This window comes from Lates calcarifer, linkage group LG18, assembly GCF_001640805.2.
Source record: "Lates calcarifer isolate ASB-BC8 linkage group LG18, TLL_Latcal_v3, whole genome shotgun sequence".
Classification (NCBI taxonomy): Eukaryota; Metazoa; Chordata; class Actinopteri; family Centropomidae; genus Lates; species Lates calcarifer.
Genome location: NC_066850.1, coordinates 742,336 through 881,242, shown reverse-complemented (window position 1 = coordinate 881,242; position 138,907 = coordinate 742,336). Strand labels below are relative to the sequence as shown.

At 43.2% G+C, this 138,907-nt stretch overlaps 15 protein-coding genes and 1 long non-coding RNA gene across 26 annotated transcripts in view; 11 read left to right on the top strand and 5 right to left on the bottom strand.

The window, feature by feature from the left end:
• Nucleotides 1-17,489: 17,489 nt before the first annotated feature.
• Nucleotides 17,490-20,935, top strand: tmem229a (transmembrane protein 229A). The gene is given in 2 exon segments (XM_018687431.2): nucleotides 17,490-18,198; nucleotides 18,200-20,935. Coding segments are annotated over 2 exon segments (1,089 nt in total). The 5' UTR covers nucleotides 17,490-17,629; the 3' UTR covers nucleotides 18,720-20,935.
• Nucleotides 20,936-23,887: 2,952 nt separating this feature from the next.
• Nucleotides 23,888-26,790, bottom strand: LOC108890534 (hyaluronidase PH-20-like). The gene is given in 7 exon segments (XM_051077681.1): nucleotides 23,888-24,539; nucleotides 24,735-24,824; nucleotides 25,286-25,444; nucleotides 25,535-25,753; nucleotides 25,844-26,006; nucleotides 26,101-26,267; nucleotides 26,398-26,790. Coding segments are annotated over 7 exon segments (1,506 nt in total). The 5' UTR covers nucleotides 26,665-26,790; the 3' UTR covers nucleotides 23,888-24,098.
• Nucleotides 26,791-33,172: 6,382 nt separating this feature from the next.
• waslb (WASP like actin nucleation promoting factor b) lies at nucleotides 33,173-52,690 on the top strand. Of its 4 annotated transcripts, XR_007815110.1 has the most exons (13): nucleotides 33,178-33,681; nucleotides 39,505-39,639; nucleotides 39,845-39,931; nucleotides 40,618-40,714; nucleotides 42,148-42,171; nucleotides 45,681-45,864; nucleotides 46,201-46,243; nucleotides 47,483-47,636; nucleotides 47,976-47,993; nucleotides 48,759-49,297; nucleotides 49,386-49,494; nucleotides 50,119-50,988; nucleotides 52,427-52,690. XR_007815110.1 is itself a non-coding variant. In XM_018687418.2 (12 exons), the coding sequence occupies exons 1-12, from the start codon at nucleotides 33,577-33,579 to the stop codon at nucleotides 50,178-50,180; spliced, it is 1,557 nt and encodes a 518-aa protein (XP_018542934.1). In that variant the 5' UTR covers nucleotides 33,178-33,576; the 3' UTR covers nucleotides 50,181-52,690. The 4 variants fall into 4 exon arrangements, 3 of the variants coding, with proteins under 3 accessions (XP_018542936.1, XP_018542934.1, XP_018542935.1); XM_018687418.2 differs by having other exon boundaries at nucleotides 50,119-52,690; XM_018687420.2 differs by lacking the exon at nucleotides 42,148-42,171 and having other exon boundaries at nucleotides 33,173-33,681; nucleotides 50,119-52,690.
• A 3,070-nt stretch (nucleotides 52,691-55,760) lies between these two features.
• On the bottom strand, nucleotides 55,761-60,901 carry lmod2b (leiomodin 2 (cardiac) b). 2 transcript variants are annotated; one of them, XM_018687416.2, is made up of 6 exons: nucleotides 59,378-60,901; nucleotides 58,666-59,139; nucleotides 57,686-57,946; nucleotides 57,371-57,583; nucleotides 56,824-57,288; nucleotides 55,761-56,173 (listed from the first exon to the last, which is right to left on the bottom strand). In XM_018687416.2, the coding sequence occupies exons 1-6, from the start codon at nucleotides 59,651-59,653 to the stop codon at nucleotides 56,147-56,149; spliced, it is 1,716 nt and encodes a 571-aa protein (XP_018542932.1). In that variant the 5' UTR covers nucleotides 59,654-60,901; the 3' UTR covers nucleotides 55,761-56,146. The 2 variants fall into 2 exon arrangements, with proteins under 2 accessions (XP_018542932.1, XP_018542933.1); XM_018687417.2 differs by having other exon boundaries at nucleotides 58,666-59,121; nucleotides 59,378-60,898.
• Nucleotides 60,902-61,374: 473 nt separating this feature from the next.
• Nucleotides 61,375-65,701, bottom strand: asb15b (ankyrin repeat and SOCS box containing 15b). Its single transcript, XM_018687414.2, is given in 14 exon segments — nucleotides 61,375-61,850; nucleotides 61,952-62,105; nucleotides 62,193-62,295; nucleotides 62,647-62,802; nucleotides 62,914-62,990; nucleotides 62,992-63,059; nucleotides 63,281-63,441; nucleotides 63,890-64,061; nucleotides 64,165-64,303; nucleotides 64,391-64,497; nucleotides 64,589-64,756; nucleotides 64,900-65,031; nucleotides 65,203-65,252; nucleotides 65,389-65,701. Coding segments are annotated over 14 exon segments (1,764 nt in total). The 5' UTR covers nucleotides 65,496-65,701; the 3' UTR covers nucleotides 61,375-61,680.
• Nucleotides 65,702-65,720: 19 nt separating this feature from the next.
• LOC108890542 (uncharacterized) lies at nucleotides 65,721-73,011 on the top strand. Its single transcript, XM_018687422.2, has 7 exons — nucleotides 65,721-66,778; nucleotides 68,239-68,346; nucleotides 68,492-68,548; nucleotides 68,656-68,814; nucleotides 68,984-69,143; nucleotides 69,463-69,563; nucleotides 70,514-73,011. The coding sequence occupies exons 1-7, from the start codon at nucleotides 66,767-66,769 to the stop codon at nucleotides 70,676-70,678; spliced, it is 762 nt and encodes a 253-aa protein (XP_018542938.2). The 5' UTR covers nucleotides 65,721-66,766; the 3' UTR covers nucleotides 70,679-73,011.
• A 66-nt stretch (nucleotides 73,012-73,077) lies between these two features.
• On the top strand, nucleotides 73,078-78,704 carry si:dkey-14d8.1 (zinc finger protein 502). The gene is made up of 7 exons (XM_051077870.1): nucleotides 73,078-73,316; nucleotides 74,083-74,291; nucleotides 74,707-74,799; nucleotides 74,908-75,001; nucleotides 75,167-75,277; nucleotides 75,784-75,907; nucleotides 76,103-78,704. Exons 4-7 carry the CDS (start codon nucleotides 74,945-74,947, stop codon nucleotides 77,779-77,781), a joined length of 1,971 nt encoding a protein of 656 aa, XP_050933827.1. The 5' UTR covers nucleotides 73,078-73,316; nucleotides 74,083-74,291; nucleotides 74,707-74,799; nucleotides 74,908-74,944; the 3' UTR covers nucleotides 77,782-78,704.
• Nucleotides 78,705-79,343: 639 nt separating this feature from the next.
• On the top strand, nucleotides 79,344-85,732 carry LOC108890532 (zinc finger protein with KRAB and SCAN domains 8). 3 transcript variants are annotated; one of them, XM_051077742.1, is made up of 12 exons: nucleotides 79,344-79,790; nucleotides 80,041-80,196; nucleotides 80,426-80,818; nucleotides 81,280-81,633; nucleotides 81,723-82,070; nucleotides 82,195-82,397; nucleotides 82,491-82,598; nucleotides 83,295-83,375; nucleotides 83,532-83,642; nucleotides 83,760-83,877; nucleotides 84,127-84,330; nucleotides 84,546-85,732. In XM_051077742.1, the coding sequence occupies exons 1-12, from the start codon at nucleotides 79,442-79,444 to the stop codon at nucleotides 85,391-85,393; spliced, it is 3,273 nt and encodes a 1,090-aa protein (XP_050933699.1). In that variant the 5' UTR covers nucleotides 79,344-79,441; the 3' UTR covers nucleotides 85,394-85,732. The 3 variants fall into 3 exon arrangements, with proteins under 3 accessions (XP_050933699.1, XP_018542924.2, XP_050933700.1); XM_018687408.2 differs by having other exon boundaries at nucleotides 81,720-82,070; XM_051077743.1 differs by lacking the exon at nucleotides 80,426-80,818 and having other exon boundaries at nucleotides 81,720-82,070.
• A 147-nt stretch (nucleotides 85,733-85,879) lies between these two features.
• On the bottom strand, nucleotides 85,880-88,543 carry LOC108890531 (high affinity choline transporter 1-like). Its single transcript, XM_051077744.1, has 8 exons — nucleotides 88,186-88,543; nucleotides 87,975-88,088; nucleotides 87,726-87,881; nucleotides 87,460-87,608; nucleotides 87,135-87,278; nucleotides 86,888-87,041; nucleotides 86,585-86,802; nucleotides 85,880-86,468 (listed from the first exon to the last, which is right to left on the bottom strand). The coding sequence occupies exons 1-8, from the start codon at nucleotides 88,367-88,369 to the stop codon at nucleotides 85,920-85,922; spliced, it is 1,668 nt and encodes a 555-aa protein (XP_050933701.1). The 5' UTR covers nucleotides 88,370-88,543; the 3' UTR covers nucleotides 85,880-85,919.
• Nucleotides 86,265-89,547, top strand: LOC127143547 (uncharacterized). The gene is made up of 3 exons (XR_007815070.1): nucleotides 86,265-86,372; nucleotides 86,595-86,820; nucleotides 89,107-89,547. It is a non-coding gene; the product is annotated as an uncharacterized LOC127143547 (long non-coding RNA).
• Nucleotides 89,548-89,861: 314 nt separating this feature from the next.
• LOC127138954 (uncharacterized) lies at nucleotides 89,862-95,538 on the top strand. The gene is made up of 5 exons (XM_051077871.1): nucleotides 89,862-90,579; nucleotides 90,783-90,979; nucleotides 92,353-93,533; nucleotides 94,120-95,258; nucleotides 95,509-95,538. The coding sequence occupies exons 1-5, from the start codon at nucleotides 90,361-90,363 to the stop codon at nucleotides 95,536-95,538; spliced, it is 2,766 nt and encodes a 921-aa protein (XP_050933828.1). The 5' UTR covers nucleotides 89,862-90,360.
• On the top strand, nucleotides 95,243-96,795 carry LOC108890536 (uncharacterized). The gene is made up of 2 exons (XM_018687410.2): nucleotides 95,243-95,349; nucleotides 95,681-96,795. The coding sequence occupies exon 2, from the start codon at nucleotides 95,728-95,730 to the stop codon at nucleotides 96,793-96,795; it is 1,068 nt and encodes a 355-aa protein (XP_018542926.2). The 5' UTR covers nucleotides 95,243-95,349; nucleotides 95,681-95,727.
• Nucleotides 96,796-96,878: 83 nt separating this feature from the next.
• Nucleotides 96,879-104,985, bottom strand: ints13 (integrator complex subunit 13). Of its 2 annotated transcripts, none has more exons than XM_018687413.2 (18): nucleotides 104,836-104,985; nucleotides 102,458-102,596; nucleotides 102,100-102,350; nucleotides 101,921-101,995; nucleotides 101,619-101,821; nucleotides 101,313-101,393; nucleotides 101,107-101,197; nucleotides 100,885-101,013; nucleotides 99,522-99,606; nucleotides 99,245-99,337; nucleotides 98,914-99,003; nucleotides 98,615-98,793; nucleotides 98,367-98,531; nucleotides 98,063-98,217; nucleotides 97,750-97,980; nucleotides 97,530-97,660; nucleotides 97,300-97,435; nucleotides 96,879-97,132 (listed from the first exon to the last, which is right to left on the bottom strand). In XM_018687413.2, the coding sequence occupies exons 2-18, from the start codon at nucleotides 102,489-102,491 to the stop codon at nucleotides 97,096-97,098; spliced, it is 2,166 nt and encodes a 721-aa protein (XP_018542929.1). In that variant the 5' UTR covers nucleotides 102,492-102,596; nucleotides 104,836-104,985; the 3' UTR covers nucleotides 96,879-97,095. The 2 variants fall into 2 exon arrangements, with proteins under 2 accessions (XP_018542929.1, XP_018542927.1); XM_018687411.2 differs by lacking the exon at nucleotides 104,836-104,985 and adding an exon at nucleotides 102,900-103,436.
• A 211-nt stretch (nucleotides 104,986-105,196) lies between these two features.
• socs2 (suppressor of cytokine signaling 2) lies at nucleotides 105,197-111,400 on the top strand. Its single transcript, XM_018687423.2, has 3 exons — nucleotides 105,197-105,345; nucleotides 107,284-107,511; nucleotides 108,566-111,400. The coding sequence occupies exons 2-3, from the start codon at nucleotides 107,385-107,387 to the stop codon at nucleotides 109,042-109,044; spliced, it is 606 nt and encodes a 201-aa protein (XP_018542939.1). The 5' UTR covers nucleotides 105,197-105,345; nucleotides 107,284-107,384; the 3' UTR covers nucleotides 109,045-111,400.
• Nucleotides 111,401-112,833: 1,433 nt separating this feature from the next.
• cradd (CASP2 and RIPK1 domain containing adaptor with death domain) lies at nucleotides 112,834-119,803 on the top strand. The gene is made up of 2 exons (XM_018687406.2): nucleotides 112,834-113,300; nucleotides 118,985-119,803. The coding sequence occupies exons 1-2, from the start codon at nucleotides 113,003-113,005 to the stop codon at nucleotides 119,278-119,280; spliced, it is 594 nt and encodes a 197-aa protein (XP_018542922.1). The 5' UTR covers nucleotides 112,834-113,002; the 3' UTR covers nucleotides 119,281-119,803.
• A 6,744-nt stretch (nucleotides 119,804-126,547) lies between these two features.
• ptpro (protein tyrosine phosphatase receptor type O) overlaps nucleotides 126,548-138,907 on the top strand; it is a 40,817-nt gene continuing 28,457 nt past the window's right edge. For 3 of the 4 annotated variants that reach the window (XM_018687429.2, XM_018687427.2, XM_018687426.2), the window contains exons 1-2: nucleotides 126,548-126,965; nucleotides 138,375-138,636. In XM_018687429.2, coding sequence (XP_018542945.1) covers nucleotides 126,918-126,965; nucleotides 138,375-138,636 — 310 coding nt within the window. In that variant the 5' untranslated portion in view covers nucleotides 126,548-126,917. The remainder of the gene's footprint in view (nucleotides 126,966-138,374; nucleotides 138,637-138,907) is intronic. The other variant, XM_018687430.2, reaches the window with a different exon arrangement.

Sequence of the window (138,907 nt, the reverse complement as noted above, 5' to 3'; positions counted from 1 at the left end):
GATAACGATACTGCAGCTATTGAACGTCTTCGCCCCTTCATTCCTAACCTGGACCTTCGTCATCCTTTAGCAGGTCTGTAATCAGATCTGTTGTGCACAGAAAGGCACAGGCTCTGTCACCGTCAGTGTAGGCCTGTAATCTCCCCTCAGTCACTCAGATTCTCAGCCTGAGCCTCTGCAGCTTCTCCATCTGTCCCTGTGACATCTTCCAAAGCAACTGCTTGACTTGTGAGTACGAACAAGTAAAGCTGAAGTGCAGCTTCAGATACAGTATGTCAGCTGTTAGTTTTGACAGCGGCGTTTCATTCTGCAGCCTGCAGTCACCTCTGCTGCTGGAAACAAGCAGGAGGCATTTCTGGATATGAATAGAAACTACAGCTGTATTTCCAGTCAAAAGCAACTCAGCCACACTTTACAGCAGCAAAGAAATGATCAAACAACAGCTAAATTTGTCTAAAACTGTCTATTGATTGTGAGATGGATTAGTGAGACGTTACTGAACCACCTGTTTATTCAACTGCATGTTGTTGCCGTTATCTGTGGCTTGTTAAAACACGAGTGAGTTGGTTGTGAAATGATTTGAGGAGAGACAGACGGGCATGTGGACCACAAACAGCCTGACTGAAAGAGGACAAGGACCTCTTCCTCCCACCATCTCTGAGTCATCACACCCCCCTCCCACATCTGTCTCAGTGCTTGATCGCAGAGGACGCGTGCACCCAATAAAACACAGGCTGATGCTCATGGGACGCACAAACACACACACACACACACGTGCACACTGTGTGGGGACGTACACACACACATTTGTTAAGAGCAAAACGTGAAGTTGCACACATGAACACACACACACACACCTATGCACTTACTGTAGGCCAAAGGGAGTTCACCATGGCAACAGGAGAGTGGGGCAGCAGGATGCAGTCTCTGGCTGACACAGGTGTGTGAACAGATAAAACCTGCATGTGCACACACACACACACACACACGCACACACACATGCATGCATATGCACACATGCTCAAGTGGAAAAGGTGCAAACAGCAGCTTACATATCTGAATAAACACCTCTGTTCTTTATGTTTCTTTGCGATGAGATCTGAGATTCTGTCTCAGATGAATTAAAAGACTTTCACACAGCACAAAATAACTCTAATATAACTGCTAACAGTCAGGGGTACATGGAATTATTGGATTAGTCATTTTTAGGCTCAGTGAAACCTTACTGTCAAACGCAGCTGAGGCATTCTTGAGAGAGCATGATAAAAACATATAGCATACAGATGAAATGCCTACACAAGAGTGTGTGCAACTATTGAGAGTGTAGGAGCCGAGAAGTTGAAAACGTTCTGTGATCGGACTCTAATGTCTCAAGGGTAAAAAGGTGACCTCAGAGTGGTATGATATAAATATCCTCAGCTGTGTGCCGTCATTGGAAATAGGGCATTAGATTTTAGCTGCTCTGACACCCAGCTGTCCTCAACATGATGCAGAGCGGAGGCTCTGCCTGTTAGCTGCGACTTCAGACCACTGGTGTCATCACATCAAGAAAATTAAATAAATGCAACCAATACACGCGTGTTACTTTTAAAATATTTCAAGATATAACCAGGTTATAGTGTAATGGAGGAGTGTGTGAGGATTGCTGGAGACGTGATGCTGACTTCAGCTCCCTTCTGGCTGACTCACTTACTTCCTGCAGGCTGATAAGAGGGCTGTGAAGAGCAGTAAATCATATGATATTTATGTATTCTCAAGGAAAGCATTTTTTATCTACCTTACTAAGAAAAATGTATGTGCAGCTATATATTTTACACCAGTATTTATGTTGTTATCACCAGTACTACTTATGCTATGTACACGCCAAAAGGACAATTCACCACAAAGAACCTCAAGAATGGAAGATTTTTAGTTGCTCTATAGGAAAAAATACACTTATTCACTTTCTGGGTAAATAGAAGGCTGAAGCCAGCAGCTGTTTAGCTTCATTTAGCACAAAGACCCATAATGAGCCTGTTCCCAGAAATGTCAACCATTTCCTTTAATGTACAAGAGAGAGAAATGTGTGTGTGACCCTTCATTCCTGAGGTCAAGCCAGCCAATGAGCAAAGCAGATAATGAATGAAGCAGCCTTTAATTCCTCGAAGCATATCAATGTCAGAGGGACGGCGTCAACTTGTGGATCCTGATAAAATCCCAGATGTGAGTCTTGTAAACTATGAGCACGAGGGTCACGCTCGCAGATATTGACTGAGCCGTCCTTGGTGAGAGGAACGTCGTGTGCGAGTTAAATCGAGTGGCGTCCCGGTGTAATGCAGACAGAGAGATTGGATATGACGATAGAGTGAATCCATTACAACCACAGAATGACTCTGAGACAGCCAGAGAGAACTGGGTCACGGGCTAATTGGACAGAAATACATCAGCCCGCCCGACGTGTACAGTACACACTGCTGGCACACATTCAGACCTGCGTGAACACACACTGTTCACTTGCAAGTTATTACATTTGTGCATGTAGATACAGAGCAAACACACTGATAACACAGCAAGGCATTACTCTATAGATAACCTGTATAATGGTAGATTAGCATATAATAACCATTTAATCAATTACACCCAATCAGAGACCCAGGGACTCTCATTACATATGGCCAGGTCTGACACACACACACACACACACACTATTACTCACATTGATTATAAACACATGCATGACATTTCAGTGCACCCAGATTTACAGTAGAGTAAGTGAAGAGTGGCTATAAATAAGGTTTAGCAGACACTGTCATAATTCTGAATAAATTCAGGAGAATTGTTCACCCCTGAGTTTCTCTGTTGCAGGGCAGAAAAGAGTGGTGGAGAGAGGGAGGGAGGTGAGAAGAGAGGAGGAAATGAATGGAGAAAGAGTGGAGATACAGAAAGTAGAGCAGAGAAAGGAGGAACAGCAGGAGGAGGAGAGGGGAGTTAAAGGCTTGAAATTGAGAGGGAGAGGAGAAAGGGAGTCGGTTATTCTTTGTTTGACGTCATATTGTGTCTGAGCTTCACAGGCAGACAGAAATTCACAAGACAAAAGACAAACAGCAGCAGCATTTTAATCGTTCTAAGTGTTTTGCATTTTGCTGCATCATGCTACAATCAGGACTGGAGGAGGAGGAGGAGGAGGAGAGAGAGAGGAGGGAGGGAAAAGACACCTAAACACACATGCACATAGACTCACACTTGAGCCTTGATGTATTTCATCTCTGAGTGCTGAACAGCGTCGAGGTTTGGAGGAGAAATACTTTGATCTATCAGATTTCTGAGGATTGGAAGATTATAAGGACTGTTAGCTGGAGATACAGTGCAAAGGGGAAAATGACTGTGTCAGGGTGTGTGTGTGTGTGTGTGTGTGTGTGTGTACCTCTCTTCCTCTTTTTCTCTTTATCTGCCATGTTTTATCAATTCTCTATCTCCCTTTGTTCATTTTTCTACAGTGTCTCTGTCTCCTCCCTCGCTCTTTTTCTTCTTCCCTCCTCCTCTCTCCGTCTAGATGTATTGATTCATCTTTTCAGTGCAGAATAATATTCTTTCAAGCTCTTGCATTATGGCCACAAACATCAATATTTAGTGTGCTTCAGTGTTAAATAAGGCATGATTTAATGATTAAATGAATCATTTATAAAACACATACATATAGGTTATTATTCTCTCTGTTCAGTGTACTAAAACAAGTGATATGAAAACAACTCCACCGCACAGGTACAGTCACGTTTTAGTGAATAATACTGCATTTATGACAAAAGCTGTGTGAATTTTGTGCCATAAATTTGAGCCACGGACTAAAAGCAAGTTGTCTTGGCTCCTTCCTGGCTTCTAAACGGACAGAGAGGAAGTACAGGAAGCTATCGTAGCTTATTAGCTGTGCTGCACCATCCAGCTTTATTTAACCTCCTCCGTTTAAGAGCAGTGGTTTGCACCTGAGACAGGTAATGGTAAAAAATGTCTTGTGAATAAACTGTGTGAATGTTCTGCCCTGTTAGCAACCAAGCCAAACTAAGGAGCTAACGAGTTTGCTAATTGTTCTTTTGCGTGCTCCTTGTTTGGAAATGTATTTTCTCTATTGAGTAACTTTTTGAGTTGATTCCAGTGGTAAATAAAAAAGATGTAAAAATAGAAGAAGCTATATTGACTAAGCAGTACTAGAATGGCTAGCTAAAATGCTAGCAATTAGCATGCCAGCTACAAGTAGCCACACCATCACCAAGCGTCTACAACCAAATATTTTTGCAAGGACTTCAGCTTCATTTCGCTGCACCACTTCCTTTATTCTTTGTTTCTCACTTTCCAGGCGCCTCGATTATGCACCCTTAAAAGCAAAGAGGGAGAACTTTGGGAATAGTGCGACGTGCTTCCCTGCTTCTCATTTACTTATGCATGAGACAGAAAGAGAGGGGGGAAGAGTCAGATGGTGGGCAGAGAGAGAGAAAGGAGGGATGATGAGACGAGGAGAAAGATGAAGCAGAAAAATGAGGAGAGAAGGAAGAATAGGGGTCAAAGAGACAGCAGGGAGAGAAGATGAGAGATCATAATGGAGGAGAGGAAAGGGCAGCACACACAGATCGTGTCTGGTACAAATTAACAGCAGGGGTTGACAGCACACCCTCAGTGCCACTGGGACAGGCGAAGTGTATATGTGTGTGTGTGTGTGTGTGCATGAACATGAGTGAATTATTCAAAGACAAGCTGTGGCTCGATGAGTAAACATTAAGGCGACATAGAGATGCAGCCTCTCACACACACACACACACACACACACACACTCCTGGTGTTCAGGGAAGACTCTCGCCTCCTCTGGGTCCCACAGACAGATGGGACAGGAAATGTGTCACTGGGTCAAAATCAGGCGGCGGCGGCGGCCATCTTGGTACCACTGAGCCAACTGTCACCTCTATTAACCCTGAAGGAAAATGGGAGGATTTTTTTTCCCGTTTATGGAGGCCATTAACCGCTGCCAAGGAAACCTGTTTTTCCGTAATTCCCGTTAGACTGGGTGTCGACAACTCGACTGATTTGATAAAAAGTGTGAAATGGAGGAGAGTTCCTATCAACCATGATTTGCATCGGTGGAAAGCTTTCACTAGACTGGATTAAATCTGATGGCCAGAATTACAGGGAGTGAAAGAAACTAGACATGAAACTTTAGAAATGAAAATTGAAATTGTTTTAAAGGGGTGCTCCACAATTTTTTACACATTCAAGTCAATGTATTAGAAAATAAAATATATAAGCATTGTTCCATTTTTCACGTCACTTTAGAGAAACTGTTACAGTCCTGTTATTGTTGTTCTATCACTCGTGGTGAACCTCAGGGATCAGAGCCATTATTATCTTATTATTATTTTATTTTATTATTATTTTTATTCCTATTTCCAATAAATTGTCTAAAAAACTATTTGCTGATGACTCAACCGTTTTTTTCTTTACTGTTGGTGTGCTGTTTCAAGTATTACATATTAAAACAGAATGATTCATTTTAGCAACTTAGCTAGCTCAGTTCACAATGTTAATATTTCTCTGTGTTGTTTCAGTTTCAGCTGCATAATCCTTATGTATTAAAATGTTAAAATGAGGAGGTTACAGTGATATGAATATGGCTCTTTCAAACTAAACTTTAATCCTTTATTTCTTTATGTGTGACAGTTCTACTTGCACATCGCTCATTTTGATAAGGAAATATCTTGAGGTTCAAACTAATTAAAAGTGAATGATGTTGTTATTCATTGTAATTCTCTAAGTAAATGAATGTAATTGAATTCTCTTTCTCTCATTGTTTTAACGTCACATCATTTAAATGTATTCATCGACTCCACAGCTCCGATCTTCGTTCGTGGTGTGCGACTCCAAGAATAAATCATTCGTTTCTTGCATTCTTCTGCTGCTGAGTGTTTGTTCGCTCCGCTCTGTTGGTGGAGCAGTGGATCATGGGATAGCTGTCTAACCCCCGTCACCTGTCGAGATACGCTGGATGGATGCACCCCGTGGAAATTAACGCCAGGATTATGCAAATCCAAATTGAACTGTGAAGTTAAGAGGCTCGGCCCAGTGACCTCGTCATCTCACGCAGGCAGGGGACAGACGGGCGTACAGACAGATCGACGTACAGCGTTCACACGTGCACGCGCACACTCACAGACACACACATGAACGCAGTGACACAGACACACATGGCTGTTTTTTCTTTGTGTCTGTGTGTGTGTGTACATACACACAGTGTGAGTCCATGAGCCTCTCCAGTCTCTGTGCATGAGCTGAATTATAATTTGGTCATTAGTGCTCTGTCCCAAATTACCACACACACACACACAAACACAAACACAGACACATGTATGCACAGGCCACTGGTTTCTCCAGCTGAGTCTATGTGCACTCTCCAACACAGGAGAAACTGGGTTCATTTATCAAGCTTGTTTAAACCCTCTAATGAGGCAACAGCAACATAAATGTAGTATTTCAATCCTTGATGAAGGCCTTGGCTTAGAGGAAATTTAAGCTTTTCTCTTGGAAGAGACCAGAAATTCTGTTCCAGCTCGAAATCAAACACGACATTATACAATGTCACCAGTGTTGTGTTGTACATTCAGACTGCAGCATGCACGTATGACTTTATGCCAAAGGTCTGGCACACGGTTCAGGACGCCCTGTGCATCCTAGAATGTACTCAAGTAGATTAAAACGTCATGTATAAAAACCGCAAACCATAAAAATGCAAATCCAAAGCAAATGAAACAAAATGCTGGCACGTTTTCTAACATACAGTCAGAAACAGCTCATATGGTGACAGCTGCCTCACAAGACCTCAGCAAGGATGTGAGTGGATCGAATAGTTGATGTAAGATGAAAAATCAGGCTGCAGCCAGAATCAGATCCAAACTATAAAAAGAAAAAAGGTGCCCACGTTCTGAATAAATGCAGCTTTCAGTTGACTGTAAGTCTGATAAAATACTGCATAATATGACACACAGTACTATAGTACTTTGTGAGGTTCCTCTCTTTTTAAGAGGTTTAAGAATTATACAGAGGGCTACATTATCATGCAGATTCAATAATGACCACACACCTGACAACACCACCTCAGAAAATTCTCAGTTCTCAGTTCAAGGAAGCCGGAAGACGACCTCTGAGCATATGAGAGGAGGAACGAGGAAGAAAAACAGAGAGAGAGAGAAATAGGTTGAAGAGCTGATATATGGAACACATCTTCTATTTTTCATCTCTTCATCCTGGATACTGTCCTTCTGCCTGACCTCTGTGACAGATGAAAGATGACAGATGACAGATATTAATATACACACACTGATACGCTCTCATGTGCCAACATAACTCACACATCCTTATCATATTTAAGCTTATGTGCACATGCACCCACAGTCTGCCAGATTTAAAATGCTGCTAGAATCTAATGGTTGGCATTAGCTCAGCGTTCCCCTGACATTTCTCTGGAAAAGGGCTTCAGCTGCTGAATGTGGGGGTTTGTGCATGTATGAATGTGTGTGATCACACTCACAGGGCCTGAACAGACAGCAGTGGGTGTGGGTGGTGAGTGGAGGAGAGAGAAAAACAGAGAGGAACGAAGAGATAAAGGTGGAAGAGATGGAGACAGGCAGAGAGAGGGAGAGAGGGAGAGAGTTACTGATTCATGGAGAGAGAGCTAAAAGAGCAAAGGTGAGTGACAGAAGTCAGGACAGAAGGAAAAACTGAGACTGTGTGAAAGAGAGAAAGATATCTCTCCATGTGCTCCCAGTAGCAGCTTGCAGCCATCAGTGGATAAACCACAGAATATTCACTGTTTTTCTTCTGCAGTGTCACATCAGAGCCTCAGCTCCAGTTTTGGTGATTAAAGTCAGATGTATTTTGAGCAAAATGCTCCTTCAAGAATAATTCAGTTACTGTATCATGGGTCTTATTTTCATAGTTGTGCCCTTGGTTTCTCTCAGTTAAGATGACACTGTACTCAACTAAAGTAACTGCTGAGATCTGGGGGACACTGCGATGTCATTAAAAAGAAGCACTCGTACAATCGGACAGGGTTTCAACGAGCCAGATCATCTAAACTGCTTTATATGGAGGTGAAACTGCAGGTAAGCAAACCTGAAATGTTGGTATTAATGATGGATGAATCTAACCTCTGTGTACTACATACAGCAGAGTACTACACTTTCCATGCACTGCTCAGATTATGATAAGGGAGGGAGTGATTTCAGACACAGGTGTTGGGTGATAATTTTACATTTGGCCTTTGTTTTCTCCAAACAAGTGGCTAAACATGAGTTTGTTTAAAACTCGTGTGATCGTTTGTTTGTGTTACTTGCACCATTAGACTTTTCAGTTTCTGAAAAAACGTCAGCGATATAATCCACGTTGGAATAAAGCAGAATTGTCCTTTAACCATTTTTTATCACTGACCTTCAGGATGCTTTGACATAGGTTAAACGTTTGATTCACTCGTGCGCTCTGACGCTCGCTCTCTCCGTCTCCCGACAGTTCAACCTCCCTGCCTCCCGCCTCTTTGCCGTCCCTCCACCTCCCCCACTATTTCCGCTCACCCGTCATTTTCCAGTGACACACAGGATCATATCCTCTCTCTGGGGAATATAATGTAACTTAATGCGGGTCAGTGATACACAGAGAAATGCCCTACCCCACCCCTAACCCAGTTAGTCACTGACGCTGTTGTGAGTGTGGAGCTTGGGGTGTGTTAGTGTATAGATAAACTGTATGCATGCATGAGTCTGTGCAGCTGTATGTATGCATGTGTATGATCTCTGCCACCCCCCACAGCATTAGTCATGGACACTAGATACTGCCTTCTACGGTGTGCTAAAAGGGTCATAATGACCTTAACACACTTCCTGACCTCCGCCATGCTTCGTTAGTATAATGATGGTGATAATGGACACCTCCCAGTTCTCCTGCTTTTGTGGATGATTGCAGCAAGAAAAAATAAATGTTCTAATCCATTATGTCAACAACAACAACATCATGACCTTGACTGGGACTGGCCGGTATCAATAGCTCACTGTATCTTCCTGCTTCCTGCTTTTCCTCCACTGACAGCTGTGCCTGCTTTCCACAAGCTAGGGGCCCTAACAGTTTATCTCTGTGTCTAAACATTTCTCCAGTCCACTGAGCTTCAGGAGTTAAGGTTAGAAGGGAAAGTTTGCTAATTACTTCCTCAGTTGGAGCCACAACAGTTCAGACAAGGCCTGGGCCTGACTCATCATCAGGGATAATAGGAGTTTTCTAAAGAGGCTGGTCAGTGAGTCCAACAACAAACAAAGCTGCTATATTCTAGTTTCACAAGCTGCAAACAATCATTTTCTTGTACATAAACATCTGTAGCTGACTCATCCACTTTGAACGTTGTGGTATGCGATCAGAAATATGAGAGTAATGAGTGGAGTGTGCATGAACGCACGGGTCAAGTATTTGTGGGTCTGATGGATTAGGAAGTTTTAAATATGCAATAGTGATGCTAAGGTTTGATATATTAAGCTTTTATATTGGCCACATTCACAGATAAACAGGTGGGAGGTAAGTGCTGTACAGGCACTCTGCTAGTCTCATTTGTTTAATGAAGTAATTGACTTGATGGGTCTATTATCATTTACAAATATCAACAGAAGATGTTTGGATTTGGGGACTTTGTGCTGCTTTTTAAAGTGGTTTCTTACTTTTGGATGAATGTGTAGTAGAGGACACTGACTTATATAAAAACAGATACAGCCTCTGTTCCTCAAGCGTAGCCTGCAGCAAGTTTCTGCTGCTGTTTCCACTCTACAGTGGCTAGATGAAATTTTAATGACGCTCGTGAGGAATTTGTGTGTTTTTATTTTCTTCCTGCAACATCTTTTGCCCTCTGGAAACTTATTAATGTGTCAGGAGAAACGGTTTGGGACAGGAGTCTGTCATGGTTCAGCACAACAGTTATTCAGCCTCTGCTTGTTTTCAACTAGTGCGAGGCAGAAAACATTTGGATGGCTAGATTTTTAACAGATAAAGTTCTGAACTAGAGAAATAGATTCAACAGAATAGTGTGATTAAAGTAAGAAAACTACATCGTTGGTTGTTTTCTCAATAGACTGCTGTGCTTTTGTTGATTTACAGCTGACTTCTAATGTGAACATCAAATTAACCTTTCATTAAAACACCCGTGCAGACATCCCTAGATAGAGATTCGCCGAAAGAAGATACATTAAAGTGACCACCTCCTTTCAAACTGTATGCAAATACAAGGCAGAGCATGCAGCGTCTGCATCCTCTTCAGCAGCACTGCAGGGAGCAGTAACTGAGGAGGAGCTGAATTTCAGAGCTGACCCTGAAGTACAAAGCTGAGGCAAGTGAGAGGCAGAAGATAAAAAACGGAGAGTGAAACAGAAAAGAGGCATCACTGAAGAAATGAGAGAGTTGTCAGAAATATAGCTTAACTGAAAGAAGAGAGAAAGATGAGTGGGAGCAGATGGAAAGAAAGAGGAAGAGAGTGCTGCTCTCACCAGCAGCTACAACACATTTACATTAGTTCCTTAGGGACAGTAACGTTAGTAACTGATTATTTATAGAGTGACAGACTCCTCGAGGAAATCACCTGTAAGAAAAGGCATTAAAATGCATCTCGTATGATTTCCATTCATTTTGAAGCAATCATGTTAATGACAGCCATTCAGTTTCACTGGAAGTAATGATTAGCCCCAGTGATTCATGTGAAAGAAATTGAAAAAGTCATTTGGTCATTTGTGAATTATGTTAATGCAATGAGCCTCTGCTGGAGGCTCGCTCGTTTAGATGAACAGGAAGCCTGCACAAAATATATGACTGTGATTCTCATTTTTAGATCACAGAGAGGCCGTCATGGTGACCACTAAAATATCAGTCTGGTGCTTTATTTATGATAAAGTTGACTGAAAGACCAGCACATAACCACTTCTATCTACAAATCTACAATTTATTATTCATAATAATCAAATAGCATGTGAATATGTACATGTTTAGAACAATGTGACCTCTTCCTAACCCACCAGCTTTTCCTGCAGAATAAATACAGGGTAAAGCATCCAAGTTTCAGGGTGAAACATTCAAGAAAATCCACTGGAGAGTTTCTTTTGTTAACCTGTGTAGGCAGGCCGCCATGGGACCTCATTAGGGGAAAGGTTTTGTTTTGTTTTGTTTTTCCCTCATTGCATTTTTCCATCAAGAGCACAGCCACGTCTTGACATCCATCTTCATTCAGCAACTTTATTTTAGGGGTTAGGAGGCATTTCAGTATCATCGGAGTTGAACACAGTGTCTTATTTCCATATCCAAGCAGCTGTTATGTTCATCAAAAACACTAGTGCTATGAATGAGCTTCACAGAGCAAGAACAGAGGTACACTTCTCCTGGGAAGTGATACTTAATGACAGTGGGTTTGTTTTGAATGGAGTGATTATCCTGTGATATCCAGTGAGGGGGAGTTATTTCTCATGAGAAGAAAACATGAAACATTCTTGAAATGTTTAACTAGGTATGCCTTAATTAAGTAGTTAATAATAAACTAACTTAAAAAATCTTCATTCTCTCTCCAGCTCCTAAAGAGAGATAATAGTGGAGGTGCTCTCTGTGTTATTAAGTGTTGAGTGGTTTCTGTTGTGGAGCTGTAGCACTGCACTTTCCACAGGTCACATCTCAGATATTATTCTGTGAGCAGCATTTTTTTCTTCTGAGATCAGTGCTGCTCTTGTTAACAAGGAAACTCAGAGGGGAAGATGTTTGAAGTAGAAAATGTGAAAGGTTACGTGGACTGAGTTTAAGTTGTTTTCCATATTCTGCACTGTAACTGACACTACATAAGTAAAATGATGCAGAATGCAACCTAAACTACAGAACATCACTTCAACCATCTATTTTTCTCACATCTTTTCTCTTCTTATCCATTTATTGATTTATTTGTCACAAAGCTCTCACACACTGATTCACCTCATCTTCTCCTGGAAACCTGAGCCCAGACTCCACAGAGAAAGGCTGACACACACAGAGGTCAGAGGTCAGAGGTCAGGTGACACCAAGGTCTGAAAGACAAGCCACCTGCTGCTGTTACCTGTTTACCTCCTGGCACCACACTTAATAAACAACATCCTACACTCACCATGTTTCTCTCTGACTGTCTGTGCGTGGACAAAGAGACAGACAGGCACTGTAGTGTAGTGAACACAGCAGACAGACAGGAAGAGTGAGAGACAGGAAGCGTCATCAATGATCCATATCCATATCACTACAGGTCTAATAGATGGCCCAGCCGGTGGGCGGCTGAACCAATCAGAGCAGAACACACGTTCATGGAGTCTCTGTAACCCATGGCTACAATCTCCCAGAACCCCCCTGGGGCGTGCAGAGGATGGTAAACAAAATGGACGGGATGCACAAAGGCTCACAACACACTGTCTGTCTGCCTGTCTGTCTGTCATCGCTGCAAATTACCACAGAGGTAGTTTCACTATGAAACAGACACTTTCTCTCTCAAGAGCTCCAACCCCAGGCGAGCGAAATGAATTCATGCTGCTGCTGCCCTGACTGTCTAGACTGAGAGAGAGAGAAAGACACAGAGACAGGCACAGAGGTCCACATACAAAGCCAGAGGCAGAGAGAGGACAGAGACTGGTAGCAGGTACACAGAGGAGAGATGGACTGAGCTAACTAACCAGGTTTGCCCTGAGCTGATAAAACAGGAGAGGAGAGGAGAGTCAGGTACAAAGTAGCAGGAGGAGGTCTGAGGTAAAGTAATTGGGATGAGCAAAGGTCAAAGGGGGAACAAAAGACTTGTAATTGTCAGAGTGAGATGACAGGAGAGTAAAGAGGAGGTTAAACAGGTGGAGGATTAAGATGGGAGGAATGAACAGTTATCTGACAGAAGATGAAGGTATAAGTCAAAAGGTAAAAGGAGCTTTGGACAAAAAGAAAGAGGCGACACATTTTAAGTGAGGAAGGATGAATGTACAGAGTCCTGTTTCCACTGCAGCACTACATTCTCTCTATTGGTCATATAATAATATAGATTTTAATGCAGAGTACATCCACCTGCCATGTTGTTTCTGAGGGAACATGTGAAATGTCACCAACACTTCACAACACTGCAGTTGTGTGACGAATATAAAAGGAGTAAAAGACAATACAAGCTACGAGGTGGGTGGTGAGTGGGATGAAGGTCAGGGGGAGTTTGAGGAGATGTATAAGGGAGGAGGAGAGAAGGTTATTTAAGATGACAAGGTTAAAAGGAGGGTCACTGAGGTTACTGTGGAGAGGGTGAGATGAAACGTGAGGAGGAGAATGAGATGGGTGAGCAGGGGTGAGGAAGGCACAGACTAATTATACTAGTAGATCAGAGAGTGGAAGAGAAGAGCTAAAAGATTAAATGAATATAATGCATCATATTTAAAATATATTGCCATCAGATGTGGAGAAGATGTGGTTCATAAAATGTCAGTGGAGGAGAGGCAGTGAGTGAATACAAGAGTGAGTCAGACATAAATGAATTACAATCTGAGGAGGAGAGCAGAGGAGAGGAGAGAGCATTTAGAGGGGAGACGAGGAGAGGAGAGAGAGGTAAGGCTAGGTAAGGCTAGGTGAGAAGGGGTGAGACAGGGTGAGTCGGGGCGTCGTGTCGCCCTGTGACCAGGTGACTTCCCACAGGGTCTCAGGGTTGCACAGAATTCCTAAGTGAAAAAGCAAGAGCCTGAACTATTCTCTTCATCCTCCTCCTCCACTACACACTGGAAACACAATCATATCTCTGGGTCAAAATGTAGAAAATGAGAACAAACCAGCTACAAACTGGAGAAAACACAGAGACACAAACACAACAGGAGCCTTGGCACACACACATAACAGACACACAAACATAACCCTACCCCGATCTGACCATATGAGACAATGCAAGAGCACGGGGCCAGCGGTCCATTCAATAATGGCTCAAATTGGAGGAAATGGGTTCTGAAATTACATTTTCAGAGGTTGTCATTTTAAGTGCATGACTGCAGCTTCGCGTTCATTTCCTGCGAGACTCGGTCAAGCGTCACATCAATCAAACATCACATAGCTTCATCTTACAGCCATTCACAACCTGTAATGAGCCTAACGGGACGAATCAGATGAGAAAATGTTTTTGTATGCGACTGAGGAGGAGCTGTCGAGCCCCTGATATGATAGATCTGTTTAGTCCCTCTTCAGGAGTGTGCATGTATTCAGATGGCACCACTGAATCCTCCATTGTTAGCATGTCAATCAGCACAAAGTGGTGAGTATAAAGGAGTCTCAGGTCACAGTACATAGTCTGTCATGGCTGTATCTTATATTTGCTATCACTGATGCACACATACTGTATAACCACAGACTCATCCTGTTTCTATGAAGGAAAACAACAGTCAGAGGGGCCCACCCAAACCATGAGAGACTGTGACACACTGCTGCCATCTAGTGTTTAAAATGTTTTTGGCTTTTTGGAGAAAAAAGAACAGATTTCTGATAAAGAGGAACTTTATTCAGTTTATTTTAAATGAGCTGATATACCTTCATGTTCTGATACAACAAACACAAACAGGACTTATGGTGTCGTACAGTCTCTGCACCATGTTCCCTTTCCTAACATCCAACAGTTGGCTGACTAGGCTCAATCACAGCACATTAAAATGCACAAAACATACCAGGGAGACAGCAGACCAGCTGTCTGTGTGGAACATAAACTCAGGCTATATGATGTTTTATCTGATGAATGTGGAGACTCTTTCACTGAGGGACATGCTTCAGATGGATAAAGGTGTAATAATGATTGTATAATCTCCTCTTCAGTCAAGTCTTTTACATCTACAGGAGTTTGCTTGGTGGCACTGAGTTTATCAGTACAAAGGATCCAGGTATAACCACAGCTTCTATCCAGTGAAGCACATTGAATATTTCACATTGTAATCCTCCACTGTAACTAAGAAGTTATGAAACATCAAGTCTGGAAGTCATCTGAATAGAAGAGAGTAATAGGACATGAGAGGATTAGTTTGTGCCAGCACCACCCAGGAATGACAAAATAATCTAGTGACATCATGAGATAATTAATTTACAGCTCTGCACAAACATGTTTTTATCTGGATTGCAGATGTACCATCACATCAGTTCCTCTCACTTCACTCTGACTTTCTCCTCCTGAAATCATGAATACTTCTCTGTGTCTTCTGATAAATGAAACTGTAAAATGTAATTCAAAGGATTCAATATATGAGGCAGCACTGACCTCCTCTATCTGTGTCTGATGAGGTTCAGAGTGAAGCTTCACTGCACAGAATAATACACCTTAAATTACCCACGAGAACATTAATGTTTCTGATTAATCTGTGCTAGTGTCAGAAAATATCTTCCCTCTAACTTACACATATCTGAATAAATCAAAAACAGTCATGTGTGGAAAACTGGCATTCCTACAGCTTGTAGTAAAACGGTTTAATGTGGCTCTTTAATATTATAATCACAACACAGTATAATACATAAGTGCCCTTTAAACCTTTTCTTTTCTGTTCCTGAACAGAAAACACCAGCAGACTTACAATGATCCAAACACAGAGGCCTCGCTCTCCCCTCTCATTCAGCACTGCTCTGTCTAACTTATGACTGATGCTGCATCTAAAGCACAGAAAACCGTGCTTTAAATGGTCTGCTCTGGGAGAATGAGATGTTCTACATGCTCTGTCTATGGACGTGATAATGTTGTTTATTTACAGTAACTGTACTGTGTCTTACAATAAATGGAGGAATGAATAATTGATGTTCAAATGGTGCTGCTGTCAACATGCTACACAGGAAAAATAATGGCTGCAGCAGTGCACTTAATGTAGGCTGAGTAGGTGGAGATGTGTGTGTGTGTGTGTGTGTGTGGGTCATATCTCAGCAGTTGGCATACACAGTGCTGTATTTGACCCGGACTATTTGAAAATGTGTCCTGGTTTCTCGTGTCGGCGGTGCTGGTTCTGGGTCACTACAGAGTGGGTTCAGGCAGGAGTTCACTCTGTGCCGAGCTGATTCTGATGGTTTTAAACCACGCAGAGACACAGTGTTATCTCTGTGGTGCAGAAAGGCTGCTGATATTTCCTCTGAGTGCACACACACACACACACACACACACACAGGACTGAAACCTACAGAGACGCTCATATGTTACTCACAGAGAGCTGTGAAACTGAAAATATAAATTCATACTCTCTTCGTTTGCACACAAACACACACTAATGCATGGACACACACACACTGAGACACACAGTCAGACACACAGTCAGTGCTGAACCAACACAACATGATACAGAGCAGACCAAACTGCACAAACTTCACAGCCTGTCACTCAGTTTGGAAACGAGCCTTATCTACAGTATCACTCACTCACATGATCAGCAGAGCCCCTCTGTGGCCATGCAGGTGTACTACACGGCTCGTCACCTGTCTACCTGTTTGTAGTGTATGCTGTGTATGACTGCAGGATGTGCATTAATGTCTGTTTGCATCAAAACAAGCGCTGCCCTGCATCTCTCAGTCAGAAACTGCACCGTGCAAAGTCTAGACACCAGTGTCAGAGAATCAACCACAAGAGGAAGCAGTGTGATAACCTGAATTAACACCAGACTGACTCCATTCTCATGTCTGCACTTAGCGTAAATCTCTCTCTTTAATTAAAACCAGTCTGTCTTCCCTCCCTCCACCTTCACTCACACAGAGCTGAGGTTTGTCGTTAGATAATGAGGGATGATTAGTTACTGAATGAATGTGATGCTTTAGTCTACTGTTCTTTAACAAATGAGTTTGGTGAGGGCCGATATGTTGCTATCACAACAGCACGATAATCTGCTGTAATTACCATGAATGACTCGTAATTAACCGACGTCAGGACGTCTCATGGGAACGTGAGCTCCGTTAATAACCGCGTCAGAGCCAAAACGTCCCGTCTCCGCCGCAGCGATTCAGCCACACCGCCTCCACCCGTTCCTCAATTATGGCCCCTTCAGGTGCTACTGGAAATTTGGCAACCCTTGCAAGTGACGACCCGCAGCAGCAGCTGTATCTAAGATGGTTTTTAAATCCACTTTTTAATCATATCCGAGGCTGATGTGTGACAAGCACACTGTGTCAGTTATCTGTTAAAACAAAGGCTTCATCTTAAGGTCAGATTTGATTAATTCGTGTTTCTATGGAGGTTTATTTTGTTCGTATTGTGCGTGCACGAGCACAGGAGCGGTGAGATTCACATGCCGCCATAGGTTACACACTACACACAGCAACAGTGTGGAAATGTTGAAAGAAATGCATTAAACAGGTTTGTCAGAGCTCGAGGACACACACCAGGTGTTTCAATACCAACTGTAAACAGAGCTTCTGTTTGTTTACAGGAAAACTCCACGGGGCATCTTTAAGCTCTTCAGTCCTGCACACGAAACCAGATTTCTTCCCGGATGCCCGTGAACGCAGCAGTCACTCTGTACAGTTGCAGGAGATGCTTGCAGCCGCAGCTCCCCTCACTGCGCGGCCGCAGCGGAACATGACAGAAAACAATGTGTGGGGAGAGCAGATCTCTCCAGACTGACTGATCATGGCCAGCCGGTGGCGAGACGGTACTCGCAGCCGTTCGGGAGAACCCGTCGGTGGTCTGAAAACGGCACGAACGCCCCGCCAAGAGGAACCGTCTGGAGAGACCGAGGACGCGGCGGAGTCACCGCGGGAGCTGCCGCGATGGATGCTGCTTTACTTCTACGGGATGCACGGCGTGACTCTGGATGTCCTGCTGTCTTCGCTACAGGGGGTTTTAAATTATCGGGACCCGAAGCTGGTGGGGTTTTCCTCTCCGTATCTTTGTATCATGCATTCACTGACCCACTTTGCGCTCGAGAAGATCTACTCTCAGAAGAGGTGTTTCCGAGGTCGGCCTGTGGTGTTTCATCTCGTTTTCTATCCGTCTGTCTACATCGGGCTGCAGATCCTGATCGGGAACATCAACACTTTGACCGAGCAGGTGAGGGTGGTATCAGGGACGCAGCTGGCGGTGCACTACATCCTGGCTCTCTACTTCGGCCAGGTGTTTCACAGAGGGCTTTCGAGGCTGCAGTATTACCCGTCCTGCCCCACCGACCTCCTGAGGAAGTCCAGCCCAGGAGGACAGCGCTCACAACCGGGCGCGTCTTCAGGGTCTTCCCGGCTTCGTGCGGTTCTTGTTTTTCGGGATGCACGGCTTCCTGGACGAGGTGCTTTTCACCTCCATGTTCAACCTGGTTGAGAAGTCGGACCGGAGCCTCAGCGGCCACACGTCCCTGTGGTCCTTCCTGATGTACGGCAGCTGCAGCTTCGTGGTGGAGAAGCTCTACCTTCACCTGCACTTCAGGAGAGGCTGGGGCACGTGGCACCGGCTCCCCATCTACATCTGCTTCATCTACACCTGGGAGTTCTCCTGGGGTCTGGTCCTGAGGCAGTTTGACGCCTGCTCCTGGGACTACTCCCACTACCCTCACAACTTCATGGGGCTCATCACCCTCCTGTACCTGCCTGGCTGGGTCTGCCTCAGCCTGTATCAGGACGTGCTGTCCAACGTCCTGCTGAGGATCAAGTGCACCAAAGATGTGACTGATCTGAGCGGGGAGAACGGAGAGGCCAATGGACAGCTGGAGTCGAACAAAAAACGACTTTAAGTTTTCCTTTTGAGGTTACAGGGGCAAAGTCTGACACAGAACTGACTGATGAGGAAAGAAGAAGGGCATTCTTTATTCTAGAAGAGAGGGAATATATTTATTATCCAAACTGGTTTAATAAGAAAAGAGAAAGTTGGTGTTTGTAGGTTTGAATAAGTTTAAGAGGTAAAATGATCACATGTGGGACCAGGCTGTGCAGTCAACTCAAACCATGGTGTTTGCATTTGGAATCTGGACACGCCTGATATTTCTGGGTCCATTAACGAAGATAAAACACAACTTAGGACCGTGTTTGTTTACTGAACCTGTTTAAAGTCAGTTAACCTACTGCCATTTTTATCTATCTGATGTAAGGTGTAGTTGTAATATTAACCAGTTTTACAAGTCTTCAGGACTTTGGACGCGTGAATATTCAGATTTTTTAATAACTGCAGTGACAGACTTCTCGTACATGCTCTGCTGCAGGTCCAGTTTGGGTCAGATCGATTATGTTGTTTACATATGCACTAGCATGTTTTAACTGTAGCTCATATCTGCATGCTAAACAAACAAAAAAGAGGAACTAGGGAAAGAAACTGGCAGGTTTTAATTCAGGTTTATGACTGCCACCTAAAATTCAAAAGTCAGTATTTTCAAGACAAAGAAAATATCAAAGTAAGTAAGTGAGAAAGTGAAGAGGACAGTATCCATTTGCTCCATCTTCTTTCATGCAAAAAATCTGTTATTTCTCATTTTATATTTTGAAACTTTCACTCAGCTTGTTAATATGACCCCACAGTAATGCATGGCAACTATTAGAGTAGAGATAAACCCAGTAATATATGTAGCAAGAGAAAAAGTGTAGCTGAATGGAAAAGAGTAGCCACGCAAGATTTTACTGTGAATCATTCACAAACCAAACATTTCTTTGCTGGAGTGCCTTCCTCTGCAAACTGAGTCAGCCGGACTCAGAGGAACAAAACAAAGTGTCCACAGGTTTCTTTTCATCTTCAAGTGCTGCAGCTGTGGTTCATAGTTCTGCAGAGACAGAATGTTTCACGTAAAGCTGATGAAATTTAAAGATTGCTGTGTCCTTTAATTTTAATCAAGACTTGTCCCTAAGCTCAGCCAACCCAAATTTACTGAATAAGTTGCTCTCAAACTGGTGTACATCTCATGTAAAGAGCAGTCAAGCAGGCTCAGAGCTGACACTGGAATCTGACAGACTTATTATAAGTTCAGAGGGAACAGTTTAATGTTTTTTTAAACTGCAGCAGTTTCTCTTTTTGCCTTCTGAGAAAATGATCTGTGTACCGAGCACTGTGACTGAGCAGAGGGTGGTATATCTCAAACTTGTCAAGTCTATACAAGTCACACTGCCAGGTTACTTACTGTCATCTGGAGTTGGTTTCTGAAGTGAAGCGCCTGGTGACCGGATGAATTTAGTTGTATTTTAAGTCTGTGCTGGAATCAATCCTGTCATTAATGAAGCTGCCCTTTAATAATTAGGAAACATTTAGAAACACAACTCTAAATTCTGATTATTTTTACTGACTTACTGTAGGGATGAGTAGCATTTTCTTAAATCTTTAGCTAAGGTTGTGATATAATAAATGCAAAGCTTGAATCTGAATATGGCTCTGCTAGATTTGAGGCTGTTTTGAGCGTTCAGTCATTCTAGTAATATACTTTAACACAGTGCAGAAGTTTCAATGCCCTCTACACTGGGGAGTGGCACTGAAACTGTCATACATCACTGAAATTTATTAGAATCAATCACTTTGGATTCAGATTTTTATCTGCTCATGATTTCTACAAAGGAATCTAACTTTAAGAACTTTATCTATGCATAATTAGAAAGATAATTGGCACAATTTTTTTATCTTTAAGGTCTCGAAACATAATTCAGATCATGTCACAAACAAAGGTGAGTGAGTTTTGATTTCTGTTCTACTAGGCAGCTATACTGAGGTTCTTTAACTTCTGCATTCTCTGAACCACAGCCACATGAGCAAGTGGCTTTGGACTTTTTACATCTTTTTTTCCCATGGCCGAATAACTGTAATTAAATCACACTTTACTTTGTGTTGAGTTATTCACCAGTTTTTAACAAAAGACCAAACTGCTTTTAGAAAAAGGGTATGAAAGGTTGGAATAAAATGCAAGTTAAAGTAGAAAATGATGATGGCATGTACTGTATGATTTCCAGTTTTAATTAAATCCAAACTTTTTCCTGAGTCATGACTGGCACTCCTTCATTTCTTTACTTTAATGTTGACGAGCACCATTTAGTAGAGTTCTGTGCAAATATGTTGCACAGTGAATTTACTAAATATTACTTACTTACTTAGGAGAGTCTACACAAAAGCTATGATCTCATATGTAATTTGACCACTCCAGTTTTAAAGTAGTGTAAAAGCTTTTAGAGAGAGATTGTGCAAGAAGGAAAAGCAAGTCAGCTTTTCTTTTTTTCTTTTTATTTGGTGCCCTGGGTGTTTCAGTTCTGTTAAAACATTCACAGACTACAAACTCAAAACGGCCTGCAACCATTTTTCTGGCTGACTCATAACACCGACACTGTTGTCAGCAGTAGGCAGCAGTTTGTTGTACACTTGTGTTTGTTATATACTCATATCTTATCTCAGGTATGAAACAAGTCTCAGCAAACCAGCCCACCTCAAAAACAAAGTTCAAAGAGAGGAGCAACAGATTATATGACAGATAACGCAGGTTTTACACCTGAAAGTTACAATATACAGTAGAACAAACACTCCAGTTCCTTGTACACACATAAGGCGTTAGTGTCACTACTGCTTCGTTGTTGAGCTGTTGTTCTGATAAACACAGGAAGGAAGCAAGAAAGTTCAACACAAAAACAACACGTTAAACTTATACTTGATGTCTGTTTGTGTCCTGAAATTTCAGTTCTCTGATGCCCACTGTGCTTTCTGGTGCCGTGGAAAATTGTCAAGGCAACGTGTGTGTGTGTGTGTGTGTGTGTGTGTGTGTGTGTGTGTGTGTGTGTGTGTGTGTGGTTTAAACAAACATGCTTCATCACCCAGCTGGTCTATACGATTATTGAAATGTACAGTGTGTTGTTATATGATAATAACTGAAGCAACACTGGACATTTATCTAATTTATCATCTAAGTGATTAAGCTACAGAACCTCCACTCGTTCTCTTAATACCTCCGAGGAGTTCATTAAGCAAACACACACATTCAGACACATCTCACACCCACCACCCAGAGGACCCTGACTGAATACACCTGTGACCCACAGTATCTGCTGACAACACCACAATGAGAATACAATACCACACACTAACTCCTTCATAATGACTGCTGAGCACAAACATGAAAACATGGTTTCACACAGACGGAAACAAGAAGTGAAATGTAACTGTTTGCTTGCTGATTAGCATCACTGTTACTTCACTATTTCAACATCTGAGGAATCGACTTTGTGGTGTACTGTGTAGGTCGACCAGTCCAACCGGCTTATATTATGTGAAACAGGCCTCTAACAATACAAGACAATAAATACACTGTGCACTACTTTCTCAATACCAAACAGCAGACAGGCAAAGTTGGCTATTTGCTTCAACATGTAGCTAGCAACATAAATGCTAATGTTGTTCCACATACTTGTTAATGGTAGCTTGTAAAATTAGCAGTTGCCAGTGTCAACCCTGTTTACAGTGACAACATACAGCAGTTTCCAGCTAAAAAAAAAAAAAGCTCCAATAAACACACAACCTGATAAATATCAAAGACAAGTTAGCTATAACATGCCTAGCATACATAGCATACATAGCAAGCTAAAGACCCAGTTATTTCTCTTGGAAGTTGGTTGAAACAACAGAGAGTGAAATTAACAAATCAAAACTGGACTGAAATTTGCTTAGTGGCGAGAGGAAAGTCTCCAAATGAAAGCTAATGTTGCTCCATACCTGCATGCTAATGGCTACCTGCTAGGTTAGCTACAGCCAAATAAAGCTTGGTAAGGTGGTGAACCCTAAAGCTCTTCACTGTGTGCCCACTGTTTGTGTTTCCCGGCACATTTACCGCACATTCATGTTCAAAACCTCTTAACGACCCCGTTTCCGGTATCAGTAAACACACTGAGTTAGCATATAGCAAGCTAAGACCCAGTTATTTCTCTTCTAACAAAACATGAATTATCATTGGTGTTACCTGTATCAGGTGGGCAGGGACACGTCTCCAGGCTGGTGTTGGTCCGTGTCTGCTGGCTCACCGCTTGCTAACATGTTAGCTAGCCGAAACGGCCTGAAGCGGTTATTTAAAAACGTTGGATTTTCTTGGATGAAAGGCTTTAGCGCTAAATTACATTTTACAAATGAGTGGTGGAGACGTTAACGTCACACGACTGTGGTGTAGTTCCTCCATAGTTTAACATGATCTTTTCACTTATTTTATTTAGGCTTCAAAAGTCATACAGGAGGAGTTCGTTGGTGAAGATTGTCTTTCTAAGCAACACGTGTACGTATCATAAACTTTTGTTGGTCACAGATTATTATCTGTGAGAGATTTCTGCTCGAGGGAATCGGGGGACGCTGACTGACTTCCGGGTTGGCCTTCAATAACGTCATCTCTGCCCCTGTGCCCTCTTCTTCTACGACAAATAAAAAATGCCCGCGGCGGAACAGGCTCCGCCCTGAGTGCAGCTCTGGTCAGGTAAGATGAGTGAAGACACCTGTACCAACGGTGAGCTAACAACAGGTCATGAATGTAATCTAATCATTAAAAGTAACTAAATTATTTAACACGTTTCATTTATTTCAATGAATCACGTTTTGAGACTGAATATTGAAAGCACTCGTTCAGCTTATTTACTCTGTGCAAAGGTGAACGCATAATCAACAGCACTGTCACAGCCTCTCTCCTTTCATTTATTTACATAAACAGTCAAATCGTATACAAATGCCTTCTGTGAATAATATGTTTTTGATAAAGCACAGTCTCTGAGTGTTTCCTCCAGGTTCGCTCTGAGATGAGAGGGTTAACAGTTAACTGTAGACGAGCCCCTGTTCTTCAGAGAGACTGTGCAACATGATACCGTGTGTCAGTATCACAGAGTGAAGGTGATGCTTCCTGAGTCCTTTAAATCTCCATAACAACTTTGTTTGCAACAGAAAGCAAAACTATGAACACTGAGAGGAACAGGGCCGCGTTCTCTAAGGTTGCATTGTGATCTGCTTTTGTTCTCCAGCTGAGCAGAGCCTGTTCGTTTTAATTACTCGCCATGCAAATCAAACACAATCAACACAAAGACGCCCTTTGATCGCTCTGGACTCCAGTGTCCAGCTGTCTGAATGTCTGATGTCTGAATGGACAGTGTGGTTTGGTTTAAGTGGTGTGTTTCCTGTCAGTGACAAGCTAAATGTTCAAGTTCTTTTTAACATTGTCCTTAGTGATACTGGCTTGTTGCGTGTCATCCAACACAGCTTTATTCAGAATATGGGCTTTTTGGTGCAGCCCTTGTTTCCCACTAAACATCAGGGCCTTGGCGAGCTCGCTGTGCGTCCTGGGAGGAGTGCAGCTCAGTCCTTTGTAGCATTGGCAGGTGAACCTCCTGCTCAGCGTCCTCAGGTCTGCAAAGGTGGGTTTCCCTAGAACAAGGTAGCGGTTCTGGACGTGCAGGACCCTGAAACTGTCAGGGTTCAGGTGGAGGTAGTGATTGGAGTTGTAGTTTTTGCGCACGCAGCGGCCGTTCCCCTGGCACAGGAAGTTGCTGCAGAGCTGGGCGGCGGCGGTGACGTTGGTGATGTAAGGGTTGAGGGTGGAGGAGAGGTAAGATGAGAGGGATTTACAGGAGGCCTGAGGAGCAAAGGGAGGAGAGTGGAGGCAGGAACAAGAAGAGCAAGAAAGGAAACGTAACACTACAGGTTCACAGCAATCCAACAGTCCTCATGTACAGACTTTAAAGATCCAGTGAGAGCGGCTATCATCGAGCTAATCTTGGCGCTGTCGTGTCTTTCAGCAGTGCAGTGGAGGTCTGCGGTGTGATGTTACCTGGTCATCATAGTCTGCACTGGCCCCCCACAGCACAGCACCAGACGCTCCCACTGCTGCACTCTCCCCAATGGTGCTGACCAGGTCCCCCTGGACACAAATGGTTAAACATGTTCACTCATGCTTCTGTACACACACTAAAAAAGGGAAAACAGCCACAGGCATTCACAGATGAGACAAACACTGGGTATGTCTGTGCACATGCTGCACAGAGCTTCCTTCTGTTCAGTTTTAGACACGTTTAAGTCTAAAAACACACAGGAGGTGAGAGGAGAGGATAAGGATTACATGTTCAGGTGAGGGTTACCACCTGGGCAGGGTGTCGTTACACCAAAGAAACCAAACCTCAGGCTGGAAACACCTCGCTGCTGAGATGAAGAAGTAACCTAAGATGTATCTAATCTGTGTGAGTGTGTGGTCGCTCCCTGATGAGTCGTTTTCTTATTTAGTGAGATTAGTGAGTGCTATTACATCAGCAAGGACTCATCCAAAACTCACCTACGTGATCCATTTGTATCAAACAAATGGATATTTAAATGACTCTTATTCACCTGGCTGAGGAAGCGTCTGTTCTGATCAACAAAGACAGGTCGCGTGTAAACAAACACAGGCGCCGTGGCACTCCGCCTTGGCAGGGTGGACACTCTCAAAGCTTCCTGGACACGGTTTCTCACCATCAGAGCGGCTCTGGGATTGTCTGCCAAAGCAGCCTGGAACAGGGGAAGGACACAGGATGAAATCAGCCTGAGAGGAGGACTGAGTCAAATCTGGGGATGGCTTCGTTTTTTTTTTTTACCAACCTGCAGATACACAGAGGGGTAGAGGGCGGTGCTGGCCTCCCACAGCCACAGCAGCTGGTCGTTCTGCCTCCTCACCTCCCTGGAGCAGCGGCCTGTGTAGCCCGGCTCCAACCAGCCATAGTTGTAGCAGTTGGGAAACAGGTAGAAGCCCCAGAGATAGTTGGGCCTCATAGCTCTGCCCATCGCCAACATCCCTGACATCAAACTTCTGGCTGCCAGCTACTGAAAGGAAAAGCTGTGTCATCAATATTCATCAGCTGTCCAGGACTAAAATAACCAGCATCATCAATCCTCACAGTTCATTCTGACCTGGAACTGTTGTTTGGCCTTTTCTGTGGCCTACTGCAGTGTGAGGGACGGGTTTGTCTGCAGGGCATGGGCCACAGATAAAGTCTGGTAGATTCTCTTATTGCCCCAGTTTCTGTCCCACAGGGGGCGCCATTCCTCCCAGTCTATCACAGCCAAACCTCGGCTCGTCCTGGGAGGAAGACAGGAGGACAGAGAAGAGGTTATCACATATCAAATGTGTCAGACAATAAAGGGATATCTGACTTCCTGAGGCTCACCTGGATGGGATGTAGTAGTTAACGTCTGCTCTGGCCTTGGTCATACTGGCTCTCAGGTTGCCTCTCTGAGGGATGCCACCATACAGCTGTTTTCTACTGGTTTGGTCTACATGTGGGTACAGACCCAGTCGGTCTGTGTAGAACAGAGACAAGAACTGACCTGGAACCTGCAACAGAAACAGCATGTGAACTTTACTTCGTTTAACACAGTGGTTTCAGGACGAAGGTTGGAGCTGGGTTAGGGGTTTTTTTTTGTTTTTTTTTTGCAGTTATGTCAAATGTTCAAATATTTCTTACCTTGGCAGGTGTGGCCACCCCTTTAAAGGGTGAAGTGTCTAGCGAGATCTTGTATCTGTTACACACCAGATCGGGGATATTCCAACTCACAATGAAAGGCTGGTGCTCGAACAGCGGACCCGTGGTGTGAGGGAGAGACTGAGGCGGGGGCGGCCGAGGCCTGGTTTCCTCTGGAGGAGATGGCGAGGCTTTGAGGAGAGGAACAGGCGAGATTTTGACAGGAGGAGGAGGCGGTGACGTTTTGGAGATTAAAGACAAGAATGTCATGGGAGAGGATGACGTGGAAGCAGGAGGGAGTGGCCTGTTTGGAAGTACGGTCGGGTTGGAGGGAGAAAATAGTGACTTAGCAGGTTGATGTTTTTCCAGAGAGGCAGGATACAGAGAGGTTTTGGACAGAGGAAGCTGCAGGTTCTTTTTGTGGGACAGGGTCAAATGTTTGCAGGAGTGTGGCAGCAACCGTGAAATCTGTTTTAGAGAGTGAGATATAGAGCGACACTGAGGCGAATCAGGACCCAGAGAGGCTTTTTTGCCAAACTGAGGGGAGCCAGCTTTTGTAGAAGCTGTGGTTGAGGTGATGAGGACGTCTCTGGGGGATGAAGACGGGGTGACGGCAGTGAGAGAAAAGTAGTTGGAGGACTGCGTGGTGGCGGACGATCTTTCTCCCTGGGCGCCGACGGGAGGGGTCACGACCTTTGGCGTCCTCAGGGCAGCTAAGGCGAGAGCAGGCCAGACGGAGACGGTTATTAGAGTGAAGAAAAAGAGGGGCAGAGGAGGAAGGATGGACTGTGTGAGGGAGAGAAGCAGCAGCACACAGCTTCTGTTCTTCTGTGTGATGGAAACCATCCTCTCACCTGCCTGAGGACAAACAGCAAAAAACCATTAGACTCCATATCAGCTTTTATATTCCATCAGTAACTAATGATCCAAAATACTGCTCTGCCTCAAGGAGAAAGAACATCATTTCACAGGCTCTGCTTGTTTCTGCACAGTCTGACCTGAGGTCTCCACTGATACAGTTCCACAAGTCACTTCTTGTTCTGACAGAAATCTGATTTCACTTTCTCCAACAGCTCCAACTTTAGCCCATCCTGCCCAACCTGTCACATTTTCACTCTCCCTGCTTTGCCAAACATAAACCACAAACCACAGAGTCCAGATGCAGTCACAACACAACACAAAGCGGACTCACAGGCTGTGTTAATAAATAAGAAGACACATTACCTGGACATGCCTTCAGAGGAACCGTCGCACCATAAGATGTGTTGTCCAGAGCGCAGAGAGCGAGAGTAGCCTCACACAAAGCACACAGTCTGATATAGGAAGGGGAGGAGAGGCTCGGTGGGCTGAGCTGTGTGAAAGGATGCGCTCTGCTCTCATTTGTTTGTGTCAGAAAAAGGTCTTGTTTTGTTCGCCATGTGCCAAGTTTGACTTGGAGCAGGGGAGGAGGGCACACCTGGGTGTGAGGTTACGGAGCATGCACTGTCTTCATGGTGCAGCGGACTGAGCCTGTGGTCGATGCTGGAGCTCGTCACCTGGGCGTGAGGTGAACAAATAATGAAAACAACAGAGCCAAGTACATGTATATGTATATGTATATTCATAACATTTAACTGGCCTTTGACTGTGAACACTGTGGATCCAGATCCAGAACCAGCACAGATATGCAGTGTTCAATGAGCTTTTTCATCTTTAAATGATCAGAAATCCTCAAACATGGTGTTTAAATATTGACTCCTGTTGGATGGCAGGGTTGCTAATGCTAAATGCTATCAAACTGCAGCCCAGAATTCCTCACACTCTCCTCCTACAGTCAGGAGACAGGAAAGTTTGACACCCAGGTGGTAAGGGAGGAGTTGTATACAGATGGCATTAATAACAGCACTTCTCTTGTCTATGAGAATATAATTACATCACACACACACACACACACACACACAGGTGTTTACAATCAGAAATAACTACAAATAGAACAAATGACAGCATCCTCTCGTCCATCGTTAAAAAGAAGCCTGTGCTGTGTGGGATATACGGTGAACAATGGACTGTGTTTACCCTGTATGTACTGTATGTGTTTATGTGTCTGGTGCAGCCTAATACCAAATGGTGGTGTTTATTTCACAAGTTAGTGACACAGTGGGACCGTGACCTTTGACCCTACTAGTTGTTTTTGGAGGGTGGTGTGTGTGTACATGTGTGTATTTCTGTTCAAATAATGCTAGAAGTAAACTTCAGCTAAACTGTGTCTCTGTTAAACATGAATGTGACTCAGAGTGTAACTGACCCTCCATAACTAACTAACTCAGTTACAATCTGTCATTTTCCAGATCTGATCAATAGAGTCATGATATTAATGAGCCAATGTAATTTGCAGGACCAGTCACAAGATGGCAGTTCTGATAAACAGTACAAAGATGAGGAACATGAGGAACAGCAGCACTGAAACAAAAGACCTGCAAATGCTACAGCCAAGATTAGATTAGATTAGATTAGATTAGATTAGATTAGATTAGATTAGATTAGATTAGATTAACCAGCTCATTACTTTGAAATGCCCTCTAAGCCTGGGAGGTTTGATACTAAAGACTGAGATAGTTTCTAGGTTAAACGTGGATTCAACATGTTGGGACAGAACAAAAATGCACTGATGCAACATGTTTTCCTGTGGCCTGAGAGTAGCAGGCACTCTGCAGTCAGCCGAGAGAGTTCTTTAATGGTTTAGTTAACACGCTGACTAAACAAACACACGAGGTTAACTTATTCCTAAGAAGCTAAAGGAAGCCTCAGCCACCAAGCACTGTGTCTGTGACTGCAGAATGCTTTACATCGCTGCACCAGCTGCAGGGTTTTCTGCCCAAACAATGACACACTGCAACATGGCAACCTCCATTGTTAGGACTGTTAACACTCTGATAATTGCTCCAGCAGATGGGAGGCAACTCTCCACTCACTGCCTTTCTCCTTGTTGTATGATGACATGCATCATGCAGAACAGCATGGAGTGGGTGTTGTAATGTGATACAGTGACCAATGTGCTGAGTGCACTGCCCAGTGGTATTGGTACAGTGTCTGGTGAAATGCTGCCATCTTGTGGTCCAGCAGTGCAGATGGTGACAGAGTCTGGTTAACAGTTGTAGTCAGACCAAATGACAAATACACCAGTTATGAGAAATGTCCCAATAGGAGTCAGCATGAGTGAAATACTGTATAGTATATCAGATGGTGCAGCTGAGCAGTGATACCATGAGCCTTGTGCAGCATCATCTTTACAAAGTCAATAGTTCTGTTAGTTTTCATTTTAGTTTTCTCTGCTTGATGCTGTTGTAACCTGAATATGAAAATGAAGCTGTCACGTTGGACTCTGCAGCCACTGCTCCATGAACATCATGATTTGACACATATCTATACATCACCATTCAGATTTGATTTATCTGAAATCCTAATGGTAAAAGCATTCATTCAGTATTCCACAATAAAAAGCTGATGTTCAGAAGAATCTGACAGTTTTGTTTGGGGTTTTTTTTGTTTTGGATTTTGCTCATCAGCCTTTTGGGCCACCTGAGCCCCAGGTGAGGAATCACATGGTCTACTTACACCATCATCCCTGTATTTATAACATACATACTTAAACACTGTATGTATGGAAATAACAACCAGAAAGCACCGTGTCACTGCCTCTAACTCTGATAATACCTCCCTAACCTTTCCTGTGAGTCAGTGTGTTTGTGTGTATTAGTGTATGTATGCAGACCTGTGTAATAACCTAATCCCTAATCAGAAGGAAAATGCCATCCTTGCCACACCACAATACTTGCCTGTATGAATATATTTCTGTTTAGGTGACCCCGCCGTGATATTTCCAAAATCCACAGTGTAGAACATGCTGAAGAGATGTGGAAAGGCCAGCTTTATTAATTATTCATACAGAGGCCTGTAGGGGATGTCTTCCTCCAGAATCCAAAATATAATATTCATGTTGTCCTCTTCCCTTCTTCTCTCATAACCTCGATTCTCTTTTGTTGTGGAAAGTGGGTCAAACGAACGGTTCACAAGGGGTAGCCCCAGAAGGTTCGTCAGCACTGGTACAAATAACCCCCAGACAAATACACCATTAACACCTCCACCATACACAGCTTTCCATTCCTTAAATACACACATAAACACACATCAAACAATACTTCAACATACATTCACATGCATTGAAATGGCTTCTCTGTTTGTGCTCACACCTCATGCATTCCTGCTCAGTAAAGTCAGTGAGGTGTCTAACACAAGCAGCAGTATCTGTTCCCAGTTCAGTTCTCCTGTCATTGTGTGAGTAAATGCATACCACGCAGTATTAGCTGTCAGCATCATTGAATTTCTGTGAACAGAGCATCTGTCTCCCTCTCAGTGTGTGGACAGATGCAGAATTTACTTCCTCACTTCTGTAATTACCTACTTACATTCTGACAGCCTTTTGGGAAATTTGTTGAAATCTGGACTCAAAGTGTGCAGAGCACAAGCTGAGAAAAAGAAGTTTGGAAACCATGCTCATAAACCAGAAGGAACTGAAGCCATCTAAGTTCTCTTTTATCACAGTGAAGTGAGGAAGACTGTCTCTGTCGTTGGCATTAGGGGTTTTATACCAAGGTAAAAGTCATCATGAGAGTTCACCAGCTCACGCCACCAACATCATCATGAAACAAAAGGCCAGTTCCTGTAATGTTAAACACACACTGCTTCTCCTTCTGTTTGCTCTCTGTTTAATCTAAACCCTCACCCTCTGTCCCCCATTCACTCTCCAAAACACCAGCTTTCTTTTCATTTCCAGAAACAGAAAAGCTCCTATAGCCACTGATTCAGGATGAGTCACCTCTAACACCTCTAACACCTCGCGAAACCAAGGCTAGGTGGAGCAGCACAGAGTTTCCTGAGGTGTTTCTCCACCTGTCGGTCGGGTTTTTCAAGCTGGACGAGACTCTGTTGCAGAGCAGGGAATTAAGTTGAACCAGATGGAAGTGAGTGTAGAGGAGCATGTACAGGACGTGTTGAGCTTATATTCAAATGGGTAGCTTAGATAAGAATTAGATTTAACCAAGATTACATTGTTAACAAAGGGAGGAAACAAAATGGGTGATTCTTGCTGTGTTTGGTGAATGTGCAGTGCCATTCACAGCAGGTGTTACTGGTGACATTTGAAGCTGTCATCTCTGTAAGCTCCACAGGTACTTTCTTCACCCCCCCAACGATAACTGAGGTTGTGGTAGACGCCTGCACACGTGCTCTCATGCTTCCAGACGAGCTGACCACATGCACATATGTTCATGTGACACGCACATTCAAATAATCACACTCAGGACTGTGGTGAGACAACAAAGGGCTGTTGTCGTGGTCGAAACAAAGTGTTGTGTAATAGTGGAGCAAAAGACGAGCGGAAAAATATTTTCCTCAATGAAAGTCCAAGAGGAACTTCTCTATTCCACAGTGACGGACAGCTGGGCTACAATCTTAATGACATTTGTGCTTGAATAATTTAGCATAAGGTGACATTTCACACCAGTCTGATGGACTGTGTTTACATTACTTTGCAGATGACAATATTCACTGTGATTGAAATGATCAGAGGTGATCATGAGGAGTTTATTTAAACATGGCACCTACTGTGAATATCTCACAGGCAAACAGAGCTCGTAATGTGGGTCATGAAGATTATGGAGGAGCTTCTTTCAAGACAAGTTCTTCATGAATCATTATGCAAATCAGAATCTGAATCTCTTTATACATCAGCTACATAAAATATATGATGAGGCTTGACTAAAAATAATAAAACAGATTCAAAATTCTTCCTGACATAAGACTACTTTAGGTGTAAAACTGGAATGCAATAATCACAAGGGAAAGTCTTTGTATTACCTCTCATACACTGTCATCCTGCAAACAACACCCATCTCAGGAGCCTGACTGAGCATGTTGCAGGGCATTACAAACACCCTTAGGCACATTATTAAAATATGTACTAGCCATGCCCTTATTCCAGGCAACTGATAGTAGCCTCATGTGTCTGTTTAATGACTGTTTTACTTATTGTGAAGAATAAAATGTGTATTTTGTGATGTTTACGTTCACACACTGTGTCATACATCAAGAGCAATAGTGGTGCTTTATTTTGTAATATCAGTTGACATGGACTTTGGACACACACACAGAAATGTACACTTTGAAGGGTATGTTCGACTCTCACCCTGAGGCGATGTACAGTAACTGGAGCAGTCTTAATTTCACCTCCCTTTATTTATAGGTTATTTATAGTTTATTGCAGTGAAAGGAAAGGACTGTTGTCGTTCAGGTGGCAGTTAGTTTCATATGCCAGGGAATATTTATCATCTAAGACCTCACAGGGCCTGAGCCATGCCCTGACCTCTGACTCCAGGAATAAAAGAGCTCATTATGGACGAAAGGGGGGATATAAAAATTTCTGTGGCTCTTTTATGATCACCTATTCAGCCTTAAAGTGGTCCTTTAAGTGTCGGCTTAGCGTTGCGTTCATTTTCAGCTCAATAATTCCTCTCAGAAGGAGCATTATTACATGATCTTGGCAACTTGCACCTTATTCCTTATCTCCTCCCATTCTGCTCTCGCACACATTCCTGTCATAAAAGCCACGGGCGGACAGGACCAAACCATCTCCACGGAGAGCGCGCTGGGAACTGTAATTTTATAAAGCAGAGTTTGCCCATCGGATGTTTTGCTAAATATAAGTATATATTAAACGTGGTCATATTAAAACTTTCTCACCGTCTGTCGTGCCAGAATTTTCCCTTGGTGATTATGTGGGACACGTTTTGGGAAACGCTCGTCCCCCGTTCCCAGATAGTGGACTCGTCCTGACACTGCCATGTTGGATGGAACTGGCTCCGGGCTCTCTAGCGGCCGGACTTCCCAGGAAAGTTTTTACCGATTTACGTCTTCGCTCAGTCGCTGCAAAGTTGACCTTAATATAAAGAGGAGCGGGACATCGCACGGCTCTCCTACCCGGCGTACATTTTTGGCAGCCCGGTGTTGTAGAGCTCCGGGAGAAAGCGGACCGGTGTGAGGGGGTCGGAGGAAGGCCACGGATGACCGAGGGATTGTTTATGTATGTTTTTGGATCTCATATAACGAGTTAGAGTCGGTGCATACTTCACAAACTGATCTCCAATAATGAGTGGACATCCGCCGCAACGGCGGCAAACTAATGTCGGTTCGATGCTACTGACACCGCAGGAAAATGAAAGCCTTTTCAACCACCTTGGCAGGAAATGCATCGTAAGTTTTTCCCATCAAATTGTTGTATGATAGGTGGCTAAGAAAAAAAGCTAATACAGCTAACTTGCACCGTGTTTCCTGTCCTGAGACGGGAGGTGAAGCTAGCTGTGAGGTGTAACGGTGTGTTTGTGGCCTACGGTTTTGTGTTGTGATTTCGGAGGTAACGTGTGTGTGTGTGTGTGTGTGTGTGTGTTTTCCCGGGGAATCATTGAGACTTCTAAACTGAAGAGGTCGGTTTTGTTTTGACAGCCGAGGCGGTGAGGGAGGGCTGGGAGCTAGCGTCCCGTTTGGGACGGTGACATTTGGGCAACAACAAGTTTGAGTCCAGCCTCCGGGGCCCTGAGCTGGTACGCCTTAAAACTTAACAGCTTGACACACCTGAAATCACCCAGGAAATCCTGGAATTCCTCTGTCACCTGGCCTGAGCACTCTGAGCCCGGCTGTGGCAGAGAGGAGTTAATAGTCTGGGTGTTGGAGCTGTTAAATCCATCAGCGGAAAGCAGGGCAAAACAATGATGTTTTTTTCTCTTATGCACTGCCACTTACATAACGGAGCTGAACCTTGGTTTGTTTTCGGGAAGTGTGTCCACCGAAGAAGAATGTGCCGACCAGACTTGGCTGAGGACACGGCGCTGACGAGCTAAAAGTCCTCCTAACGCAGGAGACAGGCTGCTGTACCAGTGTGGCTGCAGCCAGGATCAGTAGTGCAGTGTCACGACTCAATATTGTCAGATAGTCTGATATTACGTAACGCGTTTAGCATTCAGCTGACTCATTTTATGTCCTCCTTGTGCACTGTCTGTAGCTAGGTCCATACCCAGCACATTAAAACTGAGGCGTCATCACCAGTGGCCTTAAAAGCTACTGCTCATGTTTGATTTCTCCTCTTTAAGATCTTACAGGACAGGTTTTTATTATTTGAAAACAGACTGTGGGCAGCAGACCCATTTCCAGTGTTACCAGTATTTAGCTAATGGTAAGTAGTTGCACACCCTGAATTGAACATGCTGTTCATCTGAAAAGTAAACAGTGCATAGGCTTGAAATAATAGTGTTCTGCATGAGCATACTCTGTAGGGCACTGTGGTATAAGAGTGTCTTGCAGAGCAGACGTAAAGATTGTGACCCTTCATCTTACTTTATGATTGCTCCAAGGCAGTAATGTTGCCCTGTAAAGCTGGGTAAGGAGCAGTAAGGGTTGTTGCTAAATCAGCTAGTTTCTTGTGTAACGCAGTGTTTCGGGCTGGAGCAAGAGATCCATTCATATTTCTCTTCAGGAACTAGATTTTCCTGTCTGATTTCGAAATCAGACCGTGTTTGCCCGGTGGCTTTGCCCCTGTCACACAGTGATATCAGCTGGGAAGAATGTCACACCTTCACCTGTCACTGATCACCTGTACAGATAAGGTGTGTTCTGTTTGTGACACAACACAGTTCTAATGCTCTGTAGAAGTGGGTCAGTGCAGGTGAGACAAACATGTACATATCTGCATTGCTCTGGTATAGTGTGAACTTTCACGTAGCCTGTTCTCAGGTTACTTCCCCATAGTGATCATAGTTTCCTTTAATTGTGTATAGTAAAGGTGGAGTGCTTGAGAGACAGAGAAATGGCTCTTCCTCTTTACCTCCCTGCAGTGAACCTGACATGCTCTCTGCTCATGAAACACCTGTGTGTGCACGCGTGTTCGCTTTAGAAAAGGCCGCGCTTCCTGTCCCGTGACACGGTACATGTCAGGCCTCGCATGGCGGGATGTCCTGCCCTCCACACTTCTTTCTGAGGGCGTGTCCTCCCATGCACCTCTGTAAACCTGTTGAAAAACCCAGTGACGACCTTCCTCTGGCATCCGGGGCCGCTTGTGTCACTCGACATGTGACAGGAGACGAGGAATCAGGAACATTCCTCGCAGTCCTACACTCTCGTGTGTCTGTACATGTCTTTGCATGCAGAGTGAGTCTGGGAGAGAGCGACTGGGAGGAGTGGGAGATTGGAAAAGACAGACATTGTGTGTGTCCCTGACCAATCTAATTAGGATGCCCATCAGTGATGTAGTGTCTGACAGAGAGATTGCGTGTTGCGTAATGCACTTATTATGCAGAAAATGTAAGAAACATGGAGTCACATTTATGTTGTTTCTTTGTGCTGTCGTCTCTGTGAGATGTACAGCCTGTAGCTCTGTGCAACTGCATTCAACTTGATTTATTGTAGCTGTGAAAGGCCTGGTGTATACTAACTAATTGTTGGAAAGTAGCAGAGCTCTCTGTGCCTGTTTGTTCTTTTTTAGTGGCTGTATTTGCTTTTCCTGACCTGGACTGTGCCCCAAAAATACTTCATCACCTCTAAAAATGGCATCTGCTCATTAAATCATTAACAAGTCAACTGATTATTCTGTTGCTGCCACTTTATATAGTTTGTAGTTGTGGATTTTAGCAGCTTCCTTAGCTTCCACAGTCTTTCCTGAGTGCAACAGAAGGCTGCGCCTAAAACAGATTTAGGAAGTTACCACATACACATAACTTTGGAAGTATTTCACTCTGCCTTCTGTATGGTGTAATCATTCTCACACACACACACACACACACACACAGGTACAGACACAGTGGTCTTTACTCCTCGCTGGTTTCACTCATTGGTATTCCTTGTGCTGTTTTCACCATCAGCAACGCTGTCTGACTGGGCAAAAGGTGGAAGGGGTCCAATTCACGCTGTGTGTGTGTGTGTGTGTGTGTGTGTGTGTGTGTGTGTGTGTGTGTGTGTGTGTGTGTGCAGACTGCCTGATCAGCAGTCCCGTCCTACAGGAAGTCCCGTGGTCGGCCTCCTCTGGTGATTTGTGCTGGAGAAGTGGAACATGACTCCTCTTTTCCTCCACTTCTCCCCCTCTCTCAGTTTCTCTCCTTCCTCAGTCCTTTTTTTAGTCTCACCTTACCTCTTTTATCTCACCTATTCCTACACCCACCCCCACCCCCTTTTCTGTCATTCACATTTCTCTTGTTCCCTCAGCCCATCTTCAGGCCTGTTCTGCTTCTCGTCCTTCGCTTCTTTTTTCTCACTGCACATTACTGTACTCCTTTGTTACACCTCCTCTACGCTCTCTCCATCCTCTGTTTCTTCCCACTCCTTCCCCATCATTTCACCACCTTCCTCTCGCTTCCTCTCCAGGAGAGCTCGTGAAGAGGTGCCTTATTTGTGCCAGGACGGAACAGCTTGACCAAATGGCTGATGGACGATATTCAGATGAAAATAAAGACACAGGCCTAATTATCTGTCTTGCTTTCACAAAGTCTTGAGTGTGAACATTTTTCCTCACTGTATGTCTCACATCTAACTATTAATGCTTTTTTAGTAAATGATTACAACTTAATGACGTTTAACACACTTAACCACCTCTTACAGTTAATGATTCACTAGTTTTTATATGAGGCAAATTAATTATTATTAATCATTTTCTTTTGGATTATCACTATGTGTTTTTTCCCCATGTCTGCTTTTTATTTTACTTTTTTGTTTTTGTTAAAACACATCAGGTGGAAGTACCTACACATGCAACTGAAAATATGGCACCTACTGTAAATATAGTATAAATATCACTGAGGTGGAAACATTTCCTTCTAGAGAATAACCGTAGTGTCCACAGTTCAGCTCCTTGCTCTTGTTCTTGTGACGTCGTCGTCGTAGCTCAGGACGTAGAAACAGAGACAGAGGATCTATCCATGAGAGAGCGTTGTGTGTGAGAGAGTGTTTGCCGGGTCTTGATGACGCCATACACACAGCTCCACTTCCTGTGGCCTTTGGCCCTGTCAGGAACAATCAGCGCTCCATGGGCTGATGAAACCTCAGGGCCCTCAGAGCCTGGACACTGTTACACAGAAATTCCTCCATAAAGCAGAAGTCGTGTTTTGATCTTAGGTATTTCTGATCCAGATCCAAACAATCAAGAGCTGTCACTCCGCTAAGAGACTCCATGTTTATTTAAATAATATCCTACATACTTTTAATGGTTGATAAATGCAGCTAAGGCTGTGGGAAAGCAGCATCATTCATTCAGCCGACGTACAAACCATCACTGTGATGTAATGGTTCCACTGCGAGTGCTCGGTTGGTTCAGTTATCTCATGTAGGCTCTGTGATGTGCAGGTTGTCATTCAGCGTCACTAAATCAGCCGTGAATACTCCTCGTCTTTCAGCCGCTCGCCCTGAGGCCGTGTGACCAGATTAGCTAAATGTAATATTCCTGTATGGAGAGCTGTGGAGCGTTGGATCAGAGAGGAAGCATGGCTTTTTCATTGTAGTGAAGACTGTGTTACTGTGTATGACGTAGGGTTAATGGTCGCCAGACCAGAACTAACCACTGCTTCTGTTTAAGGTAGTTTTTCAGGTAAATTTTACATTTAAATCAGACAACAGCTTCTTTATTTGTTGGGTTTTTCTGGATTTCCCTGTGTCTCTTAAAAACACGACCGCTAACGCCACACAAGGGAAGTTAGAACTTTTCCAGGAACTTTTGCAGGGACTCAGGAGCTTTACCTGCATTTTGTCCACAGGAGCTGAGTTGCAGTTTTGGTTCCTTGGTTGTTTTTCCGTCACCAAGAAAGTACCTGCTCAGCCAAGTGGTACTTTCAGAACAGTGGCGTTTACTGAACTTTGGTTAAACACAAGCCTCAAGACTGCTACAAATTCAGTCGTACTGTAAACACTGGGTGTTTCCAGTATCAGGTGTTATGACCGAGGGAAGGAAGTTCAGTTAGAGTTACTGCTGATTAAACAACAACTGTACAAAAGAGAAAAGACGCACAACCACACAGGAGCTCTGTACATTGTCCTGAAGTTTGCAAAAAATTCCTGTAACTGAGTTTAAAAGGCATTAAAACCACCAGGCATTTCCCCTGTTGATGCTCTTGTGCTTTCATCTGTGTGGTAATGACGGTGACCCCTCAGGGTGAGAAAACCCTTGGAGCAGCCTGTAAAACCTGTGGGAGTCTGATCTGGTCTTATGATCATTAATGCGTCCCTGTGTGTGCTACAGGTGTGTTCTCAGTGCGTATTTTTAGTCTCTGGCCTTTCGTTGCCTGTGACTCCGACGCTTCACGTCACTGATAATCATTATGAGTGATACGGTGGGTGGATCATTTTCTTACAGTGACAGAGTGTGAGGACAGGATCAGCTTTGGTTTGTGTTGGTGTAGAGGACGTGTCTCCTCTCATTCTCAGATTTCAGTGCTGTGTGTCAGGCCTTTGGCATTGATGGACTCACTTCCTGACAACAGCAGGACAGAGCGTCTCGACCCCCACAGAGTCTCTGTCATCCCGTCACTCAGTCCGTGGTTCCTGCTGTCTTTCTACTGCTGTCAACAGTGGAAAATCTTTTCGTTAATGTAATAGCAATCATTCCACACATTTTCTCTTGCAGCACCTGGAGCTGGAAAGCTCGCAGCATGTTGCTACAGCTACCGTGCATCATCCATTTCTGCAAGACATGGCAGAATAATTGATAGTGTACTTTTAAAAACAAAGAGGAAGTCCAGTCTTTTATTGCTTTTCGCCTTTCACAGAGTGATGTACTGCTGCTGTATCTCAAACCTCATGGGACACAGATCTGGAGTTGTGCAAACACAGGCTTTATGGATTTAAATCTGTTTGTTTGTAGAAACCCTGACCTCTCTGCTGCCTCTAACCTAAAGTCGTCCGTTTATTGCGTTTTAGAGCAAACAAGCTGTTTGTGTGCTGTGTTCTCTTCCCTTGTGTCTGGCTGCAGACGCACCGCTCGTGTCCTGTCCATCGAGCAGCACAGGATAAACATCCCTCTCTCTCTTTCTGCCCCCCCTCCAGACACTGTCTTCAGCAGTGGTCCAGGTGTTCACAGCAGATAGGAACTCCAGCTGGAACAAGAGATGCTGCGGAGTGGCCTGTCTGGTCAAAGACAACCCCCAACGATCCTACTTCATCAGGGTCTTTGACATCAGGGTAAGTGAACGCTGATGATTACATCTCTGTGGCAGTGGCTCGAGACCACAGTTAGTATCAGCAGTGATGTTCCACCGTTTGATAGTCGTGATGAATGTTTTTATAGCCACACTGTGGAGTCTGTGGGCTGTTTACTGTCTGTTGAGCTATGTGATGCAGAACCAGTTTATTCTTTATTCATCATCGTCTGTGTGTTCACCCACAGGAGGGAAAGATGATGTTTGAACAGGAGCTGTACAACAACTTCATGATGAACTTCCCCAAACACTACTACATCACATTTCCTGGAGATGTAAGTTTCCCTGTCTGTCACTTTTACATTTCTCTTTTCTTTTTTTTTCATTTTGATTTATTGATCATTTGTATCTGTTCATGGAAGAGCCTCCGCCTCAGGTTCTGCTTCTCACTCTCTCATGTTGTTTTAGTTGATTATCATATTTGACAGTAGAAAGCTGCTGATTTCCTCAGGACACTTTTCCCAGAGACTTCCGTCTGTTCTCACAGTGCAAATATATTCTGTCACTTGTGCTGTGAAATAAATTTTTAACCTGTTTCACAAGGTGTGACTGTATTCCTTCGATCAAACAAAGAGCTCCTGTCTACCATATTGAAAACATGACACACCTGCAGAGTCGGCACAAATTCTGCTCTGAGGAAACAACATGGTTCTCATTGATGAACCAAAGTAAAAGTAGTTGTTTTATTTTATTAATCAAAAATTGAATCCTGTCATATAAAGCGACATTTATTCTCCATCTAAAGCACTTCCTGTGATAAGACTTTATCTCTTTATCTGTGGAGCAGACATCGTAGCTGGTGGGGACAGTGGCTCAGACTGCTGACTGGTAATAACGCTGAACTGTTCACTGGAAATAGATTTTGGAAATTTACTTGTGAAAACGAATGAGAGAGTGAGGTGGTTGTTGGCTCTTGATGAGAAACAACAAATGTGTTTGCACTGAATTTGTGTGTTTACAGACATGCCAAGTGGGTCTGAACTTTGCCAGCGAGGAGGAGGCCAAACGTTTCCACAGCCATGTGTCCGAGCTACTGGGGAAAAGACAGAGGAAAACTGGTACCAACTTCCTGCTGCTGCCTTCTTACCCACATATCTACCTGCTGTCCTAACACGATGTTTGGTGCATTTTTATCTTGTGCTCAAAATTATCCAAAGCACAGTCACCACAGTTTGTTGACTTCATCAGACTGGTCTGAGCACAAGATCAAATGAATGTCTCAACTTGTCATTTTCACACAGAACTGGGCAAAAGACAAAGAAAGAAATTTCAATACATGAAGAAGATGAAGCGATTTACTGCTTCTGTTTGAACCAGTCTTTTACCAAAGTGTCATGTATTGAAAATGGTCGAGGTATTTTTTGCCTGGTACTGTTTACTACTCGCTCCTCTTCTCCTGATCTGCTGCGATCTCCACACTTCTTAGAGCTGTTGGTAATACCACTCTCAAACACTCCAGCCGTTCAGCTGCTCATGAATGTCACATAAAAAACCACATGTTCACCGTTCAAAGCAAAGTGTTGCTGCAAGAAAACCTTTGCTGTTAACTGTGTGTCTGGCACAGAAACTACATGGTTAGTGTCCTAAACATGGATCAATGTCCTGTTCTATGCTTAGAATAACAGACAGCACCAGATCTGATTTAAGCAAAACCTGGAAGTGATGCATCACAGCACTAACATTTGAATAAGTATGACAGAACTGAAAAGCTAATCAGTGTTTTTTATAAATTAAAATACATGAATACCACTCAAGACATGTATTTTTGTTAAATAATAAACAGTTAGACATTTTAACAAATGCAAAACTTAATGGAAAATTGACACCATTTCTGTTCTGAATTATACCTCCTCCTGTCTTATGGCTCCATCTAAGGAAAAGAGCTGTGAGCTTTGTGTTCATCTGATCAAACCTGAAACACACTGTTAATGCACAGTCACAGATGCATTCTCAAACGTATTATTGGCACTCAGGCTTTAACTTTTATCATCACTTGCTTGGTTGAGACCGTCCGTCTTCCTCCTTCCTCCTCTGCGGGTCATTTCCTGACCTCTCCAATGGATCGTTCTCTTTCATCTCTTCCCCTCCAGCCTTCTGCACTGGGTGTCTCATCTTATCTACAAGGCTTCTTCTGTTTGACCCTCAGCCACTGAGAAACTCAAGCCATCAGCATTTTGAAGTTGCTGTGTGTATGAGTGTGTTAGTGTTTATATCATTTCTAGTCCTGTATCAGAGAGAATATAATATCAGCTGTGGTGTGTGAATGAATGAGAAGAATGTTGGATTTACGTCCCATAAACACACTAACCAAACACTTTGCTTGGCAATTTTTCTGAATAACTTTCCGATCCCGTCGAGCCCTTCACTTAAAAACCCAATAAACTCTCTTCTCTTTGTACATCTGCGCTGTTGCACACATTCGCTTCTCACTAACCCGACCCACTACTTCACTCAGGATTGTAATGGTTTCATTTTGTCTGTGTGTTCACAGAGAAGAGACGCGACCCTCCAAATGGTACGTTCTCCACTATTTCCTGACCATAACTACAGACAGTAACAAAGGAGAAGTGTTAAAAAACCCAGCGTCAGACGTGTGTTTGATGATGTTGGGAAACATTTGTGTCAGTCTCTTTGGTATGTCAGATGGGTGGGTGGGGTTCAGGATCATTCAGATTTTTGTGTTACTTGGCAACAAGTCAAGACTGTATTTTCTTTCCTGATTATTATGGAAACTATGCAGCATACGTAGCATTTCATATTCTGTGTAGGAAACACCATCAGTCTGAATCCATGAAGAGTAGACTGAACACCAGAAAGATTTTAAAACTGTATTCTCAAAACACTTGATTTATGAGTGCGTGGTTGATGCACACTGCTGTCCCATGATGCAATGCACCAAGGAAATGGAAGAGCTGGAAAAACAAACTGTGGACGGTGGTGAACCAGCTCCAGGAAGAGCTTGTGTTTTAAATTCTCAGATTAATTGATACGTATCAGTGCACATCTTCTATAGCATGTCGTACGAACAGGAAATATCACAAGTATGCAGATGACACGTTGTATGCAAAGTACTGTGTGGTTTGGAAAGGGGCCACAGCTATTGTCTGTTCTGCCTCCTGTCCTACATCTCTGCAGAGTGTTTCCCTAAGACTGAGCTTTAAAGTAATCTGTTGTTTAAATGAGTGGATCACTGTAGGAATCCAGAGAAAAAGAAAGCACGTGATCGTAATCCGATGTGATTACATACAGTGTAACATAATATCACCTGTAGTGGAGCCTTCACCCTTGGAAAACAGCCTGATTTGATTCCATAGGAGCAGGAGATGAACCAGTTTTGGATGATGTGACCTGAGCTGGCTTATTAATATCTGTGTGTGTGCAGCCATGCAGAGGGCGACACAGTCGGGCATTCTGCTGATGCTCGTACTCGGAGCAGTTGAACAGGACTGTGGATGTTTTGCTTTGCACCACATGTGGTCAAACATGTCTCTAAACCGACTTCCTTTAACAGCCAGGGATTCCGATTTTTGACTTTGCGTTGGTGCTTGTAGCTTTTTATGAGATCAGGGATCAGGAAGGAGAATTAAAAGGACAAGTGTAGAGCAACATGTTCCACGACTGTGTGCCCAGTCATGCTGTCATGTATAAATGTTTATACCAGTTTCTGCCTTGGATTTGTCATGCATGGTTTCAGTTTCTGAATGTGTGTGTTGGGGGCTGTGAATTGGTACAGTTCCAAGGGAAGTCATCCATGTCCTCACACAGGAATATCTTCACCCCATCTCCATCTGTCTTACTCTCACTTTCATAGCTGACTGTCTGATCAATCCAATCTTCCTTTCCGTCTGTTCTGCCCTTTCCAGCTCTCCCCTTCTCATCATTTGTCCCCACTTGCCCTCAGCTCTTCATTTAATCTGCCTTAATTTCTCTCTTTTCTCTCCCGTTCTCTTGTCTGCATCTATTACTCTGCCTTTCTCACCCTTTCTCTCACCCCAGCAGATTCATCATGTTTTAGAAACTCCTGAGATTAACGTGGGATTATGCCGTGGATGGGTTTTAATGGTTACGTAAAATCTCAGCGCTAAATCCAGAATAATTTGCCGGGATTAGACCCGTTTGTGTGTGTTCTGCGGGGAATGGGAGGGGACGGCAGCGGAGGTGGGTGGAGAAACAATGACAGCGAGCCAATCAGAACACGACAATAAAAGCCAGGGGAATAGAGAATGAACGCACAGATACAGCAAAGAAACAGACGCTGGGAAAACAAGATACATAGACGAGCAGTGTTGTAGTAATGGAAGGAATGTAAGAGGAAGAGTAAACTCTGGCTGCTGGCTGGATAAGTGTTGTCTGGCTTTTTTCTCTTCCGATGGCATTAAGCATGTCAGCTCCACCAGATGTCTGCGGAAGATATTAATTCAATAAATGCAGACTGTTGCACCAAGTCCATCACAAGTCGGCTTGTTTTCTTTGGCAGTGGCGGAAACCTTGGGGATCATCTTTGGTTTCGGGTATCAGCGGAGAAGAAACCTTTTACCCACTGGAATCGTTTCTGAAAAGTCCTGAGACAGAAGACCTTTACACCTTTAGACCTATTGTCAGAAAAATCCATTTGTTTTGAACCATTGCTCATGCCCAGCCATCATCTACAATGATGTTCTGCACCACCTTCCTGTCTGCTCCCTCTGAGGAACTTAACTGTGAGGGCGGCGGCGGAGGAACAGCAGTAGGAGGCGGAGGTCTGGGCCCAGGTAGCTGCCTGTCGTCCCTGCACTGCCTGGTCCTCCCTCAGGACGAACTGTACCCGTCTCTCTCCGACCCGACCGCTCGACTCTCCATTTGCCCCGAGGAGCGAGCTCACAGCTTGGTCGGCAAAATGCTCCTCGACGTCGGCGTGAGCGCCTGCGCGGCTAGAGAGGAGGGTGGGTGCATTTGGGACAGGGTGAGGAGGCGACGCAGCCGGTCGGCCTCGCCTTCACCCAGCAAAACTCCCAAAAGTCCATGTAGTGAGAGTGTCAAAGGTATGTGCTGGTGTGGTGAGAGCAACACGGTGCTGTAACAGAATCTGAAATACTGATGGTGGCACAGTATTCCTCAGTGTGCTGACCTCTCCTTCATTTGAATCCCATGTTGTTTGGCTGCATGTGTATAGTGGAGTTCTGTTAGCGTTGGCTCGTCAGTGATTGGTTGTTTGCAGTTCATATTACTGTGTGTGGTCATGGGATATAAGCCTGGGCCGCCAGTGTCTGGTCCAATTTCTTTTCCATATTTCAAAAAGAAAAGAAAAAGTCATCCTTCCTCTTTACACTGACATACAAACGTCTAAAGTGCTCTCTATTATTACAGTTCAAATGGAATGAGAAGTATGTTCATCCCTCTGAAATCTCGTGGCGTTTTATTCTATTCGTTTGGTATTTCTGTCAGTCATGGCCAGGCCTGGTTGAATAACGGTTAAGTAAATAAAAGAATATCCATTTACATAGCTGACATTTTGGATGATTGTTTCAGACAGGCTCCAGCTGCAAAAGTGAACTCACTTTAAAAAGGAATGACGGTACAGAATGATAGAAGGATAGTAGGTCACCAAACTGACAGAACCAGTTTTCCAACAGATTTAAAAACCTCTATATCTCAGAGACATCGTCAGTCTTTAGTAGTAACGTTCTGTTTGTGACAGTAATGAGATGACACTATAATCCCAAACAGCCTGAGCCACGTTCACGCCCTTAAACCCACGTAAAATTCCTGATTCTCCTTGCGCCAAACAAAGTCTGTAATACCCATTAAATAATGGATTACATAATTGAAAGGACATGACTGGCTCTGAAAAGCCCCATGCTTGCATTCTGGTTTGGATCCAGGATCCTTTTTTATGTTTTATGACTTGTTACTCACTTAACACTCCAGTGTTTACACAGTTACAGACTTTATCATTTGTTTCCCTTTTTGATATAAAAAGCTTCATGTTTTCAGTCTGTGTTTATAGAAACTGTAACTTCAGCATCGTCTCCGTCCCTTCTCCAGGTCCTACGTTGCCCATGGCGACCGTCGACATCAAAAACCCGGAGATCAACAGTGTTCAGCGTTACCATAACAACTCTCAGGTGAACAACATCGTGCACTCCTCCTTCCCCAAGAGGGAGAAGAAGGGAAAGGGGAAGAGGAAGAGGCTGACCAAGGCGGACATCGGCACGCCGAGCAACTTCCAGTGAGTCACAGGGTCGTCTTAAAGAATCAGCGTTGACCCGACAGACAAACGTCTTTGTGGATGTGGGCGTGGGTTTATTATAGACATGCCTCCTGTGTGACACACTGGCCCAGAGTCTCTCCATATAATCTGGGGGAGGTATTAATCCAGGCTGTCTTTCCATCCTATGGAATATGTGAAGGATTAATAATGTGGGGGAAATCTGTGCAGTGCTTTCAGGAATGATGTCAGTGGCAGCTCTCATAGTGTTTGTTAGACACTAGAGAAAAACACAGTGCACTGTGTGGTGTGTGTGTCTTTCTTTTCACAATCTCTCTTGCTTTGCTTTTCTCTCAGGCACATTGGACACGTAGGATGGGATCCAAACACAGGCTTTGACGTAAGTAGAATTCATACAACCCTGAATGTCCGTGTGTGCACTTGTTTGTCAGAGTATGTAAAGACACTCTGAAAAACTTGGCCCATAAGCTTATCTGTCAGTCAGACATCCCTCTTCCAGACAGATTTTTCATATTTAATACCAACTCCAAAACATTAAGCTGAGCTGCGTGGGCCAAGTCGTCAGGAGCGTTACACAAGGAGATTTTGGGGAGAGGAGAATCAACCTGCATCTGCATAATCCACGGACTCATTCCCAAAAAGCATCATCAGTAATTATGTTGCATGCCGAGCGTGAGATCATGCAGGTCAGAGGACTTACTCTGTCTGTAAATGAAAAATAAATGATATCCAATGATTTGCTTTCATAAGTTAATGCTTTCAAGGACTTGGATTGATTTGAACGGGTGACGTCAGTCGAACAAAGCTTCACTCACCTCGCAAATCCTCAGGCTTAAAGCTGAAGTCCTAGCAGTCCTGAATGTCTCTCTCCTCTTTTCTATCCGTATATCACAGAAAGCTGATTAAAGTGCTTTAGTTTAGTGAAAAGTAAAGTGCACTATCTCACAGTGAACCTAAGAACTAACCTACAAACAAGAAACACGCTTCAGTTAAGAGTCTTTGTCTTTACTTTGTCTCTTTATCACAACATGAAACCCTGTTTTAATGTGAACTTGTTGTAGTGTTACCCCCACACCACCAGGTGGCAGCATCAGTGTTAATATTCTGGTCTCATTTGAAGCAGAGGGTCAGCTGATAGTCTCAGGTGTCACAGCTCAGGTGATAGGAAGCTCCAACATGTCAGTCTCTGATCTGAACACGTGGGACCTGTGATAATGTAACATCTGTGTGGGAATGTACTCACACACGAGCAGCTGGAGAATCACTGTTTATACCCAGTGTGATTTAATCACTGTGGTCAGGAGGCTGATATTGTTTCAATTCAATGAGCCCTTTATGATTCAGTGTAAGTTAATGAAGACGCTGCCAGTTCCAGATACATTTTATTAAATCTGCTGGTTTCAGTTCACTTGTGGTTGAATACAGTGAAGCCTTCTGTCTGGAGCTGAATGCATCAGTATCCACAGTAATGGTAATTAACATAATGTATCTCTCAGTTTGCCCCTGAGGATGAATTAATGGATTCTTATTTCACACATTATCAGCATCTGTTTTTATTTCTGTCACCAAACACAACCCAGTCAAACATGTCGTGTCCTCCTCTGTGTTTTCTCCTCAGTTGAATAACTTGGACCCAGAGCTAAAGAACCTGTTTGACATGTGCGGCATCTCCGAGGCTCAGCTGAAGGACAAGGAGACCTCTAAGGTCATCTATGACTTCATTGAGAAAAAAGGAGGCGTAGAGGCTGTCAAAAATGAGCTGCGGAGACAAGGTAAGGCAGACATGCAGCCGGGAATACAGATTCTCCTCTGCCCTAAAAATAACTGGTTTACTGATACAGCAGTGAAAGTGAATTGGGAGATTTACTTAGATTTTACTGTCTGATTCATGAGGGAGAGACTTCAGAGGGAAGTTCCCCTGGTGCAGCTTCACAGTAAACGTTAGTGTTTATGCTTCAGTCCCGGTGTCATGATGTAGATAGAGAACGTTCAGTGAGACTGTTTGTTAAATGTGACCTCTGCACGTGTTTTTGCAGGACACTCACCCTGTGTGTTAATGAGTCGATTGTCAATTTAAGACAATCTAACTAGTGTGGTGATTTTATCCCCAGGTCCGCCCAGGTGGAGCGGTAGGTTTCCATGCATGACCTGCTGTGACAGCTCATGACTGTGCATGTAGAGTTGGACTGTAATATGACATAAAGATTCGATTGTAGTGTGTGAGGCTTTTGCAGTTCCTCCAGTCAGTTCAGCGTTTGCTGTTTTTACACTTGTTTGTACTTGAGTTGGATGTGCTTTTTCTTACAGACGTGAAAATGCAGCGTTCCTATAAAACGCTGCTTCACATCAGATAAATTCCTGAAGTTATTATTCCTCTGCTGTGCAACGTCTGACTTTACACGAGGCTTAGCCGCACTTGTAAACACTTTGCATGTGAACTGACACCTTTTTAACCAGCGGTCAGAGTCCAGCACCAGGTCCAAACTGGTTTTCATGAATCAATAAGGGAAATCAAAAAGCATGTTTCCAAACAAACCCCTGGTTTTACAAATCTGAATGTGTTTAGAGGTTCAGTTTCAACCTATTAACGTCTTTATTATGAAAATAAGTCTTGATGAATATATCTTGTTCCACTTTTCCTCTACAAATTAACACCAGTTACATGGGAGAAGGCTGCCCCCTGTGGCTTCATTTTATAACTGCATGGCTTGATACAAGCAAGAACTGGGGAACTGACAAGCGTTTTGGACAGAGATGCTGTGAATCCTTGCAGCTGTCTGTTCCTGAACGTGAGATGTGAATAAATAGAGACTGATCCTCCGGCTGCAGAGCTCTGAATGACCATCACTACTTTCTGTTCTAACTTTGAATTTTTCTCCTTTTTTTCTCCTCAGCTCCTCCACCGCCTCCATCCAGAGGTGGCCCTCCTCCCCCGCCCCCGCACCACAGCTCGGCCCCTCCACCTCCTCCCCCGGCCCGGGGGCGAGGTGCCCCACCGCCTCCACCCCCCTCCAGAGCTCCGGTCTCTGCGCCCCCGCCTCCCCCTCCATCCCGGCCGGGCATGTCCGCTCCGCCGCCTCCCCCTCCGAGCCGAGGCTTCCTCCCACCTCCCCCTCCGCCAGCTCACGCCTCGATTCCCGTGGCGGCGCCTCCCCCGCCGCCGCCTCCCCCCTCGTCCTCGACCCCATCCAGCGCCGGGGCGCCGCCTCCACCTCCTCCTCCTCCCCCGCCTCCAGGCCCTCCACCCCCTGCTCCTCCGCTGCCCACGGAGGCTAACGAAGGGGACGGCGGCCCCCCCGGGAAGTCGGCGCTGCTGAGTCAGATCAGAGAAGGCACCCAGCTGAAGAAGGTGGAGCGTGGGGAGAGGCCGGTGTCCAGCACCGGCAGAGACGCACTTCTGGACCAAATCCGACAAGGAGTCCAACTTAAACCGGTCAGTGCTCATTCACCTCTCAGTAGACGAGTGCATTAATCTGAATCCTGTGCTCGGACTGTGGCTGACGGTGCCTCCGTCTTTACAGAGGGATGAGAATACCGATTCAACTCCTTCCACCCCGGCCCCCTCGGCAGGCATCGTAGGGGCCCTGATGGAGGTGATGCAGAAAAGGAGCAAGGCTATTCACTCCTCAGGTACAAATACAAACAGACGACTCAGTGTAAATACAAATACAGTCAACATTAATCCTGTTTTCATACTGTCTAGGGCTGCAGTTATTTCTTTAGTAACAACAAGGTGACATTATTAAAGGCCTCAACCCCCAGAATAGTCAGCTTTACCATAATGTAACCTGGAATATAATATGACAAAATGTTTGTGCGACGTACAATAAAAACAAGAACTAGATGTCTTTAATTAACCTCTAAACTAAGAGCATTTTTAAAGGTTTGTAATTTCACACTAACTGTGTCTTCTTGAATTATAAATCTTACCTTCAGTAAACAGAGCAGTCTCAGACATGAAAACTCGACTCTGCGTCAGTTTCTCTGTCAGGTGACACTTTGCTGCCAAAATATAAATTAGATTTTCACCACTTCCTCATCAGTCTCCAACAACCTTGTGATTAGTTTTTTTCCATTTCAAGACTCTCATTAGAGGAAATGTTTCTTCCCTTGAAAGTGGCTCTTAAACAGATGTGTTCCGAGGAGTTAAGGTCGACTGTTTCCAGAAACATGAAAGAGGACATTTCTGAAGTCTGCCACACAGTAACACATGTATTTGTCTGAATTATCATGTGAACGTCTTCTCTTCCACAGATGAGGATGATGACGATGAAGATGATGAGGACTTTGAGGATGATGATGAATGGGACGACTAGCGATTTTGTTTTTTTTTTTTCTTTCTCCCCATGGATGATTATGACACTAAAAATCGTTGTTGTCTTTCTAAAAAGAAATCTTTAATTTCAAAATTCTAAATGTAAATGTTCTATCAATTTGCTGTATATTTTTGTTGCCTTTATGCTTTTTTATTAATCTGTGCAATACCTCATTTAATCTGTAAATGTTTGTCACTCTCATATCTTAGGTTGTTGTTTCTTTTTCTTCGTCGCGTCCGTCTGTTCCTGTCTCTCGATAGCGATCTGTCTCATCTGTCATTTTAACTACGTTCTGCTTTTTTTTCTCATCCCTCTGCATCTTTCTCTCCTCCCACGTCCCCAACTCTTTGATGTTTATCACCTCCATCTGTCGCTCGGCCCCCCGTCACACATGTTCCTTCCCTGTCACTCTCATGTTCTCAGATTAACGTGCAATTTTACATCAAGTTGTCTCTTGAACGTTAGAGTTGAATGTTTTTTTTTCTTTTGGTTAGTGATTGAAGGGAGGGCTTACAAAATACGTTGGCACACATCCCTCAGAAATCATGTCATCGTTGTTCGTCAGGAGGAAAAAAATTGAACTATTTTCATACCCTATTGCTCTGTAGTTTATTTTTACTTATCCAAATGATCCTAGTTTAGCACTCATATTTTCTTAAAACAAAGAAGAAAAAAAGAAAATGCTCTTTTTTGGAATATTTAGCTTCATTTGCTGTCGACTGTAAATTTGCTCCAGAGTTTGAGTCTTGTTATATTTTTGCACAGATTGAAAGAGGAGACTCGCTGCATCAATACAGGACATTTTCAGGTCTGTATCATTATGGAACATGCATCTGCTTTAAGTAATGAGGCAAAACACACCGTTAACACACACCATACTACATACAGTAAACGCATGGAGGCAGTCCACAGTGTTATCTGTTGTGGATTTTAGTTCTCTTATTTTTTTGGTCACTGTCACACTACAGATTCTGTTCATTTTGTTCTTTTCACAGTAGCAAGCAGAGTATTAATAAATGCCTGTTTGTTGGAATCAGGTCTTTCATCATGTAAAGCTCGAGGAATAAAGACATTTTAGTTTTACACACCTGATGCTTATAATGGGTCCATTGCTAAGTTACTGTGCAGAAACAGCAGAGCTAAAGTAGAGAGAACCCTGTGATAGACACTAAGTGCTGGGGGGACGAACATTAGATTCATGGCTTTATTCAAACAAGTATCAATATTGTCTTGACTAACTAGAACATAATGAGGTGCCACATAGGAAGTGCTTTTACTAAAACTCAGACAGTGGTCAGTGATTCCCTTCAAAGACCAAATAATCAGCTGCTGACATGTATTTTATCCATTTAGATCAAATTTCCCCGTTAACCTTAGGAATATGTTTTGTTTAAAGGAAAATACTGATGCCAGATTTGAACGACAGCTGCCCTGTTACCCTGCTGTATCAGGAACTAACATATCTGTGGCCTGATGTGGAGACTATATTTTTGCATTGCTTTCTAACCAACCAGAGTAGATTTTTCTCTCTTCAAAGCAAAACTGTGTAACTTTTGCAAAACAGCAGCTTCTGTGGCAACAAGTGACGGAGTGCTAAACGCTCAAAACCTGCTGTAGCAATAGCACAGATGCAGAGGAATAGCTTCTGTTTGTTTGCTAACTTTATCCAGCATATGCTAACTGGTCATACCAGACCAAGAAAGGCTGTAGCAGCAAACGTTTTATTGCTAATTAATACAACTCTTCATTTGTAAGAAGAAGAATGTGTTATTTTGTCTTTCAGAAGTTGCGTAGACTTGCTTTTATTCTCTGCATTGAGTGGCAGCCATGTTAGCTCTACAGTAGGCGCTAGGTTTAGCTAATATTAGTCACTTATGGAGCTGCTTGGTTGGCCTAAAGGTGTGCAGGTGTCAGTCTTAACCAGACTAATGGTTTGTGTCTGATAATGTTAGGATGTTGTTTCCACAAAGCTTTAGCATTAAATTAGCACGTATGTCAAGATTGTTAAGAGTCCTGAAAGTAAGTACAGTTTGTCACAACACTACCAGAAGAATTAGCAGCGTAGCACTCAGCAGCTAGACCTCAAAACTGTACATGCTAACAAGCTATATGCTCATACTGCTAACATGTTTTTGGGTTATTAAAGAGCCGATACTGAAACTTCTTTCCCGCAGTGCGACAAACTGAAATACATGCTGAAATGTTTCCAAACTCCTTTGTTTGTTTTTGTTTTCTCTATATTCCAGTCAGCTAAAAGAGGAATGTCGGTGTCCTCCGTTAATTCTGTCTTTGAGAGACAAATTGCCACGTGTCTGATGTTAAAAGCTGACCTCTTCTGTCGGATATCAAGATACTTTTTTTGGGAGGAAAAAACCTAGCCATGTTTTTGCTGATGTTAGCTTCTGTAGGTAACTCGGTTAATAAGATGTTATGGACGCCATGCCTTATCAAAGAGGCTGGACAAATACTGAACTCTGACATTATACACTCCAATAAAAGGTTGATATTTACGTACTTTGGTATTTGGGCTTCTTTTACCTTGAAACAGCTGACGTGTTTTTGTGTTTAGGAGTTCATCCTCTTTTAACGTGATGATTAATGACAGACTTTGTTGCATTTGTTTGTAAGAGCACAATCATCTCTGTCAATGTGTAATTTGAGTCTTTGCATCTGTCTGTCTGTCTGTCTGTGTGTCTGTGTCAATAGACAGCGAGACAGGGAGTTGGACAGATCTGGTAACAGCTGAGCAGAGGATTATCACACCCTTTACTGCTACCATTTCCCCCACTGAGCCAGGTACAAATGAAAACTGGGTGAGTGAGGGAGAAAGCAGAAGCACAGCCAGCATCTCTCTGTATCAACTTGAGTGTGTGTGTGTGACGGTAAAATGCCAGTTTCCAAAAAAAGAGGAAGAAAGATTGTTCGTGTAGAACCCCCTCGTGACTCTATTAATAGCGATATACAGCTATAAGAGTGGATCCTCGTGTGTGAGAGACGGAAATAGATGAACTTTGAAGACATCCCAGTTGTTTTATGAGTCCATCTGTTTCTCTTGTGCATGTGGGACAAAGTTAATCAGACGTATTTTCCAGATACACTCGAGCAGAGTAGAATCAGATACAAAGTCCTGCATCAGGATTTCTGAGCATGTAAGCTAAAAAAAAAACTGCAAGAAAAGCAGACGTGCAGCAAAATAATCAGAAGCCTACAGTGACTGTGTTCCAAGAAAATAAGAAAGTGAGGAAATAAAAAACCAAGCCACTGGAAGAATCGACCTCTATAATCAGCTGTAACCAATCACAACAACAACCACAACAACTCAGTGCCATTACCATTTATTTTTAGTTGATGTCCACATCAGCTGACAACACACTGACCCTGTATCAGTTCTCTGCTGCAGAGCTTATGAGAGGGATTAGAGCAGCTATGGCACTTTCCACTCCACCTCCATAGAAACCAACACAGACAGTCCACACTCATGCAGGAAAACCAAAAGCATTTCTAGAAGTAGCAGCGTCTAAGTTGTCCAGTTAGCTGCTTGTTGAGTAGATGTCCGTTATTCTTACAGTTGCGTTACAGCTAGATTTGCATTTTTAGGAATTCATCAGCCCGGCAGCAGTGCAGAACAACAGCTGTCATTTGTGAAACAGCAGCATAGCATGCATACATTAGCAGGACATGGAAAGGTCAAAGGGCCTGAGTGTTGTGACTGAGAAGCTCAAGGGATATTCTGTAACTCAGTGTTAAAGGAACACATGCAAACCCACATGCATGGCCATTTTGTTGTGGTTCGCAGACTGGTATTATACGCCCCTCTGTCCGTCCTGAGAATAAGGTCGTGAACTCTGTAAGAGGATGATGCAGTGACCACCCTGAGTGCACAAACCCCGTCTATAAGCAGGAAGTGTTGATGAATTTTTATGGAACGGTCCCTCTGTTGACAGTTTGACAGATGTGACAGTGATGTATTTGAGGGGAGGAAGTTTTATTCTTAGGACACTTAGCTGAAGGAATGCATTGTGCACACTGAGCTGCTGAGTTTGGGGAGGCTGTGGATCAGACTGGTGTTCGGAGTGAGGAGTGTTCCCTGCATAGATGAACTTTCTAACCAAACCTTTCATTACGTCTAGTTTAAGGCCGGGTTTTCTATTAATTAATCTGTGCTTTCAGCTGCGTCATAAATTGATAATGAATTTTCAGGACTCCACAAAGATGATTTGACTTAAAAATCAGTCTAAAAGTCTAAACGATTTGCTGTAATGTAAAATGAAATTGTAATTTTAATTTTAACAGCTGCACTGTGGATTTAGGAGCTGGGAAACTCTTCCAAGACACACGCTCCTATCTCTCAGTCTCTATAGCTGTTTTGCTTTCACTCTCTCATCTGTCCCCTCTCTTTGTATCTGACTCATCGTCTCCTTCACTCTTTATCTCGCTTTCCCTTTTCTTTCATCTCAATATGTCTGAAGACTCCATTTATTAATCTGCAAATCCTTTTTTTGGGGCCTTGTTGACTTAATGTAATCCCTCTAACCCAGAAGCTGCTACTACTCAGTAGCTCTGACCTACTTCTTTTATAGCTTTTAACTTAATGTAATGGAAATAATATGTTCCTTCTACCAATACAAAGTCAGATCCATCAATAAAACGACTAACTTATGGTGGCTAAGTTTAGCTTTAGCTCTGTTATGCTGACTTTTCTCTACTTGTGCTATTTAGCATTAGCATCCTCAAATGTTGCTTTGCCTCATTTATTACTGTAGAGCTAAGGTTTGCTAACGTTAGCAAACATAAGCTACTGGTCTCTCTAGTCGGTTTCAGTCGTTTTCCATTATTAGTGAGAACCACCTCAACTCAACGTGGGTGGGGTCGTCCCGAAACTCCCGTGACGTCATTTGAATGCGTTGTTTCTGTCGCCAGGTTTTAAAAATGGCGGTAACGTCAGTCCCTGGTCAATCAGCGACCTGCAGTCTGTTGACGTCACATTTTCAGCTCGACTCAGCTCGCTTGGAACCCCGGCCGAGTAGGTACTAAAAAAGAACCTGGTACCAGGTACTACCACCTAATGGAAAACCCTAAAAAAGAGGAGAGTCAAGTAGGTGCCAGTGGAAAAGCAACTGAAATGTATTGCACTGAGCAAATGTGTGTTTTACTCATCGAATCCAATTTTCCGTTGTAAGAGGAAGAATGACTTATTTCTTCTTTCAACAATGACAGACTCAGTTTAAAGCCATTGTGTGCTGCACAGCCCACAGCTTTTTATGTGACCCTGTGATATTTGTTTAAATCCTGTAAATGTTGATGTGTCCTCGGTGATGTCAGTGGCACTGACAGTGAGTATCTATTGTTTCCCCTTCACTCGTCGTGCATTGTGAATTGTTCAGGCAAAGTGCGCAAAAGCCGTTTGAATACTTGCTAACTAGAGTGGGTGTATTGTGAATGTGTCTGAGTGGGACAATGCGTCCGTGGTGTTTGGCCGGTAAGCTGACTCACTGATGAAGACGGTGGCTGTTTCCTGTCTTTCTATCTAACAGCTTGACCCTCATACTCATCCAGTAACCAGAGAATAAGAAAACAGTCTACATACTTCAGTGAGTTGTATTGTAAACACCAAATGGCTATATTTAGACCTTAACACATAATTCAACCAACAACAGATCATATGTACAATTTTACAAGAACACAGTGAAGTAGACGTCTTATCAGTAAACAAGTCAACTCATTTCCAAATTAAAATACAAAGACCGTTATCTATAATGCATAAATACTTTAAAAAAAACGTAAAGATTATTAAAATGTAGAGCTGTTACTGCAGTGCAAATTTCCAGTATATTTTCTTTTTTATGAGTAAGAATTCAGTTTGTTCCTCGTCAGTCATCCCAACATGTTTTCACCTTCATCACTGTTGGTCACTCCATCATCATCGACATCCACAGCAACGAATGGACCTCTTTTTATCTCTGCTATTATCGTAGATGATGTGGGATCTCCACCTGGAAAACGATAATGGTGGGATAATGTTTAAATGGCTGTTTTGTTGAATGTGTGTTGTGTAACGTATCAGCGGCGTCTTTATCGCAGCTCCAGTGAACAGTCTCTATAAATACCTTCACTAAGTGGCAGGAATTTCACAGCTAGCAGACCCTGCCATCTGAGGGCAGAGCTGATTTTCCACTCTAACAAACTAACAAGCTGTGCTAAAGCTTCAGCCGAGGTAGTGCTTGACGAAAAATAGAAAGCACTCACAGTAACAACACAGACGTGCCCAATTTTCTTTGTCTTATTGTTTTACTGTTTGTTTTCCATCCCTCTTCTCTGTTTCAACTTATTTTTCTCTTCATGGTGAGAGTACTAGCCCCGGCTGTGCTGACATTATTGGCCTCTCTGGACTGTCTCTTGCTGTAAAAGCATTGTGATCATGCCACAGTGCAGTGCTGGCTGGTGGTAAGTAGCCTTTTGCCTGCCTACCCCTGAGATGAGTCAGACACCACTGACTCTGTGTCATCCTCATCTAAATTAAACTTCCTACTTGTCCAGTTTGCCTATAGAGGGACTCTAGTGTCTAATTGAGAATGTTGCTCAACAGCTTGTGGATGAGGAATGTTCTTTTCATCCCTCTTGTTGCACAAATCCTTCCACTCACCCGTCTCAGGTTTCGGATGCTGCTGCTGCGGATGGACTCCATCAGCTGGTCGTGGGCCGACCTCATTGGCGTAGACGGCCTGCTGCCCTCCTCCCCTCTCCTCTCCGCCGACACGGGCCTCAGGGCGTTCTTGAGCTCCTTCAGGATGCTGCTCGTCTCGTCCCTCCCGGACTCCTTCTCCTTCCCCTTCTTGCCCTTCTTCCCTTTCGTCTTTGTCGCCTTCTTGCTGCTGGCCTCGTGCGCCTTGATGACCTCTGCGATCATCCTGGTGGGCTTCTTCTTCTCTCGCTGAGGAGGAGGCATGGGTGGAGGAGGTGGGGGAGGAGGAGGCGGTGGAGGTGGAGGAGGAGGAGGTGGCGGGGCCGGAGGGGTCTGTTTTTTAGCCAGGTCGCTCCGGGGGAGTTTGGGTGAGGACCAAGGAGAGGCTCTGGGTGAGTTGTAAGGTGATGAACTAGGTGTTCCTCTCTAGAAATGGAAACAGGGGAACAGATAAATACAAATACATAAAATGCGATCTGATATCTCTTTCTGGGGCAAAGTTACGAACCAGCGCAGTGGTCCGGGGGTTAACAGCTCCCTCTGTCGCCCCCTGTTGGCCCTGCTGCTGCCTCTGCTCCTGCAGCCTTTTCTGTCTCTGGCGGTCCTGGTTCCTGGTGAGGATCCCCGTCATGCTCATCCTGGGACCAGGGAGGTTGAACTGGTAACCCAGCTTGATCAAGGTGTAGTTTTCCCTCAGAATCTTCACCATCTCCATCTCTACCTGTGGGAGGCAGTTTAAGAAAGGAAGACATTTTTGTTTTCTCTGCGAGGATGGCCTTTATTGGTGAGGGAATCAGAATGGGTGGTGGTGGTGGGGACTAACCTGTCCTCCACACATGTGTCTCTGGTTGTGGAACCGAAGCTCGGTCAGGGTGTTGTTTCCTGGAAGCGCTTGAACCAGAGCCATTACGCCCTTCCCGGTCACATAGTTGGACTCTATATTCAGACTGGTGATGGACGAGTTCTCCTTCAACATCTTAGCAATGGCCAGAGCCACGGGGTCGTCGGCTCGGGTGTTCGCGAGACTAAAGACCCGCACATGTGTGTTGGACCTCAGTGCTTCAGCAAATCGGATCAGGGTTTCCTAAGATGTAAATTAGAAAGTAAATCCACACCATTTCCATGAGACTTCAAAACAATATGATTGTTTAAGGGCCATTGATTCTCCGCAGCACTACCACCACATAGAGGTTAGGGCAACACTTCATTAAGGCCAGTGTTAAGATGTCAACACTAGAGCTTCAACTTTACCCTCTTAGCTATTACCCACCGCCGAGTAAACCACAGGAATGGTTTCAACTTTAAGGTGCTGCCAGAAAACAGAAACCTTGTCAAAGGAAACCATTCATTCATGTTCATTTTCCAGTCATAGGAACTGTTTGTACCAAATCTGTAAGTATGCCCTCCATTACATAACCATGGTGAGATGCCCTGTTCTAAATATAAGCTGGGACACAATCAAAAGTGACTCAACAGTAAAGAGCAGGACACTAGCAAGCTGGAAGCTAACACATGTCTACCTCTGACAAAACTCTACCACTGTTAGCTAATCCACTGTTTTGGTGGACAATGTAGAACTTTACTAGATATCTTTTTTTACCTTTTTTTTTTTATACCTGCTTGTGTATATGATCCTTCATAGGTTTATTTTCCCCTAGTCCTCCACTAAAGGTTAATAAGGTAATGAAAGGTAATGAAACAATAAAAAAGCATGAGTCTTGTTCCAGTTAGGAAGGAGAAATTACAAATATTTCCAAAAACTGAAGAATTCTTTTAGTGTGTTTTGCTGGTCTGTATTCGTACCTGTGAGATGTCGTCAATATTGTTGAGATTAACCTCTGTGAGTTCAGGGTCATTGCTAAGGACTTGTTGAAGAGCTTCGTCGACAACAGTCGGGTTTCCGGTCGTGCTGGTGTCGGCAGGTGGAGGAGGAGGAGTCAGTCTAACGGGCTCCACCCTCTGAGGTTTTAGTAGCTTTGGGGTGTCGGCCTGAGATGTCCCAGAATTATTTGAGGGTTCAGGTTTTGATTTATTATCTTGTTCCTCCTCCTCCTCCTCATCTTCCTCCTCCTCTGTTACAGCTTCCTCCTCTTCCTCACTTTCCTCTTCTTCTTCTTCTTCCTCTTCCTCTTCCTCTTCATCCTCTTCATCCCGTTCTTCCACTTCATACTTCTTCTGTTCTTTTTCGTTTTCATCATCTTTTTCATCCTCTGCTTCACTGTTTCCTTCTGTCACACACTCCTCTTCTTGTTCTTCATCCTGTGTTTTGATAAAGTCCTTCAGTGGTTGAAATACAAAACTGTAATTATGAGGATTTGTTTTCTTTAAAATTTAAATAACATGTATGTTGTAAAGCTAAAACAACACAGATGGTTTTAAAGCAGCTGTAGGTATTTGCTCTGATTTTCTTTCCTTTTTAGCACTTCAAACATCTGATACAACTTCAAACAACCTCACTTCGCCTCTGGCACATTTTACAAATGCCAAGCAAATCTAATTAAATGCTATCACTGACCGGTTTGGGGCTTCCTCCACCTATCTCGTCCTCCAGCAGTCTACGTGTCTCGTTTTCCCAGTACTTCATCAGGGCCTCTCTGCTGAAAGTGCCTGTCGGGGTCTTGTCCGTCTGGTCTCTCTGTCTGAGTCCTATGGGCACGTTGGCGTCTGGATCGATATCCGCCAGCTCCTTTTCCAACTCAGCCAGCTCCTCGGGGCTGAGGGAAGCCAAGAGCTCGTCCTCATCGACATCTTCGTACTTGCTCAGCTCTCGGCGGTACCCGAAACAACTCATGGCCGAAGTGTGACTAGCACAGACCAGTCCGATTCAGTTTAAACTAACACAGACAGACCAGTTCTTGAGTCGCATGTGACTCAAGCGCAGAGAAGTGTGGGGTTAGAGATTCCAACAAAAGATTAAGGTCCGCTGTGAGGTTGCTGGAGATCGAAGGACATAAGAGGTCATTGGAGTCCAGTCAAGGAGATACTTGCCTAGGGAAGTTGTTTGGACGCACTTGGTCTAGTTAAAAGGTGCTTCTGATGAGAGTCCACTCCAGTCTGAACCAGTCTGCCCTGGCTGATTGTGTCGCTGTGAGGAGGAGGCTGCATGTGTCGGTGTCCTCTCCTCTCTAATCTCCACAGCTGCTGTTTGGGCCTTAAGAGAGGGATCAGAGGGGGAACGTAGCAAAAGTGTGGGCCCCATGATGCAGCGTCTTTTTTGGGAGGCAGTGTTCTGAGAGACAGAGCCACAAAAAGCATGTGAGCTCAGACACTGCGTGGCCTGTCAACGTAGCAGTCTGTCACCGCGGCCTGAGTGGCTTCGTTCATGGCCAAAAAAGACCAACGCAGCCCAACAGATACACAGAAGAAGAAAGATACACAGAGATAATGTATCGCCCCAAAACACGGCACAGGCTCAATCTCTGCACGTCCATCAGCAAAGAGGTGTCGGCACGTCTGCCATTGTTATCGTCACTGTTCTGATCTGGATGATTATTAACAGCAGAGATACAGCACATGTGGAATGAGCGGGACGAACCAACACATAGCAAGAAGACATACAAACACAGCAACAGGTTTTTGGAGTTTTTATGCACAAACGGCTCAAGGGATGGCCATGATGTGTCAGCTGGTCACTCCACCACCTGAAATATCTCAACAACTACTGGATGGATTGCCATGAAGTTTTATACAGACATTTGTGTCCGAGTTGTGTCCTTTAGCCTTTCATTTACTTTGGTTTATGATTAGACTTGTACGGTTAATTAACAATTATTATCATGCTAACACTCTAAACTAAGATGGGAAACATGGTAAACATTATATCCTGCTGCATATCAGCATGTTAGCATGCTGTCATTAGCGTTTACCTAGAAGAACAGCCTCACAGAACTGCTGGCTTGGCTACATACTCTTGTGTATAAATACTTTCACCTCTTTTGACCTTTTAAATGGATTACAAAAGTGTGGGGTTAGAGTTATGTCAGTAGAATAATGTGCAGTAATATTAAATCTAGTTTGGGCATTTAATCATTTTGGGGAAGTAAAAATATCTGTTGCATCAAAGGATTTGTGTTGGAAAGTAGCTTGACCTCACAAAAAGGTTGATTATTATTTTTGGCTGTTTTTATTTTTCTCATTTTTTAAATTTAGGTCTGGTTTAGAGGAGATTTACTCGGCTGGAAGTTTTAGAAACGCAAAACCTGCAGCGTGGTTAACACTTAGCTCATCATCAGCGTCATCACTCCAAATCTCCTCCAGTCTGGCACAGAGAACATAATGAAAGAACAGGAATTATGCTGGTATATTAAGGGCTTTTAAACAGCTTATAGCTCTGTTTGTCCTGATCTGCTGTTGAGTGATGAGTCACAGTTTCCGACCCAGTACAGAAAAGTTGTATTAACAAGTACAGAAAGGAAACATATATATTGCCGCTTTGGTGAATTTAGCTTTAGTCAGTAATGTTCAGGATACACATCACTGCATTCGGATCCAAAACATCCCAAGACTTAGACCTTTTTTTTTAATGTCATTTTTTATTACAAAATACAAAACATTCTAATGCTATTTTTTAAGTTTCAACCCTGTAATGATCTAGGATGGATGTCATAGCTGAATATTCTAATGAGGACAAGGGAGATGACATGTTCTTATTAAATAAGTAGATCCATAACTGTTTAACCTTTTGTGACACATGAAAGGAACAGTCACACACTGCAAGCGAGACAAAATATATACATGAAAGAAAAAATATATTCAAATATTTAAAAGTGCTTTTTCACTGTGATTGTTTTAGTCACACAGGAAGGAATCAAATGTGTTTCATGTGGAGGAGAGGTCGCCGTACAGGTCGTACTCTCTGTAGGTCAGGTAGCTCTTCAGTCTTGGAGGAAAAGGAGCAGCAGCCATGGCTTCAGGGTTGTTCAGCGTCCTGAGGCTCAAGCGTCCTCTGATTACCAGCCGACACAGGTGCTGCAGAGACCGTGGTTTGCCTGAGGACACGTAAACAGACAGATAACCTCAGGTTGCATGTTAAAGCAGATCCATCCCTTACTTAACATCGAGTATGTTAGCGATGAGTTGGAAGTTTTACTCAGCATGTCAGAGATCTCATCCCACTCTGGCTCCCTCTCCAGGATGCGTTTGAGGTCGGGACAGATGCTGACGTGGCTGACGTAGTCCAGGAGCATCCTCACCACCTTGCCCACCAGATTTGCCAGCCATGACACCGACACGAACTCACAGAACTGAGAGAGGAAAAAACCAGGGATGTGGTTCAGGGCATGTGCTGGGTTACTGGGTATGAGGATGCGTCTTTCTGTATCAGCTCTTACTGAGATGACGTTAGCTTGACTGTATATTTGATAGGCTTGGTTATGGAGCTCAGTCCAGGTACTGTCCATTTCTTCACTGTCACCATGGCAACATTGGAAACACCTATCAGAGACAGCGTAGCAGAGATGAGACTAGTTACTAAAAATTCCAAAAACATGGAATCCAACTATAGAAAAACTGAAGTTGTAGCTGTGTTACTTCTAATTAAATCTATTAAATCGGTTTACCATGAGGCTAAATTTAAATCTGCTGTGGTGGGAACATCATCCTGCTGGGGGAGGCCCCTGACATTGGGGAGTGTTGTTGCCGTTGGAGGGTGTGTGCTTGGTTTGTGACATGTAATATTTAGGTGGGTGGTACGTGATAAAGTAACGTCAGGACCAAAGGAGATGATGGATGTTATTCACATCATCCACCAGTGGTCATCATGTTATGGCTGATCAGTGCACGTACTTGTTAGCTTGATATCCACTGTTGAGCAGGAGTCGCAGCATCACATGGTCCCTGAGGCAGTACTGCAGGGCGGTGGGGAACACTGTGTTACTGATCACTCTGAAGTAACAATTCACCTCCGCTCCATAGGACAGCAACAGCTGCACCAGCTCATACCTGCACAGAAAAGGTCTAAGGTGACTGTGACGTAACCTTGCTACGACCTACAGAGTCGTTTTTCTTTTATGAATGAAGATTCACACACTTAAACACATGTACACCATCCACCTCTCAGCTCGTATAGCGACCAGGATGCATCGCAGTGGGTCCAGGTCTGTTTTCGCTCCAGCTGCCAGCAACATCTCCAGCACAGGTTACGTCACCGTTGCAAACAGCAAAGTAGAGCGGACTCTTCCTGAGGTCCCCGTAGTTCTCTGTAATAGACAAGCTGTTTAAAGCTAATGCAGACTATGAGTATAAATTATTGCTGCATGTATTGAACAGAAGAGAAGCTTTTGTGTGATTAAGAAAGTCTCTGAAGGACTACGCCACTGGTTTGAATGTAGCTTCAGCTTGAACTAGCTCAGGGTTTGATCCTGGTGTTATGCATATAGTCCCCTATACACATGTCTATATGCATCCAGCTGAGCCCTACCAGAGATGTGTGTTCCCAGCAGAGCATTGACATCATATCCTTTCTGTATAAGCAGCTCCAGACACTCGACCTGTCCCCCGTCAGCTGCCGAGTGGACGGGGTTCTGTCCCGAGAGACGGATAGCTTTTTTTGTGGTGATGGGGATGAGAGTCCTCAGGACTCTACAGTGAGAGAGAGAGAGAGAGATGAGGGGGTTGCAAACGGGAAGAGAGAGAGGGACAGTGATAAACAAATGCTAGAGGATGAAAACAGGGCACAGAGAAAAATGTTCATTAGATTGTGGTTTGAGCTGCAGTGTTATTCAGTGATGGAGCTGAAAAACAGCCATAAACAGAAGGCTCTTTGTGGAAATGACTACAGTGAAAACACTGCAGAGCTGTGAGGTGGAGAGAGAGAGACGTGTTTTAGTCGACAGTTTGATCAATTTGGCTGCAAAATAGCAGGAAAGGAATGTTAATTTGGCCTGAGCGATTTCTTTCTTTCAGGATTTCTTGACATTTTTAAGTTGTTTGCACTGAGAGTATTGTCATATCTGGTGTGTGAGGGCGGCTGGGCGTTCCTGTGGTCAGTGCACGTTCACACAGCCTCAGAAAGTAAAGGTTAACTTGCAGTATGTGTCCTTCATATGCAGCTCTGTGGATGGGCAGCTGGCAGGCGTAGCTGGCCACGTTTGAGTTAGCACCGTGCTCCAGGAGCAGCTTGACACAGTCCAGGTTTCCAGATCCAGCTGCATCATACAGGACTGTGTCTCCGTTGCTGGCCTGGGCACTCACATCGCCACCTAGTGGAGGACAGGAACGACACAACACGGTTTAATGAGTGGGAGAAACTGCTGTGTGGTGTTACTGCACTGTACACTACACACCCAGCATCTGAGCGTTTACCATGCTGTATGAGTATGTCCAAAGCTTCAGTGTTGCCGTAATTAGCTGCGATCCCCAGAGGCGTCACCCCATGTCCGTCTCGAGCTGTCACTTTGGCTCCATGGCGAAGCAGCAGCATCAGAATCTCTGGACAGCCCGCCTGACGTGAGGAGGAGGAGACAGGAGGAAGTGTTAAATTTAGCCTTGTCGTTGAGCTCTGATTCCCTCATGTTTCAGCCTCCATCACCTTTGCAGCTTCATGGATGGCCGTCCACTTAGTGAGACACACCTGCTCCACAAAGGCCCCACCCATGATGAGCATTAAGGCCATGTCGTATGACTTCTGTCTCACTGCTACAAAACACAGCGAGTAGAGGTTAACTGACAAGGCTGTGAGTGTGTAAATGAGATGAGGCGCTGTGTCGAGTTTGTGTGTGTGTGCTACCGATGAGCAGAGGAGACTCGTTCCTGCTGTTGGTGTTGTGAGGTGAAGCCCCGTGCTGCAGGAGCATCCTGACGTTTTCCACCGAGCCGGCCTCGGCCGCCAGAGTCAGAGCCGTGTCCCCATCCTCCGTCTGCTCCTCCAGGGTCAGGTCTGTGGATGTCACCGCCACTGCAAACACACCGTTAACAGTCCGTTACAGCCGAACACACTCACTCACTCTGCTTCTATCTTACATCTGCCTGAATGGTTTTATCAAGCTGCAGATGCTGGATGCTCTGATCGTTGGACACTTCTGACACCCAGCCTCTCACCCTGCAGCACCACACGCAGGATCTCCTGCTGTGGCTGCACAGCTGCTGTGTGCAGCAGCAGCCGGCCCCTGCTGTCGCTCTCTTTGAAGGCAGACACACAAGCTGACAGCTCCTGCAGCGCGAACACGTCACCTGTGGAGACCGAACAAGAGCCGCACAGGACACACACAGGAACACATTTATAATATTCATGAGCAACAGCGTGTTTGTGCATCTACACATTTCATCTGTTTGTAGGTGCTTCTGCCTAATGTTACCAGCTACTGTTTACTCCAACACCACAGGGATAGATAGGAGCCATACCTTTGTAAATGGCTGACATTATCCTCATAAAGGCTTCACTGGGCTCTTTCCTAATGAACAGGAGAGTTCAAACGCTTTACAGTGCTGGGATTGATTCAGTTATTTCTGAGATTTCCTGTGCAATCTACACAAGGATTACTAAAACAGACTGAAGAGGTATTTCAGACATTCAGGACTCTTTCCTACCTGTTTATCTGTGATGAACACGGCGGCCTGAAGGCATCCTGAATGCTCTCTCGAATGGCAAACTCAATCAGTTCCTCGTCGATGCCTTCCTGCTCAAAGTCCTCCATCTCTACATGAAGGATAAAATGTTGGTTTGCATGTGTGTCCTTGTAAACACTGAGCTTCTGTTACATCTGTCATCTGTCACTTTGTCCAGCGCTGCAGGCAGGCAGCTTGTTAATCAGTGCAGGGCTTTCTGGCACCGTTCATGCTTTAAAAGGTGGATGTGAGTAGATCAGTGTGAATCTGTCTTATCTGATCGTGTTAGTCAGGTCATTCTCTCTCACCTGTTGTTGTGAATGAGCGCTGCAGCTCTCAGCCCGGGTGTGTTTTTGTTTTGCGGGGTCCCGAGCTGTCTGGGATATATTTAGCTGTGACCTGCTTTAGACCTGACTCAGCTCACAGTGTAGCTGTCACGTTCTCACCTCCAGCTCCAGTGAGCAAAGTACTCCTTCCCTGATTGCTCCACAGTGACTTCATTCAAATGGGGTCAACTCATCACATGTGCAACAAAGCACAGGTTACATGTTTGACACGTCTTTACAAAGTATTCTTACTGCTGCTGAGCTTATGTTCTAACCTATCTGCTCCTATTTCCTAAATGTATCCTGTGTGACTGCTATTGATTTGATAATGGAAATCAATTATGGATAATAGCTTTTACATGGATTCACTTCATCAGGATAAGTCATGAGAGGATTATGCAACCAAACCCCTGCACGTCTGCACACACACACTCAAGAAATCCAATAATAGCAAAAGCAGAAGTGTATCTGTGGACCAGAGCATGGACTCAATAATGGGAAATAATAAATAGAAACCGATTACAATGACTAAAAATGATCAAATAACAGAAGAAGGAGGATGGTTGGATGTCGGAGCCGCCCTCAGTTTGGGGGTCCACATCACTCAGACCTCTCAATCTTTAATTTTCACTTTCTCAACAACAGCTTGGGGAATAACCTTGACATATTCTAAGCGAAATATTTCCCTCGAGAGAACAAGCGCCCACTTTCTCCTGACGAACAAATTGATTCGTGGGAGTTTATGGAAAAACTCTCAGACAGCGTCAGTGTGTGACACTGTGACTCAGCCTGTAGGCGGCCTCTCCACCACGTCAAAAGACTCCAGCAGTCTGTCTGGAGGGAAAGCAGACTGCCTGCCCAGCCTCCAGTTTCACTACACGCTCGGACGTTACACACACACACACTCACACACACTCATACACACACACACACACACACACACACACACATTCACGCACAGATGAGCTCTGTCTTTGAACTGAAAACACTGAATTCGTGCTCTGGATGTGAGCAGTCACAGATTCCTGCTCCATATGAGGAAGAAAGTGAGTAACAGAGTTTAATCTTTTATGTTTAAGTTGGTCTGTTTGTGTGTTTGTGTAAAAGTGTGTAGACTAATTTACTGATGCAGCTGTTTCCATAGCAGAAACTTTGTAATTAGATTCCAGATTTTTACATTTTCTTGGTTTATTCTATGTGTTTTATCAGCTTAACAGTACATGTAATAAATATATACGTCTATTTATGATACTGCAGGAATTTCTCATTTGTGAAAAAATACAGGAATTCCTGCCTTAAAAGTAGAAATCCTACAGTTCAGATCATATTCATATTGTAGTATTTAAAATGGAGTTCATAATGGAGAATACTTCTTTACATTAAGTAAAAGGTATTTTAGTGTGTTCAGATTCTTCACACACTGCTGGTGGAGTAAAGTGAAAGGACACATGGACACGGTTTAATTTCACTCAATATATTGAGTAAGGCAGATTAGCACGTGCTCCCCTCAGAGGTCTCACTGCATTTTCACTTTGTTCTGCTGCTCAGGATATTTTACAAGAATGAAAATTCCTTTTTGAGTGAACACACTCCCTGTCACAATGACATCTTTGAAGTCTGAGAATCAGATTCGAGCTCATTTAGTTTTTAGCATTTGAAATCTTTGAAGCAGCTGAGAGTCGTAACGACTGTCACATAAATGTAACTTATCACCGCTGTGCATTTGGTCCTGTAGTTTAATGATGTTGGCATGGATGTTTTTATTACAACAAAAAATCCATCCACTGTCACAATCGCTCATATTTTTGATTGTGGCTGCAGAAACAGTTATTTCACTGTCGACTGATCTTTTTCTTCTCTGGTTGTTTTTGCTTTTTTCTTATAATATTCAGTTAACTGTCATAAATCAGAACCAGTAAATATTCACACAGAAGCTGATTATTTGGTGTTTGAGATGATTTATTGATCAAAATAGTTTCAGATTCATTTTCAATAATCACAGCTCTGTGTTGGTGAGATTAGTGAGTAGCTAATGGAGGAAATCTGATGTTCCATCAAACCGACGTGAAGAACTGGAAACTAATGTGAAGAGATTCTGGTAGAGTCAGAGTTGAGCTGTATGTGAGAAATATATCAGTCATTGCTGCTCCGTGCATGTGCTTTAGAATCAGTTATTTTTAATGAATACTGGGTGAATGAAATACTGCAACTGATGAACATGGTTTCATTTTGTAGTTTTCCTCCAGCTGCATCTTTGTTTCTTCCTTCAGTAACTCAGTAACTACCCACAGAACATATCTCAGATATTTGTCCCATTCATGGAGACACTATCTGTTTTCACACTATGTTATGAAGGATGTTTGGATGTTTAGAAGTTTATTTCTGTTTATTTCTGTTGAATGAATGTTCAGTATTTACCATCCTCAGAAAAACACTGGTTAACACTGCAGTGATGTATAAATACACTGTGTGATGTTTCCATGCTTTATCGCTTTCTGTCCTCCAGATCTTGAAAGCACCTTGTCTCCTCTTGAGTCTGTTCACCAGTTTGAATCTCTGCTCTGGAAAATTTGGGACGCCAATAACTGATGATGTGAGCAAGCTGTCGTTACTGGTGAGATTACTGAGCTGCTACACACACAGATACACACCTCATACAGTATTTATATGCTGTCTCTATGGGTATAAGTGCTGCATGTTAAGAAACTGAGACTCTGAGATCTTCTATGAAAATCTGTCTGTCTTTATTCCCTCTGCAGAAGCAGAATATCCCCTCTGATTATGAAATTCCTGTTAGTTACATTCCCAAAGAAGTGGTAGGTGTGATCCTGTGAAAGCAGAAATAATGATCATAATCAGTCAAATAAAATAAAGAAGACACTTTAATATTGATGTTAATGTTTTTTTCCACCTGCATCTCCAGGCTGGCACGTGCTGGGTGGTGTTAAATATCTATCCTTTAGAGCAAAGTCTTCGGAAGCTGGCCAATATGTTCGGTGCCATTTCCTCCAACAAAGAAAACATAATTGTCTTCATTGCAATGCTGAAGAGTTTACGCTTCACCTTCGACCATGAGGAACTGGTAAGTAATCTGCAGCTTCTCCTGCCTGAGTAGAAATAGTGACATGGATTGTGCAGTGCAGCTCCATTTGAAGCATGAAGACGTAATATTTTGGACGTTCAGTGACTGTTTTGCACATGTAATCGTATAATTGAGTTATTTCAGGATTGCTTGTTGTCTGATCCCCCAGGAAACAGCGATGCAAGTCTTCCAGTGTCACTACCAGGAAGGGAGCTTAATGTCTGGTCTTTACTTCGACTACATCAAAGACGTCTTACACTCTGCCGCTCAAGGAACATCCGGCTTCTCGTGCAAGCCGCCACCATGTCTTAACCCGCAACAGACACCAGGTACGTCATTCGTTTGCATTCAGATTTTTTTGATTTTGAACAGATGCATCAGAAAGTAAAGCAGCCTATTAGTGGGAAGATATTGACTCACAGCTGTGGACAGGAAATCATATGTAACCTTGAACACAGTCACATACATGTTGTTAAAGGAGCTGCATGAACAAAAGCTGCATTTAAAGCAGGTTTCAGACAGATTTTGGGAAAACCTGTGGCTGAGCCTGAGAGGATCTCTATGATAAATACACATCAAGGGAACTGGACACATTTCTAAGGTGTAACTGTACTCAGTGAAATGTCCAATGATCTTCCCTCTCTCCAGGGGGTCAGGAGGACAGTCGTAAATACAGCTGGTCGAAGAGAACACCTTTGCTTTTGGTCCTCATCCCCTTCGTCGCTTGTCTTATTCTCATAGTGTGGCTGGTGAGTACCTGAACTGTCACTTTTTCACCTTGAACTGTGTGTTAACCAGGTGAAACATTAAAATGAGCTTTTGGTTTATGAACAAACACCTGCAAAAAATAATGTCACTCCCCTCGGCCTCATCTTTACCTTGTGTTTATTGCTAATTAGAAAAAGCTGGCATCCTAACGTGCTAAGCTACAGCAGTGAAGAAGCATAGCTAAAATTAGCATGTTAGCATTGGTAGTGTAAGACTGTTAGCATTTAGCTCAGTGCTGCCTCGCAGAGTTGCTAGCATAGCTGCAGACAACTTTCTTTGCCATATAAGAGAAGAAAGAAAAAAGAAAGAACTGCTCCGTTTAACTACGACTTTTATAACACAATTATCGCACTATTCAGGCCGATAATTGTGTGTATGTGTGAAAGGTCAGTGGTGTCAGGCTCAGAAGGCACGGATACTTCCTATACCACAATGAGCACTTAGTTCTGTTTCTGTTTCCGGCAGTTTTCAGCGTGGTTTTCATGTTTCCTCTTCAAAGATGAAAAAGTCTTTTGGGAGCCATTTCATAATTAATTATTCAGAGAGGAAGCTTTCCTGTGTATATATCATAAATTGTATATACCCCAGCTGACTGTGGTTCACTTGCTTTTTGTAATATTATGCATTATGAGAAGCCTCGACTAAAATAAAGCGTCTCTGGTGCTAAATCTTCCATAAACTACACTGGCTCTCGTTCCTTTTGGCGTCTGTGGTCAGTGGAATAAAGGCCTCGTTTTAGTGAGCGCTTCCAGGAAGGCAGCTCTTGTAACGTTAACAACTGCTCATCAAATATTCAGAAGTACTTTGAGGCTTCATTATTATCTAATGTAATGATGTTTGGAGATTTATTATGTGTCATTTGTGCATCATGACAGACAGGATAGAAGAACACTGCTCAGGCTGTGAGTGTGATTTTCTCTCTTTTTTTTAGGTCAAGTCTGGAAGGCGCTTACCAGTGTGCAACACTGAAAATAGCCAGATAGCACCTTCTGACATGATCCCAACTGTGTCTGTCTCCATCCCGCTGCAAACGCTCACCCACGCCGCTGACACTCAGCCAGCGGGGGCGGCGATCCCTGAACATGAAAGTGGATGAAACACAACTAGTAAAGAGGAGAAGGACGATTCAGGCAGCAGTTTAACAACTCGCTCTCCGGGGTTGTTGTGTTATTTGCAGGGAGCCTGCTGGATTAAGGAGCTGTGGTCTGACACTCGACTGAGTTGAGCTACGAGAGTAAAAAACTCACCTGCTGTGAAGAAACAAATTCCCCAGGCATTTCTAACACTTAACCACCCGAAGAGATTTTTTTTCTCCCCGGACCAGGGGGAAGAACTCTCTGCACAATGGCTGGTTATCTGCCAAAATGGCTGGTGAAGTATGTTAATTGTGTCGCCTTGGCCGGTGTTTAACAGCACTTGGCTGGCCTGTTTTTGAGCAGAGCACGATGATTTATTTTTCAGCGCTGGTGCCATTCAGAGCGTTCCCAGGCTCCAGTTTTCAGCAGATCAAAAATGAAACCACACTGTTTGGAGGATGTCAGTCTCCTGTCGTTTACCTGTTGGCTGTGTCCTGGTCCTTACAGAGACTGAAATGCAAAGAAACACACTCCTACCAATACCGTCTTTAGATAAACAACAGAAACAGCAGCTCGTCTTGTGCTTGTTGTTGACATTGTTATGATCTGTGATCTGTCACAAATCACAGACCTGCTAGTCACAAACAACACGCTGAGCAGTTCAACAAGTGTCCCACTTTGTGTATCAAAGATCTGACCAGATGGCAGATAGCCATCGCCAGAGGCACTTTGAATCCCGTCATTGTATCTCAGAGCTGTTGCCCAGTGATCTATAGCTGCTGCTCGGCCACAGCGAGTGTGTTAGCGTTTTTAATGCCTTATTCACCGAGTCAATCGTGTTCAGTCATGAGAACATGACTCCCCGAGTGTGAGTGCTCTCGTACTGTATGTGTCAGACAGACAGGACAGGCAGGATGAGAGAAAGTGAGGAGCGATAGGGATAGATAGGATGAGCTCAGCGAGAAGCATAAGGAGGGCTTGTTCTCGTCACAAAAGAAAGGCCCGTAGGCTGGAGGAAATGCCAGTTACAAACACGACTGATGTCGGCAGATCCCTATGAATCAACAGGCTAAGAATCTTTCCAGACCGCAGGCTATGTGGCCTCATCTACAGAGGATGGTTAGTATTTCAATAACAATTTTCTGTATTCGAATGATTTACTTCCAAAACACATCAATGAAAAGAGGAAAGATGTACCTTTATTAGAGAGTTTTTCTGGTGTGGATAAAGTTGTTGGTTGTTGTCGTTTCAGTGACCGATTTCTCTGATTTTCATTTTTGGATTTTGTAAAAATATGTGAAATATTTAAGTTATTTTGTTACGAGATAAATCACTTACCAAACTGAATTAACATTTTCCATAAGATTGTATTTTTAAACTGCTCTTCACTGCAGTAAGGACGTAGACAAAATACTGTGAACACTCAGGGAAAACACTTTATTACTGTGAAGTAACTCTGAAGTACTTAATCATCAGGGCACATACTTTCAGTGGTGGGTTTTATGAACTCGGGATGCTGAATAGAAGCATTCATCACCCTCTGTACACATGCCTGTTATTTATCTTTTTCATCTCCTGGTCTGTTTCTCCTTCATTGTTCATATATCACAGACGTGTTTTGCCTGAACCTCCTGCAGTACGGGCAGAGTTTTTTTATTTCATATTATTTTGAAAACTCACATGAAAGTGTTGATTGTCGGGTGTTTATGGCTAATTGGTGTTAAACAGTTCATAACAGTAATTTGGTCAATTTCCTTTTTTATGAAATGTTGACATTATTTTGTCTACTCCCTGCATTGGCCTGTGAGAAACAGTATATCAGGATTATCTGTATATTCTGTTAGTATCTGTCAACAATATAAAAATATATAAAGGTTCATGTTATTATTGTTGGAAAAACAGTAGAACAGAAAAGGTCTGTTTCTTTGAGGCCCTGTTCGCAGCAGCTTGCTCCTCCATTCTAGTTTTATGAGGTGAAATATCTTTGTGTCTCCAGAACAGAGCAAACATCATAACGTTCATGCAGATCATTGTCAGGTCATCTGCTCAGACACACACATTCACTGACAAGGGATTTTTTAATTGAGTGCAAAAAAAAAAAATATCAATAAAATTGATGGTGATTACATTTGTGATGATAAAACTGTATTTGTGGTTGTCGTGCGTCACAGCTGGATTTGATTTACTTTACTGTTCTGAACAGACTTTTGACTGTTGTTCTCTATTACATCAAACTGTCTTTTATTTTATTAAAACATTTAGATATGTAAACAACGATGAGTATAAACACAAAGCACCCAACATGGTGAAAATATAAGAATTAAAAACCTAACTAAATGATCACCATAACTCATATGGCTGATGGCCTCTCTGGAGTTTTTATTCCTTCACCGCATCTTTTGAAAAGATGAGTGCTTTTATTTTATACAGTAACATCCGCCGGAAGCGCTCAGACTTTTGTTTTGGAAAGCCGCTACCCAGCGGTCGCCATTATTCTTCCTGGCTTGACGTTACCGATAAAGACGGTTAAATAGTTTTCGACATTATATTTCGGGGTAAACTGCGCTGTTGTTAGCCTGTTTGGCGCAGTCGGTTGATTAGCGCATGAATTAGCGACACATCCGGGGCATAGAATGGAGAGACGGTCTGATACTACAGGTAAGTTGCTAAGCTAACGCTAGCAAGCTAACAGCAGCTGCCGCCGAGGACGGCAGCCAGAAAATAAGATGCAACATGTGCCATCTGGAGCAGTAAAGTGACTGCTTGCCCTTAATCGCTCGTCTACATGAACGCAGCCAAGTCTGTTCGGCTATTTTTGGGCTAAGTGTGGCGGTTAGCGCGCTAACTAGCTTTAGCGATGACTGTCCAGGCTGTTTGATTTCAAATGAAATCATTCATCCACCGGATGCTCTGATCGGCCGTTGCATCGTCGAATATCAGCTACGATAACTCTCACCGGGTCTACTTCTACCGCCTGCTCCGTTTGCATAAAGTTTAACTCTGACTCGGCTGCAGTTTGGCGCTCATTCTCTTGATGACTGCACGCGCACACGCGGACGTGCACACTTTTCAAACCATCTGCAGCAGATATCAAAGTATGTCGTTAGCAGTACAGCGCCCCCTACAGCTGCTGGTGTCTGGTCCCCACCTGCAAAACCGCACAGACTGTTGGTAGTTTGCATTAAACACACAACTCAGAGAGGAGGATTTACACTGGACCAGTTACTTTTATACACACAAACACACAGCATGTAGAGTACACACCCCAGTACACACCATGTAAATGAGTAACAGACAGTTTTCAAGTTATTTAACAAATGTATTAATTCAGTAAAACGTCTATGAATCTATCAGAGTTCTGTTGATATTACAGTTAGCCAGATCATGCTGGTTAAACTCACTTTGACTTCATGTTCTTGAACAGGTGCTGGAGGCGCTCTTCCCCTGGCGTCCCTTCGTTTGATGGCTTCCCCTCTGCAGCTCACGTACTCCTACATATGGCAGGTCATACGGCAGCGAAACGTGAAGCAGTACGGGAAGGTGGAGGAGTTTGTGACCATGGTGACGCAAACAGTTCCTGAGCTCATGAGCTTCAAGCAGACTGCCCAGCTCGTCTTGGGGTTGAGAGCGAGGGTGAGTTTCACCTGTTGTGTGTGTGTGTGTGTGAATTTAATGCACATAGAGCAGATTCATAGACGGTTTCTTTAAGCACCACAGGCCTGTGAGACTGCGAGCTCTCCAGGTTTCTAAAATGGCCGCCATTCCTCCAGATTTTCTTCTCAAAGTTACTGAACATCAAAGTGGATACTCACTGTTGATGAACTCCACATGTTTCATATTCAAATCACACACATCAAGAACAAAGAGAGCACATGACATTACAGCTTTACCCCCTCTATCTAAAGGCTTCATTTACTGAATTAAATATTGTATTTGAAAGACCTTAAAACGTTGCAGTATGTGATCTTGTGCTATATTGTTTTTTTTTTTTTGGCTTGGTTTTGATGTTCTTTAATGACTGTAGTATGTGGCCTTTCTTGTGCTGTAGATCATTTTGGATTTACTTAACAAAGAGGGCCCACCAGATTCCCGAGCTATTCAAACCCTCATAAATAAGCTGAAGGTCTCTGCATCCTCAGGGGTAAGAACACTTTATTCCTGAGAAACATAAACACATGCACAAGCTTTAAGTCTTTACGAGATTAAAATTGAAAATTAAATCTGACTTTTAGTATTTAATGTGTTACAGAAGGACTCAGAAGTGGAGAAATCTCAAACTAAACTTCATGGTGCTGGTCCAGAATCTGCTCAAAAACCCTGCTGAGAGGAAGCGCTTCTTCCAGGTATTCACATCCATCCAGACTTCACACTCGTTCCACTTTCTACCAACAGGAATCAGAAAATATTTAATATTTAATATTTTAATATTTGACGACTATACTGAGAATTCAGCTGCATCAAAACCCAGTCACAATGCTGTTAACTCATACATGTCTCTCTCTTTGCAGGAAGTGTTCCCGGTACAGTACGGCACAAAGTTTGACACAGCTCTGCAGGCTCTGACTGCAGGCCTGGTGTGCAAGCTGGAGCAGCTTCTTCCTGTTCCCAATCTGTCCCAGGTATGCACGAATACTGTCACTGGAATCGAACATTTGCCCTGCAGCAGGAGACAGGAACTGTTGTTCCTACCGGCTCCATGAGTGTTTTACAGTTGATTGACATTTTCACTGTAATTACTGTCAGTATTTAACACTCATTTAACATTACGGACACATTTTCAAAGATCATGTAAATGTAGGCTAAATAAATTAAAGCAGTTCAGTAATTCAGTGTAAAATCTCTGACTGGACTTCTTCCAGACATTTTAAGGCCTTGAAAACTGTAATTAAGACATTTTAATCTGTAGTATATTTGAAGGAATTCGGGACAAATCTGTTTTGAATGTATTAGTTGAAGTTATAAAAGAGCAGTGTGGTATCAACATGGCATCTGAAGTGAATGTATGTACGTTCATTGTACACAAAGATATTTGATGTTGGATGATGGAAACAGAAATGTGTGATCCATACTAAGATTTACAGTGAAAACTCATCATTACTTCCATTTCTTGCCTCTTAACATTCAGCTTGGTACCATGATCTCAAGCGAGCCCAGTGTCCTGGAGGCGTGTGGAGGCTTTATCCCGGACCCCGGGGACCTGAAGACTCTCCTCCTGCACCAGCAAGCCAAAGGACTCCTTGGTGTTAAAGGTAAACTTTATGTTTAAGTTTTATACAAAGGTGTGATGAAATAGAGAGAAATGCTCTCCAAGTAACAAAATTTGACAGATTATATCAAAAGTCTTTTGTGTTAACAAAGTAGACAGAGACAGTTAAACTTGTCTGTGCTGTAAATCATGAAGTACAGTCAAAAATCGATTTACAGAGCCTTTGCTTTCTGTGCAGCCACCATCTCGTCATCAGTGGGCGACTGTGTCCTGTCTTCGCTCGCCTTCCGGCCCAAACCAGCAGAGCCGCCACCGCCACCACCAGAATCACCGAAACGATTAGCGGTCACCCTCATCGAAAAAAGCCCGGCCCCCCTCAGTGACACTGAAGACTTGGGAGTGATGTCGGAGGACTCGGACAGCCCAGCAACCCCTGCTGCTAGACCACAGCGTAGAGGGCGATACAGTGATAAAACGGGCGATGGCACCGCCCCAAAGGAAACGAGTGTCACAACAACAGCTCAGAGGGAGAATCCAGTGCAGGAGAAGAGTTCTACACAGGAACAGTCTGCCACAGCTCTACAGAGTGGAGGAGAGGATGAAGCAGCAGCACTAGAGAAACCAGAACCACAGCAGCTGCCCCTGAAATCAATCCCTTTCAGGGTAGTTCAGGTGCCGATCAAAACTACCTCCACCTCACAGAACGCAGGAACTAAAGACGGCCAAAAGCCCCAGACTCAGCGGGTCACGCTGCATCAGTGGGTGTCACAGATCGCCACTAACTCGCTCTCTCTCCCAGCCTTACCGCCACTTCCTCCACCCAGGCTGAGTGCGTTGGACGACACGAAGCCAAGCATAAGAAGAAAAAAGCAAATTCGGCCGCCGGCTGACAGATTCACGTGCAGCGTGTGCGACAAGAGCTTCCCTTACCAGTCCAAGCTGATGGACCATGAGCGTATTCACACAGGAGAGAAGCCTTTCGTTTGCACGGCGTGCAACAAAAGTTTCCGCACACAGGCGTTCCTCAACAACCACCTGAAGACCCACAGCACGGCGCGTCCTTACGCCTGCGGCCAGTGCGGCAAGTGTTTCACCAAACTCCAGAGTCTGACGAAACACATGCTCGCCCACAGCGGCCAGAAGCCCTTCTACTGCAACATCTGCAACAAGGGCTTCACGCAGTCCACCTACTTCAAAAGACACATGGAGTGCCACACGAGCCAGATGACGTTCCCCTGCAAGCACTGCAGCAAGAGCTTCCCAACGGCTTTCAAGCTGTCAAACCACGAGCGCTGGCACACCAGAGATCGCCCTCACATGTGCGAGCGTTGCGGGAAGAGATTCCTCGTCCCCAGTTTGCTGAAGAGACACATGGGCTATCACATCGGCGACCGCCAGTATCTCTGCTCCCAGTGCGGAAAGACCTTCGTCTATTTGTCCGACCTGAAGAGACACCAGCAAGACCACGTGCCCAAAGCTAAGATCCCGTGCCCGGTCTGCCAAAAGAAGTTCTCCAGTAAATACTGCCTGAGGGTTCACCTGAGGATCCACACGAGGGAGAGACCCTACCGATGCTCCATATGCGACAAGAGCTTCACTCAGGTGGGGAATCTGAAGGTTCACATCAGGTTACACACCAACGAGCGGCCTTTCAGCTGCGACGTATGCGGGAAGACCTACAAGCTGGCGTCCCATCTGAACGTCCACAAAAGGACTCATACGTGCAAGAAGCCCTGGACGTGCGACACGTGCGGGAAAGGATTCTCCGTCCCCGGGCTCCTGAAGAAGCACGAGCAGTTACATACGAGGGAGGCTAACCCCGACTTCTCCGGTAAACGGAGGCACAGGGGTAAGCACAAGAAGCACTCCCTCAAGAGGAAGTACGACGAGGACGACGAGGGCAGCGATGATTATTAATCAAAGAAATACATTTTGTAATAAATAGCCCTGATCGGAGGTGATGCTGATCACTGAAGAAACTGTGTAATTTTCAGAGTTTGACTCGTTTCCTTGTGGTGTGATCAGGTCACCGTGATGGTTTGAGTCATGAAAACACATTTTGAATAATGTGATAATAATTTTTTCTGATCATTGAATTTAAACCAGTCTGAGTTATAATTTGCATTATAATGGAAATTAGCTGGAGGATCTCTGCTAACAAAGCCCATTGTTTTAATCGCTGTTGTTGTTCTTCATGTGATTAGGTGATGTGATGAAATGAGGTTAGGTGATGTTACCCAAAGCTGTCACATTCTGAGAACAATACGGTAGCAGTAGGACATTTTGTTGCTGATTGTCAGTAATCATTTTGAAAGTTGTAAAAAATGTCTCTTGCTTTTCAAGAGGCCACCTTCATGTAGGACATCATGTCAACAATAAAAGCATTTCAGAGCATGTGTCTGTAGATATTCTGTCTGCTGTGATAAAATGTTGTAGTGTCAGTAGGAAACATGTAACTTTGTTATGGTATCTTGTAGTAATTCAAAACTATTTTCACCACATGCTGTTTTATACATAACCCTGAACTGTAAACATCACAGCTACTCTGCTTTTGTTTTAGGTTTGAAATAGACTGATCTGTGTTCATTAGGGTTTCACTCTTGTTTTCTAGTAGTAGATACTGTTTTGTCGAATTAACACGAGAAAACAAAGAGAATTTAGATTTGAGCAGGAGAATCATTTAACATGATGCAAATGTGTGATGAGACTGTGCTGGGAATCTTTTCTTCACTAATCCTATTGTGAGCAGACTTGTATATAAGCCACAGAGTAATGTACCTGTTCTCAATATATTTTGTTTTTTGATGTTTTACAGAAAAATAAATAGTCTTAGCAAAAAGCTACTGGTTTGATATCTTGTGAGATTCTGTGTACTGCACCGATCACCAAACTGCCTTTTATGAGCCCTGACTTAAACATGGGTTCATGTTCAGCAGCTCAAGTAAAACTTCTTGTAGAGGAGATGTTACTGGCTGCAGCTGGAGCTAATGTTTATGAACTTATTTTATACCACAGGGTAGTTAAACCTATAAGAAGTCAATACATTATGTTTTCTTAAACTGTAAACAGTTAAATTGACGTACAAGGCAAATTTCCTCTGAGTTTTAATGGACCATACATAAGCAGCATGAAGTTGACATGTGACTTATGTTCTTAAACATAGCACTTGACTGATGGTGCGTTCCGGTTGTACTCAAAAGTCGGAATTTCCGAATCGAAAGTCGGAAATTTCAACTGGAACGGGATTCCAACCCGGAAAAGACGCCATGTTAGAACAGTTCAGCATAACAAATAGCCCATCTCCACTGGCCCTGTGTAGTACGCCTTTGTCCCGCTAAGCGAGCCAAACGGCTAACACGGTTCTTGTTTAAAAAAATAAATAAATAAAAAATGGCGTCTCCGCCTTCAGCCGAGCCGTATCTAGGCAACGGTCATCTGACTGGCTCAGACAACGTGACGTCATTCAAGCGAGAAGCGGAAGAGCGCCATTTTGAAAAAAAAAAGAAGTCAAAACATTTCAGCTCCAGCATGCCTTGCTAGTTGCTCTTGGTTTCTGGAACAAAAAGAAAAGACAAACATGGAGCCACCGGTGAACTGGTCTCATGAAGAGACTCAGGCGCTTATCGCTGTCTGGTCAGAGGAGAAAATTCAGCGCGACCTGGAGGAGTCGTTTAGAAATGAGAAAGTATACCGTGAAGTGTCAGGTAGGCTAGCTGCCATGGGAATGGGTCGCTCGGCAAAGCAGTGCAGAGAGAAGATAAAGAAACTTAAACAAGAATACAGGAGAATTAAAACACACGGTGAGGGAAGTGGAGCTGTCACACTCAAGGCCTTCAGGTGGTACGACGCTATGGACGCCATCATGGGTGAAAGGCGACAGTCAGATGCCATGATATCTGAGGTCATGATTTCAGATGTTGAAACAGGTAAGTGGTTTAAAAACATGTCTCTGTATAAGTTTTTGCTGAGGAAATGTGTAAAGGACCTTGACTCAACAAGCTGCAGTTGTTTGCATTTACCTGCAGTTTATCAGGAGCGATAATATCATAGATAATGTTACTGTACATGATAAGTTAGTGGTAATAAGGAACGTCACAGCACATAGTGTTACAGATTTATTTATTTTTGTCTAACAGTTATTTCAGATGTTTTCATCCAGTTCTTGTTCTCCTGTAGATTTGATGGACACTCCCCACCCTACACCAGCTCCATCACCCTGTCCCACAGAAAACCCTCAAGACCCACAGATTTACTCCATTCAGCTAGAAGATGTTGACGGTCCCTCTACAAGCACCGCTGTGACCTCCACTGCAGTGCAAACCTCAGTCAAAGGCAAGTTTACCAAGCTCAAGGACTTTAATTTTATGATAAGAGATAAATAAACTTGTGAATTTGGAGGCAGAAGTGTGTTACTGAGTGTTAGAGTTTCTCAACAGCACCTAAATCAAGTCTAGATAAATACAATATGAGTGCAGTTAAGTTATTTGATGCTGCTCGCTTCAAATGTCTTTATTTTATCTGCTTTCATGGCTTGAGATATCATGGCGTTTTGCTTTTACAGATACGCCCTTGTGCTGTTGGTCAAATAAAGAGGTCCAAGCATTGTTGACACTGTGGGCAAATCCAGCTGTTCAAGAAGAGCTTCTCCTCAACGTGAGGAACAATGACGTTTACGCTCGGCTGAGTGCCGAACTGGCATCGCTTGGATTCAACAAAGCACCAAAGAAGTGCAGGGAGAAAGTCAAGAAACTGAAGCAGGAGTATAAGAGGATTAAAAATGTCCAGCACAGGGGTGATAGCAACAGCACCCGCACCAGCGTGTGGTTTCTCATCATGGACGATGTCCTCAGTTCTCAGGCAGCAACAGCAAAATGTTCAAGAACAACAGAGCCGGTCTCCACAGGGCCGTCTCTGTCCCCCCCGTCACAGTCTGTCCTGGATGTGGACACTGATGGTAAGTGGAAATAAAAAATAACTTAATGCAGGTTTTTGTTCTACTGTATACATTTTTTCATCTGTGCAGTTTCCAACAATCCACAGCAGGTGCTGCTAGAGGACATGTCAGTCTCTCTCTCTCTGAGAAAGTTAAACTTTGATTCCCTGGAGAGACAACAGCTTCTTTCTGTGTGTAAGAGAGGGGAGGGAAATATAGATTGTTGTATATTGCATGTTTTAATGTGCTTCTGTTAGTCCAGGAAAACCTTCAAGGCCACAGTCTGTGTGATCTGTCAATCTCCTCTGGTCAATGTTTATGTGCTGTGTTCATGGCCAGGCCATTGGCTTTGAATGGCAGTGAAGAGAATAGAATTGACTTGGTAAAACTAAGGTTCAGTGAGCCGTGTGATGGTTGTTCAGTACATCTTTAAATTCAGTGTGTTTGCTTTTATTTTTTATTTTTTAAATCTGTTTTCACAGATGAAACCCAGTGGCTGCCGGATGAAGTCCAAGTGCTGATGACCCTGTGGGCACAACCAAACATTCAGAAACAGCTTCTCACCACAGCAGCAAACAGTCAAGTCTTCACATACCTCAGCAATGAGCTCGCCTTGGTTGGGTTTAATAAGACACCACTTCAGTGCAGTGTTAAAGTGAATAATCTTAAAGGAGAGTACAGAAGAGTCAAGGAATTGAAGCTGCAGTCGGAGGTTAAAAGTGACTGGTTTGCTATTTTAGATAGTGTCCTTGGTCTGGATGGAGAGGACTCTACAGGAGTGGGTTCATCTGCAGCGCTGACACAATCTGAAACACCAGAGGACGAGCATGAGAACGGTATGTTGTTTAAAACTGCACGACAAAAAGTTTATCTGCAGGTTAAGAGAGCTGTCACTGTATTAATTAGGTTCCGTTGCTTTCAGCAGACACGTTGCAGGCTGTTTGGACATCAGATGAAGTCAAAGTGTTGCTGACCCGATGGGCAGAGGAGAGCGTCCAGGAGCAGCTCCGATCCACTCAGAGAAACGAGCGAGTGTTCGCTCAGCTGAGCTCGGAGCTCGCAACTCAGGGTTTCGATAAGACCACCAGCCAGTGCAGGTCGAAGATAAGACTCCTGAAACAAAAGTACAAAAGACTTAAGGAACAGAAGGTCTCTAACAAGCAGAAAAGCAGATGGTTTGTTATCATGGATGAAGTCCTCAGTCGTCACAAGCCAGAGGCTGAGACCAGACCTCTGCAGACATCGCAGCATGAACGCTCTGAAACAGACTCAGGTTAAATAAGTGTGTATTTTACTGTGGCTCACAACCCACTGTATGTGGAACTAACTGAATTATTCTGCAGCAGTTAGCTTTGTTTTTAATGATGTTATTTCACACTTTCTTCCACCATGTGCAGGTTGCTCTTTGTCCCTCTCTTCACTGTGTCTCCTGGTTCCAACCCTGCGTCTCATGTGTGCCTTTGCCTGGAGCGTGGTCCAGTGTTGTGATGTGGCTCAGTATAGAAAGGTGGAGGAGCTGGTGAGGTTGGTGACAGAACTGGTTCCAGAGCTGCTGACACCCAGAGAGACGGTCCAGCTCCTGCTCAGGCTCAGGGCAAGTGTAAGTTTTTTCCTTGATTTATTTTTATGAGATTGTTCAGTTGAGTAGATTCCAAATTCTAACTTATAAAGTTTATTTTATTCATGCAACCAGCTTGTGTTGGAGCTGTGTCGAAACGAGAGCACAGCCAACCTGCTGAGCATCCAGCCGCACCTGAAGATTATTCAAGACCTCACGATGGGCTCCACCTGTGATCAGGAGGTAAGTCTGCAGCTGAAGATAACTGATATTCTAAATGGGCCTTTAAATTAAAGAACAAACACCTGGAGGTTTTCTGATGCCTGGACCTTGTGCCTTTTTATTTTTTTGTTTTTTTAACTGTTATGCTCAGCACCTTAGCAAGGCTTCAGCTGTGTGTGGGAGACACTGAAGCTGCTGTGTTGTTCTAGAAGACAGAAGGTCTGAGGTCAAAGGCAGAGGCCTCTTTAAAGTCCATATCAAACAGCATTCCTCTGTTAACCCTCTTACTCCCTCAGAGGTCACTGAGGACATTCTCCATAGATTTTCACATCACTTTGCCTGAGGCGATGGTCACTCAGGAGGGGCCCCATGTTGTTTAGTCTTTATGACTGCACCTAATAGCCGGTCTTTGATTTTTTCCTGCCTTTGTGATTCCCCTGGGAATAAGATTTCCCCTTGATGTTTAATTCATGCTTCCTTGCATCTGCTCCTCAGTGAAGAGCCATGAAGAGACAATATGATCAAACATCTATGTATGTATATGATCAATTTCACGTCCTGTGTAACCGAATGTTCAAATCCAGAACTTTCTATTTGTTATCTCAGTTTAGCTGCTCCTCAGATGTTTCATGCTTTTATATTTACACCTGCCCCTCCTGTTCTTACACACAGAATAGATCCAGAACTTATTGATTGTTGTCTTGTTTGTTTTGACAGTTGGAAAAGTCAAAGTCAAACTTTGTGGAGGTTGTTGAATCATTGCTGCAGGACCCAGAGGAAAGAGCAATGTTTTTCAAGGTCAGACATTTTAACACAATTACCAAACTGAAACCATCGACTGATCTGATAACAGACTGTTACCAGAATATATCAGTGTATAATACTTTGGTAAATTAATCATCAGAGATTTTTCTTCCTCACTGTACTAACCAGCTGTGTACTCGTCTGTGTCAGGAGGTGTTTCCCATCCATTATGGCCGACAGCATGAAGCCACATTGTCCACATTAGTTTGGAAATTCATCAGCAGACTGGATGCTCTACTGCCCATCCCTGATATTAAACAGGTGAGGAATATTATTAGATATTAAACTTGGCTTTATATAAATGAAACACAATAAGCTCTGGTCAAACTAACTGGTCTTTTCATTGCCTTTGCTGTACTTGTGTTGTATTCTTCTCAGACTGCAGAGTGGCTCAGCAGCGCCCCCTCTGTCATGGAAGAATGTGGACAACTGGTTTTGGAACCAGATCAGCTGAAAGCACTAATGAGCTTCCAACAGTCAGGAAACACAAAGAAAGGTGAGTCAGCTGCCTCAGGCTGCATAAAACCAGACAGTCATTCTTAAAATACACAAGGTGAACGTTTGGTGGAACATACACTGAATTAGTCACAAATCTAACATCACACATCCACCTGCTGGTTTGTGTTTTCACCTGATTAAACATGAGACAGTTGAAGCGTAACAGCAGAGCTGATTTTGGTGTGAAATCTGAACAACATGGACACTGTACGCCTTTGGAAATATCTATTTATTTTTTCCCTCACAGGCTGCTCTCAAGCTCAGAACATGTTTTTGCCAAGACTGTCTCTTCCTCCCAAAGCAAACTCAACGCAACTCACTTCAGAGCAACAGGAAATGTCTCCAGGCGATGAAGACGAAGGACAGTTTGATTGTCCTGAAGACAAGGAGACCGTTGAAGAGAAGCAAACGGACTGTTCCAGAGGAAATGAACAAACCAGTGACATGACAAGTATGGCAGCATCCAGCTTTATAACCACTGAAAAGAATCAGTTCCCTCCTGAATGTACTTATTTATATAGATTTGTCCTTTTGTGTGGATATCTTTTATCCTTTAAAATGACCGGAGCTCACAGCCTGAAAGCAAATGAGGGAAATTGAAATTAAAATCTTTCATTTTTGCAGCTTGACGTACTCTGAGTCTCCTCATCATCTTATGTTTTTCAGATTTAAACGTTCATACTACTTTAGGACTTCAGACCTGCTCTCTGTGTCCGTACTCTGACAGCCAGGCGTCAGGTCTTCTGCAGCACATCAGAAAGGAGCTTCTGACCCAGGAGCACAGTCACCTTCCCTCTAGAGCGCCTGGAGAAGACAGCGCTCTGCAGCAGGTCGACCCTGAAACGTGCTCGTGGAGCACGACGAATGCTTGTGAGTATTGCGGGAAGGTCTTCAAGGATGCATCAATGCTGAACAGCCACATAAAAACACACACTCGGCCATTCCACTGCGACAAGTGTGAGAAGAAGTACTCCTCCAGAGCGTCCCTGAAGGTGCACCGTCGAATTCACACGGGCGAGACGCCATATTTGTGTTCACACTGCGGCCGAGGCTTCAGGTCCTCGTATAACCTCGGATTGCACGTTCGCATACACACAGGAGAGCGGCGTTACAGATGTCAGATTTGTGGGAAGGCTTCGATCCAACATCTGGCGAGACACATGCGGATGCACAGAGGTGAGAAGAACTACCTGTGCACGGAGTGTGGGAAGGCTTTTCTCTCCTCCGGGGAGTTAAGGCTTCACATGAGGCTCCACACGGGCGAGCGGCCTCACACCTGCAAACACTGTGGGAGGGGTTTCACTGCCAAGTGCCTGCTGACAGTTCACATGCGACAGCATACAGGAGAGAGTCCTTACAGGTGCTCGGTGTGTCCGAAATCCTTCCCCACTTTGAAAGCGCAGAAAAGACACACAGCGATCCACTCGAACAAAAAGTCTCACCAGTGTTTGAAGTGCGGTAAAATATTCAGGCAAGAAGACACTTTTAAAATGCATGCTCAGACACACACCTGAAAGTAGCAGTGAGTAATATCAGCCCTGCTAATACAGTTACTGCATTAAGATACAGTAATTCAGTTGTATTATATCTTAAAACCAGGCAAAGCTGCCGTTCCAAACATGCACTGACAATCTAAAGAACTGAGCCACATGTATTTTAACAACTCAGCACAATCCCTGAAGCATTGGTTCAATCAAATCACATCATAACTGACTTACTTACCTGTCGTAGCGTCTGCCTGTGCAGATAATTATGTCTTTTATTTCCAGGTAAAGACTCTGCCTCTGAGATTCATGTCAGTACACACCTGAACTACTCTCTACCAAAGCAATAAAGTGTTGCACACAACCAAATATGATACTATCAAGTGTTTATTAAGATTTTATAATACAGGTATTAAAACATTTTGTCAGTAAACGATTTTAAACACAATCCTTAGACAGAGCAGTGAAGTTATTGTAGGAGCCTGTTTGACCTTCATGAAGACATCCTGGCTTAAAGACTACCCACATACCGTGCGAAGTGTTCATGAAGAAAATCCTAACATTTCTCCCCTTCTTCGTTGCTTCCTTGGGGGAGTAAGTCGTCTTTTACAGTCTCTGTTTCTGTTTCTGTTTCTGTCCGGACTGGTACCATGTAACGCGTGTTTGTGTCCGTATCAGCACCTCTTATTCTTTTCAGCAGCCTCCTCTCAGACAGCCACACAGCCAGGCGTGACACCAGTAAAATAGTCCCGGTGCTGATGAGCATGATGGCAGTGCGGAAGGGGAACAAGCGGAACCGGTGACCGTCCTCCTGGATCTTGTCCCAGGGCAGGGGCATCACGTCAGGAAGGCCGATCAAGGGCTCCCCGATCAGAGCTCTCAGCACCAGTGCCACCACGAAGCCGGAGTAGGCCCCGTACTGGTTCACCCACCGGGATAGGAAGAAGATGCAGATCACCTGGGGAGTCATCATTGAATACACGACGTCTGCGCTGAAGATCCAGAACAGGTAAACGGACGTCGTTATCATGGCAATGGCTGCTCCCATTATTCCACACAGGAGGACTGACACCTTAATCACCACAAGGATGTTTTGTTCTGATGCCTGAAAGAGAGGAGATAGTTTTATTATCCACAAACCAACGAGGATCACGGTGTTAATGTTTGAACCATAAAAACAATGCCACAGTCTAAGTAGTGATACTGTGAAGTGTTACTTGCCCGTTTGTAGATGATGTTCTTGAAGATATTTCGTCCCACTTGGGAAGCAACAGACAGAAGTGCAGAGTCGACCGAGGACATCACGGACGCAGCGAGTGCTCCTATGGCGACCAGTGAGATGTAGACGGGGCAAAGATGCTGGAGGGCGATCGGCAGGATCATACCAGCTTTGCCCTGCTCGTACGGGCTGGGAGTCCCGTAGGTGGTCTGGTTCCAATCTGACAGACGTTAAGAACGTGAGTAAAACAAAACACACAGGTCACAGGGTTATATAAGTGTGGGATATATAAGAAGACTGGGTACCTGTAGATGCTGCTACTGCCCCAACTATCAGTGATGGGATGGCAAGGAGTGGACATATCACAGCTGCAGCAAAGCAGGTGATCTTAGCTTGGGCATCAGTGGCTGTGGATAAGACTCTCTGGTAGAAAGTCTGGTAGCAGACCCCTCCAATGGCCTTGGAGGAGAATAAAGACGTGATTACTTAGGAGACTGTGACAGAGTTAACATTGGTGATGCAGAACAGAACGTAATGAAAGTAATGTTTTACCAGCAGCAGTATTTCATCTACCCAGCGACCTGCATCCTCCAGCTCCAGCTTGCCGAGCCACGGCTCCTGGTGCAGCTTGGTCACTGCAGCAACAGTGAAGTTAGCAGAGGAGGGGCTTGTCAGGATGAACGGCACACAGAACCACTGAAAGAAGCAGGAAAACAGGATACAGAGTCACAAAAACAGCATAGCAGGGTCCACTACTCTAACACTAATCATCCTCTGGGGACCAAGAATATATATGTACAAAACATCATTGCAATCCTTCAAATAGTTGTTGAGATTAAAGTGGTGCACAGTGCTGCTCGGCTAAAAATCATCGTACCAAGCCGAAGACCATGAAGCTCAGCTGGATGACATCAGTGTAGGCCACAGAGTACAGTCCTCCCATTAATGTGTAGAGGACTGCAACACTAGCAGAGATGCACACAGCCAGAGAAGAGGAGATACCCATGACCACACTCAAGGTTCCTCCTGTAACAAACACACATTCAGGTTAATCAACTTTTACACCATTCAAGCAACAAAATCAGAACCCCGGAAACAAATATTTGTTTCCTGTTTGTAGCAAGTCTTTGTTTCCTGACTTACCCAGAGCGCCAAGAATACAGGCTATCCACACGAGGTCTCCTATGAGAGCAGGAATGAAGAGAACAGCAGCCACCCTGTTGCCATATTTCTCTTGAAATGGATCCATGAGGGTGACGTAGTTCTTTGACCGAAGAGGTTTGACGAAGAAGAGTCCGCCTGAAGTAACACAAACAGAAACATTCAGACTTCCTCCGGCACCTTCCTTCTGCAGCCATGTTTCATGCAAACAGTTGAATTTGACTCACTCACCTATGAACAGACTTACGCCGTAACCAATGGGCCCCGTGGCCCACACCAAGCCCAGCGTCGGGTTGTAGACCACTTCAGCGTTACCCAGAATATAGCCTCCTCCCACCCAGGTGGCTGCAGAGCGTCAGGACACACACAGCCAATGAGAAATGAAGTGAAGCTGCTAATCCCATCATTCATCATGATATCATCATCATTATGATAAATGTACCTGTCATTGTAAAGATGCTGACCCAGACGTTCAGGTTCCGTCCTCCAACCATTGCGATCTCGCTGAGGTTTCCAGTGCATTTCTTCTCCTCACGTTTTGACTTCCTGGATGCCCAGACGCCGGTGCCCAGTACGATGATGTAAAACACTCCTATGGACAGCAGGCCCAGCCAGTTCACCACCATCTTCAGTCTGTGGGGATGGGACACAAACAAACTGAAACATTCATGTGTTTGTTTGTATTTGCTTGGAGCAAATAGAGCCACCACTCAAACACTGGCCCTGTGGCGAGTGAGAGATGAAGAGAGACAGATGAAATATGTCTGGCAGCTTTGCCACCACAGTTTGTGCTGATTCTGATGATAATATAAAAGCTTATAGTTGTAATGTGAAGTTATAATGATCCTGCACTTTCCTGTTAAAAAGGTTCAAGGAAATTAGAATAATCCTTCTGAAAAACGTCATCTCCAAAACTAAACTTTAGCAGAATCTGTGGGAATAAAAAACTTCTATATGTGATGGAACTATATGAACTATATTATATATAAATTATATGAACTATATTCTGATCCTCCGGGTCAAACTTCTGTGGATTTAATGAAGTTTTTACATTAGTTTTTTAAGAAAATCTACAGGAGGTTCTGGGAAAAGAATTGGATTCTGGGTAAGATGACACTGAATGACTCGGCCACAAGCTGAACATTTAGCAGCATCGTGAATTTAGAAAATGTAGATCAGTTTTTCTGAGCAGTGTGAATTCAAGAGATGTAGATCTGCTGCTTGGGTTTATTGTTAAATCATTACTGGTCTGAACCTCTGAACTTCTCCCATTAAATACAAAATTCAAAAACAAAACAACAATACATGCTTTCTCTCTTAATCATTATGAAATAGTGTTTTTAATTACCTGTATCGCCTTTAGGAAATGTTGAAGAGGATGAAGGTTTGAGCAGAGCTCCTCACAGCCAACTGTCCCAACAGTCAGAACCAGGGATGTTTACAGGAGTCACCTGTTCCACCAGCTCCTCCCAGCTCCACACACCTGATTAGCATCTTACAGCTGCAGCACACAGCTGTTGGTACGTTACCACCCAGCGCTGCATGTTCAAACTTACAGGACGATGTGATGCAGCAAAATTTGTCTCTAAGAAAGAAGATTTCACACTATCTGACAGTGTCACATATGTGTGCATTATATGCAGCTGTAAGTGTTTAACTTTGTTGCTGCAGTGACCGAGCTGCACCATGTTCATGTCAGTGTGTTTTACATATTTTCATCTTTTTAACTTTGGGATCTGCTCTAGAATCTTAAAAAAGTCTGATTTAATCTCTTAAAAATACATTTTCAATCACTCGAATAATTTTAAAACGAATTCAAGCAATATATCTACAGTTAGTTTTATGTGTAATGTGTTTAAATCACATTTTAATCTGTTTTATTCTTATTTGATCTGGTTGTAGAACTGAAAGCTCCAGTTTTTACCACAGTTTGTAGTTTCAAGGCCATAAAAATGTAATCTCAGTCAGTTTCTTACTGTGGATGGTTGGTTCCTATATGAACACACTCTAATGCTAAAGTTTTGATCATTCCACCTGAACAATTTCTCTATTTGTTCTTTGGGGTTATTTTTTATTTTGGGCTCATTGGTCTCACCTACACTACATCCTAATTATCAGTTAGTATGCTAACAAGCTAAAGCTGGCAGCATGTCTGTTGACTCTTGTTTTACTGTGATTGTTGATAGTCATGAATATTTAATGAATATCAAGATGTGAAGCAGCTTTAAAGTGAAGTGCACACATCAGTCACAGTCTCCTGATCTGATGCAGCAGCAGACTGAGGTGAACTCGTCACTGATGTCGTCTCTGGTAGCGCCGCAGGTTTCCTAGTAACCACTACTGACTTGTAACTGGACCTCCAGCAGAGAACCTGCTGTGGGGATCAGGTTCTGCCCGCCTGTAAACACACACTGTTGGTTGGCAATGCTTCATTGTACAATGTTTATGTGAAGGTGTAACATCACTGCCTTGTTTCATGCAGTCTGTAATAATGTTTAAACTCCTGGGTGTATTCTTTGGTGAGCAGCAGCAGAAAGGACACAGACATCACCGATGAAGGAGGAGGAAACACAGTGTGTTGTTCATATGACTTTTGTGATTGGCAGCTGAGTGGGCGATGGATGACCTCTCTTATCCATTTAACCAGAAAACCCTGGACTTCTACTTCAGGCTGCTGCTGCTGCTGAGGAATGTGATGCACAGCCAGAGCTTCATGCAGCATTGTCCTGTGAGGACAGCAGGTTCTGGGTTTCCTAACTTCACATCTGAGGCAGGATCACCTTTCTCCTTTAAACTCCCGCTTCCTGCAACACTGGGACACACGCAGCACTATCAGGTGAATCTGGTCTGAATTTCTGTGATCTGATGTATTTGTGATTTTACCTCAGCAGAGTGTGATGTAGCTATAACCCACAAACTCCCCCCTGTTGTCCTGCTCCTGTGTCCTGGTGGTTCATTGATGAAGTATTCTCCGTCCCTGCTTAAACTCTGCAGGGGCAGTGAGGTGAAATCTAACAGCTTCACTTCCTCCCCCTCTAGTTATCCCTGGTTGATGGAGACGGCACTTTGCCTCACTGGATGGTGTTTGGGCAACAAAGTCGCTCTCTATCCGGCCTGGCTCTGACTGAGGATTGTGGGATTTACCACCTCACAGTGTCTGTCACTGGAGAGAAGTGTGCTGCCTTCTTTTACCTGAACATCCTAAACAAAACGCTGACTGACAAGGACCCAGCAAGGTAAGAAGGCAAGAGATCAGCACAGGTGAAGGAGAATCAGGAGTCAATCCTGAACCAAAGGTGCATTTTGACTTTGTAAGTTTGCATCTTTTGGTGCTTTGTATTTCTGTGTAGGTTAGTAGGTAAGGTAACAGTAAATGTAACAGGCCTCCTGATCAGTGTGGAGTTAGTTTTAGTTTCTTGCTTTGAATTGTGGAGTTTGGTTTGTGAACTTTAGGATTACTGTTCTGAAAACGAGCTGAACTATGAGATGAACTTTGAAGAAGCTCTTTAAAAAAACATGTAATCAGTAATTTAGAACTGCAAACAGTGTACATTACAGTTGTTCAATATTTGCAGTGGGCTTTTGTTGAATTAAGTTGTGTAGTCACCACTGTTGCTCATCAGTTAATTTATTTTTTAATCTGACAGCTCTAAAGTAAATTACTTAACAGAGTTCAGAACAAGTAAAGTGATACCAAAACAGGCACACACAAACCTAATGATGACCCAGTGTTTACAGCCACAGACGTCATTAAAATAAGCACAAGTTAAACTCAAATAAATCCAAATGAATGGCACATTTCAGTCTGTGTAATAAAGAGATTGCCTTCTGGCCTTTGTCAACTTTGTGCATATGTGTCTACAAATATCTGTCAGCTAAGTTTCTTCCGTTTTTATGTAATGTCTAAACAGCTGAGCTGTTCAGCCAGTTCAGTCAGTGTTACAGTATTTGTCCAGGTGGGAGGTATGTACAAATCCATGCCTGTGTAGATGAGGTTCTTGTAAAAGTACAGCACGTATGTAGCAGCATACAGGGCCTTGATGGTGTCAGAGATAATGATCCACAGGATCTGAGATTCTGAGACTCTGCAGATTCCTCAGCTGCTTCTTGACCCCTGCAGTTCGAGCATTGAGGCTCAGACGGTCTGTCTGGGCTCTCCTCAGCTTTTTAGCAAAGTGGAACGTCTAGTAGCTAACAAGCTAGAGAATTCCCTCACGAACAGCAGAGACCGTAAACAGACCTAAAAGAGCAGTAATTTTTTCTTTTTTTAGAACGGGGGTTAGTCATCTTCTCCACAAGACTCTGTCCCTGTTTCACGTGTTTACATTGGACCAGTTTCTCACTTGCTGCAAGCAAAAACCTTCGTCAAATAGGACATCTTCTCTCCTCACAACATCTGCAGCGTTCCCAAGATTCATCATCAGTGTAGGACTTCACATCCCAACAACCACACTGACATCATCCTGATATCACCTTATCTTTGTGCAGTTGTGTCAGTGTTTTTTAGTTTGTTTTAGAGTTGTGGCTTTGGTCTGTCAGTCAGTATTTACACAGTATCCACAGGCTCCATAGAAATGAATTAAAATCTTATTTTGTGTCTGTCTAACAGAGAGTCTTTGTCCTGCTCTGAGGGGGAGATGACCATCTGGGCTAACCTTGTCCTTCAGCTGAACCCTGTGACTCTTGACGCCAGCCAGCGTCTCCGTCTGGTCAGCACCATGGCGGACTACCTCCACCTACCAATGGGCTCTGTCTGCCTGTTGTCCAGTCAACAACAGAAGCTCAGGGTTTGTAGGCAGGGTGGGCTTTCTGAGAAACCAGACGTTTCAGATGTTGCTGAGCTTCTGTGGCCTGTTGGCTGTCAAGCAGAGGAACGACAGTCTGATTTAGCCAGGGTGCTGGAACACAGCGTGAAGGCAGGAGGGTTGGCGAGGCTGCTGGAAGCTCCTGTGTCGGGATGGAGGATGCTTTGTGCACCTGGAGGGCTCCGACAGAAAGTTAAGAGAGACTTGCAAAGGCCAAAATTTGCACCTGCTCCTAATGTGAAACTTGACCATTCGCTCGCGTATTCTCTTCCTTTAAAACTGGAACCAAGTTTGTCAACCATTTCATGGCAGAGGAACCTCAAGGACGCGAAACTGGAGCCAGTACATGCAGAGGATTCAACAGACCAACAGTCACCCAGGGAGCATGTTTTTAAGACGCTAACGCAGCGCTCAGACATAGATAAAGAAACAAATCACACACAGGAAGTACACTCAGCCTCAACCTCCCTTCTCTTGTTCGAGCAGACAGGTTTTCACCCGAACAGCGAGGACCAGTCGGTCTGCGTGGACTCCATCTGCAGTCATCTAAACTGGTATTCATTTTGCAATTCTCAGGAACTTCTAAAGCAAACTGGGCTTTCTGCCACAAAAATAAAACCTGTTGTTGAGGGAAACGGCTGCAGGGAGCAGGTATCACATGTTTCTGAAGCTTTCTGGACCACAGAATTATTTTCTTCTCTGTTCTTGCCTGAACATGAATCAACAGTCAGACATTTTTTGGGGGAACCTTCAGTTTTCCCAACATTGCTACCATCGCCCACACCGCACAGTGTTTACCCCTCACAGCCACTGACCCCAGCCTCTTACAGTGTCGCTTCCACGCTGACACATGAGGCCGGCGACGGGGAATCGCACGCCACTCGTCTGACCCTCCGACCTCATCTGAAGGAGACCTCCCTCTGGACTGAGCATTACAGAGCCAACCACACTGACTCAGAGAGGCAGCCCACAGTGAGCTCACAGGGTAGGTCTGCTGCTGGTGACTTCTATATGACTGTGTGGGATTGTTCTGGCTGCTGAGTCATTCAGGTCTTATGTTGGAATGACTTGACCTCGAGCCCACAGCTGAATGGAGCTCAATGGATGCCTGAATGGAGGAACATATGGCCTAATGTAGGGATGGAAATAGGAGAAGCAGGGATGACATGGAAAACAAATGACTGTGAGAGTTGTATTGAAGAGACACAGAATAAAGAGTCTAATTAATATAAACACACTATTTAAACCTGCAGTAACTGGATTTTTTTTATGCCTCTGGGGGGAAACAGTACTGTCACATCAAAGAGCTGCTTATTTACACATCCTTCAATTACCAAGCAACATTAGCATTTATTTGGACTCTTGCTTCTGGCCTCCTGATTGTTATCTCCATTTCCACAACTCCTGAGGGGAATGTCTTTGCTCTGTGGCTCCTAAATGCTCCAGCAGTTAGTCATTAACTCTGTGTATCACTGTCACTGCAGCTGAATCTCTATAAAATTCAGTATTAAAACTGATTTACAAACTGCAGTGAATTCATTTAGGAATTCCTGTTTTTTTTTTTTTTACAGGTCACGTCATCTTTAGCCAAGAGCCTCCAGAGGAACCATCTGTTTCTCATCCACCTCTAACAGAGAATTATAATGACATCCTGCTACTGAACTCCAGATTGAAGCCGATACAGTCACCTCCATCATCAAACAGAATACTGACCACTCAGCTGTTTCCAGATGTCTCACCAACCTCATATTTAACGGCCGAGCAATTATCAATATCTCCGCAAACTGGGACAATCCAGCATCTGTCCCCGGCTCCATCTGGAGTGAATCAGGATGTGATGTCTCAGCTTAATGCAACAACTCAGGGCGAGTCATCGACCGCGCTGACGGGTCAGCTGACGCTGTCTGGACAAACTGAATTGGAGTCTTCGCTCTCGTCGTTCGTGTTGGAGCCCTCGGTGATGACGCCAGCCTTACCCTCTGAGTTTGGCCTTTACAGTGGACAGCGTGAGACGCTGAATATCACAAATCCAGAGTTTAGTGACGAGTTCCTGAAAGCATCATCGTCTTTCATCTCACTCTCTTTGCTTCCTGATATCTGCGCCTCCTCTTTGCACCAGACTCTTGGAAGCAAAGCAGCGATGGACTTTTGTTCTGATCGAAATGAACAAACACAGACGTTGATTTCAGGTGTTTCACTGACGTCAGTGTTACCTGTGGAAATCCCTTCTTCAATTAAAACTCCCCAAATCATTTCAGTTCCATTAACTATGTTCAAGGACCAAACATCTGTCAAATCAGCTCATGAGAGTTCACCGTTCATTCCATCAGTGCAACAAACCCTCGTCCGTGAAACTGATAATTCTTCCTATTTATTCTCAGTCCCTGGAAACACAACAGTTAAACTAGGCCAAACTGTGACTTATCCACTTCTACTTTCAGTATCTAAGACCACTGATCCAGTGTCTGACAGCCATTTTGATCCAACTGCTCCCTCTACTGCTCAGCAGCCACACACTACATCTCCTGTTCATCTGATTCAGAGTCTGGAGCCTTTGTTCCCACTGTGTGGCCAATCTATGGCAAAGGATCACGTGTTTGTCAGCGGGTGCACCCCACCGATTAAAAGCACCTACGTCGAGAACACACTGGAGGATGTTCTCACCTTTCTGACGAGTTACTCAGGTGATGAGAGGCACTGGACGACCACAGTAAAACACACGTCATCACCGGCTGTCGGCCTTTCCTCAGTCAGAAGACAGAGCTCAGTCAGACCAACGAGTTCTTCAGCTTCTGTCTCAAGTAAGCACCAGTTTTATTGACATTGATGGAGGCATTAATGTGCATCACACTGTGTGTCCATCTGTCCAAGATTAAGGCTGCAACCAATGATTATTATCATTGTTTTATGTTTTGATCTATGAGATATCAGTGTTTTATCTGTTACCTGTGCATGTTCAGTTTACTGTCATCGCTTTAGCAAATGACTAAAACATTGAATCCGTTATCAGAATAGTTGCAGATCATTTTCTTTTGTCAGTCGACGAATGGGAATCCACACATTAAAACACGTTAGTCACACTCTTTTTATTTTATTTCTGAACCAACAAATCAATGTTCTCTTATATTTCAGACTCCTTGAATCTTCCACCCAAAGTGTTGCAGTCAGTTCCAGTGTTGATGGCCACTGTTGGTTTCTCCTTCCACTACTCAGTCCCGCCTGAGACCTTCCTGGATCCAGAGGACGGTGAAGCAGACGCTCTTTCCCTGGAGATCAGTTTGATTGACGGGCCTCCCCTCAGCCTGGGTACCTGGCTGACCCTGGACGGCCTGGAGCTCCGCGGCGTTCCTCTGGAGGTGGACCTGCAGTTTGCTCCTCAGCGCCTCCTCCTGGTCGCCCGGGACAGACAGGGCCTGAACGCCTCCCTGCTGCTGACTGTGGATCTGCAGCGAAGCCCCGTTGAACCCTGCCACGTTTTCTCCCTGACGGCTCAGCGCAGCCTCCACTCCATCCTCCGTCAGCGCCACAGGGTGGAACTCCTGCTGAGAAAACTCTCTCGCTTCTTCAACAGCTCGAGCAGCCGCCACCTTTCTGTTGTTTCCATGATGCCCGGGTCCACCGTGGTGTCCTGGTACAACTGCAGCCTGTGTGAGATGGGCCAAGTCAAGAGAACACATTGCCACGTTGATGAAATACAGAGCATGTGGTTGGCGATGAGGTCTGCAGATGGATCAGTCAGCCCTGAATTCAGAGCAGCAATGCTTCCAGAGTTTCCTGTCACCAAAGTTGGACCTGTGAGCTACAGACAGGACTGTTTTTCTTCAAACACTACCGCGAATCCAGGTTCAGGCACCAATACCTCCCTCGGTCCCACCTCTAAGACCTGCGTCTCCACCTCACAACAGACTGACTCATATGAGTGGATGGCGGCCATGTTCACAGCTCTCCTCGTTGTCTGCCTTCTCATCCTGATCGTCCTCCTCGTCGCCGCGGCTCTCTATTTCTGCAGAGGTCGAGGAAGGTCAAGAGCGGCGGCCATTTGGCCTGTGAACCGCCTCCTCTCGGTCCAGAGCAGAGATCTGAGCGCCATCAGACCGAGGCGGCCTCCACTGCTCCAACCCGAGCTGCCCCCACCCCCGCTGAGACTGTGGATTAACCTCACACGAGATGACGAGAGGCCACTTCCGTTAGACTGTGATCGAGGACGAAAAACACGTCCTCCACATTATGATTTCTCAAGTTTATAATAACAGGGAAAAATGGCAGAAACAGAAACTCAGAATGAAGCACTCCATTAACTCCTCCACATTCAGTACAGCCAACAGCAGAGTTCTCTATTGACAGCTTTTATTCTGTTACACAATATGTGAACAACATATCTACAAAATCATGGGTAAAAAAATTAGAAATTCCTTGTTAGAGTTCTCTGTCATTTCATTTGGATGTCCTTGTTTGGAGGGATATAAGGTGGCACCCAAGTCTGAAAAACACTGGTCCACAATCTCATCCTGGGAAAGGGGGAGAAGCATGATGTTTCCATGGAGACATCATCTGGAGGCCTTGCCGTTTTCGTGAACATCCATCCTGTAAACGAAGAAAATGTCAAGTCTCATTCATATATCATCAAGTTTCAGACGTAATCCTCTTTGAAGACGGCTAAATTTTTTTACTGTATTCATTGTGTGTATATGAGTAGTGTCTGTGTACAGGTACAATGCAGCTATTTGATGTGATGTCTCACAGTAACACACCCGTTCTCATCTTTGAGGTGCTGGTACAGCTCAAACTTGTTGTTGACGGAGCTCGCTCTCCCGACAAACTCTTGGTGCTTCCTGGAATTGGCCACAGTGATGCGATTGGTCCACATGCTGAGGAGCGAGACGGGACCTGCAGCGACAGGGAGACAAGGACACAGGTAAAAACGGGTGTTAAAGGGTGTTAACTGTCCTAAAGAGAGAGGGTCTGATGAGCACTGAGGTACCTTTGGCTCTCTCTGGAGGCTGGACCTCCTCTGTGGACAGACGAGGTTTCTTGTTGAGTGGCTCTGGAGAGTCCGGGGAATCCTTGATCACCTCTGCCTCCTGTTCTTCTTTATCCAGCAAACCCTTTAGCCTGAAGGTTAGAAACAACAGGACAGCGTCATCAGCTGAGGGACTCGTTGACATGTATGGATAAACTACAGACGTCCAAGTCCCACTCACCTCTCTGATTCCTGCCAGCTTTTCTCCTCCGTGTCCTTGCTGCCGTTTTTCTCCGTCCTGTCCTCCCTCTCCTCCCTCTTCCTCCCTCTCTTCTTTCTCTCCTCCTCCTCGGGAGGTTTGCTGCGGCAGGCGACGATGCAGTCCAGGACCCGCTGGTGTCTGTCGGTGGCTCCGGCGTGAGTTTTCACCAACGTTTCCAGCTCGTTCCACATTATACGATACTGTTCATCTCTGGAGGTGACAACAATGCAGGAACATCAGCGACCCTGCTGGTTGTTTAGTCGGGGAAAGAGGAAGTGTTTTTAATAAATACCTCTTGGGGCCTTTGCCTCTGGATCCAACGGTGGAGATAGGAAGTGGGTCGTTCTTCCTCTCCATGTCCACCAGGTTGTAAACCGTCTTCTGACAGGTCAGAACGTCCTCCTCTGTCAGAGTCTCCTTCACTATCAGGTTTGCTAGAGGAACCACCTAGTGGAAGACACAAAGACACACCCCTGAGTTTTATCTTTCATGTTTGGAAGTCGTCATCAGGAGACAACGAGCCAAATATTTAGGAGTGCAGGGGAAAACGCTCTTGTCAAACCGGAGGGGCTGTCTGCATTCTGCATGCTGCTTACTGCCTGCATGTTAAAGATGGTGGTCTGGGAGATAATCATTGGCCAGTATCTCGTGTGACGCTCCAGCTGCGCCTTCGCCCTCTCAGCTGGCAGCTTGCCCGAGGGATCGTGGGAAGACTCTGACACTGGAGTCAGCCTGTTCTCCCTCATGAATTCACCAAAGTCCTGAGGAGGCCAAAGAAAAACATCAGTTACTATGAGAAAAGTTTGGTGGATATTTTAGCTCGGTTAAGTCGAGCTGGACTCACCGTGATTCTGTAGTCTGTCACTCGACCCCCGCAGCCCTCGCTGATGGAGGGCGGGTCCTCCAGGGTGGAGCGGTTGCTGTTGAGCACATGCAGGAAGATCTCGCCGCCGTGGCTGCTGAGCATGTGGCTTATGACCTTTGACCCCGACTTCCTGGGCTGCTCCAGCAGCACTGATCGACCTGTGGTCAATCGATAAGCAGAAGCAATCACCAGACAAGACAAACAATTAGGAGTCGGAGTTCAATCGTCTAGATAAATGAGAATAAACAAACACAGATTAAAGGGTTCATTCATTTTACCGTTAAGGAGAAAATTTGTCAAACATGACGATGGACGACTGTTGACGTCCGTCGGGGAGATGCGATAGGCTCCGGTGCAGTAATGCAGTTCTGAGGTGGGAAAAACACACGTGAGTAAATCAGTTCAGTTTGATCAATCTTGCTACTGATCACTTCCTCTCCTGTACAGAAACACTCCTCATGTCAACTTCAAAAGCATCTAACAAGACTATTGTAGGAGTATAACTGGAGACATTTTAACAACTTCAAAAATAATTTGGCTAATGTAAAAGTTTAAAGAGCACTACCAAAAATAAAGCGATAAATAAGATCATCTGCCGACTGCACCCACCTATGCTGTTGGTTCGTGGAGTGCACCATTTCAGCGTAACCGTCTCTTTGAGTCCATTTTCTCGAGTGCTAGTGCCCGCCATGTGCAAGTCTCCTGCACAATGGAAAGATGATGAGTGACTTGTTAAAACCTGATGATAAATTAATGACTTACTGTCGTAAAGAATCAGTACAGCATTTACCTCAGATGTTTTTTTACATTTATATGACTTATCAATAAATAAAAATGTCAGTATACTTCCTTTATTCATTTTTTACTTTTCAACAGAAGCACCCACCACTTTTAAAGAACTCCAGGTGAGCGTCTCTGTGATGCAGGAGCTCGACGTCGTAATTGGCCGATGTGTTGGCGTGCTGCTCTTCCTGCCGATCCGCAGAGACAATAACAAAACACAGGTCAGCGTGAATGTGCGAACTCACACACACACACACAAACATACACACATTAACACTGCTGATTTCATGTTCCAACGGGTAAATGATAATGGGTAAAGTAAAAGGAAAATGCTCGCTTGATGGGTGACTCAGTGTTTTCTGACATTAGCATTGAATGTAAATGTAAATTCACACAGTACAGAGCTGCTATTGATCCTACACTTTAAAAAAAAAACAGCTTCACATCCAGCATTTTGGCCGTTACGTTAAACTTTAATCACGAGCTTTGAATTTGAATCATGTTTTAAACATTTAGAGGATGGTCAGGTTTAGAAAACCAGTTATTAAGACAGCACAATGGACCACACAGAGACACTAAAGGGGGAGTGAGTGGGAACTGATGAGAGAAACAAAGACCTGGGGAAAGTTCAGACAACTTTTAAAGGTGAAAACACCTGACAGACACTGACAGTATTTAATAACTCAGAAGAGGCAACGCTGGTCACAGATGTCTCAACTTAAAGGTGTATTCTGCACTTTTTAAAAAAACATTATTAGGAGATGGTTGACTTTCCCAGAATAATTTGACAAACAAATAGTGAGTAAATGTAGTTTTCATCATTTCAATTAGACAAAGAGTTGATTTTGGATATACAGGCTTTAAACCCCAAACTCTGCATTCCCTGTTTGTCCACATGAGACCAGAGTTGCCTGTCCTTCACTGGAGCCTCACCAGCAAGTCTGTAGACCACATGTCACATCAAAATGAACTAATGACACTGTAAGCCTGTTTGCAACAGTAAAGCTCAGAATATAGTGTACTGCACACTGCATGGTGTAAACTCTGCCCCTTCCTCACTTGCATGTGTGTGTGATAAGAGTACTAACCTGTTCGCAAACATTTAATGTGGGCTAGCAAAACAGAAAATACAGCATGAAACCAGCAGCAGGTTCACAGTCATATCAACATGCAGATGAGATAAACAAAAAGATAAGACTGTAAAGTTTCATGGGTCATTAGAGGTGAGGAAGGGCTTACACATAAAGTTTAAGCAAGCACAAAGAAAAATGTGAAGGCTGTGAGAGAAAAGGGAAAATAACAAAAACAAAGCAATCATCAAGTAAAAAGTGAAAGTGGTGCACTACATTCTGGACATGGCAACATTTTAATACTAACAATAGAAAGAAATACTTAAAAGTTTATGTGAGTTTGAATTTTGACGAGGCATGTGCAAGGCAAAGACTAACAGGCAGGAGGTCCCTTACCTTCATGGGGATGTTTGTTATGGTGGTGGAGGCCAAGTCAAAGTGCTGCTGGACCAAAATGTTGAGTTTGGTGGCGAGGTGCCTCCCAGCGCGAACACTGTGAACCTCGCTGGTGAGCAGAGGAGAGATCTGAGACGGCAAGAGAGGGAGAAATAACAGCAGTGCTTTCAGATGTGGAGTGGTGTTTTTTAAAGAAAAAGCAAAGTGTGTCATGTCACCCACCTCTTTCTTAGGTCGGTCAGACACCAGTGTGTCTTCACCCTGTGGGTAGATGTGAACTAAAACAAGCTCACACTGCTGAATGGCCATCAGCCTGAGAAACACAATGAATAAGAAATCATTTAACATATGAATCTTTCAGCCAACTTCTCTTTACATTCACAGTAAAATCCCACATCTGAGCCAGTGAGACGCTGTCTGATACCCACCTGTCTGAACCTGCTGCCAGCTTGTTCTGCTCTAAAATGGTCTCCTGGATGCAGTCCTCCAACATGCGCACATGAGTGTCACTGTATGATAAGAAAGACAGAGCACTCTCTGTATAGGTGTAGTCCTCAGTAATAAATTGCATTGTAAGGGCTCTTTCATAAATATCAAGTAATGGGATGAATAATGTCTTTAAGATGAGGTCATATTTGAACACAGGTACAAAACCGTGACAATACAACTGTCTTAAAATGACACATTAGTACTGGACTGCAGAATCTAGCAACATCTGGCCGATTTCTTTTTACCTTTTAGCGTTGGTTAGGCAGATAATACGACCTCTGTTGGCAACTCTCTCAGCCATGTCCATCAGAGAGGTGCGTCTCTCATGCTGCAGCTCTGTGATCTTACATAACGACTCCACAGCAGCGACCAGCCCGTGCAGGATGCTGCAACACTCTGGATCCTCACGCGGGTTCGGCGGCCCAACGGCTGCCAGAGCCGACATGAGCTGCCAGAGACGGAGAGCAACCACATAATCATACTGCGTCTTAATCGTGAAAGAAATGAGACAAACTGAAGCTGGTTTATCAAGTTTTTACAGGATTACCTCATGAGTGCTCTGATCTTCCTGCCTCCAGCTATTCAGTATGTGAAACTCTGAATCACTCACGATGTAATTAACCTGTGACATAAAGAGGTGGCAGAAAGTTCATGATATTTGGTGTTAATGACATTTAAGCCCAAGTTTAAAATAGAAGTAAACAAAGGCTAAATAAAGAATCTAACCAGTTTGTCCTTTGGATAAATGTCATAGAGAATCCGGCAGTACTCCATGGAGCACTCCACAGCACAGGTCCACAGGGACTTGGACACAGGGGCCAAAGGAATAACCCCTTGAGCTCGACTCTTTGTCAGCACGTCACACTCTACCTGCTGACGACTTGACTCGGCCATGTAGGGACAGTGGTCCACCACAAACACTGTCTTGTGGGACACTGAGAACATCTTCATTTTGCAAATCTGCAGAATGAGCTGATCTGAAAGGATAACAGAAAAAATACACCAACGTTACGCTTCAGGTGACTCTGACTCACAGTGGTAATTTTGTTAAAACTTTAATTACTGGTAAAATAGATATGCTTACTGTAAACTGAAAATCTGCTGTTCCCCTCCGCCATAATCAGGGATGTAACAGAGTGTAAACACAGAATATCTAATCCAAATTTCACTGTGTTCTCCTTAGTAAATATAGTTTGTCAGGGTTTAGGATTGCATGAGTCGATCTGGGTGTGAATGAATAAATGAGAGATTATTTTTTCATGCCTGACCATTAATACAAGTAGTATTCCCACCAACATTGTACACAGAAATACACAGGTTAGAGATACAGAGACAGAATACACACAGTAACCCAGAAGATGGAATTTAAACACACATACACAGCTAGCATAACCAGAGATAAAACATGATCTGTGTGAATTACATAGTAAACTGTACAGTTAACTGGTCGCCTTAGTTTGTCTGCATTGATATATATACACAGACATTTCTCTATATTGCCTGTGGGTTGGTAAATGTTAACTCACCTGAGGAAAAAACCGTGAACGCCTCGCGGTCAGGAAATGATCTGAACCGGCAAAAATCCGTGTCTGCTCTTTTAAAACCAAATTTTAATTAATAAACTTAATATCTGGCTACAAAACGAGAGACCTAATTCAGTCTCTGGACATGTTATTCACCAATAACTCCGTATGCTACAGTAGCATCGGCGTTAATGACAGTTAAGCCCAAGTTAGCATGTTAGCATGTCAGTCCACCGCTTTAGCATGTTAGCTAACGCTAGGCGGAATCATTTGTTTGCTGATTCACGTTCATTACCGGCGACAAGAAAATGTACCCATCATGGCGTCTGAGTAAATACTGGGCTGTGTGTTATTTAACCCGCGTCCAAATGCTAATTACCTAACGATGTTTACACTCTTGGAATAACTAACACGAACAATACACTTGTAAGTCGATGCGGGTTTGTTATTGGCGGAAATATGTCCTGAGGTGTTCCGTCACCGTTTTCCCTCCCTTGGTTGCCGCGCTGTCAGACGGTTCCTACCCTCAGCGATAGGTTCGTTATACTGAGGTTAGGCTGTCAAGTCCTCCTGCTTTACTGCTGGGCGTGACTTCACGGTCTGATACTCTTTAATGCTGCTTCAGTTTAACAGTTTATTTACCAATAAATATTTTTTTAATATATCCACAAAGAACTAACAGACGACAAACGACTGTGCCCTGGTTGGGCCATGTGACTACACATTTTATAATGACTGTGAACCACTGGGTCACATGAGGTGGAAGCTACTGAAAAAGAGGACACATTATTCACTGTTTATTAGTAATTAATAGTATTTTTCATTCATTGTTTCCTTTTTCAGTAGCTTACATGTCATGTGATCGACTGGTTCACATGATGTAAAATGTGTGACCACATGACCCAGGCCTTCAAATTAAACTATAAAGTACTGTTAATGCATTGTCAATGCATTTACCGTAAAGGACAGAATACAGTGGAATTTTAGCGTCGGATAGTTCGACCACAGAGAAACGAACGGCGGCTGGTTTAGTTCTGCTCCGTGCTTGTTACAGTCACCACATCAGGGCCGGACCAGACTCCTGAGGGGCCCTTGGGCAAACCCCCCCCCACCCCCCCCCCCCCCCACTATCGGCCTTGTTTACCTCGCGGAGCTGGTTACCTGGTCTGACCCCGGTCTGTCTCTGTCAGCTCCAAATAAACTGCACTTGATTGTGTTTGTTGTTGTGGGTCCAGGCCTGTCTCTGCATGTCACTGAGTTAAATGGACATTACAGAGGAGGTAAACATGTAACTAAAAGTAACTGTAACAGAGTAAAGGTAGTTTTACTGGTTAAATTAAAAAATACTCTTTATGAAGTGGTTTTAGGACCCTGATCACACATGTAAAGTTTGGGGCAGATTGGACAGTGTATCTGTGATAGAGCAACTTCCTGTTTCATGGCTGGGCATGGAAATTCACCACCACCACCTCAGACACACCCTCTGAGGACAGCTCTGCGATTTAACATGTGTGTCTTAATATGAGATTGGCCAGCTTTGAAGTCAATCTAGGACGAGTTCGTTTAAGTACGACCCCTGAAAGTACATTAGTCAACTTCCTGTCAAAATAGCCGACTTCCTGTTGAACTTCGGGCGGAGCTCCAGGAGACTTCTTTGTACATCTGGGCATGCTACACATGAGTACCATATTTCATCCACTAAGGACAAACTAACCCAATGGCAAGAAGTGTTTGAAAATGTGTAGGATCCGCTATCAGGCCATTTATCCACACAATCTAAATTTTCACCGATAAACTTAATCCCACAACAATTCAAATCATCTGGCAAATAAATAATAATAATAAACAAAGCGATTCCGATAGGGTCCTAATAATACTGTGAAAAGTGTGTGTGTGTGTGTGTGTGTGTGTGTGTGTGTGTGTGTGTGTGTCAGTCCACCTTAAATTGCGGCTCTCTGCCCCACGTGACCGTATTCCTGGAAAGTTCCTGGAAATGCCTCTTTTGTGTTTATGGTGATATCGGTTATTAGGCAGCTCGGTGGACACGGCTGTCCCCGGACACGGACACGGACGGACGGACACCGTATTCAGGACTCGTGCGGTGCCTTTTTATTCCTCCTTCTTCCGGGCTCCGCGCGGAGAGCTGGAGAATAAATCGCGCGTGTTGTTTTTGTTTGAGGCGCGCGGGCAGCAGCGCGTGCAGCTCGGACTGATTGACGGTTGGGACTTCAGTCTGTCTCCGCTGCCGACCCGCCATTAGAGAACCACAGGAGCTGGGGACAGGGAACTCGACCCTCCTTCCCCGAACAGAGGACCCGTTCCCCGGACTCGGACCGTGACTGTTCCCGCGGACATGTCGGGCTGTCGTCGGGAGATAAACTGGCGCCGCCGCCTCTGAGCCGGGGGGCTTCGGTCTTGGTTAGCAGCTAGCTCCGACACCCACACTCAGGTACGTGTGGTCGTGTTTTACCCGTCAACATGTCACCGTGGTTTAACACACATGTAACGCACAGGTGAGGTAGTGAGGAGAAACACTGCAGTCATGGTAAAACACCTGTCCCCTCCCCTGCTGCTCAAACCGTCTGTTTTACCGTAGAACTGTCACCTTCCACCAAACTCCACTCAAAATTCTATTAATTTTAATTCTTCTCCGCGGCCTCTGTTGTGAAAACCTGCTTTAAAATAACAATCATTTTTCATACTCGTCCTAGCCCACTCTTAAATTCCGCATTCAGGAATAACCTTATTATTTGCTTTAGGACAGATAAATGTCCCCATTTGTGGCCGGATAATTCATCACTTTACGCCAGATTCTATTCAAAATGACAATTTGATATACAAACACGCTAAGAGATACTTTCCCCTGCTTTTATTTATTTATTTTTTTTACAGTGTAGCCTGCTTTAGATTCCTCAAACAAAAACAATTCATTCAACAACTATCTGGGATAATTATGATAGATATGCGTCTGATTACAATTAACATTTCAGTTACATTAGCTGGTTTATTACACCTGTAACGGAGAGGAGCGGCGTCGAGGAGAAACTCTAAGATTCAGTGTAAAGTACCTGTAATGTCACCTCATCTTAAATTTATTCGGTTCTTTAAACACTCGCTCGCCAAATTCTATTCAAAATTTGAGCTATTTGAATTCCTCTGGCGTCGAACCTAAAAATATGAATATTTTTTCCTCTTTTAAACAGCCCCATTCTTCAACTCAGCATACAAACATAAACTCACCAAGCAGGTTTTATTTAAAAATTATATTTCTCTATAACATCAAGACAAATTCCTCTCAAAAATAAAAATGTCCCCCCATTTTTTTTTTTTTACAGTGTAGTCTTCTGCAAACAAAAAGAAGGTGGACACTGTGTACTGAGATGACTCTGTCTTAGACAGGTGAGGTGGTGATGACTGATCTCACCTGGTGTTCAGTTTGAACCGTCTCCTCTCACCAAACTCTGTTTCTGTCAATTTTACGTCCCCTCCGTGGTCTCTGTGTGTATGAATAAAATCACTCTCCCTCTTTTTTATAGTTCAGCACACAGGTTTAAGATGGATTCATCTCTCCATTTTTAGTCAGAGAATTTAACATTTTACACCAAATTCCATTCAAAATTCTGGCAATTTTACATCTGTTGTCATATTTTTTTTAAATCATGTTTTCTACAGTCTTCAGTTCTGCATGTTTTAAAACAGGAACTGCTTGTGCAATAAATACTGTTGTTCTGTCAGACTGGGGGGTGTTGTGTAATAAAGGATATGAGATAACAACAGATACCGAGGATATTAAACTAACACAGCACAATACAATAACAATACTGTTAGTTTGTGTAGAATATGAGTTATTTCCACAGTCGTAACTTATAACAGTGAGTGTCTGGTTTGAACCAAATTACTGTTATAAATCAAATTTTATTTACCCCCTCAGACCTGACTGTTCTCCACACACAGGCTGTTTTTCCTGTGTTTAGAAATAAATCAAAACTCTGCTGACAAATCATGTTTGATTTTTTTTTCACATCTCCTCCAACTGATGAAGCAGTTTGTTTTAACTTTACTCAGAATTTACTGCAGATTATTTTCTTGACTAAATGTAGAAAAGCAGAAAATCTGATTCAGTTCTCTGTAAAGTTCCCAGTCGTGCTGTGGAGTGAACCAGTTTTTTGCTGATTGAACAGAAGAATCTCAAACATCGTCGTCTGTTTGTTCTCTTAAGTCGACACATTTTTGAGTGGAGTCAGTTTTTAGAGGAAAAGGACGAGTTTCCAGTAACATTCCTCTGACGCACAGTAACCTATAAATACTCTAATAATAATAATGATGATGATAATTAAGTTTACAGTTAATCTGGAACCAGTTCTGATGGGTTTATATTTATTTCCAGGACGGTGCAGAGCTGCAGGGCGAGCAGCGTCTCCCTCCCTTCCCCGTCGTCCATGTCTGAGCTCTGGGCCTAAACCTTAGGCTGAAGGTTGGACCTGTCCAATGACCTGCCAGTCCTCCGAGTCCACAGAAACCATTGAGGGCGACCAACGAGCCGACAACAACTCCAGAGCTGTGGAATCTGACGAGAGCCGCATCGCCTTGGCCATGAAGGACCTGAAGAACACAGGTGGGACTCGGCCGTTACTCGCTTCTTACTGAAACAGTCAGGCTCGTTAATGCTCGTCGTTTCCTGGAGTGTAAATAAAGTTTGGAGTGTTTGGTCCAGATGTGAGAACAGCTGGAGAACAGCTGGGCTGAGGCTGATCGCTGCAGATTCACTGCTGGCTCTGAGTCCATCGCTCAGATGTTTGAAGACTCAGCTCATCAGCTACTATTATTTTAATCAATGTTTAATCAACTGATTATTGTATTGATTAAGTGTTTGGTCCAGATAAATCACTTTTTTTACAATCACAGTTTACGTCTCAGATGGTTTAAACTTTGAGTGTGAGGCAGCAGATTCTCTGAACAACACATTTATATATTTCATAGAAATATTTTAACAAGAGAGAGGAGTGAAATGATTGATCAGTAATCAACATAACTGTTAAATGTAAATCAGTGTTCAGCAGGTTATTGATTAACCCTGTAAACGTCTTCATGTGTTTTCACTTCACTCTGATAAACAGGACGTGAAGCTGAAAACACAATATTTGACTTTGATTCAACATTTCTCTTTAAAACGACTGAAACCTTTAATCAGTGATTTTTCTGTTGATTGATTAATCGTTTGAATTAGGGATGGCCATAATTAATTATTAATTGTTAAGAATGGGATTTTGTGTGCTGAGTCTTGACGTGTATATTTTGTGTATGTATTCTTCAGGTATTTTCATTATGATATATTCACTGGAGTTTATTGATTCTCTCTGGTGTTTTCAGCACACGGAGCTAATGATGATCAGGAAACGTTTAAAAACATGAAGAATATTCTTCAGCTTTCTGTATTTTACACAGTTGAACTGTCATTTTTTATTCTTCTGTTTAATCATTAATTTCTGGCTCTTGTTTTTTCAGAGCTCTAATTATTTCCATCATCAGTTCATCTGATTATTTCCATGATGAATCTTCTGTCTGAATAAAACCGGAACTTGGACTCAGTCGATCTTTAAATAAACTTTATTGTTTGTGTCTCAGTGACAGTCGTCCGGTCTCTGACACTTCCTGTCTCTGTGTCTCAGGTTGGTACTGGGGCAGTCTGACCGCTAACGAAGCCAAAGAGATCCTCCAGGACGCCTCGGAGGGGACCTTCCTGGTGCGGGACAGCTCTCAGAGGGATTACCTGTTCACCATCTCCGCCATGACGTCGGCCGGTCCCACCAACCTGCGCATCGAGTACAAACACGGCAAGTTCAAGCTGGACTCGGTGGTTCTGGTCAAACCCAAGCTGAAGCAGTTCGACAGCGTGGTCCACCTGGTGGAGCACTACGTCCAGCTGTCCCGGACCAGCGACAAGGCGGCGGCGTCGAGCCCTCAGCCGTCGGTGGCGCCGCCTAACGGCACGGTGCAGCTGCTGCTCACCAAACCGGTGTACACGGCCACGCCCTCGCTGCAGCACCTGTGCCGCATCGCCATCAACAGGAGGACGCGGCGGGTCCAGGACCTGCCGCTGCCCAACAGACTGAAGGACTACTTGACGGACTACGCCTACAACGTGTAGGCAGGAAGGGGCGGAGCTACAGCTCACCGTGGAGTGATACCAGTGCGATGCATCAGCTGTGTGCCACGCCCACCTGACCACTGACCACGCCCCCTCACCTGCGGGTCACAGGGGAGGAGCAATAATCAGCGGTGAGTCGTCATCGCCGCGGGCTGAGGACAGACGGACGGACGGACGGCGAAGATGATCAGACCCTGGTCTCTGATCACAGGAAGCCGATTCCTTCAAAATAAAAGTCCCTGATAAGGTCCTGACAGTTGCCGCCATGTTGGTCCTGAAACTGACCACGACAACAGAACACGCCCCCGTCACACTTCAACCCTGAGACACTTCCTCTTTTCAAAACAAAAGTCCAAACCAGACCCACATGTAAGTACAGTTTTTATCGAACCTGGATCTGTGGAAACTGATCAGTGTTTTCAGTATTGATTAATGATTTTTAAATCAGTGAAAATAACATCAGTTAATGATCCAGAAGTTTCTCTGCCGAGTGAATCAAACAGAGGAGAGCTGAGATCAGACGATTGATTATCAATACTGTTACTGATCAGTTTCAGGTACAAACACGACAGCAGGAAGTGTCACCTGAGCCAAAGAAACTTTATTTATAACAACCATTAAACAATCTTTACAACTAGAAGAAAAAGAAAACTGGAGAAGCAGCTGATCAATCCAGCTGATACAGAAACAATATTTGTTTATAAAAAACCTGAACAATAAAGTTTTGTCCAAATTTGAACAGTACACCTCCTCCTCCCGTGTTATTCCCACCTGTAAACACAGGAAACGGAGCCGTCTGATTGGTCGATGGGCGACCTGCGACCATGAACGGCAGCGTAGAAAACAAACACATGTCCTCGATCGATTTCACCTGAACAAATGTCAGTGTCTCAGCTGTCTGACCTCTGACCTCTGTGTTCGACTTTGTACCTGCTGGATGTAGTACCTGTGACTCTGAGCCAATCAGAGCGCAGAAAAACACAGGAGCTGTTTAATACTGCGCTGCTGAAACTACAACCAATCAATCAGTTTATCCATTGATCCTCTGTTTTTAAAGAGACAGAGTTTTCAAACGTCTGGTTTATTTCCAAAACCCTCCAAAAAATCTGAGATGCTGGAGACTGAAAAGATAAATTGATTAGATTAGAGCTGCTGATCGATTAATTGATCCAGCTCTACTACCCATAATTCCACAGTGAACATGTCCTCAGAGCTTCTGCTTTCTATGGAGACAGTTTAACCAAACTCCATTTAAAAACTTCATGTTTTTAGGATTCACTGTTGATTATTGATTTCTTCCATCTGACAGCACATAAACAACCAGTGTGTTTGAAAACTGGGTCTTCAGCTCACGTTTGATTCATTAGGCAGAATTATAGTCCATTAAAATGAATTTAGCATCATCTGTTTTTAAGTGGAGGAAGCAGGAGTCACATCTGTTACTACACTGCTACGAACACTAAATATTCTCATGGATGACCTGTTCATTTTCTTTTTAACAGCCCAGACAGTAACACACATGATCACTCATCTGGTCATGAACTTTTTTAACTTCCTGTGTTTTCTGACATAAGGACGAAAACCAAATTCCATTCAAAAATCAGACGTTTTTAGGATTCCTCGTAGAGCTACTGTAGGAACAAGAGTGACATCAGGCATCTCAGTTTTCATTTGGTCAAACGTTTCCTCAGCTCAGATTAACCTCCCTCTCAGCTGAGGTAGAACCTGGTCTCCCTCCATGTTGGCGTCAGGGTCAGTTTCCAGGTGGGCGGGGACAGTTTAAACCCAGGATGATGTGGTCACTCAGGTAAATGGGACTTTGTTATTGCACACGTTTGTCCACAGTTTTGATGCTGCTGCATCTGACTCTGTGTCGACTCTACACAATGTTTCTGTTAATATCTGTGATAATAATAATAATAATTATAATAATAATGATACTGTTCTTCTTCTTTGGTTTTTATTTTTGTATGGATGGAGGGCTAATGAAGGGAAGGGTCGCTTATTTTCTCCTTCAGCTACGATTTCTCGGTGATAAAGTTGGCAAACACCAGCCTCCTGTTCTGCTCTGCATGCTGAATGAATCAATCTTTATTACTGAACATAAACACAATGAGTAGGACAATAACTCTGCAGATCTCTGTACATATCACAGCGGTGGGACTGAAGCCTGCAGCTCTCAGCCTCTTTGATTTTTTAAATATTTATTGATTGTGTCACACTGTGTTTTCTGGTACATTTTATTGTAAAGAAGCTGCACAGGCTCTGAAAGCATGTGTTGTTCCAGCCGGCAGTAAACTGTAACGATGATCAGCTCCAAACATCAGATGAATAAAATTTTTATATGGTGCTTCAATATGTGTCATGGCTCATTTTTGTATTTTGTGTTCTTTATTGTTTCAATTATTTCTCCTTATTAAAGAAATCATTCTCAATACTTTCCTCTCATTTTCCCTCATGTATTTATTAAGGTCATAATTTATCCTTGTTAATGCTCAGTTCTGTCAGGAAAAATGAAAAACCACTGAAAGTTAAAGGCATGAACATTAAGAATTAAGCCAGATCAACAGGAATCCACACGTGTGAGTATAAATGACACTATAACATCATTCTGATTATTACTGTCAATACTAACATTACAAAGAGTTTTACAGGCTCTGCTGAAAAATCTTCTGTTTTAGTCTTGTTCGTTCATCAGTTAATACTGATAATAGTTAGACTAACACATATGAACTCTTATTAAATCTTATTGAATTATAGTAAATTCGGCTCATATTTAATCTTTTAAACAGAAGTCTGTTTGATAAAAACCTTAATTTTAACATCGTATCACACTGTTAGCAGCTACCGACCGTTATCTGAACAAAGGAAGCTGTCTCTTTTATTTTTTGATGTATTGAATGTAGAATACAAAATTAAATATTAATAATAATTTCGTTTATCCAGCTGGTAGAAAGTCTGGGTGAAATCAAATATCATGTATAGTAGTTTTGGATTACCTGTTAGTCCGTAATTATTTCCAGAATCACGCCATGTCATAAAATTTGTAAAGGAAACATTCAACATAACTCCACTGAGAAACTTGTCATTTCAGGTTTATGCATTAATCTGTTCACTACAGTCACTGTTAGACCCATAAATATGAACGTCTGACAATACTTAGAGTGTTCCTGTAAATTCGGTTTATGTTTTCAACCACCAACTGCATCTTTATTAAATAAAAATCTTAATTTAAACTGACAGTTCAATCTGTTTAAAAGCTACAGAACACCGCGGCAGTCATTTAGAATAAATATGGGTATCTTCTTGGAGTTAGCAATGAATTTGGGCCGAATTACATGTCAGAACTTCCAATAATTTCCCAAATTAATCTGTCATAAAAATCCATCGCCTACTGTTTGGCATACATAATTGAAAAATAATACATGTTCAGTATTTATCATGGATCGATCAACTATAAACACTTGTTACAACTCATAATGGGAGCCAAGAGTACGATTCGGGTTCTTTTAATAAATTCGGCAATGATTAGTTTCACCAAATATCACTTTATTTAACAAAAACTCAAATTTAATGTCGTTGTTTGCTAGCTAACATGCTACTACCCTCCATCGAAGACACACGACGTAGGGAGTACAACACGTCGATTTGTCTTAAGATTGGTGGCTGGTGTATTAAATGTATGCCGAATTGAAGAATGACAAATAATAAATATGCTTATGTATTTGGATAATTATTTAAATGAGAAGATTTTCAGACTTGAGACACTCTAATGGGAAGTGGAATAGTGTCAGGAAAACCTTGGTTCCGCTGGCATGTTTCCAGTCGGACACAATAACATTGCGCAAGCTGTAGTTGTGCGGGTTGGAAACTGGTTTCACGATGACTAGTTAAGTTAGTTAGACAGTGAGATAACTAGTATGATTTATTGCGGGAGGAGCGGCGTCAGATCGTCGACATGGACCCGGTCCACAGAGCGGTTCTCCGGAGACACAGACTGGATCTGTCCGCCGAGCTGCTGGTCAGCGACTCCATCGTTCCGTTCCTGGTCCAGGAGGACATCCTGACGGACTCTCAGGTCGAGGACATCGAGTCTCAGCCCACAAACAGACTGAGGACTTTGAGGCTGCTGGACATTCTGCCGACCCGCGGGCCCCGGGCCTTCCACTGCTTCCTCCGGTCTCTGGACGACTTCAGCTGGGTCAGAGACAGACTGCTGCAGGAGCTCCAGACTCCACCTGGACCCAGCTCCACAGGTGAGACCAGGGCGGGAACATACAGGTGCATCTCAAAATATTAGAGTATCGTGAAAAAGTTCAGTATTTTTTGTCACTTAATTCAGAAAGTGGGAATTATAGATATTCTAGACTCATTACATGTAAACTAAAATGTTTAAAGTATTTTTATGTTAATGTTGATAATTACGGTCTACAGCTACGAAAAACTGAAAATAACGTGTCTCAGAATATGAGACTGTCTCGTTTGGAGTTGAAGTAAATCACTTTATTCAGTATAAATACCATGAGTCTCTCAGTCTGGGTCAGCACACACAACCACAGTCATGGGGAAGACCACTGACTTTACAGCAGCTGTCCAGAAGACTGTCACTGACACAGCCACAGCAGATCATGGCTGTTTGCAGAGTGCTGTGTCAGAGCATATTCATGGGAAGTTGACTGGAAGGGAAACGTGTGGTAGGAAAGGCCGGTTCAAGAAGGAGTGGACTGAAGCTGGAGTCAGTGCATCAAGAGCCACCACACTCAGACGTGTCCAGGCTACAAGTGTCGCATTCCTTGTGTCGAGCCACTCCTGAACCAGAGAGAACGGCAGAAAAGTCTTACCTGGGCCAAGGAGAAAAAGGACTGGACCAAAGTCCTCTTTTCAGATGAAAGTAAATTTAGCATTTCATTTGGAGGATGAGTGGAGAGGCACAGAATCCAAGCTGCTTGAGGTCCAGTGTGAAGTTTCCAGTCAGTGATGATGCCATGTGGTCTGCTGGTGTTGGTCCACTGTGTTTCATCAGGTCCAAAGTCAGTGCAGCTGTCTACCAGGAGATCTTAGAGCACTTCATGTTTCCGTCTGCTGAGGAGCTTCATGGAGATGCTGACTTGACTTGGCACCTGCCCACAGTGTTAAAACTACAGTAGCTGGTTTGTTGACCATGGTATGACCTGCCTGACCTGAACCCCATACACAATCTATGTCTATGTCAAGAGGAGGATGAGAGACTCCAGACCCAACAATACAGACGAGCTGAAGGCCGCTATCAAAGAAACCTGGCTTCCATCAGACCTCAGCAGTCCACAGCTGATCGCCTCCATGCCACGCTGCATCAGTGCAGTAACTCATCCAAGTACTGAGTGAATAAATGAAGATCTTTCAGAAAGTAGACATTTCTGCACGATATTCTAATATTTGAGATACTGTATCTAATCATCAAAATTAAAACAAAAATGAACTTTTCCTGAGAGGTCAGGGGCCGGGCTGTGTGTGATCCTGTGGTCCAGGTCCAGGTCCAGGTCCAGGTTTGGTGAAGTGTACTCACCAAAACTAATCAGTCAGATTGTTGTCATGGTAATATGGTTCAGTCATAGTTAGAATAATACAGACATTTATTTTATTTCAACTGAACTGAAGTTGTTAAAGAGCAGCTCATCTCATCTCGTCTCATCTCCTCAGAGATTTATCGGACACATCTCCCCCTGTGTTATCCTGAGAGAGTCAGTATCCTAAAGTTTAAAAATAGGGGAATTTTCCTTTAACCCTGGTGTTGGACATTCAGATCACAAAAACAAAACCAGGACAGAGCAGATGTGTAGTTTGATTTTTCCTGGAAATAATCGCTGCAGTAGAAAAGAAAATTCTCAGAAGGAGCTGATTCTGGTTCTGGTACGATACGAGTGAATGAAATGAAAACACAAAAATCTGAACGTCAGAACTTTAAGACGAAAGAACAAAAGTTCAGATAAAAGTGATGAAAAAGTCATAACTCAGAGATTAGAGTCAAAGTTTTGAAATAAAAGTTGTAATTTTGAAATTGAAGTAGATTTTTAGATTCATCTTAGATACATACATACATCTAATTATAAAGATAAAAGTCTAAATTCTGACATAAAATTTTCAGGTCAAATTTTAAATATTTGAAAAATTTGACAGAAATTAAGTCATAGTTGATGAAACAGTGATTAAGATTAAAGTCTAAAATTTGAGATAATAAGAGAATTGTGTGAAAAAGTTGTAATCCAGAGGTTTAAATAATATTTTTTATCTCTTGTTGTATCTCTTAACCAAAGATTACATTTTGAGATAAGTGATGTAAAACAATTAAACATGTGAGAAAAATGACATTTTTTGATAAAAGTAAAAAATCAGGAAAAGAAAGAATGATTCAGACATTATTCTCTGCATTTTGAGATAATTTAGAGATGAAATGAAAAGAGCTGTGACATTATGAGCAGCAGTTTCAGCTGATATTATCTGTAGGACTGTTAGAATTCCCAGAACTACCTCCAAACTTTCAGGGATTTTCCAGGAAAATGTGTCAGTGTCAGATAAATCTCTGCAGAGCAAGAAAGAACGAGTTGGTTCCTAGAAATGAGTTGTTAGTGTTTGTTTAAGCTTAAATCTCAGTCAGAGGCTTTTTTACAGTGTAGAAGTTTAAAGTGATGATTAGACTGTGGTTGTTCCTGGAAACAGCTCCTTTATCTCGGCTCTTATATAACAGCAGCCGACCGTCTGTAACATGAGACAGGAAACACACACACACACACACACACACACACACACACACACACACACACACACACACACAGATGTTGTCCAGGTGTGTTCAGACGTTGAGGGACATCTGACACCTCCCAGCCCTCTGAGACTCCACCTGTGCAGTCAGGACATACCTTTAAAGGCCTGACACGGAGGAGGAGGAGGAAGGGCACTTGTTTTTCACTCTCGGCCTCCTCCCTTCCTCCCACTCCTTCCCCTCCTCCTCCTCAGCCTTTTATTGCCTGCCTCCTGCTTTCCAGGAATCCTGGCAGCAGCAGCAGCAGCAGCAGCAGCAGCAGCATCTGTGTTAAAGCTGCAGAGCCGGATGTTTGAGATCTCGTCCATCACATGCTCCTGATCCCCGCTAATAACACCGACGACAAAACCCCTCCTCTGAACCGATCCAGGTTTAAACCTCCGATTAGAAGCTGCACTTTTCTTCTTCTCTGGTGTAAAAGAGCGGCGGGTTAGCTGCTGCCTCTCTGCACTAAACTTAAACCAAAAAAAAAACTGAATTATAAAAACTTAAATCATCAGATATGAAGATAATAATCTAAGATCAGATTTTTAACTTTAGGAATCTCAGGTCAGGAAATCATAAACACCAAGTCCACCATCAGTTATCATCTTCAGTCTGTTACCATAGCAACAGACTCTCCTGTCCTCTCATCAGATTTCTCTACAGATCGGAAACAGAAACCTGAACACAGGTGAGTCGGAGGCGTTCAGGCTCAGAGTCAGGACAGATTAACGCTTCTCCTGAAGGAGAGGAGTCGTCACTCATAAAATATCATATGACTGTGATTTAAACGCATCATAAATAATCTACAATCGATTGATTCAAGAGCCACAGACATTTTTAACACTTCAGAAACATTAAACAGCCTCTCATCAACCGCTGTGTTTAAATATTAAATCTTAATTTGTATATTTACTGATGACTCCAGTCTGTAACAATGTAAATCATCAGATAAAAGCTGCAAATCCTGAGCCACAAACTAAAGATTATTGATTCAGTTCCTGTAATTAAAGTGAGATAATGAGATAATTCAGAGATAAATGTTCTGATTTTGAGATGAGATGAGTTTAATAGTGATTTTTCTCAGCATCTAAGGGCAAAGACTGATCAGTTTAAGGCCAAACAGAAGACGTCAGCTCAGTGTTTTTACTGAGAATCTGACGTCAGCTGCCTCTCACAGATAATCTGGTTAAACATGGACGAGTCTGGTTTTAATTTCCTCTCAGAGCCGTTTAACTTCAGAGTCAAACTCCAGTGACCACGCTTCATCTGAGAGGAAAAACAAAGGAAAAAACTCGACACAGTCTCATAGATTCTTGTCGTATTTGATCACACTGAGAGTAAAAAGGGTTTTTATGAGAACATGAAACAAACCTTTGTGTCGCTTCAACAGAATCATGAATTTCATGGGAGTTATTTTTTGCATTTTAAAACAACTCTTGTTCCTACCCTCAGGTAAAAGATGGTGATTTGGATTAAAGAAACAACAACGACTGCAGGGTTCAAACAGAAACTAAGAATAATTTCCTGCTGCTTATCCAGGTCCAGGTTGTGTTTATTGATTAATTAATGATATTATTAGCTCCATACAGCTGCGACGAGCTGACAGAAATGTGATTTGAAATGTCAGTTAATTCATTCTCTCTGTAAATAACTCCAGGCCTCATCGTCTCTGCTGGTTTTCATTCATGGTGACTTTGGGATTAAATTCCCTCGTGTGCTGCTGAAAAGTCTTACACTCTGTGAACCTGCAGAGAGATGAAAAAGCTCCTGTTGTATCAGATCTGACGTCTGTAGCTGTAAACTTTCCTCATCTGCTGTTGCTCAATCAGCAAGTCACAAGTCAGTTTTTACTAAAAGTCCAGTCAACGTGGACGTCCATGTGCTGCAGGACAGATTTTTATTAAACCAACATTTCCTGAGTCACAGTGACCTAAAGGAAAACAGAATGAGAGCATGATGCTTTCAACATGTCCACGGCAGACCAGCTGATAGTAGTTTTTTGTTGTTTTTGGCGATGCTGTCGTCCAATGAATGGAGACCAAACAGTACGACCCCCCCACACTAACGCATGAATACTGAGAATTAAAGAAACAGCAGGGAGATGACGTCAGGACAAAGATTAGTATTCAGACCTGGAGAGGACAAACTGAACATACTGAGGAAGTTTGGTTGGACTGGGATTATCTGAAATTCTTTTGTTTTTAATACAACCTGTGGCTGTGTGTAAAACTCCACAGTATAAAACATTAAAACCCTGAGAATTAAAACCAGATTCACAGATTCATGGAAGAAATTTCAATCTTCAGTAATCTCACTTTAATGTCAAATCTGAAATTTGACATTAAAGTTTTAAATTGAAGATCAAGTTTTGAAAAAATAAATAAAATCAAGAATCTGAGATCATAACCTGAATTTGAAATGAAAATTTGGATTGTTAACTCAGTTTTTTTTAAATCTTGATTAAATATTTTAAAGTGTATCTTGATCTCTTTGAAGATCAAGTCTTATTTTAGGATTAAGGTAATTTTATCTTAATATCTTTTAAGATTCAGATAAGATCTGAGATTAGGATCTGAAGTTTGTCATTAAGGTTGTTCTTAAAGCCATAATTTTAAAATAAAGATTTCAGAATCTTTGAGATGAAAATTTGGATTTGTTCGGATCTCAGTTTTTTGATTTTGATTAAATATTTTGAAGTCTATCTTGATCTCTTTTAAGGGTAAGATAATCTTATTTCAATCGGAATTAGAATCAGAATCCTTTATTAATTCCTTGCAGGAAATTGTTGCATTGCAGTGCTCCATTTCACAAGTACAGATAAATAAAGAGGAATAAAATATAAAATATAAAATAAAGTAAAATAGTGATATAACCCAAATCTTCAAAATATAAAGAAATATACCCCTTCAAAATGGACACTATATACATTGTTAATATTTACAGACATTTAAATTATTCAAATGAAGTTGTGCAGGTAAAATGATATACAGAACAGATAGATTTTAGGATTAAGGTAAAAGAGATTAAGATAAGAAGATCTGAGATTAAAGTGCAACATTTGAGGTAAAATAATGTTTAGATTAAAGGATGTTGAGATAATCTCTGACATCAACCTGTAATTCCACATTGTCGTTTTCTTTCCCTGCCTCTCTGCAGACGCCTGGCAGTTTCCTGACTCAGTTCTCCAGAGGGTTCCTTCGGACCGGGAGTTGTCCCGTCTGGCGTCTCGGCTTGGCCCCGAGTGGGAGTCGGTGCTGTTGGATCTGGGTTTGTCTGCAGAGGCTTTGTTTCGCTGTCGGTCCGACCACTCCCTCAGTACTCACGGAGCGGTTCTGGCCGGTCTGGTTCAGTGGAGACGATCCGAGGGAAGGAAAGCCACGGTGCAGAGGCTGCTGCAGAGTCTACAGGTCGCCGACGTCCATCCGTCCATCCTGCAGGACGTCCTGATGTGACGGACGACAAACATTTTATCCTTTACCCTCACAACTTATTACAGACTGAGAAATGTGCCTTTACTCCTCTAATCACAAGACTTTGAGGGATGTAAAGTGGACGTATTATATTTTATTATCACCAACAAATCTCAGGTGTGGAGTCAACAACACGTTTCAATATTTTCTGACTTCTCTTGTTTGCTCTCCAGTAAACAAGAAACAAGGTAAGCAGAGTCATATATAAAATACATTTTGAGATAAAAGACAAAATTGTGAGATTAACATAAGAAATTTAAGATTAAAAATCCAAAATTTGAGAAAAAATCATGAATTTTTAGATAATTCTTAGTAAAAAGTTGTGATTCTGAGAGAATTGAGTCTGAAACTTGAGACAAAAATCAAGAATTTCAGATTAAAAGTCAGAACAAAGCACAATCTTTCTGTAACAAAATCACAGACTGTTCCTTTAAAATAACACCAACACCATAAACAGTGTAAACTTGAATAAATGAAGGCAGATGAGCCTTTTTTCCAAACTTCAGTAACGACTCTGCTTTTATTAAATCCATTTTATTATTCACGTCATGTTCTCAGATCAGATTCAACTTAAAGACCAAACAGATTGTTCAGACTTTTCTTTTAATCACTTTATTTCCTCTGTGTTTGAGTGTCTCGTCACATCTCCTCCACATGTGTGTTTGTTCTCAGACTTTGGCTTTCTGTGCGGATTTTCCCACATTTTCCTGGAATTCGACTGAAATTTCTTTCGAGCAGAGCGATTAGTTTTAGTCAGAGAAACACCTTCAACGAGCCTTTTGTGCCTGGAAACCACAAAATACACAGATACACACAATAACACACAGTAACAATGGCGCTCTCACTGTACTTCATTAATTCCTCAACAGCCTGCAGAGTTCCTGCTGAGGATCGGCTTTCTGTCTGTGTCTTGAGTTTTAAGGTGGACTGACGAGATACAAAACCTGCATGGTAACTGAACTCTGACTGTGTTTTTGTCTAAAACTATGACTTAAAACCAAAATCAAGAGTTTAAATCACTTTATTTTCTAAACAGGTGACTTTTCTCCATGGAAGGTTTGTTTGTAAAAAACCCTTATCATCTTCTTGAGCTGCAGTATCTCTCTGGAAAATTAGCTGTGTATAAATTTATCTGATATCTTCTCCAGCACTCCACTGAAGTGTGTTTTAGACTTGTATTCTGAAATTAAAAGTAAAGATTTTGAGGATATTGTCAGAAATGTGAGATTAAAAATCTGAATTATTGAGATTGTCAGAAATCTGAAATATTAGACAAAAGTCAGAAATCTGACATTAAAAATCCAGAATTTTAGAATAAAGTTGGAAATCATAGATTAAAGAATCTGAAATGAAAATTTCAGTTTTTGAGAATAAAATCAGGAACCTGAGATTTAAAGACCAAAAACAGAAATGTCTGTTAATAGAAATAGTTCTGTTATCTTGTTGATAACCAGGTTAATCTCACTGAGGAACATTTTCAATAATTAAAGCAAAAAAATAAAAATGTGAAAATTCAGAATTTTGAGATAAAAGTTTACATTTTGCAATAAAAGTAAGAAATTTGAGAAAAAAGTTTGAATTTTATGATTAAAGTCAGGGTCTTTAAAATCTAAATTGTGAGTTTGAATGGAATCTGGAGTTGAACATAAAATCTGGGAATTCAAGATTAAAAATTAGAATTTTAAATAAAAACCAGAAGATTCAAATTCTGAGATAAAAGTCGATATTAAAATGTAAATTTTCAGGGTAAAGTCTAAATTTTGAAAACAAAGCTAAATTTCTGATCACAAACATTTGGTGAGTATGATGTTCTTCAGCTGTATATTTGTTAAAATTAAGACATCAGCCAGATGTTCTGGAGATTATTAAAACATTCAGCTGATATATGGAGATACAGGTTCAACTTAAAAACTAAAGTTAACTGAGCTAAAGTTGAATAAATCAATAATTCATAAGTTGTTTAAACCAGTTGTGCCCAGAATAAAAACCAGAGAAGTGTTGAGAGGTGAATGTGGAGTATTTTTCAGTAAACGCTGCAGATGTTTGAAGTACTGTGCGTGACATTTAAGCAGCAGCGTGGTGGTCCTCGTGCCCGTCCTGTGAGTTTCTCAGAAAGCTGTGAACACTGAGCTTTATATCCTCGCTCCTTCCAGGAAACTGGAAATATTTAGAGGCTGCTGCTGCTGATGGAGACGCCTGCAGAGACTCTTTATTGTTTTACTGCTGGAAAGTAGGACAGCGACACAGACCCTGAACATGCTCGGCTCTTTATTTAACCTCTGCAGCTCCACTCTCTCTCTCTCTCTGAAGTTTCTTTACTCTGAGAAAACGTCTGATGTTTAGTCTGAGTGAAGACTCCATCTTTGTTCTCTGCTCACCTTCAGACGGTGTCTCCTCTGTTTGTCTTCAAAGGTTTTTACTGTTTGTGGAGTTTTTCTGTCTCAGAATCAGAAGTACTGAGAGTGAAACTTAATGTTTGTGTCCTGACCAGGGCCGGATCAACCAACCTCCTGAGGGGCCCCTGATGACCCCCCCACCCCCCTCTGTATATGACAGTTTAATTACTCCCTCAGGATCCAACCAGGACTCTGGAGCACATTAATCAATTAGTTGATTGGCTGCAGTGTGGATCATTGATTCACAAAAACTCTGCTAGCTGCTCTCATGTGAAGATTTTCTGCTCTGTCAGTTTGTAATGTTTGAGTTTTTGACCATGTTACTTTGAGCTTCAGGGAATAATGAGACATTTTCCACTTCTTTCTGACATTTTATTCACTCAACAGTCAGATTATTGAAGAAAAAACTGTCAGATGTATTGGTAATGAAACAAACTGTTAGTTGTGTGTTTTCCCCGTTGTTTTCTGTCAGCAGTTAGCGCTCTGGTTGCTGCTAACATGCTAATGTGTCCTGGTCTTCGCCTCAGAGCAGAAAAACTGTGTCACTGTGATGTGATCAGACGACAACAGGTCTGGAGATTTCAGGTGAGTCATTTTCGTTAATTTGGTCATGGTCGGTGTTAAGCTAACTTTAGCTCGTGACTAACAAATATAAATTAAAACAGTTCAGGTCTTAAAACTGGATTTGGACTTAAGAGTCTCTCTACGAGACCAGAACCACAACATGGAGGATGTGACGGAGCTGTGGTCGTCTGTGCAGCAGCTTTTTACGACCTGTAGTCAGGTTTTATCGTGAGGCGACCTCTAGTGGTCGCGTTCATAATGACAGGAGAAAAGCAGGAAGTCAGGTGACGTAGTATACAGAACGAGAAGGTCCATGTTAGGTGGAGGTTGAGGTGGATGGATGTTTCTTTGTTATTCGCGACTGTTCAACAACTTTAACCATGTTTTTATTACTGTAACCGTGGCAACAATCTCTAATTGTACTTTAACCCAAGCAGCCATCTTTTCCTAAACATAACCAGCTGTTAATTGTTGTAACCATGACAACCACAGGCCCGGTTCACTCGATATTTCAGGAGATGCTCAGGTCGAGACAAACGACCCGTACGATCATCCAGGAAGACTCGTCTGGAACTTTTCAAAACAAAAGTCAAGAAGTGCTTCACAAATAAAAGCACTGAACTTCAAACCAGCAGGAACATGTGGAGCTGTTGTTTTAACGAGTGAAATATCTCAGGTCATACGACTTTTCAACGTGTGAAATGTGTCACGTGTTATTTCCACGTGTTGATCTGACAGTTTTTACTTTGACTGAAACCAGAACAGTCGACAGGAGTGACACAGAGTGAACCTGCTGTGTTTCTGTTTCTGTGTTTGTGTGTTTTGGTCGATCAGATCACATGACGCTGGAGTAAACCATGTCCATGTTTACCAGACCAGACGATGATGTCAGAGCTGCCAACAGGAAACTCCTTATATGGAGTTTGACTGACTGAGGTGAGTTTGTGTTTGAAGTTAAAGGATGAAGACGAGAGAGAAGTACTCAGATACTTTACCTGAATAAAAGTGCCAGTACCACAGAGTACAGGTACTTCATGACAAGTAAAAAAAACAAGTTAAAGCACAGAAGTATTACCTGCTCTGTGTGGTTAGAGTATGACGGAAAAAGTACTTCCTGTAGTAGTAAAAGTACTGACTACACTTTGCTTGTTTTTCTATGTGATGAAATGGACAAACTGAGACCACACCATATGATCTGTTTGTCTACAGGATTGTTTTAAAAAGTGTGAAGTTGTTTGTGATGTTTGTAATAATCAGTAAAAATACTTGGTGGGTTTGTTGTTGTTTGGAGAGAAGATGAAAACTGCAGTTACTGTAAAATCACCAGAATTTTGAATGGAGTCTAAAGAAATGGATCTATCTATCTATCTATCTATCTATCTATCTATCTATCTATCTATCTATCTATCTATCTATCTATCTATCTATCTATCTATCTATCTGTCTATCTATCTATCTATCTATCTATCTATCTATCTATCTATCTATCTATCTATCTATCTATCTATCTATCTATCTATCTATCTATCTATCTATCTATCTATCTATCTATCTATCTGTCTATCTATCTATCTGTCTATCTATCTATCTATCTATCTATCTATCTGTCTATCTATCTATCTGTCTATCTATCTATCTGTCTATCTATCTATCTATCTATCTATCTATCTATCTGTCTATCTATCTATCTATCTGTCTATCTATCTATCTATCTATCTATCTATCTGTCTATCTATCTATCTATCTATCTATCTATCTGTCTATCTATCTATCTATCTATCTATCTATCTATCTGTCTATCTATCTATCTATCTATCTATCTGTCTATCTATCTATCTATCTGTCTATCTATCTATCTATCTGTCTATCTATCTATCTATCTATCTATCTATCTATCTGTCTATCTATCTATCTATCTATCTATCTGTCTATCTATCTATCTATCTATCTATCTGTCTATCTATCTATCTATCTATCTATCTGTCTATCTATCTATCTATCTATCTATCTATCTATCTATCTATCTATCTATCTATCTGTCTATCTATCTATCTATCTGTCTATCTATCTGTCTATCTATCTGTCTATCTATCTATCTATCTATCTATCTATCTATCTATCTATCTATCTATCTATCTATCTATCTATCTATCTGTTTATCTGTTTATCAGTAGTAGTTGTCTGGCCTCAGTAGTAGTGAGTTTCTGAACTCTTTGAACTGCTGCTGCTCTGAAACTGATTTCCTAGAAAACCATTTACATGAACCAACACACACACACACACACACACACACACACACACACACACACACACACACACACAGTGAGTTATGAGTCATCTGTTTCTGGTGTTGGGATCTGCAGAGTGTTTTGTCTGTTTGTTGAAGCTGCTGATTCACTGCAGATAATCTGACACGGTCGTCGTTTAACAACAACAACTGTTAATCTGCTGCAGAAACACGTGGAGCACAGATTTATTTTATTCACAGTAAACAGAAGGATGGGGGTCAGGGGGGTCACGAGGGGTCAGGGGGGTTTGGGGGGGTCAGAGGGGTCAGGGGGGTTTGGGGGGTGGGGGGGTCAGAGCAGGCAGCAGGAGGAGCATTTTTGTTTCTTTGTTTGTTTTTAATAAACAAACCTGAAGAAAACACAGAATCTCAGTTTGGTCGATGGAGATCATTTTCCCATGATGCCTCAGTGCTGGTTCTGGACAAACAGCTGCTACAGTTAATTATTGTCTGAACGTGTCAGCGTGTGTCATGTGTTGTTTCCACCTACAGGGGGCGTCCTGCTGTCTGTTCACTGATCCAGCAGCAGTTTGAAGCTTTAACCAGCAGAGGGCGACACACACTCACAGGTCTGACAATCAACTCACAATAAACACACATCAGAGGATAAATCATCAGAATTCATGTTTGCTGAGTCCTACAATAATCTGGACTCAGGGACTAAAAAATTATGCATAAAAATATTTTTATATAAAAAATATTTTTAAAATATTTTTTAAAAATTCACTTCAATCCTAATGATGTGATCTACACCCCTGTCCAAAGTGAATGAATAAATAAAATATGATTATGGTGGACTCAAACAGCTTCATTAGAACATGTAGAAATGTGTTTATATATTTTCGCTCTTTCACGTGTTAAATTGTTCAGAAATCACATGTTCTCAGAAATTCACCATAAAAACTTTTCATGTGTGAAATGATGAGACAAACATGTGACTTCTGTTTGTTTCACATGTGATAAATTCACTTAAACTACAAACTGTGGTTTTTCACTGACGACAGAGTGAATATGAATATTTGGATTATTTCAGACCTGAGTTTATATTGAATATTTATCAGAAATCACAGCTTCTTTTTTAAATGTCTCTTTATTAACAATCAAACATCATAATAAATATAAAATACACAGACAAATAATATCATTATCATATCCCACATTAATATTATCTATACATTTGTTTGCTTTCAATGAATCAGTGTAAAAATAGAATTTATACAAAGTCTGAAAGATTTAAAGAAGAAATCATTTTAAACAACAACATAATCAAATAACACGTGACACATGTAGAAAAGTCACGTGACCTCTGATCACCTGATTTCACATATTTAACAGGAAAAATCTGAAACTTCATGTTTTTGTGCTTTTATTGTGAAACAGGTTCCAACTTTTGTTTTGAAAAGTTCCATAAACATCCTGATCTTCACCCACCCCCAGGTTTTACTGTCACATCATCTCATCCATCACAGGTCTGTGGTTCTGGTCTGAGTCCAGGTCCAGGTTTCAGACCTGAACCGGTTCAGTTCGTGTGAAAACTGTGAGCCAGCTGTTATCTTCATTATCAATACATCTGACCGGTCATTTATATTCTATCATATTTCTATTTATTTTATGATATTTTCTTTGATAATCGATCGATTGATCAGAAAATAAAATGTCTCTTTTTTGCCTGAAGCTTCATTTTGTCTGAAAAACACAAAGACGTTGCGTTCACTGTCAAAGAAAAAAATTCAACTGAATTTCTGATATTTTTTGGTTTCATTAATTCTGTTAATCACCAGATCGATTGATCAGTTCAGCTCTGGAGTCCTGGTGGTTCCTGGTTATTACAGAGGGGGGGTGAAGTCAACTGGAAACTGACGAAGGGCTCAGTAATGGGTCCTGGTCCACATGCTGTAATACTGATGAAGATGAGGAGGAGGAGGTGGGGGAGGGGAGGGGAGGGGGGAGGGGGAGGACCTGTCTCCATGCAGCCTCCGGAGCGCAGGGCGGGGCGACGCCGCGCAGCAGCAGCAGCAGCAGCAGCTTCATCTCCGCGGACCGACACCGACCTCCTGCTCGTCTCCAGGCCGCGGCATGGACCCCGGAGCCCGGCCTGTTTCCTCTCACTCACAGCGGGTCCGGTTCGAGCTGCGGTCCATTTGGAAGGTGCTGCTGATGGAAACGGAGCTGATGGTGCTGATGATGATGGTGATGAAGGCGGCGGCGGTGTGCAGTTAGAGCGGCGGAGCGGAAACAGAGCGCAGACGGAGCCGTGCGCTGAGCGGGAGCATCGCGCTCCGATGCAGCAGAAAAATCGCCATTGTTTGGATGCGCAGCAGACTGGGAGGAAAAACCCGGAGCCTACCGAGACCGTTTGACCGACAGACGCCATGCTGCCCCCGCTGCTTCTTACGCTGTGTCTGCACTGCTTCATCCAGGTAAGGAGCCGTTTTTTCGGGTAAAAGCGGAGTTTGGAGCCGCTGCCGCCGCCGCACATCTCCTCCAGACAGCGGCGTCTGAGCCGCTTTGTGTGCGGGAAACAGAGCCGATAGGATGGATTCTGATCGATCCGGGGGCGGTGGTGGAGGTGGAGGTGGAGTGAGGGTGTGTGTGGGTGGATGTGTCGGTGGTGGAGCGGGACACGGAGCGGTTGTGGCAGCGCAGGTCGGCGGTGAGGCAGCGAGCAGCTCGTTTTGTCCTGAGGAAAGTGGGTCAGTCGGCTGCAGCCTCAGTGATTCCCTGCATGTCTGTCAGCATCACTGAGCATCACACACACACACACACACACACACACACACTGAGCTGCTGCTCTGTCTCAACATGACTCCATGAGTCTGATTTACCTGCTCAGGTGTGACGGTCTGAGTCACAGGCTCTGATCCTGTGTGTAGTTTGAAGACCACAGAGACTCTGAGGCTCAGTGTTCACTGGGCTTCATGGAGAATTATTGGATTATTTACACGTTGGTTTGTTTAAAAACTGAGATGATGAAAACTGATTCATATTTTCACTGGAGCTGCAGTCGTTTCATTTATTGACATAAAATAATTCAGCAGCTTTTCTGATACTGAAATATCATTTATTAAAGCTAAAAAAATAAAAAGTATTTTCTGTTTCCAGCTTCTGAAATGAGAGGACTTTAAAACTAAATCTGCTGTTTTTGAACCTGGGTCTTATTCTGGGTGTAAATAATTGATGTGTGACTCTCAGGGTGGAAGAAGTAATCAGATACTTTACTGAGGTAAAAGTAGCACACAGTAACACAGACACACTAACAGATGGAGGCAGTGGTATTCCAGCAGCTGCCTGTTAAATCTGATGTATAGAGATGTTTATTATCATGTCGTACAGGTTTTCACTGGAAGACGTCATGTTTTATAATGTTTCAGGAACTTTTCAGTATTTTCTGACAAAACAGTTAAAGCAGAAAATAATCTTCAGCTTGGATTTTAAGGCCACGTTTCTTATTAAATACAAAACAGGTTCAGTGTTGTGTTCAGGTGCTGAAATAAAACAGATGTTTTCAGATGTTCCAGAAACCTGAACCACAGACCTGAACCACAGACCTGAACCAGATCAGATCAGAGCGTCTAATATCATTTCTGTTGATTTTCTCTTCGCTCTCAGTCTGTTTATCTGATGGTCTCAGTTTCCAATTTCCTCTTTTATATCAACACTGATGTGGATTCATATTAAACTCAGTGTTGATCTGCAGCTTCGTCTTCTCTGTCTGAGGGACAAAGAAACCTGTGGAATCGTTTTACTCATTATTCTAAATAACATCAGGTTTCCTCCACTTGTTAAAAGCCTTGTTTTCTCTTCAGAGGATTTTATTCAAGTTGATTTTAATCTAGAAAACTGGACCAGTTTACCTGAGCTCACAGTCGCTGATAATGAAATAACTGGTTTTATAATTGTTCTAATCATGAGTTAATCATAGTTTACAGATGTTAGTTTACAGACAGTTGTTGTGATGTTTGTGTGTTTATGGACTGAGGCGTAAGTCACATCTTGGACCTGGTCCTGGGTCTACACCTGAAGTGTTTGTGTGAGACTGTTGAAGAGCTGCAGTCTTCAGGTGTCTGGTGATGTGAACGCTCACCTGAGAATCTTTCCCGCCTTTATCTTCCCTCTGACCTGAACACAACCTTTAACTAAAACTCTGTTTAAATCCTGATATGAGCTGATAAAATCTGCTTTAACTTTATTTATTCAGCAGATCTCAGAACAGTAAGAAGGACTGTGAGTCTAAAGGCAGTCAGAGGCAGCAGTGGAGATGTTAAAGAGTTTTATTAAACGCAGTGAGATGAGTGTGTGTTCTGCTGCTGGTTTGCATGGAGATTAGTGTGATAATGATCTTATTACCACCATGTGAGCTCATTACTGCTCTCACTCTGCTGGAGGCTGAAACTCATCTCCATATGGAAAACAAAAAAAAAAACTCATTAAACACCATCATCCTCCACCCGGGGATCGAACCCCTGACACCACAGGTAATTAACGGTGTACATCCAGACACTGAGCAGCAGGAGGAATGTGACCTTCAGGGTTCAGGTGGTGAGTCAGGGCACGTTCAGGTAAAACAGGTCAATTTCTTTGGCAACAAGTTGTAGAGGAGACGGATTTACACAGAGAAAACTGCAGGATAAGTAAAGAGACTGAGGCAGTTACAGAGACATCGGGGCTGAATCTTACTGTCCTCATCTCAAATGAATCATTTCTGCACACAGTTCCTGCCCTAATGCTGCATTCAAGTGCTGTACTTCAGAAAAAAACTGAGGTTCTTTACTCAAGTATTTACTCGATTTTTCTCCTTATATTTCTTTCTATGTGATGGAGGACAAACTTCTCTATAATCAGTGCAGTATTGATCAAGAAAGATCATTTAAGTTTAACCGGAACCATCACTATTATCTCTACCAGACTCCATTGACAAAAACAGAAATTTTACAGAGCAGATACGGACATATCCCTGCCTCCATCTGTTAGTGTGTCTGTGTTACTGTGTGACTCTCAGTGGTGGAAGAAGTAATCAGATACTTTACTGAGGTAAAAGTAGCACACAGTAACACAGACACACTGACAGATGGAGGCAGTGGTATGTCTGTATATCTGCCTGGTAAAATTCCTGTTATTGTCAGTGGAGTCTGGTAGTAGATATATAGAGATGTTTCTGGTTAGACTAAAGGATCTTCCTCTGTCTCTGGAGGAATCCTGTCATCATGTTGTCAGACTCTGAGAAGAACAACCTGAGCTGGAGTCAGATTTTAAAGTCAGGACCTTGCAGCAGTTCGTTGACAGTTTCCACTCTCTCAGTAACTCGTCAGTCGGTTTGTTTCAGAGCGTGTTGGTGTGAAGTGTGGGTCTGGATTTGCATCAGAGTAAAGCCTGTTATCTCTCAGCTTCAGCTTTTGGCAGCTGCAGGAACATGAACTGTGTTTCAGGAACCAGAAATCTTTGATCTGTGGTTTCAGGAGGAGGACCCGCTCGCCTTTCACACGCTGGATTTGGTGTTTTCTTTCCTCCCTCTCTCTCGTCCTTCAGAGGAGAGAGCGTCCGGTCTGTGGTGAATTTTTCCTTAATGACCTGTTTGGGCTCATTATCTTGCCTGGCCAACACAGAAAGGACCTGAGGGTCTCCAGCATGGCAGAGGACCAGAGCTGGCAGCGCTCTGTGTTAGCATCATTAGCCGTGAAGCTCCTCTGGCTCTGAATGAAACAACACATTCAGCCGACGCTTCGTCTGCAAATCATGTTTTCCAGTTGTTCAGAAAGACTTTTATTCTCTGTGTATTTTCAGCTGCAGATTTTCTCTTTATGTGATGGAACAGGTCAAAGCTCAGAGCGTCAGCTCTCTGTGTTCACGTCAGGGTTTTTACAAATATTCACGTTAAAGATGAGTTTTAAAGCCACTGTGTGCAGTCTCAGGGTTAATGATTAAACTTTACCTGCAGGTGTGATCACTGATTATGATTGGACTAAAGACGCTCTCAGGTTCTCAGTGTTCCAGGGTTTTCGGTCATACACTTAAACATTTTCAGTTGGCTACTTTCTGTCTGTTTCACTCTTTCTATATAACTCTGTATAATATAAACTCTGATCTTAAAGCAGATGAAGGGTTTTAGTCGTCAGACGTCTGGATCTTCACCTGAGATCCTCACAGAGAAACATGGACTCTGAACCTGATTTTAATCAACTGGTCTTGTTTGTTCTGGAGAGCAGCAGATTCAGCTCCTGAACCATCAACACTGAAGGAGTCTGAATATCAGTATCAGGTGGAGCCCTGATGTTGATCAGATATTAGAGGTTATTGATCAGCCTGTGACTTCCTGTCAGGTTAAAGATCTGTGTCTCTCTCTGCTGCAGCCTCAGCTCCTTTTCTCTCTGATGTGGGGGGGTTGATAAGCAGCCATTGTTGCTGCTCTCACTGAGTGGGTGTGCAGGAGGGTGGAGGTGGGTGGAGGAGGGTGGAGGAGGGTGGAGGAGGGTGGCCTCCCTGGTGCAGACTTTTTGTTGTGTGTTTGGGAGGAGGAAGCTGCTGTCAACACTGAACTCAGGCTGCTGCTCCACCATCTTTGTAGAGTCTGATTAATGCCAGAGGAGGTGGAGGTGGCTTTTTCTGTCATTGTCTTTGATTAAAGCTGTTTGACCTGCTGTGTGGTCCTGAGGAGGAAAGGTGGAAAACTGCAGCGTCAGCTGCTGCAGATTAAACATGAGGAGGTGAACTGAGTTTGTAGGGAAACATGATCCATACGGAGCTGTTCTAACAGTAAATATTCTGTAATGAGCTGTTGGTTTGTCTTGTTTGTGTTGGAGCTGAGCTGTGAGGAGATGGAGAGCTGGATGTGACTGTGTAGCATTGCTCACTTTTATGAAGAAAAAAGTATCCAGAGTTTGGAGACAGTTAGGAAAGGACCTTAATGTCCAGTCGACCAAGCTAAGCTAATGAGCTTCCTAACTGAACAGCAGACAGCATGCTAATGTCCAGCCCCACCATTAATGGAATATTAAACTAGAACAATGAACATGACAGACTGTGATAATGACAAGATTGTGTTCTCAGTATTGATCAAAAACACAAAACCACAGCAACTCTGAGGCCCAACCTGCTAACAGCTAACTGGTAGCTGCTAAGAGCTCCCTGCTAACTGTTAACTGCTAACTGTTAACAGCTACTTGTTCACTGTTAACTGTTGGCTGCTAACTGCTAGCTGCTAGCTGCTTTCTGCTAACTGTTAACAGCTATTTGTTTACTGTTAACAGCTAGCTGCTACCTGCTAACTGTTAGCAGCAACCTGCTAACTGTTAACTGCTAGCTGCTAGCTGCTTATAGGTGAGTGTGAATGAATGACATGTTAGTTTGAGTCTGTTCCTGTAGAAGAACCGTCCTCCTCTGTAGCTGTTGTGTAACTTGTGTTTGTTATTCAGCTCCTCAGTCGGTTTGGCTGCTGATCATCAGTTATCTGTGTGTGTGTGTGTGTGTGTGTGTGTGTGTGAAGCAGAAAGAATAAACTCAGTGTTTTTCCTCTGCGTGTCTAATTCACTCTGATTAAACTCTGGCTCTAATCGCAGCCTCAGTGGGACCTTTTCCTCCGTCTGCTAACTCACCACACCACATTGATTACAGCCTCAGATTATTAGAGCACTTTCACATGTGGGATTAACCCTGACACTGATAATCCAAACAGCTCTTTAAACTGTTGTTTTCCTCTCTGAAATATCAGCACACCGATCGTTGTCTGTACATTAAACTCAAAGTGTGAAGCTTTTATTCAGACAGATTACGGCTCTTTACACAATTGATCTGAATTACACCTCAGACTGGTGTTAAGAGGATCACTGCCAGATTAGGAGAATTAGTGTCTTTACATTACAGATGTTAGACCATTAGAATAAACCCCACGACCTTTAAAACAACTCTCTTTGTTCATTTACTCACAGGAAAGCCACAGAGCTGCAACAATGATCTATTTAAAATCTGAAGACTGTTATTTTGTTTTGTAAAGTTTTATATGACGTCTGTCTTCAGCTTCACCAGACTCCATTGAAAAAAGTGACCGTTTTGCTCCGTCCTCTGTATTCTGGATCATTGTTCATCTCCTCAGCTCAGTTTGTGAGAGTAAAAGTAAACTGTTGACCTTTGGAAACATTAATCTGATTTTAACTGAGACAACTGAGATGTGGTTAAAGCTCCAGTAAAAGTTAGTAAGTGGACTTTGAATTTAGAGCCATACCAGACCTCATTGAGAAAAGCGTAAATTTTGCTGTAGAGTGTAAAAGCAGCACAGGAAGAGAGTTGTAAGTGTCAGTGCTTCCTGATCTGTTCGGTCTCTTTTACTACTCGTCTGTTGGAAAAGTTATTTTCTGTTTTAAATTCCAGGTGGTTTCAGTTGTAGCTCTACAAGGCCTGATTACTTTTATTCAGACAGGTGAAGGTGAAACTTTGGAAACAGTAGTTTGGTAAAAGAAAAGAAAAAAGAAAAAGTCTGGGTTGTGGTGAAAAGTTTCCAGTCAGTGGTAGGCCTGTGTGAGAGTGTTCTTCTAAGTAAAGCAGAGAGCTGTCCAGTCATGAATTGTAAAGTCTAATGAAATGAGGTCTGTCTCACCAAACCTCATTGAGAAAAGTGACGTTTTTGTGAGCCTGCAGCAGGACAGAGGAGTGTTGTAAAACGCTGTCAGTGTGGACCTCATCAGCCTCATTCATAGTCTAATGGACTCTGGTCCTGGTTTTCTCCTGGTTGGAGCTGTCAAAGGCCCAGACCCCCCACACCCCACCCCCCACCATCCTCCACTGAGGAAAACAAAAACTTTGGAGGTTTGCATGATAATGTTGGCAGCTGCCTGAGGGCGACGCCTCCTGACCCCCCCTCCACCCATTCACCGCTCATTCACAGGGTCAGATACTCCATTCATTCACCACCACTGAGAAACGCCTGTGTGTTTGTATTGAGTGTGTGTTTGTACTGAGAGTGTGTGTGTGTGTGTGTGTCCTACTTCAAGACATCATGATGAGGAGAAGATGACGAACAGAAGCTAAAAAATCTGAGTTAATATCAGCTGTAGATGACAGGCCAGAATAAAACTTTATTTATATCTTTGTAATTGATGCAGTATTGCTCAAGAAAGATCCTTTTTGTTTCACCAGAAACATCTCTCTCTCTCTCTCTCTCTCTCTATATATATATATATATATATATATATATATATATACACTTATATGTTTTAAGTTTTACCTCTTTTTATTCGTTTTGTCTCATTTCCACTCCAAAGGTTTAGTGTCTTGATATTATTTGACTGTGTCTATACAGTGAATTATTTATGAGTTTGACAAAGAGCTGCTGTAAATCTCGGTCCTGTGTGTATCAGCTGTGTGCAGCTCGTACATGAGGCCGTGAATAAACAGTCCATGATGGAGGATAACATTAGCATTCAGTCTCTGCTGCCCTGGAGGCTCTCTGCTCTGCACCGTGTCCATGGTAATCCTGGAATCAGACAGACATAATGAGCATCTCCTCCCACCCCAAATGTGTCTCTCCTTTCATCTCTGTTACCTTGGCGACGACAGAGTGCCAATGAATTGAATGAATTGGTATGGATTTTTTTCTTCCTCCTCCTCTCTTCAGCCGAGCCCCCGCAGGATGATGTCTGGTGGTTATTGTGTGATGACGACTGACGGACTGACGGACTGACGGACGCTTTCTGGCCGTGTTTATACGTGTCCGTCACCTTTGACCTTCTGTTCCCTCAGCGTTTTATTGTAGTTTTTACTATGATGGAGCGAGGCCAGCAGTTTACACCTTCCTGCTGCTATAAATACTTACTACAACTGTGGATCAGTCCGCTGCTGAAAGTAGTCCCCAACCAATGCACCCGCTCCTCCTGTTTGACAGTGAGCAGCTGATTCAGGAAATTAAAACTATATAAACTATATGTTCACCACTGTGGTCCAGAGTAGAGCTACATCCAGAGAGTGGCAGCCATCTTGGAAATGTTCTCGGGTGGTTTCAGGAGAGAGCCATAACTTTCCACTGGGGACGGACGTAATTAATCGATGATTGATTACTAAAGGCTTTGTTTTCTTCACTGAGGAAAAACACACTTTCTGCAGCAACCTGTTTTCTACCATTGGTATTTTCACTATAAAAAATAATGACTAATCAATGATCGATCACTAATTTTCCTGATGCTCAATCAAGGAAATTTCTTCAAATGTCCGTCCCTACTGTCGCTGGTCACTGGCTCAAACAGTTTGAAGAAATCAGGTTTAAAACACAGGTTAGATTTACATGTTGTTGTGATTGGCTGATGTGTTTCCTGATTCGACAGATGATTGGCTGTTAGAGGGGAGGGGGCGTGGCCTGAGTCGGCCATCTTACATGATACAGAATCTCTTCTCTAAGTGGTTTGTCCCCGTCTCTGCTGCAGCTGATGGATTATTTTCAGTATGGATTAATCTTATTTTGTTATTTTTTGATTATAGATGAATTGTTTTGTTTATAAAAGCCAAAAAGTACTTTTAAAAAATGGTTGTTATAAAGTTACACAGACCAAGATCACATCCTCAGAAGTCAAAACCCTAAGAGATTTTGTTAAATATTATACTGTTATGACTAAAATGAGTATTTGATGATCAATAGGAGAATTGCTGATATGTCAGTTCAGACGTTCATGTTCCTTCAGTCTGTCCAGTATTTTATCATCTGTGTTATATATATATATATATTATATTTAATGTATTTCAGCCTATAAATCATACCTCGTCTCACTTCCTGTGTCAGGACCTGTTCTCTCCAAATACCAGTAGGCTGCCATTAAAGCTGAGCGGCAGCTCGACATTTTAAAAGGCCAGGAGAGGAGAGGACGAGCTTTATGAGGGCGAGCGTCAATCACACACCTTTATACAGAGAGAGAGAGAGAGAGGGCTGATTTTATTGTAAAATGGCGTCTCATATACTGAGATGTTTGTCATCAGACCTGAAAGAGAAAAGCAGCTGAAACCATAAAGAATAAAGAGAGGAGGAGCTCAGAGGGTTTATAGTGACGGGAGGCGTCACTCTGACTGGAAAACAGAAGACAGAGAGTTTTATCAGCGGTGATAGAGATAGTTAATGTGTCTGATGGAGCTGCTGGATCCTCACAGTTAGTCGCACTAAATCCTCTTCTTCTTTATTCTCTTACTTAACGTCAGTTCAGCTGTCTTCTCCCTTTGTCTCCTCCACACTGAGCCTGATACAGAACTGCACTCACAAAAAGAATAATTCAGTTTATCTGTTGACAGAGGACTGAGATATATTTTCTCTCCGAGGGCGTTTTTCTGGATTTAGGTCAGCTCATGCAGCAGTGTATATTCAGCCTGAACAAAGGAGAAATTCACCAGCAGACGAATGTGTATCATGTCTTCACCCTCGGCCATTTCCACTGTCACACATTAGTCAAAGAGACATAAACACTGAGTTAATGTGTCCTTTAAGGTTTGATTCCCTTCAGTTTCTCTGTTTACTAAGAAATAAAATCCTGAGGCGTTGTTGTGATATCTCCCATCATGCCTCAGTGCAGCACATGTTCAGTATCTGTGAGTTTCAGTATCTGAGTGTCAGATTAGGAATGTGGGTCAGAGTGTGAGCAGATGGATTACGAGCCGGTCGACAGAGTTCATATAAACTCTTTGTTTGGTTTCATCCAGTAAATCTGCTTCATGTGTCACATGTTGCTGTTATTGATATGAACACATTTAATCCACTCACAACAAAAAGCTGCTGAGCTAACATGAAGGTGGATTTACAGTCCAAACACACAGAAACTTAATGAAGGATGAGGTTAGCCTAGCTTAGCACAAAGACTGGAAGCAGAGGGAGCTGTTAGCCTAGCTTAGCACAAAGACTGGAAGCTGGGGGAGCTGTTAGCTTGTCTTAGCTTACCTTGAAGTAATGGGATCTGTTAGTCTGTTTTAAGACAAAGATTGGAAGTGGGGGGGAACAGTTAGCTTAGGTTAGCTTGAAGTGACACGATCTGTTAGTCTAGCTTAGCACAAAGACTGGAAGCAGGGGGAACTGTTAGCCTAGCTTAGCAAAAGAAGAAAAATCTGAGTCTGTCTGAGTGAGTTATATTTACTGTAGTTAATAGCAGAGTTAAGACAGAGATCAAACACAACAGGTATTACATGAAAACACGTTTTCTTCTAGTTCTGGAGGAAAAAATATTCAGTGATGATCAGACTGTGTTCTGTTGGTTTGATTGGAAATAATTGAATTTTTGTTTTCAGTGTCACGTGTTTCTATTTTTAAAAACCAGACTGAGTGATTAATAGATTCATCAGCTGATTGACTGATTTTCAGAGTCTGTATTGAAGGAGTTTTCTTTAAGATCAGGAAGTAATCAGTGATCAGATCAGCTGATTTTAGTTTTAGTTAAATCTGTGGTCTGACGTCAGCGTCTGAGGGTTTTATATAATCTCTCTCTGTGAGGTCAAAGGTCAGATCTGGTCTCTGGTCTCTGAGGGAAACCGGAGCCAGGTTTCATGCAGGTGACCTTGATGCAGTCGTGAGGACGACGCTGAGCGAGGAGCCGAGTCTCCTGCTGTCAGAGTTAATGAAAGAACAGCAGATAGCATCAGACTCACCTCCACCTGTCGGACAAACAGGAAATCAGCTGCTGCTCCGTCAGGGAGGACACGCAGTGACAGGCTGAACAGTTTAATGTGAACACATTAAAAACTGTTTATCACATCAGAGACGAGTTTTATTGATCATGTGATCGATCGTCTGCCTTCAGCTCAAACAGGGGCAACGTTTGATGGATTCTATTTGATTTATTTGTTTATTTATTTTTTATCTAGTTATTCTCCTCCTCTGAGAGTGACTGTGATGAAATGTGATGTTCATGCTCCCCTCAGGATGAACCTGTAATAACTTTATTGATCCTTATTAATATTTGCTGTTTTAGCTTCTAAAGCAGCTGATTTCAATCCATCTGACACAAACATTTACTCAGAGGTCAAAGGTCACACAGGATGTTTTAGGCCGTAACTTAACGTTTTACAGACTAATTAACTGGAACTAGAGACAAACAACCACGAGGGGGTGACTCCAGTTTTGTCACATGATACTAAATGTGTTTGGATTGTTGGTCAGCTGAAGACGTCTCAGTCTTTTACTGTTCTGGCTTTTTTCAGACAATTGATTCATTGATTGATCAAAAAACAGATGAACTGATGATGGAAATAATCCTTAGCTGCAGCTTTGAACTGGAATTCATCCAGATGAAGGTTTGGTTTCGACTCTGTTCTTGAAATTTTTATTTGTATTTTTTGAGGATAAATGAATGAACGTCAGTAAGAGTGAATACAGATGTGATGTGGAGACTCCAGCTGTTAAAAAATATATTTAGACATGATTGTGATTGGATATTAAGGAAACACACTCTGAACTCATCAGTAAAACCTGCGGGGGCTTCAAGCACTGTGTTTTCCCAGCTGACAGTGAACGTCTCAGCCTGTTTGCTCTGCTGTTAGTGAACATGACAGAGACATAAACGCCTCCGGTCTCATTAAACAGCCTCGTCCTCCTGCTCAGGTTTATTCTCCAGGAGTTAGACAGGACCCGACTCTGCTCCTTCCTGCAGGGCGGTGTTTGAGATTCAGAGCAGAGATCTGAAGCTGTTCAGGGCCAAATCTAATTACTGGGTCTCTGCAGGACTCTGTTAGACCTCCACCCTGACCTCCACCTCACTGCCCTCTGAAACCACTTCACTGTCCCTCTCATATGTTCTGTAAATCAGATTCTCTGTTCAGTCTCTGATGATAAACCTGTGTTTCCTGATCATGTGTCTTCATGTCTTTATATTCTCCAGAGTTCGTCGGCGTTCCAGGTTTCCCTGAACGACGATGGTCTGATCGTGGCGACTCTGGAGCGTTCAGACCTTCAGGAGAACGTCACAGCGTACGCCGCTCAGATCTCTGGGGAACCTCGGCTGATCCTGGTTCAGTTTGTGAACACCAGCGAGCCTCTGCTGTTCAACACGTCGTTCCACGGCCTCTGCTACTCTGTGGGACTGCTGGTGAAACTGGGACAGACCTGGTCCAGACCCTTAAAGACTGTGTCTGTCCTCACAAGTGAGTTAACAGCCAGAGTTTAGACCAGACCGCCCCGCTCACACAGCAGCACAAAATCAACATTTATTCATATTCTGTTCATATTTATATAATCCACTGTTGTAACTGAAACTGAATCCTTTAATTTTACACTTAAACTTCAAGAAATAAGTTTAATGGATTATTGTCACAGTTCACATTTTTATTTTTTATTTAATCTTTGAAATGAACTGTAGCATCAGCCCTCATGAAATCTGATTTAATTTAGTTTCATTTGAATTTGATCTCCTTT

Coding starts and splice junctions, on each gene's coding strand:
- waslb (XM_018687418.2), top strand. CDS start 33,577: ATGAGTGGACATCCGCCGCAACGGCGGCAAACTAATGTCGGTTCGATG. Junction 46,244..47,482: donor ATCCAAACACAGGCTTTGAC/GTAAGTAGAATT, acceptor TTTTCTCCTCAG/TTGAATAACTTGGACCCAGA. Junction 49,298..49,385: donor AAGGAGTCCAACTTAAACCG/GTCAGTGCTCAT, acceptor CCGTCTTTACAG/AGGGATGAGAATACCGATTC.
- lmod2b (XM_018687416.2), bottom strand. CDS start 59,653: ATGAGTTGTTTCGGGTACCGCCGAGAGCTGAGCAAGTACGAAGATGTC. Junction 59,140..59,377: donor GTGGAGGAAGCCCCAAACCG/GTCAGTGATAGC, acceptor CAACCACTGAAG/GACTTTATCAAAACACAGGA. Junction 57,584..57,685: donor GACACATGTGTGGAGGACAG/GTTAGTCCCCAC, acceptor TGCCTCCCACAG/GTAGAGATGGAGATGGTGAA.
- LOC108890542 (XM_018687422.2), top strand. Junction 68,549..68,655: donor GTTACATTCCCAAAGAAGTG/GTAGGTGTGATC, acceptor CTGCATCTCCAG/GCTGGCACGTGCTGGGTGGT. Junction 68,815..68,983: donor CCTTCGACCATGAGGAACTG/GTAAGTAATCTG, acceptor CTGATCCCCCAG/GAAACAGCGATGCAAGTCTT.
- si:dkey-14d8.1 (XM_051077870.1), top strand. CDS start 74,945: ATGGTGCTGGTCCAGAATCTGCTCAAAAACCCTGCTGAGAGGAAGCGC. Junction 75,278..75,783: donor CTGTTCCCAATCTGTCCCAG/GTATGCACGAAT, acceptor CTTAACATTCAG/CTTGGTACCATGATCTCAAG. Junction 75,908..76,102: donor AGGACTCCTTGGTGTTAAAG/GTAAACTTTATG, acceptor CTTTCTGTGCAG/CCACCATCTCGTCATCAGTG.
- LOC108890532 (XM_018687408.2), top strand. CDS start 79,442: ATGGAGCCACCGGTGAACTGGTCTCATGAAGAGACTCAGGCGCTTATC. Junction 80,819..81,279: donor CCTGGATGTGGACACTGATG/GTAAGTGGAAAT, acceptor CTGTTTTCACAG/ATGAAACCCAGTGGCTGCCG. Junction 83,643..83,759: donor CCATCCCTGATATTAAACAG/GTGAGGAATATT, acceptor TATTCTTCTCAG/ACTGCAGAGTGGCTCAGCAG.
- LOC108890531 (XM_051077744.1), bottom strand. CDS start 88,369: ATGGTGGTGAACTGGCTGGGCCTGCTGTCCATAGGAGTGTTTTACATC. Junction 87,609..87,725: donor CTGTATTCTTGGCGCTCTGG/GTAAGTCAGGAA, acceptor TGTTTGTTACAG/GAGGAACCTTGAGTGTGGTC. Junction 87,042..87,134: donor TAGATGAAATACTGCTGCTG/GTAAAACATTAC, acceptor TTCTCCTCCAAG/GCCATTGGAGGGGTCTGCTA.
- LOC127138954 (XM_051077871.1), top strand. CDS start 90,361: ATGGATGACCTCTCTTATCCATTTAACCAGAAAACCCTGGACTTCTAC. Junction 90,580..90,782: donor GACACACGCAGCACTATCAG/GTGAATCTGGTC, acceptor CTCCCCCTCTAG/TTATCCCTGGTTGATGGAGA. Junction 95,259..95,508: donor AGAGGCACTGGACGACCACA/GTAAAACACACG, acceptor GTGCATGTTCAG/TTTACTGTCATCGCTTTAGC.
- LOC108890536 (XM_018687410.2), top strand. CDS start 95,728: ATGGCCACTGTTGGTTTCTCCTTCCACTACTCAGTCCCGCCTGAGACC.
- ints13 (XM_018687413.2), bottom strand. CDS start 102,491: ATGGCGGAGGGGAACAGCAGATTTTCAGTTTACA. Junction 101,822..101,920: donor AAGATCAGAGCACTCATGAG/GTAATCCTGTAA, acceptor CGTCTCTGGCAG/CTCATGTCGGCTCTGGCAGC. Junction 101,394..101,618: donor TGCCTAACCAACGCTAAAAG/GTAAAAAGAAAT, acceptor CTTATCATACAG/TGACACTCATGTGCGCATGT.
- socs2 (XM_018687423.2), top strand. CDS start 107,385: ATGACCTGCCAGTCCTCCGAGTCCACAGAAACCATTGAGGGCGACCAA. Junction 107,512..108,565: donor GAAGGACCTGAAGAACACAG/GTGGGACTCGGC, acceptor TCTGTGTCTCAG/GTTGGTACTGGGGCAGTCTG.
- cradd (XM_018687406.2), top strand. CDS start 113,003: ATGGACCCGGTCCACAGAGCGGTTCTCCGGAGACACAGACTGGATCTG. Junction 113,301..118,984: donor ACCTGGACCCAGCTCCACAG/GTGAGACCAGGG, acceptor GCCTCTCTGCAG/ACGCCTGGCAGTTTCCTGAC.